The sequence below is a fragment of the Camelus bactrianus genome, chromosome 2 (assembly GCF_048773025.1).
Source record: "Camelus bactrianus isolate YW-2024 breed Bactrian camel chromosome 2, ASM4877302v1, whole genome shotgun sequence".
In the NCBI taxonomy this organism is placed as follows: domain Eukaryota; kingdom Metazoa; phylum Chordata; class Mammalia; order Artiodactyla; family Camelidae; genus Camelus; species Camelus bactrianus.
In genome coordinates, this window is record NC_133540.1 from 16,928,793 (window position 1) to 17,072,971 (window position 144,179).

At 44.9% G+C, this 144,179-nt stretch overlaps 1 protein-coding gene across 1 annotated transcript; it reads right to left on the bottom strand.

The window, feature by feature from the left end:
* Positions 1-6,022: 6,022 nt before the first annotated feature.
* LOC141579581 (trafficking protein particle complex subunit 9-like) lies at positions 6,023-96,310 on the bottom strand. Its single transcript, XM_074376349.1, has 20 exons — positions 94,888-96,310; positions 94,434-94,486; positions 93,963-94,147; positions 92,089-92,198; positions 90,134-90,688; positions 86,926-89,584; positions 80,099-80,219; positions 76,723-76,951; positions 75,438-75,549; positions 75,100-75,314; positions 71,449-72,017; positions 69,885-70,054; positions 63,047-63,157; positions 53,839-53,923; positions 43,117-43,302; positions 40,398-40,629; positions 34,197-34,305; positions 33,685-33,803; positions 16,294-24,408; positions 6,023-10,406 (listed from the first exon to the last, which is right to left on the bottom strand). Exons 9-11 carry the CDS (start codon positions 75,447-75,449, stop codon positions 71,693-71,695), a joined length of 552 nt encoding a protein of 183 aa, XP_074232450.1. The 5' UTR covers positions 75,450-75,549; positions 76,723-76,951; positions 80,099-80,219; positions 86,926-89,584; positions 90,134-90,688; positions 92,089-92,198; positions 93,963-94,147; positions 94,434-94,486; positions 94,888-96,310; the 3' UTR covers positions 6,023-10,406; positions 16,294-24,408; positions 33,685-33,803; positions 34,197-34,305; positions 40,398-40,629; positions 43,117-43,302; positions 53,839-53,923; positions 63,047-63,157; positions 69,885-70,054; positions 71,449-71,692.
* Positions 96,311-144,179: the final 47,869 nt, after the last annotated feature.

Consider the following 144,179-nt stretch of genomic DNA (forward strand, 5'->3'; position numbering starts at 1 on the left):
TGGAGGGCTTACCCTCCTTCAGGATGAGACAGAGACACCAAGGTTTATTGACAAGCATGTTGCAGAATGGCTTACTTAATACTTTGCTTCCTTGATGAAGTGGATCTCTTGAAATTGTTTATGTCTGGCTTATATTCCCCTCTCTCCTCTGCCTCAGGACTTCTCGTAAGTAGAATGAATTCAGCCTGAACTGATTCAGGAAAATCAGAAAATATAAAATTAGCTCACAAATGTCTGATTAGTCCTTGTAATTCAGTAATTCCTAAAACTCCTAGAAATGCAAGGAAGGTGTGTTACCTCGGGGACTGAGTGCATTTGAAGAGTGAGAAATTTAGTGTGATCTGGTAAAGGCACAGGCTCTATAGACAAAGATCCGGGTTTGGATCCTGGCTCCACCAAGTACTGGAAACATGACCACACATAGCCTCAGTTTCTTCATGTGTTAAATGGGCTGATGGAGCTCACCTCTAAGCAGTCAGGTCAAAATAAGATGGTACGAGTGACTCTCAGGCAGAATGCTTGGCAAAGTGCTAGTTGCTCTTGCTGCTTTATAATGTCTTCTTAGGTAATTCCGTTGTCCATTGGCTTGCAAATATCTCCTCATTTGATTTAAGAAATATAGCATGCCTTAAGAATTTTAAAATAAGGAATGAAGACTTACTGGTTAATGCTGGGTGTATTTTTATAGGCCATTTATTAAAAACAAGTAGTTCTCTAAACAGAATTTATTCAGTGTGCCTAGAATATGATTCAGTTAAAAATGATTTTCCTTTAAATTCTTTTCAGAAATTTTCTGTGATATTTTTATCGAATAGTAGTTGAAGTTTTCTGAGGAGGGGTTACATTTTGAAAAGATTATTCTAGTAACAATTGATATATTAAATAAATGATTCATATCCCTGGACAGCGTAAAGCCCTGTTTTTTTTTAATATATATAATTTTGGGGCTTAGTTCTATGTCATTTTATTGGGCAGAAGTATTTCCCATTTCCATTTTACAGGCAGAGAAGATGAGTCATACGATACTCATTACACAAGAGCAGCAGAGGCTGATTAATTTGGGCAGAGGAGGAAAAGTGTGTGGAGAAAAACTCCTTATTCTCAAACTGGACACATTCTGCAGTGCTGTGCAGCTGGAACGGTTTTGAATTTGCTTCTGGGCTGTCCTAGGTTTCGGCCCATGTGCCTGGAAAGGTCACTCGGGCAAACATGCTAATTTAAGAAGTTTGTCATTCTAAATGCTCTTAAGAGGATTAAACAAAGTCCACAGCAAATAAATGAACATGTTTGGAAGGTTTTCCACCCTCATGTAATTTCCAGAAAACAGACATGATTCACTTGCTAAACCAAACACACAGGTATATTAATGAGCCTGGTTCACATGACTGGACAGCACGGAGGGAGCCTCATCTTTTGGCGTGGGTTCTGCTGCAGGAACCGCACCTGAAGGTTTAATTAGAATTTATTTCCAGCGAGTGCTGCTCCAGCCTTTTTCTCCCCAATGTAAGAAAGCGCCCTCCTTGCCTGGCCATTAGTCTGCAGAGCCCCGCGGCTCACACACTCCCCTGCTCATCAGGATGCTGATGGAGCCAGCTTGCTTAGACACACTTAGCTACACTCGCAGCGGGGATCATCAGTCTCTTCTGTGTGTTCACCTCCACGTGCAGGGGAGAAAATCGAGTTTTGCTGGAGACAAACGCTAATTGACCACCAGTTGTTTCAGAGGGACTGTGATGTTGAAAACTGGAGTCCATTTCATTTTTATATGTTGGATGCAGACAAACTGCACGGCGACACCCCCACTGTAAGTACACCTACCAGGGAGGGGGTCGGAATTTTGATCTGCACGTATTCAGATCCTGGCACTGGTCAGCTTACAGTGTTCTCGCTGGGTTTGGGAGACTGTTTCCGTAGTGATTTATTTGGTTTCCAATAAATTTGCACAGCCGTCTCCTTCAGTCGAGTTCTGCTGAGTTCAGTTGGGAGGGGCATGTGAAATTGGGGCAGGCAGAGAGGTGCAATGAAGACTAGACACCATCTGGTTACCTCTCATTTTTTATGGGCCCAAAAATGCTTGTCTTGTTTTCTTTTCTCCTCCATCTACCCCTTCAGGTCAGGGAGTCGTCTTCAAGAATTTCATCCTAAAATATAAAGTAATGAAGAAGGCAGTGTGTCTCTTTGGTTGATTTCATTTGACTTGGGTTCATTGTTAAAGATTTTCCAGTGAGGAGTTTGTGAGCTTTTAAAAGCTGGAAGTGCAGCACAACCAAGGAGAGAAAGTCAGAGAAACGAGTCAGCGGCCCCTGTGAGGTCTGCAGGACGAAGGCAGGAAGTGGGGCGGAGGCAGCACCGTGGCCTCCCCTGTAGCCCTGAGGCCAACGTGGGCATGAAAAGCCAGCTTCTCTTGTCACCATGTGTTCTACCAGGTCTCCAACTAAAGGAATGCGAGGAGATTTGGAGAGGCCTTACCTTTTACCCTCTTGTCAAACATCTTTAATGCTGACTGTATTTATTCAAGATGACACAGAGATCACCTGCAGAGCTTGAGGGAGCAGTGCTTGCTTCCTGACTTGCCCGCCCCAGGCTCACTCATCAGACTCCTGATTCTTGCAGGCACTGCAGTGCCCGTGGGGGGCGCTCTGCTCCTGTGGGGGGAGCTCTGCTCCTGGAGGAGCTGGGCACTGGAGTGCTCACATTGGAGTCGGTCGCACAAGCGCTGATCCCTCACCACGTGATGAGCCCTTTGTGTAAGTAGTAGAGGTGGGAAACAGAGTCTTCCTGTGTCTACGGAGTTCTCCAGTAAAGCCAACTTGGAGGAAAGAAAGAAAATGCCTACTATTCCATGACTATGTCCTAAGGGTTTAAAGCTCACTGCGGAGCACACGTGAGATCTCATCCAGTAAATACTCTGGGGTCTTGACTCTGACTTGTCATGAATTTGGCATTCTCATAATGTTGTTTCTCTTAAAACATGTCTAAGCAACCATTTTTGTGTGATGGTTATGTGTGCGTAAGGGTCCTGAAGAAACTGTTGTGGATGGAAGTGTGGGCATCAGTGGTACCAGAAGGCCTGGTGGCCCTGGGGGCTGCCCGAGCTGCACACCATCTGTTACCAGCAGTCTTTCAGGTCGCATCTTATTCCAGAGCTCACCGGGGCTCCCATCTCTCACTATGTGTCTTGAGAGAATATTTGTTCAGAGGGTAGGGGACAGGGTGCTTCCAAGTCTGGGTTCTGGGGTTCCCTGTCTAAAGGTGGCACTGGCACAAATCCTTTATTAATGGAGTAATGAAGCCCCACAGTCTAGTGGCTAATTGGGCCTCCCTGTCCTTCTTCATGTTAGGAGCTGGAGGGCTTGGGTAAGGCCCCCAAAGCTGTTTTTGGTGAGCTTTCAGCCCTATCACACCACCTGGGTTGTCCCGTTTCAGTCACATGACTTTGATTTTTGCAGGTAGGTGTGACTCCTGGACAGTGACTGGGACTTCCAGGTTTCCCCTACAGTAGGAACACTGAAGAAATTTCAACCCGTAAGTTGTGTTCGGGGGCCTCGAGGACAAGTAGGGACCCACATAAAGATATCTGGATGGGTGGCGATCAGGCCCGAGTCTTGGAAGGACAGAGATTCCATTACTGTTGTAACAGTGAACTTAAGGGAGGAATTCGGGAAGGTCTGATGCAATTCAGATTAAAAATATTATCTGGCTTTTATTGTTAGCAGTAGTGGTTTTTAACCCTTAGACTCATTCCCGCTTTTTATAAGAAATATTTTGTAACCTTTCCTTTTTGGTGCCCGGAATTGAACATCATGGAAAGTGTAACCTAAGTATAAATATGATAAACAAATAGACAGGTAGATGGAAAGATGGGGTACCTAAATTCTTATATTATGGGGTATTTAATATTTTTGCTAATTAGTGACCTCTCAGGACAAAAGGCACATACAAAGGAAGTCACTTCTAATAAACTATTTTTCCAACCATTACCTAACTGGGAAACAAGTGGCTTCACAATGTTAGAGCACTTCCCAGGCCCCGGGGAAAACTCCTTGTCAGAGTTACACTTGCTGATGGTGTCCTGTGCCAAGTGCAAGCAAATGCTGTTCAGAAGCTGCCCGGAGGCTGACTCCGGGGATTCCTTCTCCGTCGCAGCTGTGAGGGAGCCTTGCCTTTCCTGACCACAACCACAGAGGCGATTTTAAATCTCTGAAAACTGCCATACCAGTGTATATCACAACCCCCATAAGATACGTTGAATAAAGTAGAAAACTTTAAGTGCCTCCTTTAGGATAGAAATAGGATATAAAATAAATCATGATTTAAAAAATTCTAGTGCCTGAATAAGTGCTACATTACACTGGCTGCATTATTAGGTTAGACAACTTCATTACTGCTTTCCATACCACATCTTCTAATTAGATATTACTTATCTTTTTTTTCCCTAAAGAAAAAAAAATCATATGATGCATTCTTGTGTCAGAGGTGACAAGCAGAGAGCAAGTGTAAAACCGGAAATCGTGATGATGGTCAGTCTAATATCAGCTCCGTCACTGCGCAGATCATCTTAACTCATTTTACTGCACTTTTTGGAATTACCTTCTCACTTGGAAAATCCCCTGTGTCAGTTAGATTTGTTAGTAAAACAATTTGTTTTCTTACTTAGTGCATCAGTGATGTTTTCAAAATGATAAAAAATTTTGCCCATTGGATTTAAACAGTTGCTTGTTCTCGTAATTCATGGCTCACGGTCTCGTATTTGTCACAATTGGAGAACTGTGTTTTCTGTGTGCAAATTCTCATTGCTTTGGTGACGCAGGGACACGTGTCCTTACTGGATGGAGTATGATAGTAGTTGTTTGCATTCTCTCCCTAAATCTGGAGTCCTGTGTTATGATTCCTGTTAACTTAAAAAATATGAATATTGTTATTTACCTAAGTAGATAACATCGCACCAGTGATGCATATCAAATTGGTCCAACTAGGAATTCCAATATTAAATGAGACAGTAATTTCACAACTCACTATTCCAAAAATTTGGATTGATGGTTCAATTATACCAGGGACATTACCTGTTGTAATTGAATCAATCATTGCTTTCTTCAATAAAAGTTTCCATTCCATCTGCTCTTTTGTTTTATTGTTCTTCAGTGTTTTGTTTGCTTTCTTTCCCAAATATATATGATTTTGGTTTTGTCATTGAAAATCCTTGCTGGTTTTGCTACCTCATGCTGGAGAGGAAGGCTTGTGACTGTTTTATAGTCACTGATTTCATGGTTGTATGAGTGCTTAATGCAACCTTGCAGGGATGTGGAGACCTAATGAAGTATGTGCATAAAAGGCTTAGTCTACATTGAGTGCAGGGTTAGTGTGAGCAGCTCATGTCATCAGTATCATAGTTAATCCATTACAATCATCCTTTGTTAATCAGTGTTATCATTCTAGCGTCTCCAGGAGAGGAAATGTAGTATTCTAAATGCAAATCTTTGCCACTCTTTTAGTCAATTCAACACCTTTAAAGCTTTGCTGTAATAGGACTGTGTGCCTGCTATCCCTACTTTTGCTTCTCCTGACCCAGGACGCGGTCTCCACGGCTGGTGATCCACAAGACACTGGATTCTTGGTCCCATGGCTCTGTGTGTTCTGGGACATCTGGGGACTTCAGCACAGTTTTAGGGGCTTTGGTCCCCACCTCTTCATAGCATTGCTGAGATGAGATCTGTGGGTTCACCCTCATTCTTGAGTGTATTGTGCATTTTTTCTAGAACCAACACACGCTACCGTGGCAGCACTGCTTTGACCACGTGCTGGGGCAGCGTGTGCTTGTCAGTTCTTGGGTTTAAATTTTCTGTTCTAATTTCTATAATGGGGTATATTGACAGATACACTCCATGTAAACAGAAGCTCTGTGGGGTTTTCAGCAACTTCTAAGAGCATAAATATTCCTGAAGAAGCTAACCTTCCTCCCAACAAGTGAGAAGCAAGCTGGTAAGTCCTGGGTGCCTGTGGCGGCCAAGCTGTGCAGCCCAGGCTGCTCACTGAGGTGCAAGGAGAAAAACTTAAAAACCTACTTCCATGTTGTGTTTCACAGAATCTCAGAACTGAACGTTTTAATATTTAAAGAGGGGTGATTTTTTTATATATTATTTTATTTTTTCCTTTTTCAGTATTATTAGGTAGAATTATTACAGTTCAACTCCACATACACATTGCATGTAAATACCTGTATAGAATATACTGCATTTTTTAGTTTACATATATGTACTAATTATTGTTTCTAAGAACACATTAGAGTTTTAGATTTTTAAACTTACATAGTTACCAGAGGAATAAAGCCAACAACAAAAGAATAATAAACAGAATATGGTAATCCAATCACAAAGGACAGTCTTATGTGCTTACACATATTCAAGAAATCAAAATAATAATTATTTCATTTGTGGTCTTATTATTATTGCTATTAATTTTAGGTTCCTCATAAATGAAGTCATATGGCATTTTTCTTTCTCTTTCCACCCCACTTCACTTAGAATGACAGTCTTCAGGTCCATCCATGTTGCTGCAAATGGCATCTTTTATGGCTGAGTAGTATTCCATTGTAGATATGTATCACCTTGTCTTTATCCAGTCATGAGTTGATGGACATTTGTGTTGTTTCCATGTTTCTTGTTCTATGTCCCTTCTGGCAACAATTACTGATTTTAAACATTTTCCACCTTAAAATCCTTCCTGAAGGAGATGTGGTAACAAGAATCAAAAACAGTTACAGCACAAGGTTGTGTGTGATGGGCCCTAGGGGCTTGGTAGGAAGGTTGGCAGAAAGGATTTCAGATTCTGATGAAATGATTCCTCCTCTTGTAGCCCTGCCTACCGCCTCTTTCACAGCTTGACCTACAAGTCTGACCAGTCCCTTTTGTGAATCCCACTGTATTGTGCACAAATTTTTTCCAATTGATGTCATCCCGCAGGGAACTTAGGTAAGGCACCCAAGCTCCTGTGTTGGTTTCTTCCATCAGCCCATAACTTCCTTGGGAGCCAGGACTGTCTCATTGCCCCAAGGATCCCTAATGCCTAGTGAGATGCCTGATACAGCTGGTACTTAACAAGCACATGAGTCAAATGGAAAAACCTGATCAAAGGAATGCCCCTTATTTTTCAGACATGCCTACTTGAGTACATAGTGTAAAATGACATGTTTTCTTGGATTTGCTGTCAAATACTTCAACAAAGGACAAATAAAAGAACAAAGGTCTGAATAAAGGAAATATGGAAATGTTTGTGAATTCCTTAATCTGGGTGATGGGCTTATTGTACTATATTTATTGATGTATACTTAAGTTATTTTATGATTTTACTATCTTTAGCTGAATAGCAAGTATTAATACGTATTAATTGAAATCCTTTGAGCAGACCAAATTTACCCCACACAAAATCCTTAATATCCTAGTAGTCTGTCTTACAGAAATCTTTTCCCATAAAGACAGGAAAAAAGGGAAAGACAGATCCGTGCAGTATTTCCATATTGTCAAAAGGCCAAAGATCGACACAAAAGAAGAGATTCTAAAAAAGATAGAGGCTGAAATCAATGTCCTGAAAACCTAGCCAAGAATTCTAAATGTCCCAACTTAACTAACCTCAGCACTGCCGCATCAAGAATGGGGCAAGTAGAACCTTGAGGATTTTTTTTTAAATAAATAAATAATGATCCAGTTCCTACCACAGGCAATTATGCTAAGAGTGAGTATAAGTTCTAACACCAACTAGTGTACAAATTATAATTTCTACTTGATTCAAACTGCTTCTTCTATAAAATCTGAATCTTTTTATTCTTAAGACAGATTTGTGGCATATGACCTAGTGATAAAATTTTCAACTCGCTTGTATTAAAAAAGTTCACCAATGTGAGAGTTTATTACATCAACTATTGCTTTTTGGGAAATCCATGTGCCTTGTCACTCTCTTCCATAAGATTTCCTGTGGAAAATTCAATCCCTCATTCAGGAAAGGGCTGAGTAAACGGTCTGATGGAAAACCTTCATAAACTGCAACACAAGAAAGTGAAAATGACAGTGAGCAGCCCGTGAAGCTGGAAGACACACACAGTGCACGGCTGTGTTCCCGCCGTGACTTTCTGTAAACAGCAGGGGAAATGTGCATCTCAAGAAATAGACATAAACACTTCTCAGGACCTGAGCACACAATTTCCCTTTCAGGGTTTAGTGGGCTTCCATTTAATTCTATGAGAAGTGTTTAAAACAACAGAAAAACAGCTGAGATATGGTTTAAAGTAAGTTATGTCTTAGTGAAAATAAAGCCAGCTGATAGTTATCATTTTTACTTTATTTGATCTCACTCTCCTAATTTACCTCCTCAACCTCCGCCAGAAAATGATGGTGAAGGTCCCCTCCTGGGTCAGAAGGCTAAGTAGAAAGTACCAATCACATGGAGGTGTGCTTTGTTGTTTTATTTTTCAAAAGAAACTTGTTTCATTCATGTGATTTACTAATTAAGATCAAGAAACAAACTCTATTCAATAAATGGTAGCCAACACATGTCATCATATCTGCTCATCAGGTTTGGCCCCATGTTACACACATTTACATGGACATGTGACATGTGCTGTCATGGGACATGGTGAGTGGGGACAGGGTCTCTGCTCTCACAGGGCACACAGCCTGGTGGGGGAGGCGGTGTTCAATCATTGCCCTTTTTTTTTAATGTACTTACAAATTATGGGAAATGCTATTTAAAAAGAACAAAGTGAGTCAATGAAAGTGAAAAATTCAAGGACAGTATTTAGGCTGAGGGAAGACAGGGAACCTCTTTGAAGAGCTGACACTCCACTGAGACCCAAAGGGCAACTCCGGTGCTGCAGGTGAAGGGCAGGGACACATTGATAGAGGGCTGATATCCAGAATACACCAAAATCTCTTTAAACTCAACAAGAAGAATGAATAACCTGCTTAAAAAATGAGCAAAATGCCTCAACACACACCTCAACATAGAAGGAAACTAGTTGCCAAAGAAGTTCATGGAAAGATGCTCCACAGCATCTGTCATCAAGGGGCTGCAGACTGAAACAGCGAGGTACCACTGCACACCTGTCAGAACTGCAAAAACGCAGAACACTGACAGCACCAAATGCTGCTGAGGATGTGGAGCGTCAGGAATTCTCATGCATTGCTGGTGGGAATGTAAAATGGCCCAGATACTTTGGAAGATGGTCTGGCAATTTTTTACAAAACTAGACGTACTCCTAACATATGATCCGGCAACTGTGCTCCTTGGTGTTTACTCGACGAAATGGAAACTTGTGTCCATACACAAATCTGCATACAGATGTTAATAGCAGCTTTATTCATAATCACCAGACCTCAGAAGCAACTAAGCTGTTCTTCAGTAGGTGAATGGATAAATAAACTATGGTCCAGGCAGAAAATGGACTATTATTTGGTGTTAAAATGAAATGAGTTATCAAGGCATGGAAAGACATGGAGGAACCTTAAATGCATATTACTAAGTGAAAGAAGCCAATCTGGGAAGGTTCTGCAACTGTATGATTCCAACTGTATGGTGTTCTGGGAAAGGCAAAACCACAGAGACTAAAATTTCAGAGGCTGTCAGAGGCTAGAGGGGAAGGAGAAATGAATGAGGTGCAGCACGGAGCATTTTTAGGGTCACTTATACAGACTACTCTGTATGATGCTGTGAGGGTGGATACATGTCATTGTACATCTGTCCAAACCCACAGAGTGCACACCACCAAGTGTAAATCCTAGTGTCAAGCATGGGCTCTGGGTGATGATGACGTGTCAGTGTAGGTTCACCCATTGTCGCAAATGAACGCTCTGGTGCAGGCGTCAATAGTGAGGAGGCTGTGGGGACAAACTGCAGTTCATACACCCAATCCAGCCCCAGCCACCGCTGTTAATAAAGCTCTGTTGGTATGTGGACTGTCCGGCTGCTCTGGCTTCTGAACAGCAGAGCTGTGCAGCTGCACCAGAGATCAGGAGGTTTGCAGACCCTGAAATATTTACTCCCAAGCCCTTGACAGAAAAAAGCCTGCTGTGTCCTGTTCTACACGAATCACAATTCACCCGGATGAGACAGAACAGCAGGGCCCAAACCAGGCATGGTTAATGGGACAGAAGCAATGTTTTAGTTCCAACACCTTTGCTGAAGTCCTGCAGATCCAGCGACAGACTGTAGCCAGGAAGCGTCTGCAGAAGGAGTCGGTAGCAGGCCTTCCCGCCAGGCTCCGGGATGCCAGGGGCCGCGCGCTGCACGGGGGCCACCCGCTTGAAGAAAGAGGACTTGCAGTGGAAGCTGATCAACTCATAGAGCTCGGAGAGGATGCTGCACTGCTGAATTCTCTCATCGGAACGCTGAACCACAGGGAGAAAAGCATCAAGCATCTGAACGAAACATGTAAGTGAAAAAAGACACTTAAAAAAGGTTTTCCCATAAAACAGAGACCTGATGACACAGGAAGGAAGAGGAATGCTGACTTCGTGCACTGACCGGACCGGATGCAGAAACGCAGGGAAACAGCACTGTGCATATGCTCCAGGCCCCCTCTGGGCCCCACCTCTCCATGTTCAGCCTGTCCTTTTCCTAGAAAGGCCCGTAGTCCCTGAAACAGAGGAATCTGCTCCCTACACATGAGACGCAGAGAAGGGAAGGAGCAAAAGAAAGGGAAAGTAAAGGAACAACGTTTCATCTAGACCCTAGGATTTGGACGGGACTTTCACCAAACACAGAACCTCTCAAAGCACAGAGCACACAGTGAGAGGCTGACAGTGTGACTGCGACTTCTGCTCCTTAAACACCAGCTACCTGCCAGCACACGCTGTGCCCGTTACTGAATCATTACAATCATTTCAGAAACTATTATTACCCCGGCTCACAGGCAAGGAAATCTGAAACTCGGGGAGGAATTAGTATCATCCTGGACAAAGTCCCACGACCCAGAAGTGTCAGAGCCTCCGGCAGACCCTGGACTAAAATGCTCCTCATCACCACGGGCCCTGAGCCTCAGGCTGAGGCCACGTCAGGTCTGCATGGGCCCAGAGCACGAGTCTGTGGGACAGGGAATGCTCCCACTTGAAGTGCCAGGCCAAGGCCCTCAGGAGCCTATGAAATGAAACCAAATCCCCAAACTCATTTCCAACCCACTGCCCTGTCCGGGAGGACTGCTCGGCACATCTGTGCTGTCACCTGTGCACAGGCTGTGAAAGGGGAACAGACAGTGACTTGACGTCCCAGTGGAAGTGGCTTGGAGACCGCTTCATCACAGGACAGACTCTCCCAGCTTCCAACGTTAACTCTCCATTCCATTTCCAACTGGAAAGTAAGTTTAGACTTGTTTTCCTCTCCTAGAAACAAAGAGACTGGTAACATCAGCGGGAAACTCAAGACATAGGAAGAGTCTCCTGGCCATTTGGAAGGATAGGCCAGAGAGGGAACAGAGACAGGGATCAGAAAGACCCGTGTTCCAGTCCAAAGTCTGCACATCACTCGCTTTGACAGTTTCCTTATTAATACAGGTGAAATAATTTAATTATGATTGTTGGGAAAATTAATTGAAATAACGTATGCCACTAGCATACGTCTAAATTCCTTCATGAGTGTCCCAGAAATGGACGTGATCGTGGTTAGTTACTGTCTGCCAAGTCTTGGGTGCTAAGCTCACATCAGCCAGCCAGAGATGTGCCAGAGAATGCCTCACCAGCCAGCAGCCTTCTCCAACTTGGAAACTCACAGTGTCTGAAGAACAGGCAGTGGTGGATGCTTTGGGACACTCTGGAGGTAGCACTCCAGGGATGACTTTAAAAAGCTGGGGAGAATTTAGGGGACCATACAGTTCAAATACAGAAAACACATTCCATGTCTACCCACATTCATCTCTAGCCATGATGATTCAGAGAGGAAATACATATTCAAACGTACACCATTTTCCCACATAAGTGTATCAAAACAATTTGGAAAGAATGTAACTTTCTTCTCTAGATCACACAGCGGGGATTACAAGGTTTGTACTGACAGCCCTACTTGTAAAACATCTGCTAACGTAACTGGGTCCACTATGAGTCATCATCATTCGAAGAGAAGGATGGAAAAGAACAAAGCCTAGCTAATACGCTCCAGTCTTTTGTTGGGTTATGATGTCACAGAGGAGACGGACAGCTCAATAAGGAACCACTGTGCCATGATCACGGAGCCGGGGAGCGGGATGGGCGGCAAGATGTGTGACGCAGCCGCAGCTGTGCCCGCGCTTCTAGGCAGGAACCCAGTCTCCTCGACAAGGTGTCAAACGCTTGTGCCCACTTCCTCATCACCTGACATGTATTAAAGAGAAATGAAAACCTATAAATGGCCAATATCCTCGGTGGGCACACCGTCCAAAGAGCAAAGTCACAGTTTGACAACTGGCCATCCCGGTTCCCTGGGATTCATTCTTGGAGAACCTTAAAAACTACTCCTCTGTCTTCAAGAACTGCTGCCTACTTGTCCTATCTTTGGCTCAGGGATACAGCACGTTCACGTGGACTTTAATGTCGGCACAGATTTGACTGTCTTTCTCCAGGTTCACTTGTCCATTCTGAAGAGGCCTGAGCTAAGTCCATCCTCTGTAAGATCTATTCCCTCCTGTGACAACTCATCGAGCCTGCAATTAAAAGCCAACTGAACAGGAGTGTCCTCAGCTAAAAATGTCACCCACCCTTTGCTGTTTTCTTAATCTCCTCTCCTGGCTAATTGCAACAGACTAACACTTCCCTCCACCCAAGTCCCCAACTATGTCAAACAGAAAATAAGGTCCATAAAAGAGGAGACAACTCTATAGTCACCTCTGAATTCCTAGCATATACTAATGTCAATAAATTGAACTATGATTATGGCTTCTTTCCTTTAAAACCTTTCTGGTTATTTAAATGAGACCTTGGAACAGAGCTGTTTGGGTCTAGTATCTTGATCCAGAAAACTCAGGAGGCCTTTTTGGGAATGGCTGTTCACTGATTCATTCAAAACCCAACTTCTCATTCCGGGAGGAGCTGTGATTTTCTGCCAGGAGATTGTGGTAACTCTCATGACAGAACAGCTTTAAACTAAATCCTTACTTTCGATTTGTTATTTTTCCCTGATTCCAAAAAAATTGACTTTCCTTCATTTCTTGCCTTGAGGAATGATGTTTTTCTTTCTTTCTAATTCACCCTTTATTAAACAGGCTTCTCAGAATGTGCTTGGCCTTACATAGGATGAGCCATCCAACTCCCAGTGTGAGAGGCCTGGGTCTCACCTCCTGCCCTCCTGTCAGGGCAACTAACACGCAGTTCAGGAGCCAACTGGCACCCCAGGGCTTCTAAGGCTCGCATATCTCCCAGAATCCCTGCTTTCTGGGTTGACTTGGCTTCTGAGGATTCCCCTCACTTTCTTGAAAATTAGCTGTGCAGCTTGAAAGATGAGGAAGGAAGGTTTTATTTCTTAATCAGCATTTTAAGGAACTTGTGTAATGAAGGTTTTCACAAGTTTCTAGAACCCTCCATTGCCGAGACAGAAAACACAATAGATATTTTCTAAATTTAGGTATCATGTGCATTGTTTCTTTGCTTTTGTTTTCTTAACTACTAACAGACATTTTTTAATTAAAAAAAAAATAAGGCCCCAAATAGGATAGAAACTTGAAGGGGCAAACAAAATTTAAGGACAAAGAAAGAAAAATGATAAGTACTCTACAAAGTTAATAGAATACAAACACTATGGATCAGGTCAGCAATTCTCAGTAACAGCTAGTTGAAACATGACCATGAGGTAAAATGTCTCTCCTGTCAGGAGATGGCCAACAGAAAATAGAATTAAAACAACAAACTAAAATTCTAAGTCTGGCGAGGTACAGAAGGCTACCAGCTAAATGTGTCTTCTTCTGGAAAAGAGGAAGACTCACCAGCTCTTTTCTGTGGAGCCCAGGGGAGGGCGGTGAAGTGAACTCTGTAAGTACCCAATTAGCAAAGTGGGTGATGAATAAAGAGACGTGAGCTTTGATGACAGAGATGATACTACTATTCACTTGTCCGGTAAAGTATGTCTTCACGTTCAGTGATCAATACCTCGGCGTCCTCAGGGATTGAGATTATAGGAAAATGCACAGCCCGGGCCAAGACCTCCTCTGTGAGCTCATGACATTGCACTTAGATGTCTCAAGGGCACCTCCAACTCCACCTGCACAGAGCTGACTTCACGGTTCTCCTCCCATGGCCGTCCTGCTCAGTACTCCTGGTTGGGGGATAAGGTCGCTCTGCCTCTCCCAGCTCAGGCCCATCACTCACAGATTTGACTGGACCCCTCTTTCAGGGCTCAGATTTCCTCAGTCACCGAGCCCCACCACCCACACCTGTCCTACCAGGTATTCACAGGAACTCCCTCAGCACTGACTCTGTGCTGGGGACCACGCTGCACACTGTGTGCATGTTATCTCACTGGATCACCACAACAGTCCTGGGAGGTCGGTACATCACTGCTTCAATTGTTTAGATAAATTGTTTCACTTCCTTGAGTGCGTCATCCAAAGTGACACGGCTACTGAGCCACAAAACTGGGACTGAAAACCACTTGAAAATTGAACACTGCTACACCTCGCAGCCACCCTACTGTGATTCATCACATCACCTCTTGCCGAGCCTACTGAATGTTTGCAAGCATTCTACAAACACAAAAGTGATCTACGAGAGCACCCCACTCCCCTACTTAAAATCTGTCAATGACGGTCCACTGTCGTTCAGAGAAAGACCCACCGGGCCTGAGCACAGCCCAACGGCCTGGCATCCTCGTTCCCTGCGCGGCCGCGCCGCCTCACCCACCAGGCAGCTCTACACGTGCCGTGTCCAGGACAGGGATGCTGACTCCGTACAACCAAGGGCACGTCTCACTCGAACAATGATCACCCTCTTCAGTGGTCACCCTCTTCAATGCTGACTCTCAGAAAAATGTTTTCTCAGGATGAATCAATATCTTTTTCCTTACAACTTCCAGTCATTGATAATGAGCTCCCCCCAAAAGAGAGAACACTTAATAGTCAGTCTCCTTATCTGTAAAGTGGGAATAACAAGGAATTATGTGAGGTTTTCAGAGAAATAAAATTCATGTGAGTCTGAGGGACAATTCCCAACATACAGTAAGCACTCAATATGGGCTTACTTAGTATTAATAAGAATATGTTGCATTCCAGCAACCTTAACTCAATGTTTTATGGCTTTATCCAACAGACTACTGACAAACTGTTGGACGAACCCCTTTGAGCAGATCAGCACAAGCGTACTGGGAGAGGTAAGTGCTGACTCCAGTTACAGCTGCAGCCACCCAGCACTACGGGGCGGGGGCAGTTCGCTCAAACTCTTACATGTTGTTTGAGCATTTAGTTGTCGTTATTGAATAAAGACAGGTGTTCTTTAGTCAAAGCTCCTGAAACATAAATCTTCAAAAATAGATACAAATTAGGTTTCAAGTACAACATTCTCACTAGAAATTATTTGAAAATGATAGTCTTAGCTCCTCTGCACATCAAAAGGTCATGTTCTTAATGTATCTGACTATATACACTGAAAGGATTGTTTAAAAGAAATTAAGATGAAGCCATCCTAAATAAGCTCTCAGTATCATCTGCACAAAGCCCCACCCAAGGGTCTCATTTCTCACTTCCACATAGGTGTTGAGGTAGCTTAACCTGGGTCTTGGTTTCTTATGACACAGGGGAGGGAAGAGTTGTGGATAGATTTACGTAGCAAATATAAACCTAGTGTATTTGATGTGTAGGAATCCTAGAAATAAACAAATTGATATATAGTCCCACCCTTAAGAAGCTCAGCCTTTCCATTTACAACAGCATTAAAAATAAAATGGGAGATACATTTAACAAAAATTTACAAGATTTGTACACTGAACATTTTGAAGTATCACGGAAAAAAAAATTTTAAAAGATCTACATATATGGAAGACATCCCATGTTCATGGAATGGTAGACAATATTGTTAAAAATGTTAAGACTCCCCAAAATGATCTACAAATTCAGTGGAATCCCTATCAAAATTCCAGCTAACTTCTTTGCAAAAATTGAAAAACTGATCCCAAAATTCATATGGAAGTGCAAGGGATCCAGGTCAGCCAAAACAATCTTGAAAAAGAACAAAGTTGGAGGACTCACTTTAAAGGTTACTACAAATCTATACTACTCAAGTCAGTGTGGTACTGGCATAAGTTTGGATACATAAATCTATGAGGCACAATAAAAATCCAGTGGGGGAAACTTACATTTACAGTCAGTTTTCCACAAGGGTGCCAACAACACTCCACTGAAAGAATAGTCTATTCAACGAATGGTGCAGGGACACCTGGGTATCTGCAGGCAAAAGAATGAATCTGGAACCCCCTATTGTATATAACAAATAAAAATTAATTAAAAATGGATCACAGACAGAAACGTAAAAACTAAACCTATAAACTTTCTAAAAGAAGACTTAGTATAAATCTTTGTGGTCCTAGGATAGGCTATGGTTTCCTAGATATAATACCAACAGCAAAAGTGATAAAAAAAAAAAAACAGATAAACTGGACTTTGTGAAAATTAAAACCATTTGTTACAAAGGACATCATCAAGGAAGTGAAATGAAAGGGGAAGAGGATAGCTCAAGTGATAGAGTGCATGCTTGGCAAAAAAAAATGAATAAATCTAATTACCTCCCCTATAAATAAATTGTTTTAATGTTTAAAAAAAGTAATGTGAAACGACAATCTGCAGAATAGGAGAAAAATTTTGCAAAGAATATATCTAATAAGAGACTAGTATCCATGATATAAAACAGATGCTTACAACTGAACAATACAAAGAAAATCGACCCAATTTTTAAATTTGCCAAGGATTTAATTAGATACACAATTGGCCAATAAGCATATGAAAAGATGCTCAGCATCACTAGCCAAATCAAAATAAAAGTGAGATCTCATTTTACACCCAATAGGATGGTTATATTCAAAACATGGACAAAAACAAGTGTCGGTCAGGAGGCAGAGAAATGGGAACCCTCACATGCAGCCGGTGGAAAGGGGCAATGGTGCAGGTTCTTTGGAAAAGTCTGGTGTTTCCTCAAAAGGCTAGAGTTATCATATGGCTAAGCAATTCTACTCCTACATATAGTTTCATCCCTCAGTGTCCTCGGGGAGTTGGTTTCAGGAAGCCACCACCCTGGATTCCATAATCCAAGGATGTTCGAGTCCCTTAACAATCAGCCATCTGGATCCATGAAGTGGAAACTACAGATATGGCGGGCCAACTGTACAGCCAACAGAATGAAAACATATTCTCACAAAAACTTGCACATCAATATTCATGGCAGTATAATTCAGAGTAGCCAAAGGTTACAAACAATATCCATCCATCAATGAACGGGTAAACAAAATTACCAAGAATAGTCCCACAAACTTTTGGTCATTGAATCTTTGACAAAGGAGGTGAGAACATAAAATGGAGTAAAGACAGCCTCTTCAGAAAATGGTGTAGGGAAAACTGGACAGCTGCATGTAAATCAATGAAGTTAGACTACTCCCTCACAGCATACACAAAAATAAATTCAAAATGGCTTAAAGACTTAAACATGTAGACAAGACACTACAAACCTCTTAGAAGAAAACATAGGCAAAACATCTGACATATATCTCAGCAATGTTCTCCTAGAGCAGTCTACTCAAGCAATAGAAATACAAGCAAAAATATACAAGTGGGGACTAATTAAACTTACAAGCTTTTGCACAGCAAAGGAAACAATAAGAAAAATGAAAAGACAACCTATGGAATGGGAGAAAATATTTGCAATAAATGAGACTGACAAGGGCTTAATTCCCAGAATATATAAACAGCTTTTACACTTGATAAGAAAGAAAAATAAACAATTCAATCCAAAAATGGGAAGAAGTGCTAAAGAAACATTTCTCCAATGAAAACATACAAATGGCCAATAGGCATATGAAAAAATGCTCAATATCATCATCAGAGAAATGCAAATCAAAACTACAATCAAGTATCACCTCTCACCAGTCAGAATAGCCATCATTCAGAAGTTCACAAACAATAAATGCTGGAGATGCTGTGGAGAAAATGGAAACCTCCTACACTGTGCTGGGAATGCAGTTTGGTGGAGCCATTGTGGAAAACAGTATGGAGATTCACCAAAAGACAAAAAATTGACTTCCCCTATGACCCAGCAATCCCACTCCTGGGCATATATCGAGAGGGAGCCCTAATTCAAAAAGACACCTTTCCCCAAATGTTCACAGCAACACTATTTACAATAGCCAAGACATGGAAACAACCTAAATGTCCACTGACAGGTGACTGGATAAAGAGGTTGCAGTATATTTATACCATAGACTACTACTCAGCCATAAAAAATAATAAAATAATGCCATTTGCAGTAACATGAATGGACCTGGAGAATGTCATTCTAAGAGGAGTAAGCCAGAAAGAGAAAGAAAAATACCATATGAGATCGCTCACATATGGAATCTAAAAAAAAACAAAACAAACAAAAAAAAAACAAAAAACAAAAAACAAAACAATACAAAGAAAGAGATACTTATCTACAGAACAGAAACAGGCACAGAGACATAGAAAGCAAACTATGGTTACCAGAGGGGAGACGGTGTGGGAAGGGATAAATTGCAAGTTCAAGGTTTGCAGATACTGATTATGTATAGAATAAACAGCAAGTTTATACTGTATAGTACAGGGAAATATGTCTAATATCTTATAGTAACTTATGTTGAAAAAGAATATGAAAATGAATACAGGTATATTCCTATATAACTGAAGTATTGTGCTGTAAACAACAAACTGATGCAACATTATAAACTGACTAGACTTCAATGAAACTATTTTTAAATAGACCAAAAACAAAAAAGAAAAAAAGAAAAAAGATATTATTAAACCAAAAGAATAAATTACTGTTTCAGGCTACAACATAGATGAACCTTAAAAAAGTATGCTGAAATAAGCCAGACACAAAAGGACAAATACTGCCCTTTTAGGTGAAGTGTATCTAAGTGTTCATTGTACTACTCCTGTAAATTTTCCGGAAGTTTGAAGTCTATCAAATTAAAAATAAAGTGTATTATTCATTAAAAACATAAAACGATTCCTCACAGGAGGGCTTTAAATAATAAATGAAGAAATGCATGTAAAGCTCCTGGAACAACACTTTGCATTTCCACAGTCACTGCTGTCACTGAAACTCAGAGGGTGGTGACAGCGCTGATGAGAGCTGCCTCTACTCACTCCCCTGCAGAAAGGAGTGAGGGCCTGGGCTCTGACAGGCAGGGTGACAGTGAACCTGAGTCAGACACAGCCACGCCCCAGACTCTGTGTTACCCAACTTTCTTATACAAACTGCTGCATGTAACGTAAACACGCTAGAGGGATGCATCTTACAACATAGGCAATACAGTCAATGTTTTACAATAACTATAAATGGAGCAACTATTGTACACCTGAAATATATCATATTGTAAATCAGCTATACCTTTAGAAAAAATTAAAAAATAATTTAAAAATGTTATAACTTTAATATCAGTCCGGTTTTTAAATAACTACGAAACAGCTTAGAATGTATAAAAGCATTTAAGTGTGATGTTTATTTACATATTTATTCACTTTCAGCCTCCTGCTAAAAAAGAAATTGAACAATTTTTTAAACACAGCTTAACAACCATAACAACAAAAAGACAAAAGTGAGAGTGAAGAGAAAATGGAGATTCAATACTTAAATGAAACCAGGGGGAGGTAAAGTCATAAAATCGGATGCTATGAAGTCAGGGTAAGTGTTAAAGGCCGACTAGAAATTCAGCTGTAAGATTCTTGGCAGCTAAAGCAAAAAGAAAAAGATGATGGGGCGGGTGGTAGAGCTCAGTGATAGAGCGTGTGCATAGCATACACGGGGTCTCGGTTCAAGCCCCAGGGCCTCCACTAACAGATAAATACACCTAATTACCTACCCACCCAAAAAAGCCCCAAAGAAAAGAAAAAGAAATTTTTTTCCTCAAAAAACCTGATATTAAATTTAGATTAAATTCTTAAAAAAAAGAAAAGAAAAATAGAAAAAAATGAGTGACACAAGCGATAATGCCCGTGAGATAAATCTGCAGTGGCTGCTGGCAGGTCCCCATGTCCCAAGTGGGAAAATCTAAAACACCCTTCACACCACCAGAGTCATCCTCAGCCTACCCCACCCCTCCCCCTGTCAAATGCAGGAGCACAGGCAGGGCCTGGCCTTTGCTCTCTCTGTGTCATCACAGTGAGACAGGATGGAAGGGGACAGAGCACAGCCATTCAAGGAAGGCCACAGCAATTAACATCAAAATGGTGAAGCATTCAACCCCCAATAGGCCTTGAGGCTCAGGATGAAGAGATTTAACTTCTAGCAGAGCTTGAGCTTCATTATAAACCCATTGTAAAAGTAACATGGTGAATAACATGCCCCAAGGCACAATGGCAGTCCCAAGGCTAGCCACAAAAGGTCAAAGGGTGGGAAATGGCCAACTCCCTGGGAATTCCATCCCCTTGCCCTTAGGCTGGTCCTTCTAATTATTACCATATGAAACCACCAAGCCCATGAAAACAAGCAACACAGAGCCGCCTAGCGGTCACCCCTCTCTCTCCCTCTTCGGAGAAGGCCCACACTCTGTCTGTGGAGTGTGTACCTACTTTTAATCTGAGCATCAAACCCCTAAACTTCATGGCGTTTCTCTTGCCTTTCAATGAATCTCTCTGAATAAATCTACCTTTGATCAACAGTGGCTTGCTTTTGAATACTTTCCTGCATGAAGCCAAGGACCCACATTTGGTGGGGCACATCCCAGGGGCTCAACCAAAGCCTGAGACACAGCCCTTCTCATGCCCCACTTATTTTTTTCTTGTATCAACAGGACTGGGTTGTGAAGGGAGCTCTGAGGCCCTGGCTAAGGGACAGAAGCAGCCCCAAGGGCTCGAATTGGCGGGCAGCCTCTCTCCCAGGAGGGGCCTGGGTCTGCCCGGTTCTCTGAGTTTCTTTGTTGTGCTGACTCCCCAGCCACAGAGCGTTCTCCCTAGGCCTGTCCCCACAAAACCCTTGTCTCCAAAATACAAGCACATCATGTCACAGTCCTCTTGTTCAATCAGGAAATGTTCAGCCCACTTTTTCCTTCCCCAGTAAAGAACCTAACTGTCCTCCTTCCCATCCCACCACTTCTTTCTTTGTGAGAACTCTGCACTCTCCACACACCATGATGAACGCAGGTGCCTTGCTGGCTGGGACATAGATGTTTCAGTCTTACACAGCCTGCGTCATTTCACATTCCCCTTTCTACCTTAAAAAGCCTTTCCTGAGTTTCCCACCCCTCTGATTCTGAACTTCACAAAGTGCTGAGTTTACGGTCACTGTGTGCATACATCCCAGGTTTTGAGTATGTTTTCTTTGCAAGATCTTCATTAAGGAGCTGCATCAAGAAGTTTAAAGAGGCTATTCTTACATCTGAGCAGATGAGCCTGCATAAAATTTAAATGGCTTTGAATAGACTGTTAACCGGGGACAGAGATGTCGCAGGTCCTAGTCAACAGTGTCATGAGGCAAAACGTTCTTCAAAGGCTCAGAGTGGCTTCTGAACGTGGAGTCGGCAGGGAGGAGTTGACAGGCAGTGAGTGGGGAGTGTGAAACAGCTTACGCTCCCCCAGCTGGGGAAGAATTGGATTTTTTTCTAGTTTTCCAATTTCTTACTACCTTTTTCTTTTATTGTCACATACCATTTCATATGAATTAAGAAAATCAATGTCAGTCATTTGGGCCACTTGGGAGAAGCTACACAATGCCATTCACAAGTCTGGGAAATGACAGCCACACCAGTTTGGTTGAAAGACCAGTGGGGGTATTTCCAAGGTGATCACGGGAATGCAGCAAACTTCCCAGCTTCAATCACCTCATCTCAAAGGTGGGGCCAATAAAACTACCGAGCAAAATGCGTGATGATTATGGCCGACATCTGTTTACTAGGTAAGTGACCGTGACAGCTGCCACTTAATGGGGAATGAGAATGATGAACGAGGCCCCGTCTACCTGGTCACACGTGCCCTGCCTTCCTGCCTTGGTGCAGCAGCAGAGTTTGTTTAGCTGAGATGAACGACCCCAGAGCAGCCCCGACGGGAAAGCTCCCAGCTCTGCATGGCGAGGCGTGTTCCTTTCCTTCTCAGAGCTGATCACAGTTTGCAGTTATCTGTTTTTATGTTTATCACTTTTGTAACTGCCTCCCCCCCGGAGTTTTGCTCAAGCAGCACAGGGCCAGGTGTGTCTTGCTGCCTGCTGGATATTCTGGGCTGGGAGACAGCCGACCTCACATCTGGCTCAGGTGCTGGCTGAGGGCAGAAGGCCCAGGGGCCCATGCTGAACCGAGGCCCCTGCACCCAAAATTATGGTCTGACTTTGGGAAAACTACACAGTCTTCTTTACCCTGAGATTCCTCATCTGTCCATGAAAATAACTGCCCATGGCACACAGATTTACCAAGATTAAAGGAAATCACCAAATTCACAACCTATTCAAGGGGCTACCAGTGCATCCTCAACAGACACATGCTGCCTTTACGGCTCTGACACACGCCAAGCGGGGCGGCCGCACACAGTGAACACTGCTAAGAGCCAGTGTGTTAAGTGCTTCATGTGTGCTATAATACTCTTTACAACTTACAACTATCCCAGGTAGAAACGAATATTATCATGCCCATTTCATAGATTCACCAACAGGTTAGGAGTGGTTACATTCTAGTCCAAGGCCCTATGGTGAGGAAATGGCGATTTAAACCTGAATCTGGGCCCAGGCCTGGGCTCCATCTCTCTCTCATCCACCTGACAACTTGCCTATGAAATCCACCTGTCCAATACACGTTTGCAGCCGGCCAGCTCTTAAATACAATGTGTTCCACCGTTTGTCAATGTTCATTAATCACCATAAACTGTTATCAGAAACCACTAAAGAAAAGAAAGGTGGGCTTATGTCCCTGCCCACAAAGAAAAGGAATTCTGCCTTGCCTTCTCCTGTAACGTGCAGAAACCCTTCCCTACACCACCAAATCCTTTTGTATGCTTCCTCCATGTTTATGTTTGCACACGGCTTATTAAATTAGAAGGTACCTGAAGTAATTGCATCTCGGTTGCTTTCCAAGTTTGCATATTATCCATAATCAGTCTGTGAACGAAAATACTACAGTGTGAATGAAAATACTACAACAATGTCAGTAAACAAAGAATGCTGAAACCAAGTCATCAGTGGCTGCCACCACCCCCCAGCGAGGACAGGCATGCAGCCCAGCCTCTGCAGCCACTCACAATGGTGCCCTCTGAGCAGACTCAGAATAAGAAAGGACAGGATACTTGCCCTAGATAGCTAGGTGCTTGTCTAAAGAATGAATTCAGTGAGTCCAAATGTTTGCTTCCTTCCATACATGGAAAAGCACTAAATTCTTGAACTTGAGATACCTGGCTTTCTTTAGATAACAAGCAATCTTTTATTGTTCCAACTTCCTGGTCTTTGTTGTAAAGCTCCTATATATCCTAGTTCCTCCTCAAACTCTTGGGAACAGTCCCTCAGAGTGATCTGAGAGGCTGTCATCCCGACTCGAGTCCTCCCGTCAAATAAAACATAACACTTAACTTTTAGGCTGCACATGTATTTCAGTCAAAAGTTTTGGGCACCAAAAAGGGACCCAGAGCAGACTTCTCTCCAACTGAACTCTCCGAGGAACTGGAGCCTTGGTACCAGCAGTTGCACTTTGTGCCCATCCGCCTCCTCGGGGAGTCCAGATGAATTTGGATGAGTCTCTCCTGGTTCTTGGATCTCACATATTGGTTGATGATCCTGAGTTTTATTTGGCGGTGTATCCAGGTACCTGGCCCTCCAGTTGAAAGAGACTGGGAGGAATTACCCACCCAGTGGAGGCATACTGGGTGGGGCCTGGTTGAAAGATAACAGGAAACACCCACCTTGAGGAGACGTCCAAAGTGGGGCTGGTGGAAACATACCAGGAAAATACTCACCCAGTGGAGACGTCCTGAGTGGGTCCAAGTTGAAAGACGCTGGGTTCAGGACTGAGTGGTTAGATAAGAGGCTGGTCTAATGTTGTCCTCAATTTGGTTACCTCCATTGAATTTTTTGGAATAAAAGTATAACTCTTATGAGGAACATTTCAACTCCAAAAATGGGACCCTCCTCCTGGATGATAACAGCTTTCTCGGGTGACGGAGAAACTTTCAGGAATGGTAGAGGCAAAGACTTCATGCCACAGTGTTGTCCCTGCGGGAAATCTTACTAGCAATTTTATTCTGAGAACCCGACCTTACAATGGGGAATAGAACTTTCAAAAAAAACAAACAAACAAACAAACACACAACAGAAAAGAAAAAGAAATGACAGATTGCCAGCCTCCAACTAATACACTAGCCAGGTTTATATACGTTCAAAACTTACAACATTAATTAGGAATTAGAAAAAAAAAAACTCACTCTGAAAGTAACTAACCAGGAATGATAAAATATTTTTTGGAATTCTGAACTTATAAGAACAAAATCCCCTTTAGGGGGAACTTGGATTTCTCTTCCTATGTCCTTGAAATGTAAACGTTTTATCTTTCTCTGGGTGTTTTATCTTTGTGTATGTATGTATATATGTGTTTCTTTTTTTTTTTTTTTAAACGAAACCTTGGTCTCTGCCATACAAAAGGTACAAGTATTGTGTACATATGGTGGCCACGCAAATAAATTGGGATTCTCAACAATCCTTTGTACCAATTTTCAGATATTTTGCCATCTTAACCGTTGTTGCATCAGCCTGGACCACAAAGGCCTTTAGCTTTTGGAAAGTAAACTTTTGAATTTTATTTAAGCAACACCCCCACTCTCATGTGGAAAAGCCTCTTCATCTTATTCATTTAAAATCACTATATATATATATATAAATTGATGGCCATATGATGGATCCTTAGTTTGGGAAAACTTTTAAATTGGTGAAAGTTGAAAAAGCTCTCATTATAAACAGCTCTTTTATTGGTACCTATTAAAATCAAGTTTAAAGGTAGAAAATTATATCTAATGGTTAACCTAAGAACTTAGTTAAAAAAAAAAAAACTGGCTTGAAAAGCTACATTTGTGTTTTTCCTTTCCGATCAATGGTTTTAGAGATGCTAATAAATACTTAGAATAATTAATGTTAATTAGGTTGAATAACTGGAAAAAGGATTGTAAAATTGTTGAGAAAAACAAAAGATAAGGGGCTTATCCCAAATGGATATATATTTTTATATGTTAATTTTGAATGAGATAAATAAAATGGACATTTTTGGATTTAGATACAAGGTTTTGATACTACACTACATAAAGTAAAAAAAAAAAAAAAGGGCCAAAGAGATCACCTACTGCCCCCCAACATTAAAGTTCAAACAAGTCCGCTTTAACACAGTTTAAAATATATGTATTTATAGAGCTTAAAAAAAATACATATTTATAGACTGAAATACTTGATCAATAATTGGGACAAGAGACCAATTAATCAAATTGAAAATTGAGAAGGGCCTAAGCTCTTTGGCTCAAACTTGGGGATCCCAGAGAATTTTCTATATAATTAGATACAATGCACAAAAAAAAAAAAAAAAAAAAAAGGCTTCTGGCACTCCTTCTAGAAATAGGAATTACTGATTAAACCTAATAAATATAAAAATTAAAGGTACAAGATTTAATAAAATTGAGATAAAATTTTGTAAAATTGGTATATTTGAATGGGCTTTATATAAAACTTTTGCTTAATTATATTGTGGGATAGATATATTTCAATGGAAAAACACTTCCCCTTCTTGGTATTATACGGCTGAGCACATATCTGTCCCTTAGAAAGTATTAATTGAACAAAATAAAGGAAACCAATAGAGTTACATGAGCCGTCCAGTATAACATAAAATTAAAAACTAATATTCAGTGGCTAATAAACAATAAAATAAGAGGTTTACCCTGGGTTTAACTTACAACTCAAGGAAAAGAGACCTTACTAAATACATTATGCAAGCTTTGGAAAACATGATAAAGTAAATCTTAAAGTTTTAAAACATGGAATTCTTTGTTTACAGCTATTCTCACTGATACAAAAAAACCAATTAAGTAGATACAATTGCACCTGGGGGACAGAGCAGTTCTCTGGGGAACTGGAAGCGTGTGTCTTTGTCTTGCAGATCAGAAATATAAATACAGCAAACAGTGACCTAGGACTGAGCCTAATTAGCTCAATGAGATAATACTTAAGGCCAAGAAATTTTTGGCATTTTAGAACTCAGAACTCTGACGCATCCTTCAGCATTTGTCAAGAATTCTTAAGTGTCTGTTTCATAAATAGTAAGCTTTAGTGATTTGAGCAAGCAAATTCAGCATACTCCAACTATTATTATACCTAACTTATAAGTAAGTTTTAAAGTGAACCTATGAGATCTCTAGCTTTTGTCTGTTTATAAGCCTGCGTACACATTATAGATGTGAGATATTTATACAGCTAAAAAAAAAAAAAATCAAAGTCAAAGAGCTCTGCTTAATTGACGTAAAAAAATAAGAGCTTACAAATTAAGTATTTTTAAAATAAAAACTGACCAAATTGACTTTCAGCGTCACACGAACAGGAAAATATTCAATATTAAGATAATATTTGATATTGTTTAGTTTAAGTATGTTCTAATTAATATAGAAATCTTTAAAGTCATCAATATTAAGTATAATACCATTACTGTACCTAGGTTTAATGAAAGTCAAATAAGATCCTGTTATATCTGTTGCAGATTTGCCAAGAAAAAAGATAGTAATGTGGTGTAGTAAAATTTTAAGTAAATTAAATGCAAATGAGGTGAGAGCTTTGGGTAAATTTTTAAAATATATTATTAAAATGTATGCTTAAGATAATCTCTAAATGTTTGGGATCTTTAAATTCTAGAGTTGTGCTACATTAAGTTAAATGATAGGATTTTATTAAATAGCTATGACATTTTCAGATAAAATAAGATTGAAATATGAATTATTTAACATTTAACTTACCCTTACAGAGAAACTAAAGGTGTTTAGAAATATTAATAAATGGTTGGTGCTACACTGAAATAATCTCTATTATTAAGGGTATTATCTCAGTATCCTAGGAAAGTAAGATAAATGTGTAAAGGAAGATATAAGAATGCAATTATATTTTGTTAATAAAAAATAGTGACTTTCTTCTGAAGCTGGTTACTTCTGAATGGAAGCGAAAATAAAGGACACACTAATGTGAGTATAGAAAGCTGTGGAAGGTTTGTGGAAGAGGAACCCTGAGGAAAGAGTTTTGTACGTGGTCAGAATTGGCTAAGTTCAGAATCAACTTGGGCAAAGTAAATGAATCTTAGAAGTAATCTGGTAGAAGACTAGATTTGATTTTCTCTCTGTTAAGAGGAGAAAATTTTCTAAAAATGTTAATCCACCTTCAGTAACAAATTGTAAAGCTTCTTATACCACATAACTGATCTGTTCTGCTTTTACCTTTGACGTACTTTCTTGTTAATGAAAAAGAACTACTTTACAGTGATCTATATGTTTATCTGACCAAGTGTTCTGAAAACTTTTAACAAGCTCCCCAAATATCAATTTCTAATTGAAGTTCTTTTAATCTCCAGTTAAGTTTGGGGTGCTACAGAGGGCCCCTGAAACATCCCAAAGAGAGATTTTAAACTAATAAGTTTCATTTGGCATGTTAAATAACATGGTATTGTCAAATGAATAATAGGTCTTCCTAGGTTATATTGTATAAGAAAATATTATTAATATACATATTCTAGAAATTATATGGACTCCCTAAAATTCTGGCATATCTGAAAAGTTACCAGTCATAATTCTGGTTATAGTGACCAGCTTTCTTTATCGATTATAGTGTAACGGTGTTTAACCATGCTTTTAAATCACTTGTCATTTATAGACAGTTAATTGTTTCCTTCTGATGATTTTGCAAAATGCTTTCTCTTCAAGGAGATTTATTGATTTCAAATAAATTTCAAACTATAGCACTGAACTAAACTGGGTAAGAAATTTTAAAAGTCTAATGAAAACTCTGATTAAAAGAATTAGTTACATGGGACTGAGTAAACTGGTGAATATGGTTATACTTTTTGATTTTGTCTGAAATACTACTGGCTTTTAACCTGTTTCCCAGACATAAAGAAACCCTTCTCCTTAAGCTAGTTATGATTCACAGAAATTTGATAAATTATACCTATGTAAGCAGACTTGGAACAGTAATCTTTTCTCTCTATCTGATCCCTCAAGAGACTAAAAACTCTAAGGTCCCCAGTGGCTCTATCAGACAAATTAGGAAGATCATCTCCTAACAGATATAGCAATCTCAAGGTATTTTAAGGATTTTAAAGAGAAAAGAATTTACCTATATCTGTAAGGCAGAAATCCATGACAAGCCCTTGACGAGGCTTTCCAGGCCTTAGAAAACCTTATTAGCATTCTACCCTGAGAGTCCTTATTAAAAGTTCCAACACAGCCAATTTAAAAAAGCCTATATAATCAAATAATCAGACTTAGCTTGTAAACAAATTAATCTTGATTTGACTATATTTGAGAAAACTGAGGGTAACTTTAGAGAGAAAAAAGATTATATTTTACTGGATATTAATTTCTAGTTTTGTTAATTGAGGTCTATATTTACTAAGACACTTCCTAGATCATTCCTTGCTGTTATGTCACATTGCTGTAAAGGTTAATTGAATTATGAAAAGAATAATCTAGGTTTGTTTCTGAGGCTCAATAATCTATCCTTGGGTAAAGTTCCAATGCCCCATGACCTGCAGCCAGGGGATTATAAATACTGGAGCAGGCATGACTTAAAGAACTGTCTCCAACCTGAACGGAAGGACCCTTTACCAGGTACTCTTAACTAGACCATACACACCAAAGCTGAAGGAAATGGACTTTCAGATTCATTTCCTATCAGAAACAGCCCCTGCAGTGCACTGGCCTATAGAGCACTGCTCACCTTAAAACAATGCCCAAATGGAGAAAAAGCTACCAGGCCAGGATGAGAAGAAGACAACATCTGAAGACAAGATCTGAAGACAACAACTGCAGACCCAAGACATCGGACCAGGCCTGTATGCCAATTACTTTGATAATTTCTCCTACCTTTGATTATGAACTACTCCAATTGTTAAGTTTATGGTAAATTACCTATGTCTAGTACTTCTGTGTTACCTTGGTGGGTTTCCCTACTCCAAGGCTCTAACTAGATAGCCCTCAGAAACGTTATTCTAAAAAGAAATTATAGTTCTGTTTAGGCCACTGTTGATCTTACAAGGTGGGAGTCCTCACCTGGCCAATTAATACCTGCTGTGACCCTGACCATAAATATGAAATTTCTCATAAGATCACTCAAACTCAATCGGAAACACAAGCAAAATTTTAACCGAAAAATATAACTTCTCGACTATTAAATTCTTACTCATGACTTTATTAACGTTACTAGCTTTATTACTTATATCCTGTCTATATAATAAAATTGTTGTCTGTTACATTTCCCAATGTGTAACTAGGCCTACAAGATTGATGATGGCTAAACATCTTGAAGAAATAGATAAAATTTATAACTCTGTGTAAAATAATTGTAATAGTGTGATTCTAGTTATGGGAATGAGCAACGAAGGGTAAACAATTCCTGGATCATAATAGACTAGTAAGACAGGCGATCCAGAGAACTTTTAGTATCAACAGGGCCTGATAAAAAAAAACTAACACCTTGAATGGCAGCTCAGAAGATTCTTCACCTGAACTAGGAATGAGCCGTCCTAGCACCGTGGGACAAAATTGGTCATGAAATGTCTCTCAAAATATTGGTCGAATTTAGGACCAAGGGGGAGCACTGTGAATGAAAGTACTACAATGTGAATGAAAATACTGCAACCATGTCACTAACAAAGAATGCTGAAACCAAGTCATCAGTGGCTGCTGCAACACCCCAGCGAGGACAGATCTGCAGCCCAGCCTCTCAGCCACTCACATTGGTGCCCTCTGAGTGGACTCAGAATAAGAAAGGACAGGATAATTGCCCTAGATAGCTAGGTGCTTGTTGAAGTATGAATTCAGTGAGTCCAAATGTTTGCTTCCTCCCATACATAGAAAACCACTAAATAATTGAACTTGAGATACCTGGATTTCTTTAGATAACAAGCAATCTTTTATTGTTCCAACCACCTGGTCTTTGTTGTAAAGCTCCTATATATCCTAGCTCCTCCCATACCTCTTGGGAGCAGTCCCTCAGAGTGATCTGAGAGGCTGTCATCTTGGCTCGAGTCCTCCTGCCAAATGAAACACAACTCTTAATTTTAGGCTGAACGTTTATTTCAATCAAGTCCCAGAATAGACACAACTCATCACTTCTGTAATGGAACACACTGGATCAGGAACCAAAAGCGTGTTCTAGTCCTGAAAACTACTGGTTCCTCTTTCTTCCTGTCATTATACAATCCCACCAGAACTCATTACTTTTGCTGTCTGCTCATCTGGTAACCAAACTCAGAGAACAGTCAACTCAGCAGACTGCCCTACTGGGGAGAACAGCTGGCAACAGCACTGCGGGTTGCCTGCCCTCCCGCAAGCTCTGCCAACCCCTAGTGTCCTCCATGGAGACCAGGTCAACAAAGTCCCACACGTTAAGTAAATCATTTTATTTTATACGATATGTTACATATATACCCATCTCTGAAAACAGCTCTGCCAGAATCCCAAACCTTCAACATTAATCTGCAAAGGCAAATCAGGTCCCCAAGTGAAAACAAGTCTTAAGACGACGCTAAGGCCTCCAAAGTTCTCTCCACGACCATCAACCAAACTGCCTGCAGGTCTGCAGCTGCAGGCGGCTACATGTCTGTTTTTAAAGCAACCCCTTCCTGCCCTCGGGTGCTACAATGTCCCTCTACGCCCTCCCATCTCAGGGTAAAAGCAGCCGCTGCAGAACCTTGCAGGGCAGCACTGACAGTACTGGACACAGAGGATCAGAGCTAAACTAAGCCTTCTGATGACACGAGCTTGTCACTCTGTCACTTTACAGATGAAGATATATATAGAGAGATAGGTGGGGTGATCTTGCTCAAAGTCACACAGCTAGTAAGTGGCAAAGTCTATAACTCTGCTCCTCCCTCCGGCGTGACGCCCCATCTGGGACACCCACAGGGTTCTCTCGTGCCTGCCTGACCAGTCCTTTCCTGTCACTCATAACCCACCACAGTGTCTGACCCTAGCCTGCCTTTCAGCATCTTTTCCCTCCAGTCTCTCAGGAACAAGGCTGCTCTGGCCACTGTATGACTTCCAGCTTCCCAAACCCTCCGTGCTCATGCTGGTCTTGCCTGAGCATCCGGCCCCCTGCTCAAAGGCTTTTCCTCCATTGCAGGAGGACGTTTCCACTCTCCACAGGGACACCCCCCTCAGAGGAGCCCTCTTCTTGCCCTCAGAACGTCAGGTGTCCCAGGCCACATCCCTAGCTGCCCCATTAGGACTGCGGGGGCCCAGGTCTGCTAGTCAGACCAGCAGCCTCAGAGCCAGGGATTATGCCCGGGTCACCCTGCAAACCTACTGCCCGCCTCACAGCCCCCAGCCAGCAGGTCACCTGGAAGTCACAGCAAGTGCCCCACCCAATCCAGAAGTCTCTTCATTTGCCAGCACGGCTGACGGCTGGTTTCCAACCTTTGGTCAGTTTTGCAAAAAACAGCACCTTCCACTGTGAACCGGGGGGGTTTTGCTTCTGCTACCCACCCTTACTGGAAACGTCAAGGGAAACCAAAAGGCCTTCTCTCAACACTTTTTTGATGACACCCACCCACCCACAATACTCAAATGCTCAAGAGAATTGGGTCCACGTGATTTTGTTTCCCTTACACTAAGTGGCCAAAACACTGCGGGATTCTTTCTCTTTTGAGGGTATTTGTACTCAGTTTATCGGCTTTAATCTGTTTTTGTCTCTCTCTTCAGTATCTCTAGCAGTTGCCACTTCTTACTCCCTTCAGCAGCCTCCCTCCCAACATCAAGTCTAGGAAATCAGCTGTGATGAGGGGCCCGGGGGCAGTCACAGAAGATGCATCTAAGGCACAGAGAGGCGACATAATTTGCCCAAGGTGATCAGCTTCAACCCCAACAGTGTGTGTCACGTCCCTCTGTTTAACTCTTATGCTAAGCAAGTTAAGTTTTTGTAGATTATACTTATAAACAGATGAGGTATCAAAATATATACAAGGGCATACATCTACTCTAAGATGTTCATTAACTCCACTATTTTGTTTCTATTTATTTTATTTCTGTTAAAAAAAATTAAGAACCTCTGCAGTCAATATAGCAAAATGTTACTGGGTTTTAAATCCAGAATATAGAGGTGTTAAGTGTGTCATTACTCATCTTTATTTGTATGTTCACAAGACAAAATGATTTGAAAGTCTCTCTCCCCTCCCCCTACTCACTACTGGCTCTCACCTGAGCTCCCAGACCACACATCCAGCAGCCTTTCACTTTACCCACAGCTGAACTCATCAGATTTTCCCCAGAACTCCCTCTGCAGCTTTCCCTCATCACAGCACAGCAGGGCTATCATTTACCTCATTAATCCACCCAGAAACCTGGGCCTTACTCCATTCTACCTTCACACACAGCATTCATCCTTTCCTTTTTACCATCGAAACATGTCTTCAATCTGTTCGCTTTTACCCACTGACCGTCCCACCGATCAAGTGGAAGCCACCAACACTGCCCACCTGGACTCACGAGTCTCCCAAGTGGCCCTACAGCCACTCGCCCCTATTTGAGACAAATGGGATTGTGTCACTCCCGCGCTTTTAGGACTCTTTTCAAACCCACTTTTCTTAGAAGAAACTCCAAGTTCTTCACCTAGTGAAGGTCTTTGTCATCAAACTGTCAGCTCAGGGAGGGCAGGACACGCCCTCTCCCCTTGGCCCAGCCCTCTGGCAGAGCATCAGCTTGGGAGGACCTGCTGAGATACACCAGCCTGTATTCTAAACCTGGTCTTGAGTTCTTAACAAATTGCTTCACTTATCTATACAAATCCAAGGTAGATTAGAAAGATTTTAGATGTTGAGCTACACTATTGATTTGGGGATTTTGCACTAGCAACCTGCAAGTACATGTTCTAATGATTCTGTCTTCTAAAAACCACACCCAGATTTAAGTAGTACTTGTGGAATGTCTTCGGAGTAAAAGGGACTGTACTTTTACAGACTTTATATTTTATAACATGAACAACCCGCACAGGGTCACAAATGGAACCGCCTCACAAGTGACAGAAGACAGGTGAGAGGCATATAGCAACAGGTCACAAAGATGGTAAGAGCAAAGTTGATTCTCCAACCCCCAAAAAAATTCCTCAAGGAACTGAAAACTCTGAATTTTGAAAGTAAAATACTATAATATAAAGAAATAAAATAAATAATCCTCCTCATCAGGGTATTAAGATCTGACTCCAGAATTTTTAGTGTACCATACTGAATCCTAGCACAGAAAAATCAGATGGACTAGTGGTGAATAATTTCCAGGAAAACTGCAGTAATTCCTCCACTTGTAAAAGGACATACACTCACCTGTCAAGGTGAATGTAAACCACATTCTGGAGAAATTCGGAAGCTTCCAGGATCCGCTTCTGGATGTCAAGGACATGGACAGCTTTGAAGCATGCTTCTGAGTCACCGGCATTCTTACACTGCAGGGGGAAAGGAGGCCCCCAGTCAAGAGCAGAGATGTTAGTGTCACATCTCGCAGGCCGTGCCTCGGGGACTCAGTGCCCTGCAGCAGCCCGGCCCCAGGCGAGGACCAGCAGCGTGGCCCACCCAAGCAGGAGGGGCACTGTGCTTGAGAAAGCCCATCCCCGATGGGGGCAAGAGGGGCTGGTGGGGTTGTGTGAACCTATAAATGCTCACAGAAATACACCTACATACAATCAAGTGCTACAATTAAAAGTAGAAGGCTATTTAACAAAATTTCAATTGTCAGTGTTAATTTTGCCATTCCTTTCCGCTTGTCCCCTGCACTCTGAGACAGGCTTAGGCTCTCTCACACCGGGAGCTCTGATGCAATAGTTGTGAAGTTATTTTACTTTGCTGCAAGTGTCTTCACTCCCCGTGTCGCTGTGACTGTCGTCTCTTAACACAGTCAGATGTCTTCCTGGATCTCTCCCTGCGTTCCTTGCTCCTGCTTCTCAGATCCTAAGATAAAGGGCAAGTGAAGACACATGACTATAAAGGCACTGTGGACTTGACTAAAGCCTTCAGTGACCCCCTAGGTGAGTGCTTCCCACCACTTACCTTCGATTCTCAAGGTTCTGCCCAGGGTGACATCCAGACAGGATAGCGTCCTGGGCCAATTAAATGCTGTGTGGCTTGGGCGCACTGACAGGTGCAGGAGCTGGTTCCGGAGCCGGGCACCTCCCCACCTCTGCTCGTCTCTCTCCCAAAGCCCCGCTTCCAAGCCCCCAGGCTCCCTAATCTTCTGTCCTTCTCTTCTACTTTACTCCAAGCCCTTTTCCTCTTCCTTTATTCCCTACTTATCCCCAGCTGGAGTGATTTTTCAATCACAGTATCTGAAAAAATTTCCTGCAGCTGAAAAAGAGGACTCCAGAGGTCAATGCCCATATGCTGGTTCTTGAAGAGAGCCCCAGGTTAGGGAGAACCTCACCAACACTCACAGGGCATCAGACATGTTGCAGGGTCGACCACCCCCAACAAGAGTTTGCTGTGACCCCAAGGCATGCACAGCATCCCTGCTCACAAAAATGTAGTTGGCTCATTTATCCATTATTAAGAAGAAAAATTAAAAATTGTTCATGTTTCTTACTAAAATTATTTATGAGGTGGAAAAAGAAATTGTAATAGAAAAGAACAAATTTGACTTCATGTTAGATATGTTCCTTTGGCTTTAAACCTGTGCCCTGTTTTCTAGGCTCAGACTTGCTAGCTCTGTACCTTTTGTAAAAGAAAGTTGCCTTTAGCCTGAAATATCCAGGAGGGCCTATTCTGCGGGCTCTGATCTTTAAGGATGTTAGCTCTTCTACACTTATGTAGAGATGGCAAGTTGCAAAATAGAGAATAACCTTTTTTTTTTTTTTTGGAGGTTTTAAAGGGTAACCATGATTTGACCCACATGGACATCTGCAAGAACAAATGATTCCAAGGAAAACAATTCGTACAGCAAGAAGTTTGCAACAACCAACCACACCCCCGCCCCTTTTTAGTATAAAAGGAGACTGAATTCTGACTTGGGGAAGAGGGTTCTCCAGGATATCAGTATGCCATCTTCTGGGTCTGCCAGCTTTTCAAATAAAGTCACTATTCCTTGCTCTAACACCTCATCTCCCGATTTACTGGACTGTCATTCAGCAAGCAGAACTAGTTTGGACGTGGTAACAAAATGACTTCATTGGAGGTAGTATGTCTCCACTGTTTCCTCATTTCCAATATGTCACAACCTATCAACTTTATATGCTGTTTAACAACACAACCAAAAAACCTAACATAGGGAATTGATTCCACGGAAATAAAATTATTTCTACTCCTTCAAAACTTTTTTTTCTTTTCTATTTTATTTGTTTTGCTTATTTAAAAGAAAATAAAAGTCAAATCTATTTATTTCACGTATTTTTGTTATAGCTGCATATTTTAAATACTAAAAAGATATTTAAATTGCAATAAAAAATTGTTCATATATTAGTGTAAAGATATATAAACAATCAATGTGGATTAGGAAAGGTATGGATATTTACTAAAAATCCACAGCACATCCAGTCTTTTACAAGCATATCCTGGAATATAAGCTCTATGATCCAGGGGTCCACCACCCACATTCTCACTGCCGAGTTCCTTAGTAATCAACTACCAAGGCACCAACATAGAAAGACGCGATCAGTATTTTAGGTATAAATGAGGGAATTAGCTCATTCAATTCTATTAAAAAAAAAAAAACCCTTAAAATAATTACTGAACTTACAAAGAAAATTGGACACAAAAAATTACAGTTTCTTCCCAAGTCACAAAGCTAATAACTGGTAAAGGCAAGATTTGAACTCATCTGCCTGATTCTAAAAACTAGGTGGAAATCCCATTTGATTGTGGAGGGTCCAGCAGCACAGCCTATCACCATATCTTTGTTCAGATCTAGCCTTAGACAGCCTGAGACAGCACCCCATTCCTATGGAACTCAAGGGCAAATGATATCAATAAGGATTTTATATTCAGTAGTTTCTTAGGTCTCATTTATATAAAGTGTCAGCAGGTCAGCAGAAAATCTCTGGGAAATATGAGTGGATCCAGAGCTTTTTGCTGATTAGAAACTCAGTCTACCAGGACAGAGTGACCTTCCCATGAGAGGCCACATGGACATAAACTAAAGGCAGGTGAGCAATGAAAACTAACAAGACCCTGGAACTCAAGCAAGAAGGACCCCTGCCATCCCCTGCTCAGTTGCCTCTTCGCCCGCATGGACATGATGGCAGAAGACCCAGGTTCTTGTCAAGTTACACCATCATGGGTTCTCACCCATAAAAAGTTACGGCTCTATGCTCTTAAGTACTTTCCAACTTAAATATAATGAAACCAATATCTCAGCAGAATGTCTATATATCCACTTCCTCCCTTCTATTAGGAGAATATTTCTATGGCAACAAAACAGAAATCCAATTAAAAACACCATGCAAGAAGCAGGGAGAAAGTCTGCATAAGAGACTTTTTTCTCACTCTCAGTGAATGAAAACACAGAAAAAGTGTTCCTTCTCCCTCAGCAAGTGGGAGGTAGCCTGATTGTGTGTGTGTGTGCGTGTGTGTGTGTAAATCAAATACAATGAATTCTGGGATATTTACAGATTTTTTTTATCTTACTGTCATTTCATGAGGATGAGACAACCTTTAAAGTAATTTGAATCTAGTGTTCTGAGAGAGTCTCAGGCTCTTTTGGTGGAGGAGGGGAAAGGGGAAAGGAAAGAAGGAAAGAAGTAAATGAAGCAAAGGAGTACGAATACTGCTAGGGAAAGGCAAGACATTAATTTTGTTCCTAATTACATCACACACAAATTATGGACTGGCTTTCCCCCATGTCTTGTCAAGCACTGAGTTGCAGAAGAAGAGGTGACAGCCCATTTCTTACTGAGCTTGTGATTGTACGTGGCATCTTATAGACACAAATCATTTACCCTGATCAAACACTCTAGCAGCAGGCCGTAATTCTCCTCTTTTGAGAGACAAGAAAACAGGTGTTCAAAGAGGGTATATAAGTTCACAAAAGTCAGAGGGCCAGTAAACAAGAGAGGATGAATTCAAACTCAGATCTGAATGCAGAGTCTCATCTTCCCACTCCCAGGACTGGAAAATCCTTAACACACAGGCTCCCCAGCTCCCCTGCAGTGTTCCTGGCACCAAGCATTTCCCATAGCGATTGTCTCCAGTTCTCACAGTCACAGCGCTCTGTGCAGCCAATGGCCTCCATCGGACCTTGATCATCTACCTGCCACGCCCACCAGGCTTCACCATAAAGGCAGGAAAGCTGGCTTTCAAGTGCATACAAAGCCACCCCTGGTCTAACCTGGGCTCTTCTGCGGCTTCTCCAGCCTAAAGGCAGCCATGAAACTGCTCAGAGTTTGTACATGAGCCACACTACCTCTCTCCATCTGTATCCCCACCTATACTACTTAGCTATGACCATTTTGATAATCTTGGAAACAAATTTTTAAAAACAGAAAAGAAAGCATTCTGGAACAAATACTTAATACTTCCAATTTTAAATGACAAGTTACAAAGTGAGTATTTACAAACCAAATCTGCCTTCCTATGTGTCAGTTTTAACAGTTAAAAAATATAATAGCAAAAAAATTCTCACGTACAAAATTAACAAAGACATCAACAATAATCTGGAATAAACTCAAAATTAAAGCCCATGTTCTACATGGAGAAAACTACTGGACTCTACTGAGGTGTAAAGTAAGAGGTGTGAATGTAGAGACATCAACATATTGCATGGAGGAAAGCAGTTTTGTAAAGATGTAAGTTCTCCTAAAGATAATTCAAAACTTACTAAAAAATCCCATGAAAATACTATCTGTTTTTTTTTAACTTGAACAAAGTATTTTAGAATTCTTCAGGAATAATAAAGTCATAATACTAGCCAAGAAAATTTGGGATGGAAGAAAAGAATAAAAAAAAATAACACTTTCAGATATTAAATAAATTTTTACAATATGTAAGATATAGCGCTAGAGTAAGAAAGTAAAATTGACAGAAATAAACCATGAGCTCAAAAAGAGACTCTAGTGTGCATAAGTATATTGTACAGGTGGGATTTCAAATCAAAGAGCAAAGTATGAATTCAATAATTGTCCTGGGACAATCAGACAATCACCCGGAAAGAACAAATTATATTCCTGTGCTAATGACCACAAGAAAAATTACAGAAAGTGATGTAAATATTAAAATACTAATAACAACAATTGCAACTCTTTGCTCATATTAATTCAACTTCTCCTCACTATAACAAGTACTATTATCATCTCCATCTTAGAGATTAAAAAAACTTACACAATAGATTTATATCATTATAAGAAAGTGTTTCTAAGAATAATACCAAAGATAAAACCCAAAAGGAAGACATTTACAATCTTAAAAATATTTTGGGCCACAACGAAAATAAAAAACCTACTGAACAAAATGAAAGGCAAGAAATGACAAGAAAAAGCTCTGTGATACATGTTGATGAAGGCAACGGGTTAATGTTCATAACATACAAAGAGCTGTCACAAAGCAACAAGAAGCTCCCTCACTTAAATGTGTGCAAAGGACAAAAGGGATCATTCACTTTTAAAAAGTCAGATGGCTAATGAGTGAAAAATGCTCAATACCTCACTGGTCATCAAATGCAAACTAAAACAATGAAAAAGCACTTTTGCTCATCATATTGTCAAATATTTATAAAAGATATTCTAGCTAGTGTCCATCTGTGAGAGAACAAACTGTGAGCGACTTTTTGGAGGATGACATGTCAATGGATATGTAAACTCTGAAAAACGTGTGTACACACAGACTCAACTCAACTTCTAGGAATCTTTTCATTTAGAAAAATAATCAATTCAAAAATATGTACTCATCAGAGCATTTACACAGCACTGTTTACAATGTTGGGAAGAAAAGCTGAAGTGAAATCATATCCAGTGATAGAAAATTGGTTACATAAGTTATTCTACAGCTTTTCATTCCCTACTGGAGAAGCAATTTCTAGAGTCACTTGAAAGGAACCTGTGATGAATGTAAATGTCACATCCAGGGACTAAATTTCCAGAAGCCTTAACTAAAGGAATACTCATACAAGATCACAGGAATGTTTGTACAAGAAGGATGCCAGTCAAACATCCTTTCTGAAAGTGGAAAATGGAGAAAACTTAAGGGTCCACCATCAAGAAAAGGATGCGGTAAATCACGGCAAGATGTGGGCTCTGAAGGGGCCGGTGATTCGGCAAGGTCCAGGGCCTTGTCCACATCGCTCTCCCACCAAAGCTGTCCTTGCACAAGAGACCACACCTGCACATCAGGAGACCCCTCCACTCTATCCGAAAGGACTGGGTGAGTCTGGAGTGGGAGGATGTCTGTGATATACCCGTGAGTGAATAAGCGAGCTGCAGAACACATATAGTATGGTCTTATTTTTCAATAAAGCATATATACACACACATATAAATAGATTTCCCATATACGTGTACATATGTAGGTATGTATGTATTTATGGATATATATATATATATGTCATAGGCATAAATGTCATGAAATATATACACCACATTGTCAACAGCTTTTACACTCAGGAAATAAGGGGAAGGGATTTAGGGGCCTTTCGGTACCACCACAGCTCTCTTTTCAGTATTTCAGTTAAGTATACTTGAATTTAAAAGTTTTTTTCAAGTCCGAAGTAAAATGGACGATGCCTCCACAAGACAGAATGCTATACTGGTCATTAAAAATCATGCCAGGGGAATTAGAATATTGTGGAAAAACATGTAATAAGCCGAATGGAAAATGGAGGTCTCCACACAGTCAACAGGCACAGAGTGATCGCTGGTTTTTATGACAGAGGTGATACAAACTGACAAAAAGAACAGAAAATAGATGTTAAAGTGTTAATTACTATCTCTGAGTAGTGGGACAAGGATACCCTCTTTTGCCCCTTTTTTCAGACTTATTATATTAAATACACATTATTTTTCATCTGAAAAAAGCATTTTTAGATGTCTAGTACCACGCATTGGAGAAAATACATGAGTACTTACAGAAACAAATAACTAGGAGGCACCGCAGCAGCATCACAAAATGAAGAACAGGCGATCCTGAATAACAACGCGCAGTTACAGAAGGACCCACAAAGTGAGAGCACCTGCTGTAACAGGGCATGGCCCCCTTCTATTTGTCAGTTGTGTCTTCAGGGCTGAGGCAGTTCTGAGCACGGCCAGTGTCAGTGCTGGTGTCTGGATGGATGCCACTGGAGGTGAGGGCACCTGCAAGCTGAGAGGAAGAACAGAAATCATCCTCTGCTTTTTCTGTCTTGTTTCTTTGTTACTGTAAAAGAGAGGCATAAATAAGATAAACTGTGAATCTTCCCTACTGAAATTTCAGTAATGAAACCGTTCTTAAAACCTTCACAGCTTATATTCTGCTTATAACTGTCTTTTCAACAAAGCATCATATTTATTAAATGTTAATTAACTCAACTCCCTGTTGAAACCTTCTATTAAAGAACATGAAATGCACTACGTGAAAGCACCACACCTGCAGTGACTACCTTATCTGCCTTGATGGCAGTGCAGTCAGCACTCACCATCCCGTGGCCCTGAGCTCCTAATGCTGCTAAGAGAGCACGCTGCTGCCTCTGATGGAGAGAAACTGTGAAAACATTCTCTGAAATCTACAGCACTGACAAAACATAACTGACAAATCCCAGGCTCCTTGGAGGCTGTCAATTTCTGTTTCTGTCCAAACACCGTCAATGAGCAGAACCACCCCATTCCGAGCCATGGGACTCACGTGGGAAGCAGTTTTGGATAAATTTCCATGTATAGAATGTAACCAACTATACATAGAACTCTGACAAAATAAAAGATGAAATACTCTGATTTTGGAAGACACTCAAAATATTCTCCTAAGCCTTAGTAGCTGGAAAGGCTGGGCTTCTCCTCATCCACTTATTCATTTCACATCCAGTGAGAATCTCCCACAAACCCTGTTTCCCTGTGTCTGCTGGGAGCCTCAGGCACACTCTTGCTGTCGATCTTATAAGTCACAGCAATCTTATAAGTCTTAAATGTCTCACGCCTGCAACCCTCACACAAGCTCACCAACTAGCCATAATGTCTGTACTTGGCCCCATTTTCTCACCTGTTTATTTGGTATCTGTTCTTCTGTAAGCTGCCTAATATGCTTCTTGGAACAAGTCAGAAGAATGAGTGGGTAGATAAATGGATAGATGGACAGGTGAGAGATGGGCAGACAAACAGAGAGACTCCAAGAAAAGGGGAAAGAAAAGGGGAAAGAAAATTTCCTATGCAGAACCCTCTTCTAGTCAGGGAAGAAAACCACCACGGAGAAGAGTGAAGAGGCAGGTGGCTTAGGGCTGTTTCCTGGATTCCATGAAAAGTCACACCAAGAGATGAGAGGGTAGAACTATAAATAATAAAAGAAAAAAAGCATGCATGCTTGAAAAATATATCTACAGTATGTACTTTATAAAGGATAGATTCAAATCATCAGGGCCCAATAACACAATCCTTGGGTATTTACAGAAGTGAGAATCCCATCTCCAAACCACAAGGCATCCCTTCGGAGCACTAAGAGTCTACACGGGACGGTCATAAAGCCATCACCGCAAAAGTTATGCTATCCTGCGCTTACGAGGAACGAGCAGCTGTGCTCGGGCTGCCCAGGTGCGCCATTTACACCCCACAGCACCTCTACGGGGGGGGGGACGCCTAGCGAGCCCGTCTCTACAGGACAGGAAACAAGTCCAGGAGAGGCTAAGCTGACCTAACATTTCTCCATCTCACAGGACTGGTCACTCCAGAGCAGGACTCGAACTCGGACCCACGTTTGTAACCATGGTACTAACGTGCTCTGTGTGCTTTTTGTGTGTATAATACATTTGTTTCTGGCATGAAAGGATATTTAATAAATGATCGGTTGTCTTGTCTATCTCATTAGCTCACAATCTTTATATTTTTGAATTGTACTCTTTTCCCCTGGAGAAAGGAATGGAAAGAACAGGGGTCAGAATGAGGTGGGGCTCCATTCTTTATATGGTACCTCATCTCATCCAAGTCCCCAACCAGGGAGAAGGAGCAAATGTTGTCTTCAATTTTAAAGAGAGTGCTCCACTGATGGTGACTTATTCAACTGCAAAACCAAGGCTGGGGGCAGGGACATGCAGCAACCAGAGCTGTATCACCTGTAGGAAGGCGGGAAAAGCTCATGGGAGGGCTCAGGGGGTCAGCCTGATTTAACTTCAATTGATAAAAGAATAACACACTCTAAAAATACTAGCATTCAATGGATTTGTTCTTTCTTGTCATTTAGCAAGTTTCCACAGCGCACATGTAAGATTATCGTGAACCAGTGAAAAGAAGAGTCTACAGATAGGGAAAATCAATGCCACAGGCAGGCTGAAAGACAGGCTGGAGGAAAGGAAGGGAAAGGGCATCGTTATGAATAGGGGAAAGACTGGGAAAAAGACATCATCACAAAGACCCTCAAGCATCATTCAACAATCATATTATCATTCATTCAAGAGAGAGTTACTGTGGTCTTATTTTGTGCAAGATTGTACAGAGGGCAAAGCAAGAGTGCAGCATCCATGGTGGCAGCAAGTGGCGGGGCTCAAATAAACTTCTGATCCCGGTACCTGGCACACTTGTCCTCAGTATAAAGGCAAAGAAAAAAAAGTAAAATAATGCTCTGTAAACTCAAAGCATTGTTGAAAAAAATTAAAGAAGACCTAAATACCTGGACAGACACACCACGCACATTCCTGGATCAGAAGACAGCGCTCTTGGAATGGCAGTGCTCCCCAGAGCGATCCATACATACAACGTGGTTTCGATCACAATCCCAGCTGGCTCCACTGCAGAAACTGACTAGCTGCTGCTACAATTCATATGGGAATTCGAGGGTCTCAGTAACCAAATTGTGCTTGAAAAAGAACAACGTGAGAGGACTTGTAATACTCAATTTCAAACCTTACAACTGTATCTCCAGGTGTGGTTAGAGGCCATTTTTAAGTTATTATTGTGTTTATCCTTATTTTCTAAATTCTCTACAATGAAAATAACTGTTACAATAAGAAAAATAAAAAGTAAGGTATCTTTTAAAACATGCACACCAATTCATTCATTGGGAAAATAATATTTTAACTATAAAGAGGTAAACAAATATCTAGTGAAAAAGGACTACTTAAAACAACAGTGCATTTACATTTTTCATAAATTGAAAACTGAAAAGTACAAACACATCAAGTTTCTAGGGAGACCGATGCAACATATTAATAGTTATTTTCAAAAATTCTAATTGAACAATGAAAACTCAAGAAAGGGAAAATCGTGATTGACAGCCAACTGCAAACACATGGAGAGCAAAGGCCTAGAAATCACAGTGCCTTTAACTCTGCTACTAACTCAATAGGAGAGGAAACTCCTCCCTGAGGGGAGAGTGGAATCCCATGCATAAGACAGGATACACAGTACAAACTGCACTAGAATCAGGGGTGATTTTCTTAGAATTCTAAGGTTACAACATTGCTGAAAAACTATAAAAACACTGACAGACAGATTAAAACACACAGTCATATATATTATATAGAAACATATGAAGTCTGCTCCCATGTTGCATAGAAATACAAACATATTTGTTCATTTATGGGCACTGATTACTTTATCCCAGGTAGAATATTTCAACTACAACAAATAATCAATATTACACACCTTTTGTCAAATCTAGTTGATAAGTTACTCTGCTATGTAAACATAATGTGTCTAAGATAGATCTAAAATTAGTGGAAAAGATCTTTGTATGCTTCCTTGAACTCTTCTCAAAATTCCAAGCTTAATTTTAAAATACCTCTGAGCAGTATTTCTATATGATCTTTTCCCTCGTGAAATGAACAACACAGTCTGTTGTCAAAATTATGTCCTTACAATTATTCACGAGCACCGTATCCTAACAAAACTGCTGGACAAAAAGGCACTATCCAGACACTGTGACAAAACAAATGAAACACAAGGATGACAGTGACCCTATTCTGGAGGGCTTATAATGTGTTCCAACACCGGGGTTTTTATTTGATTGGTTTGATTGGTTAGAAAAATAAAATCACTCAAGTACTTTCTTCTTTGAGCATTCTGTAAGTCATGACTGTTTTCAGTGTCATGAGCAGGAAAGACTTAAGCAAGACTTGATTAGGTCAAATAGCAACAATCATCACTGGAGAGTGAGTAATAAAGAAGTAAACTGATAGAAATGCTTCTGCCTACATGAGACCTAAAATAAACCTACACTGATCTCTGCAAGGAAAATGAGGAGTTGAGGTCCCCAATGAGAAAACAAACTAACAAGAAATCAAAAAAGGAAAGACTTTTTCCATAACGATTCCAGGAAGGAGTGGAGCATGGTGGTGAAGAGCACAGATGCTGGGGACAAACATGAGGGTCTGAACTCCCACAGCACTGGGTAGCTGTGACACTGATATGTCAGTGAAATTTTCTGCATCCCAGTCTCCTATCCATAGACTGGGGACAACAACAGCACCCGTCTCCTAGAACAGTCCTAAGAATTAAGTTATTTTATATATAAAAATTTAAATAAAATACCTCAGATTATAAATATTACCCCAAAACACAAGGAACAAAGAAAACAGTGATAAATTGGAATTCATCAAAATGTAAAACATTTCTTCAAAGGACACCATCCAGAAAGTGAAAAAACAACAAACAGGAGAAAATTTTTTCAAATCATTTATCTGATTAGGAATTTTTATCTTCAAATAAAAAAAAAAAAAAACCTCCTATAACTCAACAATAAAAAGGGAACTCAATTAAAAAGTGAATAAAGGATCTGAAAATGTATTTTTCAAAGAAAATATACAAATGGCCAATAAGCACAATCAAACGATGTTTAATATCATTAGCTGTAAAGGAAATCAAGTCAAAACCACTAGGAGAAACCGCTTCACACTCACTACAATAGGTTATAATAAAAAAAAAAGAGTAACAAGCACTAATGAGGACACAGAGGAAGCGGAGCTCGCAGCCCTTGCTGGTGAGAACGTAACGCTGTGTGACCACTTTGGAAAACAGCCTGGCAGGTCCTCAGAGAGTTGAACATTTGGTTTATGAATGACCCAGCCTTTCTGCTCTCTGGGCACACACGTAAGAGAACTGAAAACAAATGTCCACATAAAAACTCCTACAGGAATATTCACGGCGCCATTACTCATCACAGCCAAAAAGCAGAAACAACACAAATGACTATCACCTGATGAATGGGTAAACAGTGGGGCCCAGCCATACAGTGGAATATTATTCAGGAATAGCAAAGCATAGAGTACTGACCCAGGCAAAACCGTGGACAAACATTTAAAACGTTACTCAGTGTGAAAGAAGTCAGTCACAATAGACGGTTTCATTTACATGAAATGACTCATTTTACATGAAATGTCCAACAGAGGCAAATCCACAGAGAGAGAACAGTGGCTTCCTGGGGCTGGGGGAGGATGGGGAAGATGGGAATGACTGCTTGTGAATACGGGGCTTCCTGTTGGGGGATGAAAATGTTTTAAGATTGACTGCAATGCACAATTATGGGCATAGAGTAAAAACCGCTGTACATTTTAATGGGTGAATTGTATTAAAACTGTTAAGAAAAAAAGCACCTAGGGCCAGTACTTTCAAATAGTAGATGCAAATTGCTAACTTTTATTACAGGAAGAAGAAACTGCCCTCAGCATGAAAGCAGGAGATCATCATGTGGGTAAACTGAAATTGGACAAGAGCATTTCACTTGAAACAGTTGCTGAGTGTACACGAAATACTCAGAAATAGGAAAATCAGCTTGACATCACGAAGAAGAATTCTGCTTCAAATGAAGATCAAGGATTTAGCAAGCCCAGCTGCTAGAAATGACCAGAGAAGATACTTTGTTCTTAGAACAAGCACCAGAGCCAACAAGGAAATGGTGGTGAGGAACGCAGGCAGCCGAAAATCTGGAACAGTTTGCTACAAATAATTTCTCCACTGAAAATTCAAAAATAAAATGAAAGTGACACAATGCTGTGCTGGTCTCACCCGAATGGGCTTCCTCCGGTGCTCAACAGTTCTGTAACCCCGAATGAGAGACTCAGGAGAATCAGCATGTTTCCTGGCAGTCCCCAAGTGACTGCCCACCAGCACACTGACCACCATCACATCTGCCAGGGTTGTATTGCAGAGAAGAGACCAACTTCTAAAAGGCATAGGAAATGTTGACAAGGGAAGAAAAGGCTGCAGTAAGTCCTGGGACAGAGGCCCTGTGAGCAGAGGCCAGAAGGCTGCAGGTGAACTGGAGTTGCCCTGGGGCAGGAAGGGACCATGAAGTAGCAGATCTCAATTCTCTACTCTCTCTCCCTTGGGTAGGAGAGATAAACCTGCATCCTTCTCACCTGGAACTGTGGGTTCTGGCTTGCAGAAGTCTTACCTACAGTAAATGATTACTCAAGACTCTGTGGAAATAGCCCAGAAATCGATAGGGAGTAGGGAGCCAACTCCACGATCCTATCAAATGCTACCATATTTATTGTGTATAATCAAAGGAAAAAGTCATTAACAGTTGTGTGATAGTAAGCAGGAACTTGGGGAAAGAAGGGATGAGAAAGAGATTGTAGAATCCACCATGAGTACAAAGTCTTCGTGTATCTTTAGGGAAGTCATGGGGTGTGGGGAATAAGATATATTCTTTAGATATGTGAATTACAAAGCAGACCACCAGACCAGCTAGGTCCTTGTTTTGGGGATAATAGACTATCTAACTGCACACAAGCCCAGCGTTTATACCTGAGGGCCTGGGTCATTGCTTTGCAATTAGCAGAGTGCTATCTAAAACCTCAACTATGCAAGCAAAGCATTGCCTCTGCTTTTTAAGGCAAGGAGACAGGAGTGAGGATGCACAGACGCTTGCTTGCAAAGCAGTTACTAAGCTTTTTTTTTCTCCTTAAAGTTGACAGACGGCTGGGGTCTGTTAAAATTTGTTAACCCAATCATGGGCTCCCACATGGAACCATTATGGAGGACACCCTTGGGTGACAAATCCTGGCTCTGGGCCTTTTCCTGCCAGCTTCAGCCACTCTAGCAGGGTCTAGGCAGATCCCTGAATAACGATCCTACAGAACCACCCACACTCTTAACTCCTGGTGCCTGAAACTTAATTTTAGCTCTACACAACTTAACGTAGAAAAGTTTCAGAAATAAAAGATATTATATTCATTTTATATCTCATCATATTACTGATTTTTCTGATAGCTCTAAGCTGCTGCTTCTTGGTAAACAACTAATTCTGCAGGTGAATTCCATACTTTCTTTGGGCATAACTAGCCAGTTTGGTCTCGCTGAATTCTATTGGTCAAATATCGATACACTTAATTGATTTCATTGTTCATCAGTTTCAGCTGGGAGTAGAGGGCGTGTCACTTTGTTCCTCAGCCCACCCTCAACTCTTTATCGTCAGCAAATCAGGCTTCTGGAAAACAAAAAGAAAGAATTTGTTTCCCTTCTACAGTTTCAACAAACACAACAGGATATATCAGCCTGGAGAAAGAATTCAACACAAATGTTAAAACAAAACTCTATAAACCTGAAGCAACTCCATCTCCGAATCATGATACACAATGACATGAGAGTTAAGTGTGTCAGGCACAAAGCACGGGTGAGCCTTACCACCTGACTTCTATTCTTCAAAGGAGGGAAGGTTTTCCTATTTTTTATTATCACTCTGTCATTGTTTCTGATTAAGCCAAAAACTAGTGTATGAAATAATTAAGCACTGCAATAACAGATTTTTGTTGTATCAATTACAGAAGGCATTCAGAGGGGATAGGAAAACCCACCTCTGTAAAAAATTCAAAATATCTTCCCCTGTTAAGAACACGTATACAAAATGCAACAGAGAATTCAAACTCTTGTGGAGAGGAGCAAAAGCCACAGAAACAAAGCAAAGTCATTACTATGAGTCAATTCAAAATTCACTGGACAATCATGCTCAATGCATTCAATGAAATTTTAAGGCTCACTGCAAACCATTCACTTAATGATCTGCAGGCTAGAGGAACAATTTCTCTCTTTAACAGACAACAGTAATCAATAGGGTGCCCCACCAAACAAGGACCAAAGAACAATCAGGTTTTTAACAGTTCTGATAAATCAGCATGTTCTAAAGATCAAAATCCAAAAATTTTAAACATTCATTCACACCACAATGAAACAAGCACTTAAAAAAAACAAAAAACCCAAAGAAACTAAGCACATAGATCATGTACTTGGATCAATGAGAACTTCATGTACCACTGGAAGAAAGAATAAGCTATAGCCTTTTCCTTGAAAAATAAAACTACTTTTAAAGATAAATGCTAAAACACATTTCATCGTTCATGTTACCTTGAAAATTCTGAGGCACTTGTATCTGATTAGAAAAGCAATTCTGAGTAATAATATGTTACGATTCAGTGCCAGTTTGCTTTAGAAGAAAAGAGAAAAGAAAAGCTCCTGTTCCTCAAATCCTGCACAAAGTGTGAAGTGCCTCCCGGCCTCTTTCTCCTCCCATTTTCTAAGCTCATGCTCCCCAACCCTTCTGAAGCAAGTATGACAACCTCTTATTCCCACCAATATGCAAAATGACAAAAGAAAATCAATTTATTTGTGTAAATATATGCCTACACCTTGAACTGGAGGAGAAAGGTATCAGAAGTCCATAAGGAACTTATTTCTACATTCCTGAAATCACACACACAAACGTTCACACAGACACAGACACATACCCCCTGGATTACTGGGCACTTCACAAGCTTAGGACTTCCAACTTCTAGAAGATAACTTTGTAGTTAGTTTAAAATACAAAACTGTCAGCTTTTGAAAGCCTTGATCATCTGCTAAACCATCCAATTATCAAAGAGACCCAATTAGCCTTCTCTGTAGAATGTAATTTCCCATGATGGCAAAACAGACCCTAAGAAGTACTGGGTCCAAGTCTCATGTTTATCACTAGCTATGACCGTTTTTAAGCACATTAACAGATTCAGAAAGCTTTGTCCCAACATTTATTCTTATTGATATCGTCTACATGTTCAAATGCCTATACAGAGACTAGGTCCCATGATGGTGTTTAAGAGCTCTTTTGTGTATTGCAATATTTATTTTTAAGTGCAGACAAGGAGGGTGGGTGTTACTCAGTTGTAGACCACCTGCTTAGCATGCACAATGTCCTGGCTTCAGTCCCCAGTACCTCCAAAAAAATAAATAAAAATAAGTGCATAATTAAAAATGAGTAAAGTTATAAAAAAATGCAGACTAAAAACCACTGCAACCTAGGAGCCACAATTGCAATAAAAAAAACAAGTGTTTCTATCAAATATTGACTATATGCCAATCACAGAGACAACCACAACTCACACCTGACAACCATCACTTGTGATTCTCAGCAACCCTACTAAGTAGACACGGGTGAGCAACCCAGCACTGCGGATGAGGAGATGGAGCTCGGAGGAGCCGGGGACGCTGACCGTCCTGCTCCCTGTGACACCACGTCAGCCCAGGGCAAGAGCTGACAGAGCTGCATTGAGGGGACACCCAGCTGCATGGAACCTTGTGGCACTGGGGAGTCCCAGAAAACACTAAAAATTTTTCAGTGAAAAACCAGCTCAAATACATTACACTGTGCCTCATTCTTTAAAAAGGGAACGTGACTGAGACCTTTTTGATGCCTCCGTGTCCTTTCTGCCATCATCAGTTACTTGCCCTCTCAGCATGACCAGTGATGATATGGACCCCTTATGAAGTGCACTCAGATGGCAGAGCATTTAAAGCTGTTTTATTAAGTTTGTAAGACTCTGTCTATGCCTCACACAGGCGGTCATCCATCACTTCTCCCTGGTGTGGATGTACCACCTGAAATCATTCCTTTCTGCTTTTTAAAATCCCTTCATCTAATCCAGACTTTTCAACAGCAAAGAAGCAGCTCAACCACAGACAGTGGACAGCTTTTCACTAAATTACTCGAACAGCCCATCGGACTACCTGGAAACCCTTTACTTCTATTAAACCCTCTTCTGGGTACTTCTGATTGGTGGACTTGGCCTCTGACTGGCCTACTCAGAGAGCTCCCAGCCTCACATCCGGGGGTGGGAGAGGAAACTGCAGTTGGGGGAAATCAGTGCGGAATACGGACATCCTCCCGCCAGGTCTGCACGGGTAGAAGTGCCACAACGTGCTAAGAAATTATACCGTCATTACCCCTGGGCTCCCATGGACTGGTTTCACATTAACCAAACTCATGACACACTGATGCAAGAAAACCAGAAATTTAACTTATTAATGTAACAGAAGACGTGAAACTATGAACCAGACTGCAATATCAGAGTTAAACCATGAGTACATGTTCTCCTCAATGGCCCAATCACGGGCAGGCAGTCACATGGCAAGCGTGGACAGAAGCAGAGCAGCAGAAAGGGTTTCTAGATTAATTCAATGGACTGAATTTCTGTTATACCAACAGATCTACTGTCTGGAAAACAACGCTAATCACGGTGCACTCTTCATGGACAGTGGCCGAGACACGACTGTGAGCACCTGTGTGACTCTCCTTTCTCTGTCCTTTCTGGGCTAACTGATGCACAGACGTACAGAGATCCAGGGATGCAGATACATCTAAACACCCAAAGCCCATTTTCGGAGCCTCAAAACCAGACAGCCAGGGTTTAAATACCAGCTCTGCCGCTTACTATTTCTGTGACCTTGGCCAACTTACCCTCTGTGTGCCTCAATTTCCACACTGTAAAACTGGTATAAAAATCAAACTTTTCTTACTCGCTTGTTGAGAAGATTGAAGGATACATTTCTGTAAAATGCTCAGAAAAGAATGTAGCACATTTTTGGTGCTCAACAAATATCAACTTAATATTACAGTGGTTTACAAGTCTCCTTTCTAATCATCTCCTGTGTTTCCTGGCTAGACGAAGTCCCAAAGGAAATCTTCATTTCTCCTTTTATAAACTCTTGGGGTGCACCCTTCTGTTCCATCCCACCACCTGTTTAAACTGAGGGAGGGGATGCCTCCTCCCCACTCCTCTGGGCCACAGAGAGTGCTTCTCCCTTCATACCCCTGGCCCCTGGCTCACAGTTAGCCCTCCTCACACTAACAGAGTGAGGTGTGATTCCAGGGAGACAAGCAGGGCATGTGAAGCCCTTCCTTTCCCTCCAGGGTTGGCCACCCTTGGGAAGCACCTGGGGTGCTCAGCTCCATAGCAGGACAGCCCTTTGCATGATGGGGCAGATCTTCTCAAGGGAAGGCTCGCTGTGGCACAGAGATACCTGGGACAGGGTAAGTCTCTATTTCTGGGACACTGTATCACAACACTCATTTACCCACAACCCTGAAGTTCATGGAGAGCGTGGCTTCATCAGTAAAAAAGAAAACATTTATCGCCTGCCTAGTCTTTCGTATTATCTCTCAGTTGGCTGCTGGAGACAACATGTGTATAAGTATTGGATCCCCTTAGGCCCCAACATATATGAAGTAACAAAAACTCTGTAGCTTAACGTTGGTTCAGGGCGACTGTGTAACGGTCCTGACTCTGCTGATGCTAAATTATGGGTATAGGAACTATGGAACCTCCTCAAATATCTTTCATCATAAAACCAGCTTTTCTTATTTTCCTGTTTCTTAGTAATTGCCAAAGACCATCAAATGATGGCTTCACACAAAACAACAGCTAAAGTTTATAAGCCCTCTTGACATAACCACTGTGGTAAACACTTTACATAACTTCTAATTCTCACAATTCTACAAAGCAGATACGAGAGTCCCCATCTCACAGACGAGGGAAAAACTCAGAACGAACTGACTCAGGCTCACGTGGTTCAGTGGCAGCACGTACACGCAAACCCAAGTCAAAAAACTACACCCCTTTGTATATGTACCAAATCATCTCCCACCAATTAACATACATCGGCGGTGTCAATACTCAGGGAACTCAACACACTTTTTAGCTTTAAGTTGCTCCAGAGGCTGCTTCTAGCTCTTTTATAAAATCCCGGCCCACTGATTTCTAACACTGGAAGAAAAGTCCGATTTTCCCATTGTTTGCACAGCAAGTCTGAAATGTTCACAGCGAGATGACAGAATAAAACTAAGATATAAGCAGAATAATTTTTCCAGGTAGACAGACATAATGGACATTGTGCTATTCTGAAGCATTAAGCAAAGAAATCAAAATAAAATCACGTTGTTTAAGCCTTCTTTTAAAAACAGGAAAATTAAGACTGTAAGAAGGTGCAACAGCACCACCTACGGCTTAAAAGACCTTCCAGGTTCCCAGGAAAGATGCAACACAAAAATTGCCTGTATGATCAGAAAGGAGAATCAGGTAACTAAAAGCTTATGTACCACATACTGCAATTTGCTTCGGGGGAAGGGAGGGGTATTCAGTATTTAATCTGATATTGCTAATACTCCTGAATATAAACAAAAGACACAGGCTCATGGAAACTCATCTTAGAGGAGGAAAGAATCCAGTCCAGCCACTTCATTTTACAGGAGGGGAGACTGATACCTTGGATCTGTCCTTCTGGCAATCAGCAGCAAAGCTCTCCTAGGCCTCATGTCTTGCACTGTAGCAAAAACCAACAGATCTGTACTACGCCTATATTCATAAAAGTCACGTCTGTATTTTTCCAACAGCAGGTAATCAAAGTATCTTGCAAAATACTTCTCAAAGAGCCAGGAAGTCATACAAGTTTGTTGAAATACAAAAACATTTATTTACATATTAAAACAGCCTGAGCTTTATTCTCTCTATTAAAAAAGTGACATTTCAAATCAAAATTTTGATATTTTAAAACCTGTTAAGAGTGCAGAAAAAATATCAAAATTTTCTTTAATCACAAATGAGAGAAGCTTATTCCCTGAAAATGATCAATGTGGATTTTTCTAAACTTAATGGTTCTGGTCAGAATCTCATGAATTTATAAGTCTGAGTGGATATTTACACGGCAACATGAATTCTGAGCTGTAACAATACACATTCTGTGTAAATAATCTTCAAGGTCGTCTGCTTAAGGCAATTTAAGTATTCCCTGTTTCACGAGAATGATACAGATTTCATTAAAACTTCATACTGCACTAAAAAAAAAACTGAATCCTTGTTATTTTAAGCCATATTCATATATAACATATATATACATATTGAATATGCATCAGAAATAAGCTACACTTTTTAGTATTCAGAATTGATACTTCTAATGTATCAGTCATTGTGACAGCACATTTTTATTAAGCACCTCAACGGTGCTTTGTATACAAGGCGTCTAACTCTCACAGTCAGACAAGGTAAACGATATTACTCAAATTTCACAAATGACGAAATGTACTTAAGCCATGAAAACAACTAACATATTCATCATCAAGAAAGAAAAGAGTAAGGATTTTACTTACAATACTCACTGACAATCTTTTCTTCCATACTAAGACTACATAAAAACAATTCAGTCTTTGTAAATTTTTCAGTCAATAAGCGCCCCTAGAGAAAAACAATAACATCATTAGCAACGGTTGGATTTTCAAAGCCCACTTCTCTTTTGAACAATAATTATTTTAAATGATTTGGTTTTAGTGCTTACAAAGCACTAAAATAAAAAAAAAAAGATATTACCTTTTTAAGTCATTACCTGAGAATAAAACATTTGTTAATATGTACAATTTTAATTTATGCCACTCTGTCTCACATTCTCACTGGTGTCTCTCCTTTGAAGACCTCATCAGGCTGAGATCACTAAAATCAGTCATTTATGGACTCACAGGATTTCGGGAAACCACTCAATGGGAGGCTGATTAGAGGAGCAATTGAGATTGCATCCTGTGCAGCCTGGATTCCAGCACCGAGCTAGACACCGCCAGCTGCGTGAGATTTGGGACAAGCTGGCCCATCTCTCAATCCCTCAGCTGCAAAAAAGGAGACACTGATACCTACCATCAAACACCTGCTATGAAGTAAAACATGAGGAAAACATTTTAGCCTTAGGTAGGTGTCCACTCACAGCGAGTTTGGTCATTATGATGATGAGGATGGCTGTTAATAAATTAAGCTAAACCAAAAAGTAGAAATCACCATAAAGGAGAAACATTTTAAGTCAATGAGCATTTCCTTTTGGATGGATTGCAGAATATTCTATTGATTTTTTTAATAAACCAAGATTTGTCGATTAATTATAGATTTACAGGTTCACGGACGAGTCTCCAGAAAAAGAATTAGAGGCCTCTAACCTCTGAATATTAAGAAAGTAAAGTTTAAAAAAAAAACAGGGGGAGATTATACCTCATTTGGGAGAGTATGTGCTTAGCATGCATGAGGCCCTCAGTTCAGTCCCCAGTAATTTCATTTAAAAAAATTTTTTTAAGAAATGGAGAATTAAAGCAAAATGATGGAGGAATACGGAATTTTTTTAGAGGACTCAACTCAGATTTAAGATGGGGAAAAAACATCCATTTCTCAGAGGAAATCTTGAGAACTATGTAAACTGGATCTGAGATGTCTAGTCTTTTAACATTATTCAAGAATTCATATTACCAAGTCTTAAAACTACCTGATAACCCTCAATGGTGATAGTGATCATAACAGCTGCCAACACGGATCGAGCTCTGGCTAGGACTGCTCTGTTCTGACATCTCTGCCCCTGAGGCCTCACCAGGCTGAGAGCATTAAATTCGGTCATTCATGAGCATCACGTGTAAGTCCTACATTTGTGCTTCTCACTCCCCCCTTCCCCAGCCCCTCTGAGGGAAGCACTGTTATCATCTTCCCCACCCGCAGATAAGGCCAGTGAGGCACTGAGACTAAACCCGTTCCAGGTCACATCGGCATTAAAGGACGTCTGTATTTCTGCTGTTTTGCTTTTGACAAAGGAATCTGAGTGTCAGCCGAGGGAGGCTGATGTGGGGTTCTAGGAGGTGAGCGGCCCAAACGAAAAAATGCACGAGGAGTTGCCATACTGCTGGACAGACTTCAGCCGGAGAATCCATGGGGTTAACAACACTTTATTGCCACAGGGAGGTGCACCCTATGATGCACCTGTCCTGCTTTTATCTGTTTTCTGTCAGCACATGCGCGGTCTGAGTTTCTTTGTTCATCAGGCTTACAGAATATCTCTAGCACATGCGTACTTCTATTTTCTTTGTTCTAAATCTTATATAATTGACGCATGCGTGGAGCAATTATTTACTGCATACTACAAACATGCTCTGATCGTGGCCTTGGGTCCCACGGCTATAACTCATCTCAATGCTCCGATCGTGGCCTTGGTTCCCACGGCCTTAACTCATCTCAACACCAGCTCACATTCCACCCCCTAGGTCGTGGGAACCCTAACCCATAGGGCGGAGCATTGTGCCCAAAGGCCACAACAACAATATAGAGTACAGCATCCTACCAATACACAGACAGCAACAATAGCCAGGACAGTTAGGCTCCATTTCCAGGAGGACGTCAAGGATGACCACCAATTCTTGAGGGGGTCTTGAGTTATATGATCTATGCGATCCAATTCCTGATCTATTTCATGCAGTGCCTTAGCTACTTCCTTCTGGTGATCTGGTATATAGATACAACATTCAATATGTAACATAGCACATGTGCCACCCTGGCTTGCAGTGAGAATATCTAATGCCATTCTATTTTGTAAGACTACCTTTCGCATCTGGGTAGTCTCGTCTAACAATTCCTCTATAGCTCTTCTAGTAACATTCAGTACAGCTGATATGTGCTGAGCTAAAGCTTCTACCTGCAATTCAACACTGATGGTCCCAGCACCAGGCAGGAACAGGGCCATGGGATAAAACCACCAAGCTGCACGCTTCCCCCGGTGCCACCGGGTGTGCAGTGGGTCCCAATTTGTGGGGTGCTCTGTCAAAGTGGGCCGGATATGTCCGGGCAAGTAAGCTTTACCCCCAAGTACAGTGCCCTGTCCATTTACCTGGGAGATAAGACCATCCGTGGATGCCATATACCCACAGATACCCTGGTGGCAGGAAATCAGTGGGTTTTGTGCCAATTAGAGGTCGTCCATCCCACCAGGTGGAGGCATTTACATTATAAGTAATTTTGGCACACAGCTCTTTTGGGAGCCACCCCATTGTGCAGTTTGGAGACTCGTGTTCAAACCGCTGCTCAATACAGAGGGGGCTTAAGTTCCTCACTTTCACATGAACATTATTCATCCATCCCCACCCATTCCATACAGTCCTTCCAATTAGGGGGGGGTATTGCCCCGCTCATGTCAGAGTATTTCTTCAATAGTGTTCCGCCGCAAGTCCCAGGGCGATCTCGCTGCCCTGTTGGCATTCCATCGAATCAAGGTGCTCCAATTAGCTCTGGACGTGGGGTGGAGGTGCCATGGCAGTCCATCTCCTGCGTCTACAGGAATTTCAGTACAGACCCAACAGTGAGAGACGTTGTGGACTCACGCGAAAGTGTGTGCCCAGGAGAACATGGTATTTGCTGTTACCCTGGATGGAAGGACAGAGCAGAGGTGGACACTATGATTGGCAAATCTCTCCCTTCTGGGAGGATGCAAGCCATTTTCTCATCCTGTGAGAGTACAGTGGCAGGAAGGGCTGTTCGCCCTGGGCGGTGGTACCACATCAACCCGCCCACACTAGGTTGGTTACACTCTGGGAGAGCTTCAGGAGCTATCAGTGGAATTGCCCAAAGCTGTAGGGCTTCTGCTCCTTTAAGTAGGGACACTCCTGTTTTCCCTAGAGTAACCTGCACGTCAAAAGGCCATTCCCCCACTCGTGGGGTTACCTGCAGGGCTTTCTCTAGCCCACTGCCCCATGGTTCCAAAAGGGCTAGCCAGGGGCCTTCAGTCTGGACCTGATTCTTCCATGTCCAGGTGTCCTGTTTTCCTGAGTTCAACACCCTGGGGGCACGTAATATTAACGCATGCCCCACTAATGAGACATCGGAGGCATCCTGCATAGGCCCAATTCTGAGCCTCCGAATAGTCCCTTGCAATAACTTTTCCAGTGGGCTCATACCTGTATGGCGAGGTTGTTCATTCAAAAGATGTACCGCCTGCGGCAAGACATTGTTCCAGCCTCGCCCTTGTGGTTTGAGAGCCCTCAGTTTGTCCTTTAATAGGCCATTGTACCGTTCAATCATTCCTGCTGCTTGAGGATGGTAAGGCACATGCAATATCCAGTTAATATCATTTTCCTTGGCCCATTCCTGGGTCTGTTGGGCAGTGAAAGGGGTCCCTCTATCACTTTGTATTTCTAAGGGAGTCCCATAGAAGGCCCGTAAAACTTCCAGTGCTCTAATAATAGAGTCTTGTGTAGCTCGGGGCACATGGTGAGCAAAACTTAGGCCAGTAACAGTGTCTACCGCTGTCAGCAGGTACCGCAAGCCCGTACTCAGAGCAAAGGGGCCTACGTAATCTGTTTGCCATACCTGCAATGGCTGAATTCCCCGTTCAATCTTCCCCATCTGTTGGGGCCATCGCTGCCGGTGTGGGTGGTGCTTAGCACACCATGGACATTGCCACACGGCATCTTTGGCTTCACTGTGGCTCAGGTGCAGGCCCCACTGGTCGGCTACCTGCCTCATTGTGTATGAGCCAACATGACCAAGTTTCTTATGGAGCCACGGACCTATATCGGGTCCTGGGACCATAGCTTGTACAGGACGGAGTTGGGCTAGCGCGTCAGCAGCATCATTGCCCGGTGCCAGGGCTGGGCGGTGCCCTGGTGCATGGTAAACAGTATGGTGGCCTTCTTGGCCTTTGTCCCATAACTATTTCCACATCTGTTGTCCCCACAGGGGCCGGTGCCCAATCATCCAGTCTTGCAGGGCCCATTGGGGTATCCACAATGTAAGGCCTCGATATACGGCCCAACTATCTGTACAAATCTGCAAGGGGCTAGGTTCATTCATCAACACCAGCCATACTGCCCGTAACTCAGCCCATTGGCTGGATTGGCCTTCTCCGGTCTCATACCAGAAGGCTTCAGTGGCAGGGTGCAGTTCTACTGCAATCCAAGTGGGCGGACTGCCCTTACAAGATCCATCCGTATACCAAGCAGTTCCCGGGGGTGGCCCTTTCCCTTCACGAAAGGGACTGGGGACAGGGTCCACCCCTTGTTGTGGGAGGGTCTGTACATCAGGCGCAACAAATCTCACAGGCCCTAACACCTGCTGCAACTCTGCAGCCAAGGGGCTAGCGGTGTACTGGGCTCTCTGTTCCAAATAAGCACCCCACTTCGTCAGAGTTGGGGTTTGGGCAGTTCCTGATCGGGATTGCTTTGCCCATGTCTGTACCCATCCTGCAATAGGGTATGTGGTCTGCACTTGGACCTCTTGCCTCCCCGTCAGGGGTTCAGTGGCAATCAAGGATGCATAAGTCGCTAGCAACTGTTTCTCAATCAGAGAATAATGACATTTAGCCCCTTTCCACAACTGAGACCAGAATCCTATGGGCACTTTCTACTGCCCATGTTTCTGCCATAAGCCCCAGCCATATCCATCACTGTCCACATGGACTGTCAACCAGAAAGGGATGTCTGGATCTATAGTGTGCAGTGCTTGCGCTTGGGCCACTGCCCTCTTAGTTTCAACAAATGCACATTCGGTCTCATCAGACCAGTTCCAGATTTCTCCCTTTTTAATCAGTTTATACAGGGGTTTGGCTATTTGGGCCAAATGAGGAATAAAAACCCGCCAGTATCCCAGAAGACCCAAATAAGTCTGTAACTGTTTAACTGTTTCAGGACGGGAATATGCCTGGATTTTGTCTATTACTGCTTCAGGCAGCATTTTTGTCTTACCCGACCAGACAACACCCAAGAATTTGACAGAATATCCAGGTCCTTGCACTTTGTCCTCGTTCATGGCCCACCCCCAGCCCACCAGGGCTTCTCGCAGCACTGTGGCACTGGTTTCCAAATCTGAAAGAGAATCAGAGGTTAGCATTATGTCATCAATATAATGGAACAAGCGAACGGTATCCGGTTTTCTCCAGGTAGCCAGGTCCTGGGCCACCAGGCCATGACACAGTGTAGGGCTGTGCAGATATCCCTGCGGAAACACAACAAATGTCCATTGTCTGCCTTCCCAGGTGAAGGCAAACTGTTCTTGGCTCTCAGGGGCTATGTCTATCGAGAAGAATGCATTAGCCAGGTCAACCACATAGTGACAAGTACCCAGTTCATGGGACAGTCGGTCCATCAAATCTGTTATATTCGGCACAGCTGCATGCATGGGGGGAGTGACTTTATTCAGTTCCCGATAGTCCATTGTCATCCTCCAGGAGCCGTCTGGCTTCCGCACCGGCCATGCTGGAGAGTTATATGGGCTATGCGTAGCCCGAATTATACCGGCTTCCTCAAGCTTCAGAATAGTCTGTCCTATTTCCTCATGGCCTCTGGGCAATCGATATTGCCGGACATTCACCACTCGTGTGGCCCGTGGCAAAATCAAAGGTGCATGATGAGGATGCCCCCGTATAACAGTTTTCACCATATGGACTCTCAGGCGAAATTCCCCTTGAGTCTTCTGTATTTGCAATCCTTGCAAAATGTCTATCCCCAAAATGTATTCAGCTACTGGGGATATATGCACTTCATATGCAGCAGGGGACAGACGGCCAATGCCCAAAATCAGAGTCACTCGTTTAACACACATTTGCTTGTTTCCATATCCTTTTATATCAACCCATGGTCCCTGAAAACGCTCCGGATTTCCATGCACCAATGTAATTTCAGCTCCTGTGTCTACTAGTGCCAGCACTCGCTGTTTATCCATGGGGGACCAGTGAATAGTCAGCTCAACATGTGGCCTCCGGTCATCGGGGTGCCCCACGTCCTGAACACCTTGGCCTTCCTCCTAGTCTGGGAGGAAATCAGCAAAGGCCACCTCTTGGGCCTGATGGGAGGTTGGCAATGGAGTATATTGTTGCTCAGGCCGTAATTTCTTCCATAAGGCCATCAGCACCTCCAATGGCTGGCCATCTAATTTTACATGGTCCAGGCCAGCTGCCAGTAAATCACACCATATCTGCCAGCGATCTAGCTTTTGGGGCCCTCCTAAAATTGGAGCATTCCCCTTTTTCCTCCTTGGTGTGGACTTCCCTTTCTGTGTCACTGCACAGGAGGAGGGGATCTTGGACTCATCTTGGGTCTTGGCAGCATGTACCCCCTTTCGGCGCACCTCTATGTCCCCCAGACGAGCCAGAGCCTCAGTTACTTCATGAATGGGGCAGTCTACATACGGTGTTAGTAGCGCCGCCATAGTCCCAAATGTTCCCGTTGGGCCATTAGCCAAAATCAAATCTTTTATTCGAGCTGTAAGGAGCTCATCATCTGGATGCTCCCAGGGGCAGTGGGACCGGAATTACATAGGCATAGCTGCTCTCAGAGGCGGCGGAGCTAGGACCATGCAGACATCTTTCTGCTGTGCTGGGTCTCTGCTTAAGCTCCTCTTGCATCTGTAAATCTCTCATGTCTTGGCTAGCATGCCGTAAAACAGATAAGAACATCCAGGCCACCCTCCCGGCTGCCTCTCTGTGGGCTAATGGGACATTATTTTCTAACAGCTCCAACGCCCTCCGAACATCATCTGGCTGGGGCGCCACTGTGTCCCAATCCTCAGGTTGAGCCCACGTCAGCAAATAGGCTGCCACCGGGTATCATATAGAGGTAGGGGGCCACTTTGCATCCACCAGAGCATCCCCGTCAGGGGCAGGGGGTTCAGAAGGGGCACTCACCTCATCCTGCCAACTACGCCAAGTGTCAGCCGAGGGAGGCTGATGTGGGGTTCTAGGAGGTGAGCGGCCCAAACGAAAAAATGCACAAGGAGTTGCCATACTGCTGGACAGACTTCAGCCGGACACCATGGGGCTAACAACACTTTATTGCCACAGGGAGGTGCACCCTATGATGCACCTGTCCTGCTTTTATCTGTTTTCTGTCAGCACATGCGCGGTCTGAGTTTCTTTGTTCATCAGGCTTACAGAATATCTCTAGCGCATGTGTACTTCTATTTTCTTTGTTCTAAATCTTATATAATTGACGCATGCGTGGAGCAATTATTTACTGCATACTACAAACATGCTCTGATCGTGGCCTTGGGTCCCACGGCTATAACTCATCTCAATGCTCCGATCGTGGCCTTGGTTCCCACGGCCTTAACTCATCTCAACACCAGCTCACACTGAGATATCAATTCAAGGGAGACTGTTAAATAATCAAGTCTGCCTGGTCTTCACCTCAAAGAGCAGATACTATAAATTCCTGATGTAGGATGAGGCTGCCGCCACAAACTGACTCAGCTTGAAATTAATATCCAAGATGAAGCAGCGGATACACGTAAATATTCACGATTGTCAACTCCGCTCACGGGTCTGGGCCCTTCACTGCCTGAACGGAGGTGAAATCCCCACCCCTGTCAGGGATGGAAGCGCGGCTCTTCCCAGTCTCACCCAGGCTTCAAGGGCTGTTTCCCCCCACAGGCTGTCCTCAACGATTAAAAAGCTCTCAAGATTTTTACACCATGCAAAACTGAAAGACATTTCTGCAGATGGAGCACTTTCTCAGGCTTAAACCTTTTTTGCCTACACTCAGCAAGGGGGAAAAAAGAAACAAGACTCTGCAAAGTCTCTGAGCCTCACCACTCACAGGAATAGAAAGGCCATAGCAGAAGATGACACTTCACATCGCAGGGTGAGAACAAAATAAAGCGGCCCCAACAACAGGCACTCCCAGAGACAGCGCTCAGCAGTCTTCTGCACGCTCACGGTTTTGCAGCCCTCATCACCATTTATTTCCAGAACACCATCACCCCAGAAGAACACCCCTGTCACTAAGAGTCACTCCCTAACACCCCTCCACCCAGCCCTTTGCAACCATCACCTGCTCTCTGCCTCTGCATGTGCCTATTCTGAGCATTTCAGATCACTGAAATCAACAATATGTGGCTGTCTGTGGTTCCTTTCACTTAACATGCTGTTATCAAGGCTCGTCCATGTTGAAGTGGTATCAGCATCTCTCTCTTTTTTTTTTTTTTTTTTGAAAACGTTAAAGTTTATTAGAAGGTGGTAAGTACTATCAAAAAGAGTAGAGTGGAGCATAAGGGGTTGGGTTTCAAAGGGAAAAGGGCAGGTTGAGCAGTCAGGGTGGACTTCCCAGAACAGGTGGCCTTTTTCATCTTCCCCTTAATTTTTTTTTTCTTTTTTATTCACTCTTACGTCTGAATAATGTTCCACTACATGGAGATACTACATTCTGTTCATCCATTCAGCAGCTACGTATGGACGAGGTCCAGAAGAATGAGTGTAAGAGGTGACTAGCAGGGATGGCATTAAACAAAGTGCAAGATGTGCTTTAAAAAAAAAAAAAGGCAACAAACAGAGGCACAAGGAAATTCAGTGAGTTTCTGAGCAAAGTGCATGCTTGCTTCGGCAGGACTACCATGCAGGGTTGAGGCGGATATTGGCAGGAATCATGGGGAGGGAGTCACCTGAGAAGATGCCCCACTGCAAGTAGCTCAGCCAGTTCTCCTCCATCATCCTGTATTTTTAGAGCCATGTTTCTTGGTTTCTCTTATTTCAAGTAATAGCACTTTACACATCTGGTCATCTGCATCAGACCACCTTACCTCCAAGCCACAGAAAATCATTCATTGACCGGAGCAGCTCCAGGACATAATGGTGATGGATTAGGGAGTCCTGCAGCATCCCAGCCTGCAGGTATAAGCCCAACATGTGCCCTGTTGATGTCAAGAAAGTAAAATGCATGGAAATATCTCACTGCTGGTGCATGATATCTGCCCCCAAATTGCCCCAAAATCATACTGGCAAAGCACTACTCAACCCACTCACTACAAAAAAAAAAAAAAAAAAAGCTAAGAAGGCAAATTTAGGCTCTTCCTTTGAAAACCAGCAACAATCACTGCCAGTATCTGAGGTGGAATTCTCCTGACTTCAAAAACCACTGTGCAGTTACTTTTCAAACGTGAAGGTATATATGTATTCCACGTAGATGATATTACAGAAGGATTTTTCTTTTCAAAATTTCCAGTTGCAACATTAGCACAAGAAAGTTTTTGTTTCAGCTTTAAAAAAAATCAATTATCTTCCACTTTCTTAATGTTGATCCTATTTTTATTTTATAAAGGGAGCTATGTTGCATATTATAAACCAACTGTTTGGCTTCTGCAAACAAGAACTGTATGACTTCACTATTTCAGAGCAAACTTTAACGATGCTTTGAGAGGTGGGGCCTGTGGCGCTCAACAAACATCTCTTTAAATACTGACAAGGATGTGCTATTAAGTAATGCAAAGGCTCTAACTCCATATTAACTTAGAAGCCAAAGGAACTACACCAAAACCTTACTTTATCATTTTTAAATATTCCGATTCTTTTGAATATTAAATTTCTTAAAAGATATGATTTCTTTTTGAGAAAAACAACAGCTGTATTAAATTTCCTCTCACCAAGAAAGCAATCTTTATCAAGAATAAAAACCCCTATGGAAATCCAAAAGATGGGACGTTTCTAGCTAAGTGAACATGCAGATGTGAACACAAACTTATGTCCTATCAGATCTCACTCGAACGAGCTCAACAAAGTCCTGGGCTACCCTAGAACTTAGCTCTTCTGTTCCAAATGTTGGCTGAGCTAAGATCATCAGGCAAGGCAGGGAAGGAGAGAAGAGGAAAGTCCACCTGGCGACCTCCATCTGTTTTCTTCCAGCCACAAGGTGCCGCTAGGGCGGCCCCGCTAACAAGCCCTCCCCATAACAAAATCTGGCATCCACACTGCCCCTGCCGTCCCCAAGCAACCCCGATGACCCTCTCCCACTGGTCGCCTCCCAGCCTGTGAATGGTCTTCTAATGACCCCCCCAGTTGGTGGCAACCTCCCCCTCTTCCCCGCTACACACACACACACACACAGAGCCAGGGCAGCCTTCCCAAAGCACAAATTTGATTACCTCAACCCCCACTTCAAACCCTTCAGAGGCTCACTGGTAGAGTTCTAGCCCTACACCTGACCCTGACCCTGACCCTGACCATGCTCGCCCAGCCTCACCTCAGTACCCAGGTCCCCAGTGACCTCAGGGGACCCCTGACTTGCTCCTACTTCCCACTTGCCTCCAGGCTCATCTTGACTATTTCTCAAGGAAGCCTTCCCTCCCTCCAACCTCCGCACTTTGTTCCTCTGTTCCTAGAACATTCTAGGCTAAGTCAACTTCTGACACTACTAAGCTCCCAAGATGCTAATAAATTTTGCTTATTAATGTGGGTCCACTCTCCCCTAGACACTCAGAAGTGTGCGTGTTATGAATAAATGAATGACGGTGTGGGTCTCAAAGGGAGTGACTTACCTGCTTTCGCCCATCCCGGCCCTTCTTTCTGTAGAATATCAGAAGCAAAACCAGAAGTACCTTTCCTGAGGGTCACTTCCTTCTGACACCCTTCACTGCCTCCTGGGTCAGTTTTAGTAAAACCCAAACTTATCCAAAGCCCTCCACCCAAGGCCATCTCCAGTGTCCTCCCAAGCAGGGGCACCCTCCACCCTGGGCCACACAATGCACACTCCCCAAGTTCCCACCTCACAAGCCTCCAGGCCTCTGCCCAGGCTGCTCCTGTCACCTGAGCCACCTTCTTGATGCCTTCTCCTGGCTGACACTTACTATGTCCTCACAACTGAATGTAGAGCCCATTTCTTCCAGGAAGTCCTCTCTGATAATGTCCTTTAGCTCTTGGCTGGGCTTCCTCTAGAGCAGCACTGCATGGTGACCAAATGGTGTTTGTCCACCCACTCCTTTGAGACCATGACATCTTGGAGGCCACATGGGAAATAGGAGTGAGACGACAAGAGGGTAGGGAAGAGCTAAAAGCAAAATCACAGCCCAAGTTCCAAATTTAAGGATTCTTTCTCAGAAAAAGTGAATAAAATGTTTCATATGTGTGTCATTTGGCTATGATTTTTGTGGCTCATGGAAAGCAAGAGCTTGGTGTTCTAGTCCAAAAACCAATTTACATGCAAAGAAATGTATATATTCATATATAAAGGAAGCCAGAACTGCTCAACAACAGTTTGCAGTTTAATTCCAAAGGAACTTTGATAAAGGCAATCTCTCTCTCTCCTTTTTTTTTTTTTTTTTTTTTGAATCATATAGTTTCAGAAGTATTTGTATAACTAAGTGATTGCTACAGCCCATGATTCTGCGCTGGAGTGTTTGGGGCTGAGGAAGCCCAGATTACATGCACTGTGTAAATGCAATCACACCAACACACTGACAGGAGCCCTAGTGGCTGAGCTGAATTTTCAAAGCAGACAACCTTACAATGGAACACAGTTCTAAGTAGAAAGTAAGAAATGCAATGTTCTGTACTCAATTTCATACGTTAAATGGGCCATTAACCGATAGTGCACCTTGTCTAATGAAACCCAAAAATAAATTGCCAACGTCGATTTTCTCCATCTGACAGTTTTATGTTAACATTGGTTATCAAACCCTCAATCCATACGGAGAGCTCAGGCTTACGCTGCAGCAGGTTACATCCCGCCGAATACAGAGGATTAAGGAAGAACTGGAGAGTTTCCCTTCAGAAGCTGCTAAGTCTGCTTTTGCACCTGTACGTAATTTGCAACCACGTCATTGTCAAAGGAGTAAGACCTTACATCTGTGGGGCGTAAAGCACTGCGGTGCTTCTGAACAATCAAAGAACACTGAGCTTTGTGAAACAGTCCTGAGGCACTTAAATTGCACATTTTCTGAAAGGCTCCAAAACTGACCCACTTCACCATTCCAGTTACAACAGGGAGGTACCGGAATTAGTAGAGAAAACATGCCCTTTAAGTCTGAGAAGGCCCTGCTTGAATCCTGCTACAGCATTTACTAGCTGCTAAATGGACCAATTCCTTAACCCCTCTGAGAAGGCTTCCCAATCTGCAAAAGGGGGCTGCCACCGACCACCTGGGAGGCATGGATGTGAATGCAACACGCAAATAGGGCGGCCGACTGGTACCTGACACGGGGCCTGTCTAGTTTCCCTCCGCTGCCCTTCTCCCACTTTAAACTTGCACTGTTGCCTCTGGTAAGGATCAAGCCCCCGCAAGAGACTGCCCGATTCTTCTGTGTATCCCCGTATACATGACTTACCCTTAGGAGGCCAGAAAAACTGCCTCCTCCTCAGTTACTGTCAATATTCTTTAGAGTTTGTGTTTTTTTTTAACTCTATTTTGCAGGGAGACTATTCCAGAACTGTCCAAGCACCATTCTCCAGGTTGGCTCCCCTCACAGCACCCATCCATTTTCATCTCAGATCCTCTGTCTGATTGCCTTCTGTTCATGGGAAAGAGAGTCCGGTAGGGTGGGGACTCCCTAGGCCTCCTTCCCACCGTCAAAGGTAAGTGTGACTACCTTCTCCCCCCTCCCCACTCCAACTCCAGCTTCTGAGGAGTCTCCCCTCCTGGACCCTGCAGACTTTGCATCTTCCCAAGACACACACGTGGCCACGACCCTCCCTTTAGATTTCATCCTGGCTGGCCCTGCCCAACACCCGGCCCCTTAAGCATAAATGGCATTGCTCTGAAAATCCCAAACGCCGCTGACTGACACACCAAAGCTGCATTGTCTGGGCTTTCCTCCAACCGAGGCACAGCCCTGCCCTCCCTCAGCCTCAGTCTGCACCTCTTGAGAAGAGCTAAACCACATGTAAGGCTGTGAACTCCAACTAAGAAGGACGAATCCCAACGTGTATCTCTAGTCCGGCACCTTCACCTGAGCCCCAAGCTCATAGACCCGAGTGCCTCTTTGAAGTCCTCACTTGGATGACAAATGGCATCTTAAAAATGCCTCATGTCCACCATTTACTCTGGAATTCGATTCCTGGCAGGTACCTCCCAGACTCCCCATTTAACTAACAGAACCAGCACCCACCTAGATGTTTGAGGTCACATTCAATATCCGCTGTTCCCTCCCCCAAGCCCTGGTCTGGAATGAGTCCTGTTATTTCCGTTGCTAAGCCCATCTCAAGTCTGGTTCTGCAGGGACCATGGCCGTAACCCCACAAGCTCACAGCATGGTGCAGTGAGTCACAGTCCTCCGAAGGGTGCTCCCTGGAGGAGGAGGCATCTCCTGCCACTGGTCACCTCAGAAGTCACTGGATTCTCACAAAGGAGGCCCAGGAGAAAGGACTCAAGGTTCGTCCATGGTCTGAGCTTTGAAGGACCTGAGGTCTGGGGGAGCTCCTAATTAGCAGACAAACCTGCCAGTGAGCAGAAGAGGATGGAGGAACCCAGGGAAGGCTGTTCTCACTCTGACCCCTGGGCTCTCAGGAGCCACGGGAAAGGCCACTGTCCAGGGCACAGCCCAGCCATCACAGATCCCAGCCTGCATTTGCCAACCCGGACAGCCTAGACTCCTTCTACTTGCAACACTTACTTCTGTTCTGTTCCCCACTCAGAATGTGATGGACTATTTCAGAAATTCTGGCCTGTCTCAAGCGAGACCAAGTCAGTGAAAAACGCAGTGTTGACATTTGGACCAGAGCATGAAAGGAGGAACAAGGCCTCATGGTCAGCATGATGGTGGTGGCCAAACCCTTCCCCCGGGTGAGATGAACCATGGTAGGGGTGAGAATACAAGGTCCTAGGTCGGCCAAAGCATCTCCCTTCACAGCTGACTGGGGTGTTGGGGTCTCACTATCGAAAACTAACGACACGGCCGTCAGTGGTGGATGTCATCTGCAACAGACAGAGTCAGCCATTTACTGCCAACGTGGGTTAAAAGTAAAGGCTGGTACAGGGAGGCCTGCACGGCTGCTGAGGCAAAACACAGACCAGGCTCTGAATGCCCACTGGATGAAGCAGACTGGAACATACGGTCCCCTTTAGCGGTCCGTTTGTCCACCAGATCCAGGTGAGTCAGCCTCTTCGGAGAAGGCCAAGTTGTCCTGATACTCAGAAAAAACAGCCTCGTAAAGGGAACAAAAGAGTGGCATGGATTTTAGACCCGATACTGCCCCTTTATGAAGGCAAACTAAAGTAAATGGCACGGGGAAGTTGAATGCAAAAAAAAAAAGTGACTGCTTCCTCCAACAGCGTCCCCTGCACCTGATCACCCCCGAGCCGGCCACTTCCTCACCAGTGACCGCCGGCCAGGAAGCGCCATCACGCACGTCACACAGCAACAGCCAGGAACTGCATGCTGAGCACTTTTGTGTAAAAGCAGGAATCGAGCAAGGTGCTGCAGACTTTGACATTCCAAGTTTAAATACTCCATGAAAAGAATCCCTAAGCAGCCTCCTAAATCAATTCGCATCTCACTTCTTCAAAACAAACAAATTTAATAAGGGCTCATTTGTCACCAAATATAAGGAAGACCAAACAGGTTCCTAAAAGCAAGGATTTTAACAGGTATCAAACACAAGTGGGTGATGTACTAACAAAGCAAATATTCCAAAAAATTAGAAAATAAAAAGATGACTAGGATAATACATGGATCAAGGCAGCTGTTAAGTTTTTGCTTTTTAAAGCGATGGAGACAGCACGGAGGGCGATCTAGCTATTTCCAATGCAGGGTGTGCACAGCCCACCTTTTCAGACGCAACAACATGCTCACAGGGCAGTACAAGAGAAAAAGGAAAAGAGGAACAAGTGAAAATTAGAAACACACAAGAACAAAAATGACTTTGACAGCCTGTACAAGATCTTACGTGAGTGTGATGAGGACAGGGACGTGGGGACGGTGAGACCCACCCTCACCTCATGCTCCAGGGAAGGCAGGGTCCTGTGGGGAGTGGCGCTGCCAGGGGACATCAAAGTGGTAAGAGCCCCAAACCAAAACTCCACCTACATGCGTCTAGGCAGGTTTTGAGCTACAAAATGTGGTCGCATTTCAGGCTGGACAGTTTTACTCACTCCCACCAAGAGTAGCAGGAGAGGATAAGACTCTGCTCCTGCACCAAACATTGTTTTATAAATTAATGACTGTGGAATAGTAAAAGGAACAATGGAGTAAAAGTGACTGGAGAAGAACGTGCTTGACCCGAGCTCACTGGCCACGATATCTCACTGACGTTCAGATGCTGGCTGGGCGCTTATTGTATCAAAACAGACAGACCCACCAGGAGGGAGGTTTAATGTGTTGCTGTATTTTGATGCCGAGAACCATGCCTGGTACACAAGGTTCTGGGTAAACAATGGTGACAGTGTCAAACACTATGGACTAAGCACACATCCAACTACTTTGTCAAATCCAAGGACAGACTTGAAAAGGCAAAAACAAGCTGGCATTCTCCGGTGGGTCTACAGACTCAGAGACAAGCAGTTGCTGAGCAAAAATGTCACCAGTGCCTCCTATGACAATAGAGGAGACACTGGCCAGGGGGCTGGGGCATGCTCCAGGCTTCCACTGCTCATGCAGCAGTCTGTCAAGGGGGAGAAGTTGGTCCCTGCTTACGTTGCACCGATGCACCTACCTGGACTAATGCCTGGGGGCTCAGCAGGAGGTGACAGGTGAGGTGAACGGAGCCAGTCTCGGTGTAGCCTGGTGCTGGCAGCTGTGCCTTCAGCAGTGCCCAGGCTCCTAAACCTGCCACCTCATCTCCAAGGAGCAGAAGGGGAGTGCGGGCATGTAGATCACAGGGCCCTGCGAGGACAAGTACAGATCATGGCCACGACATTACTTGCCCCTTCCTTAAGCCATAGAAGAATGTCCAGGGAGGAACTGAAAATTCATCCAGAGTTCGCCAGGCACCACACACAGGTGGGACTCGGGTCCCCTGTGCCTCTCACTCACAGGGCTGGTCTGGACTTTCTTTTTATCAATTCTCTGGCATCTTCTCCTCCAACTGACCAACAACCAGAAATTAGGATCTGATCTTAGGTAAGTTCAAGAATCACAGATCACCGCCTCCACAGCTGACCCGGCTGCACATGCTAGGAGCTCCGACCGTCACCAATGAGACCGCCATGAGCGCTCTCCAGACTGAAGGCCCAAGGCCGTAGGCCGGGGGGACACAACTTCCCTCACTCTCCGCAGCAAAGGGGGACCACCTCTCGGCAAAGGCATCTCAACCTCTCCTGCCCGAGGGACAGCACGATGGACACAAGGGGAAACAGAGCAGAAGGTGCGGGGTAGGTAGCCCAGAAAAGCTCGTCTGCACTTTCAAGGAAAAGTGAGTCCTTTGACATAATCACAGGGACAAAGTGAAGATGAACCTTTCCCTGCTCTGTCCCATACTCCGTGACATGCCTTTTCCTGCATAAGGAGTTCATTCGGAAGTCCCTGGCGGTGTTACTGATGTCCTAACCTGGCATGGTGACTGTCTAGCATGAAGAGAGGGCCTGAGCCGTGCAGGTGCTGGGCCTGGGAGGCAGGAGACACAGGCTCCATCCCCAGCTCAACCAGAGACTCGTTCTGCATCTCGGGATTCAGCATCTCATCTATAAGCAAAGGGATAAGACTGTCCCAGGACAGGCTGCCCAACAGTAATGAAATGAGATCCATGTAAAGAAAGTTTCCCAGTTGCCACATTTAAAAAGTAAACAAATAAATAAACAAACAAACAAAAAACAAATACTAGAAACTGATTTTAAGAACAGATCTTACTTATTCTACTGTATGTAAAATACTATCATTTTGACATGTAATCAATATAGAAAGTAACAAGGTAGGTTACATTCCTTTTACTAGATAAGTCTCAGTATCTGATGTGCATTTGTCCTACAGCACATCTCAGCTCAGACCAGCCTCCTCCCCAGCGCTTCTAGCATCAGTGGCTGTGGCTACTCTATTGGACAGCAACTCCAGGTGTCCCACCAGGGGTCCTGGCTGAAAAGCTGGAGTAAGTGTCCACACTAACCCTAAAAGGATCTCTCTGAAACAAAGGCGGATTCACTTTTGAATGTCTGTAAACCGGCGGGCTGCACCTCCCTCCACCCTTGGCTACAAGACAGCCCTCTTCCTTGCTGATCCCTTCCTGGATGTAGGGAAGCAATCCGGCACACAGCCAGGGTGGCCGGGCCTCCAGATAGACGTACCTGCTGACTGTGTCCAGTCCCATGAAGTCCTCCTTCTCAAACAAGGTTCAGAGGAGGTGGATCTTGTCCCCAGACTTGTTGGGGGCCCTATCCAGCCACTTGGACTTGAGCATGATGAAGAGTGACTCAGTGAAGTCCTCGATCCTCTTCACCAGCCTGCAGTCCTCGTAGATTGAAGGCCACGTCTGTGCGTGTCTGCTCGGCCACCTCCCCATGCAGCACAAAGACAAAGAGCTAAGAGTCATTATCGAGGTGCCATACAGCTCCTCTGCACGTGGAGCTTCTCGAAAGCCTTGGCCGAGAGGCAATCGGTAATGGTGACAAGGCCCACTACATTGCTGTGGGTCTGGAAGTTTCTCCACCCATTCTCGGGTGCATAGTGGTGCCTGTAGTGGATACAGAGTGCCCACTGGGAGCCGCACGGGCTGATCTGGCTCACCAAGGAAATTCGCTTATAGATGCAAAAGAAATTCTCCTCTGAGATGATCCCAACGGCTTGGATCACCACGGGGAGAATCTGGTCGTTCTCAGCGCACTGCACGTAGTCAGGGATGCTCATGTTGCAGCCCCTGCCGAGAGGGGAGAGGAGATTGAGATACATACTCTGCTGTGGGCTGTGGGCCCCTCTGGGTTGTGGTGACCTGGTGTGTACCAGCCAGAAGGCAAGGGGAGCCCAAGCAAAGCCGGGGGTACAGTTTGTCCTCAGTGTCTACACATGGCTACCGTAGGTCGGATCACATTACCCAGCTTTTGGCCTAGGCTTCCTGCCCCTGCAGAGCAGGGTCATTTCTTGTTTTCTGTTCCAAGCACCTAGCCAAACCCTGATGCAAAGTCAGTGCTCAAAACTGCTGAATAAAGAAATGAAAAAATGAACTGCTTTCCACACCCCTTTAAGCAGAATATAAAGAAAAGAACCACAGTGGGATCAAAACATCTGGATTTCTATCCAATTTATTTGAACTCCTAAGCTGAAAAATAATGGATAAGATAACTTGTCTTGGGGAGGAGGGTACAGTTCAGTGGTAGAGCACGTGCTTAGCAAGTACGAGGTCCTGTGTTTAATCCCCAGTACCTCATTTTAAAAAGTGAAACAAATAAACAAACCTAATTACCCTCCTCAAAAAATATTATTTAACTCAAAATTCAAAAAACACCTTGCATTTGACACAACATTGTAAACTTGACTATACTTCAATTAAAAAAAAATCCTTGCCTTACAAGAATACATCTGGATTATGGAAGTTTGCAAATGTAAAATGCCTAGGTTACAACCTGCATAAAATGGGGGACTGTACAAATTTACTATCCCTCCTTTATGAGCTATATTACATTTGGGGGGGATTATAACCTCTCAGAGCTAATTTCCTCAGATTAAAAAAAAGAAAACATTACCTGATTCTCAGTATTGCTGAAGAATCTGATAACCCTATGAAGGCATCTGATACACAGAGGTTACTCAATAAATGTTTGTTGAATGAATGAATAAACAAGCAAAGTGAATGCTGCTCCCTGCCACAGACCATCATATTGGTACTGCCTGGAAATCCCAAGCCCACGTTCACCCGACTCTACACTAACCATGTTGGTGAACTGTGTAGGCCTGTGTGCTTCTCTAAGCCCCAGTTTAATCATGAATAGAGGGCAATAACACAAACCTCAAAGGGTTAGTGAGTCAGTAATGAATTGTACCCGAATTTTGCAAGATTGAGCCATTAAGGAAAATTGGGCAAAGGGTCCATAGGCCCTCTCCATATTATCTCTTACAACTACATGGGAATCTACATTACATCACAAAATTAAAAGTCTAATTTTTTAAAGAGGCTATTGAGGTTAAATGAGCTCACTGTCTCAAATAAGGAACACACAGCACAAATAGGACAATCCCTAGACCATGAGATACACTCAGTTAAATTTCCCACTGAACCCACTGGTCCCTCCAACTTCAGAGCACGAGGATGGGTCCTTGTGGCCAGGGGCCACTGCACCTGAAGCTAACAAAGCTAATGTTCCCCACTTCCAGGAGCCCCTGTCACCACCCTAGGTCTAAGTTTGTATTTGTGATTTTTTTTCTTTTTATTAAATAGAAACCCCCAATTGCATAGCCTTCAGTTCAGCAAAACCTGACCACAGAGATCATGATGGCAGCCCTTCTTGGTGAAACAATAAAATGAAAAGCCATTTCCACAAGAAATGTGTGTAAATCTACTAGGGAACTTCATCCCGGACTGAGGGGAAGAGGACTGGGGAGGAGGGGGCAATCTGCGGCACACAGACCCATGGGCCACCTGTCCCACGATGGACTTTAGTTTCAACACTCACCCTCCAGGAACTTCAAAATACACACAGACAGAGTGCTATGGACAAGATTTTTTTTTTTTTTAAAGAAATCACTGACTCCCTAGCAGCTCTTGTTTCTACCGAGACACAAATTGATTATGTGTATAATGTTTCACAAAAACCCTAAAATAGTAGCACCCCAACTTGACACATGAAGAAACTGAGGGAGAGAGGTTTATCACATTGTGCAAGATTAGAGAGAGGCCACATCAGACACCGTATTTAAACCCAATCCCCTGCTCCAGTGCTCACACTAGAAAGTGTGACATACTGCCCCTTTCCTGCCCTTTCCCTGCAATAAATCTCTGAAGAGTCTTTTCTGTGCCACTCGGAATCACAATCACATCAGTTTTCCACAAAGAACTATGTCACTCCTTGGAGGACATATCAAAATCTAACGGGTTGGAATGGGAGGAGAGATTTGTATTTTCTGTTTCTCAAAGGAAACATGGCTTTAAAAGAAACTGAAAAGGACTTATCTAGTCTACGGTCTCATTGTGCAGAGAAGGAAACGGAGGCTCAGAAGAGATGAGGAAAGGGCCTTATTAACAAATATTGCCTGAGTGCAGCACCAAGCCAGCCATGGGCACTGCTGTGGGAGGATCTGGGAGGCCCAGGAGAATGAGTGTTAGAAAAAGGAAAGATAAGAAGCATACAAGGCCCTGTCTCTACATCACCATACCATGGAGTTCCACCAAATTACCCAGTATGGGTGCAGCCAACATTAAGGTGGGCTAGAGAGGTTATAGAAACCTGGAATTCTCAACCATAGTGGAAATTCCAACATTTACTATGCTTTTTCCCAAGTTCATGCATCAGCTCAGTGGGCACTCTGTACCAGGAACTACATGAGGCCTCGAGTTCTCCCAAATACAGATCTCTATTACCACGTGTGCAAACCACATAGAGGCCCACCAGAAGAAAAACGCCCACAGATAAGATGGAATTACTGAAACTGAAAGCAGCCAAAAAGCATACATTAACTAGGAAAAATGGTGCTGCTAGAAATGGACTCATGGACATAGAAATAAACTGTGTTTAGCAGGCAGGAAAGGGGGGATTAACAGATACACATTAATAAATATAAAATAAATGACAAGGACCTGCTATATAGCACAGGGAACTATATTCATGTTCTTGTAATGAGTTGTACTAAAAACAATCTAAAACATATGTATATATATATGAATATGTTTATAATTGAATCTCTGCTGTACACCTGAAACTAACATTGTAAGTTAACTACACTTCAATAAAAAATAATTAGAAAAATAAGAGCAAGTCATTAAAAAAATAAAAGAACACTGTACTCACCGTAGCTGTAGGTGGTGGAGAATTCTGGCTGCAAGCAGCAAGTCCACTGGATCACTCCAGCGCTGACTATCACCCTTTCTGACCATCAGAGATTCACTTGGCTTCACTGAGGTTACTTTTCTCTTCTGTGAAAGGCTACATTTGCAATTAACAATGTATAGAATCTCATCATTCACAAGCCCAAAAATTAGTGAGGACTTCCCATGGGCCAGGCTCTGGACAGATGAAAAGATACGGTCTCATATATATTCATGGTTAGAAGAAATTTATGTCATAAAGATATTAATTCTTCCTGTTTTGATAGACAGATTCAATGCAATTCTGATTAGAATTCCTACCAGATGTTTCATGGAATGTAGCAAGTTAATTTATGGTCAGGAACAGCCAAGAAACTTCTTTAGAACCACCACTGGTGAAGGGTGGATAGGTCATTGATTTCCACTCTTCTTCCTGAAGTGATGAAAACATTCTGGAATAATAATGGTTGCAGCACTGTGAATATGCTAAAAGCTGGTGAATTGTACCATTTAAATGGATGGAATTCATGGTATGTGAACAATATCACAATAAAGCTGTTATATGAAAAAAATATTTCTGGACAATTATTTTCCCCTCTATACAACTAGTCTGCCGCACAATTAAAGAAAAACAAAAAACCAAACCAAACCAAACTGTGCCAAGAGCTCTTTAGGACTGCAATGTCCCTAGGTCTCCAATGCCTCTGGTGGTGCTGTTCCTGTTAACACACTCTAGCTGGGCTGGACTAGTTAGGGACTGTAACTATCTTTCTAAAATCGACAGTCACACGTTTCACCCTGGGAGAGGAAAGCCTGGAGGATGTCACAGACTCATGTCTTCAGCTCATTTTTAACTGAACCAAGCCCTGCTTTCAACACTGTAATCCCTCTCAATATAAAAACACGTGACATCAACAGGCACCGCCATCATAACACCTGAAAGTGTTCAAGGAACTTGCCTGGGGCAGAAACACTGAGGGAGGAGACGGAAGCTTCCTTAGCACTGACGCTCCCTTTTGCCGACTCCACCAGGAGAAGCTGGGCTTTACAGCCTGAGGCTCTCAGCCCGGGGAGCAGCACCCACGCCGCTGACCTAGTCCTGAGGGAGCTGGAAAGGGAGAGGAGGGCAGCCCCGGGGTCACGGGGCAGGGAAAGCGGGGGGTTGGGGACGCGGGCTGCAGCCCCGCTCGGAGGCCAGCCCCAGCCCCAGCCCCAGCCGCCCGCCCCCGTCCGGGTCCGCAGACCCCGCCCGCCCGGGACACAGCCCGCCTAGGGGCGGGGACGGGCCGGCGGCCGAGGAGAGGCAGCCCTGGAGGAGAGGACTCGCGGGCGGGAGAGGGGAAGGGGACGCCAGCCGTGGACTGAGGGGAGCCCGGCTGGGGCGAGAGGCGGCAGGTGCACACCTGGACCTGGACAGCTGTGGCCGGGGTGCCGGTGTAGAGGGGCCTGGCCTGAGCAATTTAGCTGAACACACGCTGACTCGCGCCCTCGCTGGCTGTGACACTCGGACCGCCCTCCCGCAGCCGCCTGAACATTTCCCGTGAGCCCGCCATCTTGCACTTCCACAGCCGGAGGCCCTGGCACCGGGCAGGAGCTAAAGGCTTACCGGGCGACAGAGCTGAGAAGACTTTGGGGCCGATCCCCGGCTCGGAGCTGGAGCTTCCAACCCGCGGTCCAGCTGGCACTGACTGTTCATGCGCAGGAGGGCCAGCGAGCCTCTGGGTTCTGTGAGAGAAGCTGGGGAAGTGAGGGAGGGAGAAGATGGGAGGAGGAGGGGAGGAGGGGAAAAGTGGAGGGAGACAGATGGACAGGAGGTGCACAGAGAAGGGAGGGATCTGGAGGGGGAGGGGAGTAGCAGAGATGGAGAGAAAAAGCTTTACATCTGGGGGCACCCCGAAACAGGCGGCAGTCCTGCCTCTGTACCCTTCTCTAACACTTCAAGGCCCGCAGCTCAAATTTTACCTCCCTGGTCCAGCCCTCCAGCCGAGGCCTCTGCAGAACCCCTACGGGAATCACACCTGTTGCCCCACGCGGAGCTGGGTTTCTTGTTGCTCTGGGACCCAAGCACCCGCGGGTGTTGTCGCTCAGAACTACCTTGGGAAGAGTACATATTCCCCTTTTACACGCTGGGAAACAGGCAGGCACGATCTCTGCCTTAGCTCCACTGTCCCAGTTGTTGGGCTGGCGGGGAGCGGGAAGTACAAGATCAGAGCCCCAGACGGAGCAGACTGCCTAAGTGTTGGTGCATAGTCCCCATCCCTCCTGAGTAAACCACACCCCACCCTAGTGGAACCATCAAGGGCTCACAGTAGGTCCCTGGGTGTGGGAAAGCTGTCCTCAGTTCCAGTGCCCAGCTTGCTAGGTAGATAAGAGTGTTACCGAGTCCAAATTCATTCTCCTCAGTGCAGGACAGGCCAATAAGTTCAGAGACTAGGTGTTGGGGCATGGAATAGCAAGTTTTTGTAGACCTTGATGGCAAACTAATGTCCTGGAAAACCATCTCCCCAAGTCAGAATTCAGGCTCCTTTCCTACGTGCTTGGTTGTAGCAAACTTCTTGGTGTAGGAATTCTTTTTTGTTAGAATCCTTTGTTCTTGCAGCTATCTGCCTGGGTCATATCTCTGTAAACCTCCAACAAAACAAAAGTTATTTTCTATTCTGCAACTTGTTATCTTTATATGAATGGAAAATTGTTAAATATCCTTAAAAGTCAGAGCCTTCAGAATAGGCTCTCCTGTATATTTCAGGCTCTAGGCAACATTGTTTCACAAGAAACATGAAGCCTAGGAGACAGAGCACAGAGTTAAAGTCAAAGGAAAAGATCTAGTATGGAGTCAGATTTGTTCTTTTCTATTACCCGGGCAGAAGGCACTTGAGGATTTAAACCCCTTTAAGTTAAAAATAAGTAAAAGTTTAAAGGAATTTACATACATAGGTGGGAATGTGCACAGCATATCTGGAAAAGCACACAAAGGATAGTAAACAGTGGCATCTCCAGGGACGGCTGGAAGAACAGGGGATGAGGGAAAACTTCTTTCACTTGTGTATTTTTGTGCTCTGTTTGAGATTTTTTTAACCATATGCATGTATTTCTTTTTCAGTTAAAAAAAATTGTAATGGAACAAAGGAGTAACTAGCACAGCAAATACAGCAGCCATAGAATCACTGTGCCATCACTTTTAATTTAAGCCAGGAAACATTTATTGACTCTCTCCTATGTGCCCAGTGCTGTTTTAAGACTTCTTTTATTATTTTTATTTTTATTTTTATTTTTATTTTTATTTTTATTTTATAAAATAATAACATGCTATCCCTCACCCCTGCCCAGGGCTGGTGGAAAACCAACTGAGTTTTTCTTGAGTTGTTTTCCAAGGAGTAGAGATGAGTTATAAACAGGACACATCTTCCGTGCAAAACAGTCGGAGTGGTTTTCCAGCAGACCAGACAGCTATGAAGGGTTTACAATAGAGGCGCCCAGAGGCTAAGAGAGAAAGCCTCCAGGACCCTACAACAAGCTGCCCAAAGTGCCTTCTCCATGGCACTACTGAAATAGGAAAGAACAAATCTGACTCCATATTAGATCTGTTCTTTTGACTTTAACCCTGTGCCCTGTTTCCTAGGTTTAGTCTTGTTGGTTCTGCACCTTTTGTAAAACAATGTTGCCTAGAGCCTGAAATATACAGGAGACCCTATTCTCAAGGCTCTGACTTTAAAGGATATTAACACTTTTCCATTCATATAAAGATAACAAGTTACAGAATAGAAAATAACATTTGTTTGTTGGAGGTTTACACGGATCTGACCCATGCGAAGAGCTGCAAGAACAAAATATTCTAACAACAAAGAATTCACAAACCAAGTTTGCAACAACCAAGCATTCCTGCTTCCCCTTTTTAATATAAAAAGAGCCTGAATTCTGACTTTGGGAGATGGTTTTCCAGGACATAAGACTTCCATCTTCTTAGCTGGCTTTCCAAATTAAAGTCGCTATTTCTTGCCCCAAAACGGTCTCCCGATTTATTGGCCTGTAATGCACAAGCAGAACAAGCCTGGACTTGGAAACACAAACATACATTGAAAGTACCCATTTGGTATATTAAATGACCTGCTTCCACTCGTCTTCCTGACGTTTTCTTCTCTTGACCACTCCTGCTATGTTTATGAAAAGCCTGTCATGTGGACACATTTGCATCTCTTGCCACTACCCTTCCAGGTAAGAACTGATGCCAAGAAGTCAATGGAAGTTGCTAGAATGTATTACCTGGCCAGAAAAGACCAGAAGTGTTCACTGGCTGATGTTCAGGAGCAGGCTGGGACACCTGACAAGATGTCATAAGTACGGATAGACAGCTGGGCACCAAAGGAGAAGCTTCTAAGCCTCCATGAGGGACTTGTTGCATAGGAAGGAAAAGTCCCAGCCTATAGCTCTGATCCCACCATGAGCTTCCTGAGCAAGGCTGGACAAGTCACTTAAATTCTCTAGGCCCGTGCTGTCCACCATGGGAGCCACCAGCCACATTCAGGATTATGAAGTTATTCTGTAGCCAGACAGATTTGTAAATACACATTTTATTGCAAAGGTTCAGCAAGTATAATATTTAAAAACATTATTGGTTATCTTGCCCTAACGAGTTATTTTTTTATGTCTAGCTTCCTGTGGTTTGCAATGCCTGCGACTAATGATTCCCTCACAGTGAGTTATTTTGAAATTATAAGTTACTGGACACAGTACACTCATATCACACTTGAAAAAAATTGAACCACATAAGCAAGGTGATCTGACTTAGTAGTTATGAGCAGGGGCTCTGGGGTCAGCCTGCCTGAGTATAAATTCTCACTCTGCCTCCAGGGGGTTCTGTGTGACTCTTGGAAAAATTGTTGTTGTTGTTGTTGTTGTTGTTGTTGTTGTTGTTGTTGTTGTTATTTGTGCCTCTTTTTCCTTCCCTTTTAAATAGCGAGGAATATGTAGACTCTATCTCATACCGTGTTGCCAGGACTAAATGAGTAAACGTCTGTGCTGCCCACTTCCCTGGGTTTCAGCATTCTCCAGGCAATCAGTGTCAAACTCAGAGGCATTCTCCACTGTCTTCGTCAGTCTGGGATGCTGTAACAAATTACCATGGGTCGGGTGGCTTAAACAACCAGCATGTTCCTTAAGTTTTGGAGGCTGAGATCAATGTATCTGGGATAGGATAGCCTTCATGGCTCTAAGATGGCTGTCTTCCCACTATCTTCATGGGCCAGAGAGCAGAGAGAAGCAAGCAATCTGGGGCCCTTTATAAGGGCACTAATCCCATTCATGAGGGCTCTACTCTCATGACCTCATTTTATCCTAGTAATCACCTCCCAAAGGCCCCGCCTCCCAATACCATCACACTGGGAGTTGGGGTTTCGACACATGGATTTCGAGGGGATGCAAACATTCAGTCCACACATAGGCTAAATCTCCCCAACATGCAATCATCAAACCTGTAGCTAATTTCAAAGTAATGTTTATATCTCTCAGCCCATTTCCATTACTGAATCCACTAACACTGAAGCCCTGTTATATTTTATTCCTTATTTTTCTGGTAGAGATTTAATTGATTCCTCTACTCCAATGCTCTCCTCACACCCAACAGTCCTCCTAACAGCCCTGCCGGGTAGGTCTTCCTTAAAACACCTTCCCACTGCACCTGGTTGTTTTTTAGGTGTAAATGTCAGAATCCTCTCCACACCCCAGCCTAGAACTTCAATCCCTTACACTACCGCTCACTATGTTATTTTTCTATTACCACTGTAACAAACTTCCATAAGCGTAACAACTTAAACCAGCACAGATTTATCACCTTATGGCTGTGGAGGTCAGAGATCCAACACAGTTCTCATTGAGCTAAATTCAAGTTAACAGCAGGGTTCCTTCCTTCTACAGGATCTAGAAGAGAATGTTTCCTTGTGTTTGTTTTTTTTCCAATTTCCAGAGGTCACCCACCTTCCTTAGCTTGTGCCCCACGACTTCCTCCATTTTCATGGTCAGCAGCCTTTCTGAACACTGCTCCATGGCTACACATCCCTCCGATTTTAAACTCAGCTGGGCTGTGTCCTGCATTTTAAGGACCCCTGTGATTACATTGGGCTCACCTGGACAATCCAGGCTACTCACCCTATTGTCTCATCTCAGGATCCCCTTCTCCCCTCCCACTCAGGCATTATGTATGTGGCTGTGACACTCAACTTGTGTGACATTTCCTCCCATGAGCAATTTAAGGTTCAAGGCACTTATGAATGACTTTTTGTTTTTTTTTCTTAGTCTTTCTACCTTCAGTATGTGTGGTGAGGTTATATGAATCCTTTTTATTTGTGGCCCTCCACTAATCTTTAATAATGTATCATGGGTTTAAAAGGCTAATAGACAATTTAGAAGACAGAAATCCTCTAAGATTTTTCTCCTAATATATCTGTCATCCCTTTTGCCATGTACAGAATCATGTCACTGTTGGCTAACCTGTGGCGGGGGAGGGACATGATTCTGCCACCACACTCCGCTCATTCACACCAATTTGATGATCGGCTAACAAAGGATCTATGCTCCCCGCTTCACTCACTTCCTCCTCCTTTCCATTGACTATCCTGTTCCCACTGCTTCCTTCATTCACCACATCAGGATTTCATGACCACATTCTTCTCTAAATAAAATGGATATCTTGCATCTAATGTTTGATAACTGTTCTTATTGTATATGCACACACTGACCTACACATAACCCCACCCATCTCTTTATTTTCCTAGAATCATCTAGAGGAATCAGTTCCATGATGATGATGATGATGATGATGATACTGACAGAGATGACGGGGGCCTCTCAAGGATTCTGATAAAGAGGGAATCAATAAAGGGAGGGAATCATTGCAAAATTGCCCCAGAAACAGGCTTAAAAGTAAATAACTGCTAAAGTGTTTAGTGAAATTGACTAATATTTAACTATTTTTAAAACTTTGTAACACTGAATTTAAAATTTTACTGGGAATTTTCATTCACCCCTAACCAGGATTCAACTCTAGGACCAAAATCTAAGGATTTCTATCTTCTAACAAATTGTCCACTAGGCTTTTAAACACGTGATCCTTTAAAAAGAGTAAGTGCTGGGCTGAAAATAAGCAGGATTCATATAATCTCACCAGACACAGTGAATGTGGAAAGACCAAGGAAGAAAAACAAAAAGCCATTCATAACATCTTGAACTTTACGTTGCTCACAGTAGAAAATGTTAGCCAAGGTGAGCGTCATATCAACATGATGCCTGAGTGGGATGGGGAAGCTGATCTTCCTCATCAGACATTTATGCTGATGTGTTAGATGCCAACACAGTTTCCTCATTGGATTTGCTTCTAATAAGTATGGAAGAGTATAGGCTCTACCAAGAACAGACTAAACATTTTCCCCTGCTGTCAGGTCACTGGACTGAATGTCCCCACAAGAAGGATATGATTATGTTTCACAGGGAAGTCTTCCTGAGAAGCAACAGGCTTTTCTAGGGCAGAACTGCAGTTCCCCCCATGGAGGGCTGGAGGAGGGCTTGAGGGGACAGTGGAAAAACAGCAGGAGTGAGTTCAGATACTGCTGCTCAGGTCGCCAAAGTCAGCAGTGCTATCTCTAAGGATATGTCATTCTCCCAAAATTTCCATGAGTGAAGGAACCTGTGAACACTAAGCAGGTTTTTAAGACAAAGCAGCACATAATTTGCATCACAACCCAATTACAATATGTTTTGATATTTGGAAAATAATTAGCTCATTGTTCTTTGAAACTGCAGCAGTAGTAATAGAAATAAAAAAGACTGAGCCGTCTTGGAGACAACAATCAATAAACAATTCTAAATCTGCAGGATTCCTTGACGATATGCAAACAATGAGCTAGATGTGTGCTGCAGTTACCTCTTACTGCAGGGCTCACTCCTGCAAAGCATAGAACTAGTTTTCTCAGCATAGGGAACCAAGTCAAGATTCCTAATCTTGAGAGGCTTACTATATGGCAGGAAAGATCAGACAAGTACATACATCCAAATATGAATAAATGTAATCAAATATTATGAAATGTGAATGGAGCACAGACAAAAGAGAAATTCCTTTCACCTGGGATCTAGAGAGACTTCTTCAGAAAAATGTGGCTTTGGAGATGGCCAAAGATATGGGTGGAATTTTGGCAGAACAGGATGTAAGGAATTTAAGAACTGATTCTAAAATTCATATAAAAATGCAAAGGATCCCAAATATCCAAAACAACTTTGAACAAGAGAAACAAAGTTGGAAGACTTACACTATCTGATTTTCAGAATTTTTTTATAAAGCTACAGTAATCAGAAAGTATGGTGTTGGTGTAAAACAGGAAAATAGAATAATGGAACAGAATAGAAAGTTCAGAACTAAACCAACACTTATATAGACAATTGATTCTCAAAAAGGATGCAGTGGAGGAAAGGATCTTTTCAACAAGTAGTGCTGGAATTGTTAGATAGTGATATGCAAAAAAAAAAAAATGAACTTTGATCCACACCTCACAAAATATACAAAAATTAACTCAAAGTGGATCATAGATCTTAATAGGAAATCTAAAACTATAAAACAGCTAGGAGAAAAAGCATAGGCTTAAGCTTTATGACCTTGGGTTTGGCAAATATTTCTTTGCTATGACACCAAAAGTATAATCTATTTTAAAAAGTAACTGATAGAGTGAACTTTACAAAAATGAAGACTCTTCAAAGCTCTTCTAAACACTGTGATGCAAATGAAAAGACAAGCCATAGACAGAAGCTATTTGCAGATCATATATATGGTAAAGGTCTCTCTTTGTGTCTGATCCAGAATAAAAATGTTTCAAAACTCAATAATAATGCAAACACCTGAATGAATGAATGAGGCCAGAAAACACACTTCAGTAAAGATATCCAGATGGATAATAAGCATATGAAAAGATGCTGATTAAAGATGCCATTAGTCATTAGAGAAATGCTTTTAAAAACCACAGTGAGATACTAGTACACATACATACTAGAATGTATATGATTAGAAAGACCGACCTTACAAAGTGCTGACAAGGAAATAGAGCAACCAGAACTGATACACAGCATGAGGAATTTACATTAGCACAACTATTTTGGAAAACTGTTTAACAGTTTCTTTAAAAAAGGTAAACACTTATCTACCATATAACCCAGATATTCCTCATCTGATGCTTTAGAAAATAAAAGCATATGTCCATACAAAGACTTGTAACCAAATATTCACTGCAATATTATTTATAATAGCGCAAGTTGTAAATAACCCATGCATCCATGAAGAAGTAAATGAAGAAACAAAGGATGGTCTATCCAAACACTGCTCACAATAAACTATTCAGGAAAAACTCAGCACTAAGCAATACTCTGCTATAAGAAAAATTAGCTATTAATACAGCAACATAGATGACTCTCAAAATAATTACACTGAATGAAAGAAGTCAGACAACATAGAGTAGATACTGCATGAATCCATTCATACAACGATCTTCAAAATGCAAACCAGTATGTTGTGATAGAAAACAGATCAATGGTTTTCAGGGGAATAGACGGAGAGGGAGGGAGGGACAACAAAATGCAGGAGAAGAGTTTTGTGGGTGATGGGTATGTTCACTGTCTTGAATGTGGTCATGGTTTCTTGGGGATATACTTATGTCAAAACGTATTAAGTTGTACACTTTAAATGTGTGAAAATTATTTTGCCAAGTATACCTCAAAGCTGTCTTAAGAAAAAAGGCACTTCTGTCCTGACATAACTCAGGGCCTGATTGGAGTGACATGATCAGTCCCTCACACTGTCTGCCTAACGGGAAGGTAGAAAACCTCTTACGGAAGATAAGATATGGATTTTTCATTTGCAATGTCTGCCATGTAATAAAGAATTTCTAGACATGCAACATGTCAAGACTATATGATGGATAAAATGAGAATAAGAAATATTAGACAAAGGATGCAAACCCCCAGGTGATGTAGGTAGGCATCAGAGTTACCAATAAAGGCTATAAAATACTTTTAATATATTCAAGAAAATAAGGAAATGATGGGAGAATATAAACAGGGTCAAGACTTTCACCAGAGAAATATACTGGAATGTATTTTTAAGAAAAATCAAACAGATACTCTAGAACTGAAGCTTTCAGCTCTGGAAACAGGTAAACAGAGCTAATTAGGATCCTTTCTAAGTAAAACTTTCAGTAATGCCGGATAAAATACAACAACAAAAGTAACACAGAGCTAACTCTGCTCTGGAGAGAGAAGTTCCCAGGTGACAATACAAAGAGGACACTTAACGTCAAAATGGTAATCTTGTGAGCTGATGCCACCACACCCTGGAGGGAAGGGGTTTTCATCTGCACATAAATAGGGATACAATGTCCATTTAGGAAAAAGGGTCCATACCAGATGTAGAAGAGTCTTCCTTTATAGAAACCTCTGCATAAGACGTATTGGAAGACTTGCCTCTTCACTGAAAGGAAGACTCAAAGTTCTTCACATGTGCACACAGGAAAGGGGTGAAACAACTGGTTCTCTAGGGAAAAACAAAGTCTCCCTTAAAAAAATCTAGTCTCCACTCCCCTGCTTTATATGAATGTGGAATCCAAATTGATACTCCACTTAAGATTCCGGAATTCCCAAACTGAAAAATATAATAATTCATGGTTGATCATATCACTTGGAGCCTTAGGATAAGCAACACAAAACTGTTCTCTAGGGAAACTTTAAAAACCAGGATGTAAGGGACAATCATAGGAAAAAAAAATTGTACTCACTATAGAGAATCTCCCACAACTCTACACACACACAGACACACAACTAAAAACAGAAGGAAATGAGTGTCACAGGGAAGAAAGAGCTAACCGTAAAACACAGGATGATTAATATTCCAGAGCCTAAAATTATGAAACAATCTAAGAGAGAGCATAAAATAAGTATGACTGAATCATTAAAAGATAAAATGAATCTTATATAACATAATGAACAATCAGGACATCATGAAAAAGAAAACAGATCAATTTTTTAAAGAACTAAACAGAACTTATGGAAACAAAATACAGATATCATTTGGTATATAAAATTCAATGTATGGGTTAAGTAACATTTTAATCTTCAATATCTAGGGTGTTCATTAAAATTCAACAGTAATCTCTAAAGTAATTGTTTAAAAAGAGAATAAAAATAAAGAAGTCAAAATGAAGAATGCAAAATAGGCCGGTCACTATTCTAAGTTCTTCATCTATTTTATCACTTAATCCTCACAGTCTTTGAGGTGGATACTACCACTTTTTGTATATGAAGAAAGTGAGTCTCAAAGGGATTACATATACTGGTTACATGGTTAGCGAGGGAGGGAACCAAGCCCGGATAGGCTGTCTCTAGACGCCATGCTCTTAACCATGACTGCAAGGTATATAACAGGCAGGAGAAAAGCAGAGCAAAGCAAATAGAATTCACAAAACAAGATGCCAGAAATAAAATATCATCACTAATCACAATGTATTTAGATGAAACAAATAATGAGTTAAAAGATTTACAGATTTCATTTGTTTACCTGAGACAAAGCAGAATTAAAACTTAAAACTGGTTGAAAGCTTAGAAGAATAACAGAAAGAAGTCAAAAGTTAGAGCCAGAAAAAGAGACACCTGAGAAATACTAATCAATGGAAATCACTCAAGGCTCCCTCAGGTTCATAGGTACCTGAAACCCACCTTGGCCTGACACTTACCAGCTCTGTGCCTGAGCAAAACTCTCAGTCCCCCGGAATCTTCGTTCACTCACCTGTGAATGTAAGGAACGATCCCTCCTTCCATCCGGCCAATTTGTATTGACTGCTGTGCCACGGGTACTGGTCAAGCCACCTGAGGTCCGTCAGTGAAAAAATAAGGATCCTTGTCACTATAGGACTGAGGAGGAGCAGAACATAAACTACAGTCGTGACAGTCATGTGAAATATATAGTATTCTAGAAGGTGATAGAAATAATATGATCAGGGAGAGGGGGTTTCTGGGGCAGAGACAAGGGGAAGGCAGTTTCCAGGTTAAAATGAGATGGCCAGAGCTGGGCTCACTGAGGACCTTGAGAAGGGGGTGCTAGTTGCTGAGCTCCCTCTAACACAGCACCGCACACTGGGTGACGTGAACCACAGAGGCTCACTGTCTCACAGCCCTGGGTGCGGGGAGTCTGCAGGCAGGGTGTCAGCAGGGCTGGTTCCTCCTGAGGGCTGGGAGGGAGAGGCTGGTCCAGGCCTCTCTCCTTGGCTTGGAGATGACCGTCTTCTCTCCACATCTCATCACGTCATCTCCATGTACACGTGTCTCTGTGTCCACATTGCCCCTTTTTATCCGGACACAAGTCATACTGGATTAGGGCCCACCCTAATGAACTCTTCTTAACCAATGACATCTGCAACAACCCTATTTCCAAATGGGGTCATGTTCTGTAGTCCTGGGGGTTAGGACTTCAGCATATGAGTTGGACAGAGACCGGCCAGGGCAACAGGCCTGTGGGTGCATGTCTGATGTCCCCAAGGGCCAGCAGGGAGGCCAGTGTGGCTGGAGCGGAGTGAGCCAGGGAGAAAACCGGAGATGAGCTCAGCTTGGGGAGGGGGAGGAAAGCTGTAAGGTCACCATAAGGACTCTCGCTTCTTCACTGAGTGAAATGAGAAGCCATTGCAGGATTTTGAGCAGAGAAGATCACACCCAGGGTCTCAATCTTGCCTGACTTAGGTGATAAGGATGAAAATATTTAGGCTTTTGAGCTGATAATAGTTAGACTACATGTTCGACTTTGAGTTGATGGTGTAGTAAATGAGACTCTGGAGTGTGTTGGGATGAGGTGGATGCATTTTGCATGTGGGATGGACAAGAACCAGTGGGGCCAAAGGGAAGAACTCGGTAGAATAATGGCCCCCAATATGTCCACGGTCTGATCCCTAGAACCTAGGAATGTCACTGTGCATGGCAAAAGGGACTCTGCAGGTGTGACTGTCAAGGACCTTGGGATGGCAGATCACTGTGGGAAAGCAAACATCATCACGGAGGTCCTTAGAGGAGAGAGGCAGATTGGTCAGAGACAGAGATGTGATGTGACAGCAGAAGTCACAGTGACACAGGGCCCTGGGCCAAGGAGTGTGAGCACCTCTGCAGGCTGGGAAATGTAGTAAGATGAATCCCTCCCAAGAGCCTCAGTGTGGAACGTAGCCTTGGCCACACGTTGGTTTTAGCCCACTGACATTGACTTTGCATTTCTGCACCCTAGAACAGTGAGACAATGGATGTGTGTTACTTTAAGCCACTGAGTCTGTGGTCCTTTGTTACAACAGCAATAGGAAAAGAGCTCAGGAACCAACAAGAACATGAACCCAAGGCTGCCTGCTGTGCCGGCAGGAAGTCCTTTGTCTCTGATCCTGGGGGAGTGTCCTGTCTTCTGGCAGCATCCACAGACTACCTCATGCTAACCTGGCAGCTTGCAGGGTGTCAAATCTTAACCCTGCACAGTTCTTGATATTTAGTTAATAAAAAAGATGGTGTCATCATAGGTATTTTTCCATCTTTTAAATACACTTCAGTCTTCTAATTGAGAGACTGTGTAAATAGTTTTCAATCTTAATAAGAAATAACTGTGGTTTTATTTGGTTACTTAAATTATGAATAATAATATTCACATTAGTAAAAGTTATTAAAATCAACATTTTTCAATGAAAATATCAAATTTTTTTTTGCATGAACATGTATTAACTACAAGAAATGTTCCATGCTTTCTTCTATGATTTAGTGTTAGAGTCTTAAAGAATAATATTTTCCTCAAAAGATATTATGGCGAGGGGATTTCTTTTGGTGGTACAGTTCCTACATAAAATCTGGTGCATGGCTCAGGCCACTGGGAACCTAGAGATGATAGAAATAAGGAGGCATTATAAACACAGAACAATTTTTAAAGGAATTAAAAAACTGGATTGTGAAAACAAAGAATCAGAGAATATTCTGGTGAAATAAAAGTATTTTTCAGCTTAAGCAAGACACTGGGTGAATAAATCTAAAATGAAAAAACCACCCAGAGATTAGCAGCGAGTCATGCATGCAGTGTGACTGATCAAAACCAAGTTGTTTCCAAACCAGTGTGCAGGCTTGATGCCTTCATCAATCAAGTCTGTGTGGCACCAGGCCACCTCGAATACATGTTGATGAGGTATTTATAAGCCCTTCACCATCCCAGCACAAAGCCCACACACGAGCCACACGACCATCACCTACACATCTGCAAAATACCCATCATGGTGAATAGCACTTTTCTTGCTCAGTAGCCGGTGGCAGGGCACTGTAAGCCGAGATACAGGGACACAGGGACACAGAGGCACCTCCCCTTACTCAGCTGATAACCTTCCGTGCATTCCTGGGGACAGGACTGTCATAAAATGCACCATGCATTGATCCTCCTCCTAGGAAAGAAACGACAGGGTTGTCCTCAGGTTTGAGCAAGGGTGGCCGGGGGATCTCAGAAGAGCTGTTTCAGCACAACCAATAGAAATGATGGCCACCGTGACCACGAGAGACGTCCCCTGCCATCTCGGTAGGCACTTGGGCTCCTGACAAAAGCTGGGCTCAGTAAAGGGTTGAGTAGAAGGCACAGGCCTGAGGGATGCCCCAGCAATAGGCAGGAGGTAGGGCCTGGTTTATACTGCTCTGGGTGTATCCCAGCCTCATCCGAATACAAACTCAGAAACTTGCAAAACAGCAGAGCTGGGATGGATCACATACTCCAGACTCCTCTCCTTATAGTTAAAAGGGTGGCAGCCCTGAGAGGCAAAGCAACGTGCTAAAGGCAGAGCGTGGAAGTGGCAGCGCCAGATGAAATGCACCATGCCAACCCCCGTTCAAGGCCGCTAACACTGAGTATGGGGCCAAGGTTTCCAACGAGGAGAATGAGACAGTGTAAATACTTTGTTCCCCCCAAAACCCCAAATGTTTTTTAAAGGCACAAAACCCACCTTAACTAGCTCTCTTCTGAGGGGGCGCTTTTCTGTCTCCGTCTTTCTGTCTGTCTCCATTTCTCTCTCTCAGACACAAACACATACAGTTTTGTGAAAGGGGAATTCCTGCCATACAAAGACAGACTTCACATCTTCAGAAAGACACTTGACAAAGCACGTTTCTCAATTCAAGTCTTTGTGTGAGGTCTGAGCAACTGGCTTATCTTCTAGAACAATTGGTGGTTCCAAAATCAGGAGATCATCTTCCCCAAAGGAAGAGTTCTGGTCCGTGTTGATGAAGCTGGGGGTGTCACATTTTATGAGCCCGTTCGGCTCCTCCTCTGGCCACCTGCTGCATCTGATGGCTTCCTGGAGCCGAACATCCCTGTCAAGGGCTATGGTTGGGATAGCAGATTTGGCCTTGTCCAAGTGGCCCACTTCATTGACGTAGCAGTGAAAGAGGGACCTAGATTCGTCATTGCCCTGCCAGAGAACACCTTGGGCACCAGCGGTCTTCCAATGTCTGACACAAAGCTGTTCAGTCTGAATCTCTTCTTGGGAGACTCTGCATTGCTATAAAGAAAACCAAAATAAAAGATCGCTCACACTCTAGCTCGGTGACCTGAAGAATCATAGTTTTTGCCATCTACTGAGTGCAAGTCCCTGCACAGAGCATGCTGACAAGCACTGGAAGTAAGAGACATCACTTCTGAACACATACAATTAAACCCAAGGCAAAAGTCTCAAGTGAGGGACCTTGGACCATCCTGAAAAGACATTGTTCCCTGAGAATCCTCAGTATTGCTGAATCACACACCAGTGTTTCTCATTGGGACACTCAGATCATCTTCATCAGAATTAGTTAAAGTGCTTCTTAAAATGCAGGATTCTGGGGTGCAGACCCTCAGGGTCTCCAGAGGTAGGGAACTGTAGTCTGTATTTTTAGAGCAGCCGAGATCACTGAACACGCCCAGGTTTAGCACCGCGGTCTACATCGTGTCACCTGAGCATCGACAATGCTGTCTCACGGGGTAGGCGGGTTGCCATGTGTGTCAGGGTGCTGTCCTACCCACGAGACTCCCCTGATTCTCAGAACTGACAGTGCTGCCCCATTGGGCAAAAAATACCACCATTTCACAATGCATACGCAGGGCGCCCGACTGACAGATACAATCAGTGATGGGAGAGGGGACAAAACTCATGTTCCTGATCCCTTGTTTCAATTACTGTGGGATGAATGATCAATTCAAGGGTAATAAATCAGTGTATGAGTGAATAACATGACTCTCGTTAGTCCCACGAGTGCCTGGAAGAGCGAGCCTGGGCACACTGAGAACCATAACAGCCCATCTACTTAATTGCCATCCTCCCCAGATTTACGTAAAGGTTACTGCCACCCAGGCAGTGACCCCTGAAGGGCAAGAATCATGTCTGAACACACTCTCAAATACAGAAGAGAACCTGACAACAATTAGGCTCTGGAGTCTGTGTTTAGCGAGTGTGGAATCTCAGTGATTTCAGCTCTTAGACCTTGCCTTCCCATCCCACCCCTCACGATATGGCCCTTATGACCAGCTCTCCCGGGGCTGGGGCCATGGAACCCATTTACAGGACTGGAAGAATCTGATCATGTAAACCATCCCCCAGAATATCATCAAGAGTCACCTGCATTTCAGGGATCAGTAATCCCAGAAGCTTTGCAGTTCAGGCAGCTGAGGGATTTTTATATCAGCTCTGTCTTCTACTGTGACTGCCTGGGTGACTTCAGACAAGGAATTCTCAAAAGCCTGAGCTTTTCCTTTCAGGAATAATCTAATTAACAAATCTCATTGACCACTCAACAAATGTGATGTGAAGATCAATGATTTACACAGGAGTACAACATTCACTAGGTCGTGGATTTAGAATCAGAGAAAAATCATTTGAGAAAGATTGACAGAATGTAGCTTTAATGCAAATTTAAGTATTCTTACCTTTTGGTAAATCATCTTCCCCTACTTATCACTTCACCCAAGTTCAAAATATATTTGAGAACAGGGATGAGTGTGCCAGCAATCTGGGACCCAATAACCTAAAATGTCACCTAGGAAAAAGAGGGGAGTAACACATTTTTAAAAAGCATGGTGAGGATGGCGGGGCCATCCCCCAACTCCAGACTAAGAATCTCTGAGTAATAGCTTTCCTGCCTGCCTGGGGCATCAGCTGATGTGAAAACCCACCCAGAAACCTCACTGTCCAGCAGCTCTTCCATAACACAGGCTACACTTTCTCAGAATTAAGAATTGGGGCCAGTAACCACTTCGCTGAAGAATAAACACAAAGGAGAACAAGAGAGTTCTGCCCCTTCCCAGGGGAGAGCCCAGACCTTGGGCTGCATGCACTGCGACCACCTCCCAGGAGAAGAATAAACTGGAGAAGGGCGTTCTGCGAAACTGGGGCAGCAAAGGTTGAGATGAGAACAAATTGACCAGCTGGCCAGGGACAGCACCCTTCGTCGCTGCCTTGGCAGCTGCCTCCGCCCCCTCAGCACATCCTGCCCACCTCCGGTGGCTAAGCTGTCAGGGAAACTGTGCTTTGCGACCTGGGGCAAAAGAGGCTGCCCCCAGGCCAAGCTGCGGAAGAGATGGGAGCTAAACCACCAGCTCCCAAGCGGCAGGCTCCATACCCCCGCCAACACCCCGCCGCCCCCGCACCCTACGGCAACCCCGGGGCAATATGACCCGGAGAAGCGTGACCTGGGAATGAGGGGCGGCCACGTCAGGCCTCCAGAGAGATGGGAGCTTATCCTCCAGCTCGCCAGGGGCAGCCCCCCTCTCCTCTCCACCACCTGATCTCACCGCGCCCACCTCCCAGGAGCAACCTGACCGGGTGTGGGGTGTCAGGCGAATCTTGCGCGGGAGAGGCCATCCCCAGGCCAGGTCAGGGGAGAGGAGAAGAAGTGGCCCCATTAGGCGGGGCAGCCGGCCGTCTCAGCTGCCTCTGCCCCTCGACGGGATCTCGCCCGCCTCCCAGGAGCAAGCTGATCTGGAGACGGGCATCCAGCTTCTTGGGCAGCAGAGGACGCCCCCAGGATTGGCAGCGGGGAAGAGGAGAGCAAATTGACAGGCTCCGCGCTGAGGTCTTCTACCTCCACCGTTGCCACCCCCGCACCTTAAAGGCACCGCCCAGGGCGCCCCTCCCCCTGCAGGCTGAATGGGACAGGCATGTCTGGTGATCTGGGGCAGGAGAGGCCACTCCCACACCAGGCCATCGGGGAGGCTGGAGCCAATCCACCAGCTCCCCAAGGCAGCCCCCTACCCCCGCAGCAGCCACCACTCTTGCTCCCTGACCTCACGGTGGCCTCCTCTAGGGAGCAGGCTGACCTGGAGATGGACGTCCGGTGAACTTGGGACAACAGGGACCGCCCCCAGGGCAAACCATGGGGGGAAATGGGAGCAAATGGACCGGCTCCATGGGAAAACCTGCCGCTGCTGCCACCACCCCCAACGTACCATGCCCGCCTCCTGGGGTCAGGCCGACTAGGATACACGTGTTCCGTAACCCAGGGCAACAGAGACCGCCCCCAGGACAAGCCGCGGGGAAGATGGGAGAAAATGTGCCCGCTCCCCCGCTGCAGGCCCCCGACCCCGCCGCCCATGCACCCTGACTACCCTGCCTCCTGCCCCCAGCAGGCAAAGTGGGACAGGGGTGTCCGGGGACCTGGCGCAGCAGAGGCCGCCTGCAGGCCACGCGGCACAGACATGGGAGCTAATTCACAAGCTCCCAAGGGGCAGCCTCCCTATCCCCGCAGCCACCACCTTACCAGCCCCCTGACTGCACCGCACCCATCTCCCAGGAGCAAGCTCACCTGGAGTCCAACATCTGGCGAATCTCCGGCGGCCAAGGTCGCCCCCAGGCCAGGCCGCGGGGGAGAGAAGAAATGGAGTAACTCCTTGGAACGGACCCCCTCACCCTGCAGCCGCCGCCGCCGCCTCTCAGGAGCAAGCTCACTTGGAGACTGGCGTCCCGCCTCTAAGGCAGCAGAAGCCGCCCCTGGCTCCGCCGAGGGGGAGAGCAGAGCGAATTGGCCGGCTTCCGCGCGGCAGCCCCCCTACCCCCGTGGGCCCCGCACCTTAATGGCACCGTCCCCACTCCCCACTCAGCAAGCTGAGTGGGACAAGCGTGTCCAGCGACCTGGGGCAGCAGAGGCCGCTCCCAGGCCCGGCAGCCGGGAGAAGGCAGCTATTCCACCAGTTCACCAGGGGCAGCCCTGCTCCGCCCCCCTGCCGCTGCCGCCGCCCTCTGACCTAACTACCCCACCTCCCAGGAGCAAGCTTACCTGGAGTCCAACATCTGGCGAATCTCCGGCGGCCAAGGTCACCCTAGGCCAGGCTGCAGGGAAGAGAAGAAATCGACCGGCTTGCCCGGGCAGCCTCCCACACGCCGCCGCCTCCGCCGCCCCAAACCATTGCACTAGCCTCCCGGGGTCAGGCTGACTGAGAGGATGTGCACTTGCCTTCTAATCCTGGCCACGTGCCTGAGCACGTCCCTGCATCCCTACACTCCCTGCACCTCTGCACCCCTGCCACTATCTGCACTTCTGCACTGCCTGCACTTCTGCACCCCTGCACCCCCGCATCCCCTGAACTGCCTGCGCCCCCCACAGCCCCTGCACCCCTGTCACCAGTTACACTTTTGCACTGCCTACACGCCTGCACCCCTGCATGTCCCACACACCACCTCTTGGGCCTGTGGCAGAGTCTCTGCTGTTAGACCAATGCACAGGAACTCACATCTTTGCCAGTATATGATGCATCAGTGGACGTCTGGGGTTGGCTGCAGGAAGGTACATGTTCCCGGTCACTAGCCTGGGCCACTAGGGTGATCTCTCTGAGGTCACCAAGGACGGGCTCAGAGATGCTGTTTTCCAGGAAGAGAGGAGTTGAAACAGGTCTTGAGGGCAGAGCTGTGCTCACCAGGCTGTCCACGCTTCATGTTTTACACAGGGCTTCGGAGAAGTGAAATGGATCCGGCCAAGTAAGACCGGCCTGCTGTATGCCCACCTCAGTCCTGGGCTCTGAGTCAGACCAACTGGCTCCCACCCTCACAGCCCAGTTTGGGTACCTGAATGGTCCCTTTGAGGCGTCCCATCAGTTCTCAGGAAGAAGTCTGGCTGCTTCCACCCCATGGCCCTCCCTCCTGTGCTGGCCTCAGGAAGTTTCCTTATTTGGGGAAGAAGGCAGCCCACCCCCTACCCCACCCCTCACTGTGCTCTCACCCAGGCTGCTGCTCTCTCTGCCCATCAGAGTCTGGAAAGCCATCCCTCTTCAGTTATGTCCCTTCTGAGATGGACTTTCTTCCACTCAATTCTAGGCAAGGATGCACCATGGAATGCACTTGGTAAGAGAACCAAAATAAATAATATCTTCTGTGAGGTTTTCTGTTTATCTACTGGGGCTGGGCTGTGTGTAGTTTGCTACAGCTATTGGTGTGAGAGGCTAAAACAGTCTGTGTGTCCTTGTTTTCATCTCCCCGCTGTCTTTGGGTTTTCCCTAGAGACTCCTGAGACATTTACTTCCTTTACTTTTATTCCTGTCATTACACAGGGGCCCTACTGACATGGAGGTAAGGTGTTGGGGGAGCAGGACAGAGCAGGGCATCTGTAGTCCTGTGATTAGTTCTCATTGAGCCTGTGCCCTGAGCTGTGACCTCCACAAGTGTGTCTCTTTCCCCCCACCCCAATTTGGGTGAGACAGAAGGGATTTCCCTTCTCCCAGGTTGGTTAGGCTCTGGTAAAATAATTTCTCATTAAAAAACAAACAAACAAAAAACAACTTCCCCCAATGAAACAGAATGTTCTGGGTGTATTTCAATAGAGTTATTTTCTCCTTTCCAGGCAGGAAGCATGAGGAGTTATCCTCTGGCCTTCATTCTGAGAACAGGACACGGTCCTGGAAGTAAAATGCATGAAAAAGAGCAGGGGGCCCCTCTGACTGGCTCCCTGGAGTTGTCACACTCTGACTTCCCCACGCTGAGACTCCCACTGGCCTCAGGGACCTGTTAAATCTGCCTGCCCCGGGGGTTCTTACAAAAGCGGGTTCTGCCCTGGGAGCTGTGACTCTCCAAGCCTGCCCGGCTGCCTCTCTGGGTTGGGAGCAGCTTTTCCCCTCATTTTTCTGGGATCTAAGAAGTGCAGTGGGATTGCAGCTCCCTCAGCTCTGGTGTTGTTTTCAGGACAGAAGGAGCAATTTCTGAGCTCCACACGAGCTGGACCAGAGGCTGGAATCTTCCCCTCCTCTGCCTCCGTGCAATAAGTGGCTGTGGTTCTAGACGAGTTTCTTTTAAACACACACATCCCAGCCCCTACAGGAGCACACAGTCCCATAAATCCCCCCAGTTTCCACTGGTAAATATGGGACACGGGTTTCGGGACCACAGAGGCCTGACTGCACGACTTCCTCCGTGGCCTATTAACGTGGTTGCTCTGGGCCTTGTCTGAAGTGGCTTGCTTACCGCACCTGGTACGTGGGAAACACAAAATAAGTACTAGAACCTTCACTTTTTCTCCCTCCAGGGCCTTCAAACATAGAAAGTATTAAGTGAACCCAGACAGCCTAGTCAATGCAATGAGGTCTGTCCAGCCTGGCTCTCCTGAGTGATGGGCACTGACTTGCACCTTAACTCGGAACAGTAGGGGAACTGCCTTCCTCTAACTGGGCATCTCCCCACACCGGGCTCGCCCTCAGCTGAGACGGGGCCAACTCCCCCATTGAGGTGTGTGCTGGTGGCTTCAGTGTGACCTGGATCTGCCGGGATGTGAACCTGCAGTGAGTGAGGTGGAGGGTCGGGTGGAGAAGGGTCCCTTCTGGGGTGGCAGGGGGCCCAGTAGCACCCAGCCCGGCCTGGTGCCTGGGGCTCCCTAAAACCTCCTACAGCTCCTGGGTTGGCTCCGGTCCTGGACACTCCACACACCCTCCCAGCATCTTTTCATTAAGTCCCTTTTTTGCTTTTATCAGCGAGAAGAGGCTTCTGTTGCTTGTTCAGTGAAACAGTGCATCGGGAAACCAAACTATTTCTAACATCAGTAAAATTCCAACCTCAGTTATCTCGCCGGGCAGACCGTGCAGCACAAAGGCCTGCAAAGTGCTGTGCAAATGGCTTACGTGAAGGGCCCTCATCATCTGTCTTCAGAGATACAGAAGCTGGTGGTTCAGGTAAAACCTCAGGGAGGGATTGAGGAATCCAAAGCTGGTTGGTTTCAAAGGCTAACTGGTCAGACCAGACCCCTGAGCTGTGGTCAGAAGTCTAGCTCAACATCACGCAGACTCAGCACCCTAAGTGCCGGGAGGGGCCGGTGGTGTTCCCTTTGCAGGCTCTCGTTGGGGATTCACTGTAGCCCTTTAAATGCAACAGAGATTCCAGCCCCCTTAGCCCCCACCCTGAGTGTTCCATGACACAAATCCTGGAAGTGTTTAATTTTCATCTTTGTTTATGAGGATGAAGGAGGGGCAAGAGGAGACATAAATTCATACTGACTGACACAAGGTCACAGCCAGTACCTCCTCCTTGGAGAGCTATGTGCTCTCACAGTGGTGGCTGGGGGGCTGGGCGGAGACCCTCTGCTGATCCCAGAGGGACTCGCTCCTCTGGCCACAACTGATGGGTTGGACAACAGATCCAGAGGGAGACAGAGCATCTTTCCTGGGAATTTGGAACTGACACACAGAAATCAAGTTCACTCATCTGGGGATTGGCGAGGGTGAGGGGTGGTGGTTGGAAATCAAATGAAACCAGAGCATGAGAGAAAGTTAGAAGTGAAAGAGAGAGAGACAGAGAGACTGAGCTTGTGAGAGCAAATAGTCAGAAAGAAGGAAAACAATCAGGGGACAGAGGAATTCCAGCTCAAAACTGTCTAGTCTGTCCCAGCCCATCAACGACCCCACGGGGTGGTTAATATCATTCCAGTTTTGCAGATTAGGAAAAAGGCTGAAAGAGATGGGGGCTGGGTTTGGGTGCACAGTTAATTCAAGTGCCGCTGGATCCCTCACTTCCCATTGCCTGAAGGCACCTTAATCCTCACTGGGACCCCTGCAGTCCCCTGACAGCCCAGCACCCTGATCAAAGGGCCCCTGCGGGAGTGGGAACCCCTCTGAGCGTGAAGAGTTCCCTGCACCGAGATGCCATGCATCAGCAGGCTCCCGCTCACCCCAGGTTAACATCGCCCCAGCTGTGCAGTCTCCCGACCCACTACCCTCCCTGCCAGGCACCCCTGTCCTTACCACCGAGGGTACTGCAGGAATTCAGGCACAGGGATGCCCAAAGCAACACGAGCCCACCGGCTGTACAAACAGCAGACTCCCAGCCCCACCTGGGTTCCGAGGGGACAGTAGGCGTCCTCAGCTTCCATGTGTCTAAGACAATCTTCTTCTTCAGCTGGAGGTTATAGAGAAAAATAAAAGGTCCAAAACATAGTTCAGTGAGGAATTCCTCCAAGGACCTGACTCCAGAGACTACAACCAGGGGTACCTACCCCCCGGACTTGGGGTGAAGGTGGATTATTGATCAGCACAACCCCCGGTGGCCCAGCTCCTCGGCTTGGCTGCCCAGAGTGGGCTGGGGGAATGGGTAAAGCCAGGGCACTCAGGAAGAGCACAGAGGACCTGATCTCCCCTCTCCGCACTTGTAAACCCTTCCCCAAATCTCAAGGCATCTGACAGAGAGCAGCCACCACAATAAGGAGATGCTCCCATCTCTTCACTCACTCCTGTCTGTTCACTTACATGCTGAGCATCCACTGGGTCCCAGGACATGACATAGGATGGCCGATGGGACAGGCTTGGTCCTTCCCCCTGGACCCTGTTCAATCTGATGGAAGAATGATCACTCATAAAGAGTTTCTCAAAATTATACAGAGACCAAAGACAAACTGCAGAGTGAACCAAATTTAAAAATATATATGAAGATCCCCCAGTCTTCCAGCCTAAGGTTAACAGCATAAAGCAAAAAGATCTTGCCTTTGATCACCAAGGAAGTTGTCACCCCCTCTCAGGTGGAAAGGACAGTTATTCTTTGAGCAGGACACAGAAGTGCTCCATTGGATTGGACCAGGGCATCTACATTCATTCAGCAAATGTGTATAAGCTCCTACTACGTACGGGAATCTCCTAACTAGACCCATTCACAAGGCTCTCGGGCTTTATCAGTAAACAAAATAGACATGACTCCCCATCACTGGGGGCTCAGAGTTTTAGTAGAGGAAACAGGCAGCATGTTGGGGGTAGCAAGAGCTTGGAAAAATTTTTAAAAAAAAGTGATATGAGCAAACTCCGGTGATGGCGGTGGGGTGGGAGACAGGCAGGAGGGAATAAGGCAATCCTGGCAGATCTCACGGAGTAATGAACTTGAAGCAGAATAGATCCGGAGGAAGAAGGAAGAGCCGGAGCCAGAGGCCCCCAGAGTGAGGGGGAGAGTGTGGGCGGAGAGGCAGAGCACGCTGGGTCCTGAGGCCTTTGTGACGACTTTGGCTCCTAATGAAATGGTGACCCGTTTAGTGAGTTTTGAGGGGAGGGGTGATGTAGTCCAACTTAAGCTTTTGTGTTTGTGTTTTTTTGTGGGAGGTAATTTATTTATTTTAATGAAGGTGCTGGGGATTGAACCCAGGATCTCTTGCATGCTAAGCATGCGCCCTACCACTGAACTACACCCACCCCCTCAATGTATGCTTTTACAGGCTCCCTCTGACTCTGTGTTGGATGAGAGATTGTAGGAAAGCAAAGATGGAAACAGGAGGCTATTGGTGTCCAGGAAGGGCTGAAGGTGGCTCTTAGGAGGGCAGGGAGCAGGGAGCAGGTGGTTAATGAAGACAGAGTATCCAGAATTTTCTAACAAGCTGGATTTGCTGTCTGTGTGTGTAAGAGAAAGAGAGAAAGAACATTGTTCCAACATCTGGACCTGGACAATGGGAGGGATGTCCTCTCCATCCACAGGGGATGGAACAAGGTGGGGCTGAGCAGGTGGAAAGGGGCTAGTATCAGCTCAGTTCTTCAATGTCATGGTTAAGGGGTGTATTACATATTGCCACAGAAATGCCTAATAGGTAGAGGAGTCTGTTTTCTTTTTCTTTTTAACATTTAAAAAATAAAATTTAAATGTATTAATTGTATTATGTGAATGATTTGGGAATTTTGTTTCATGCCAAGGTATATGTTATATATAGCCAAATGGAAAATATATCAGAAAAGAGGAGAAATGAGGGCTTTCACATAAACTGACTGTCCATAACGTAGGTAAAATTTCAATAAAACCAGTCTTCAGTGCAAAAACCTCATCTTGGTGTTACATAAAAATAAATGAAAAAGGACTATGTTGATGTATCATTATTTCATGTTACATAATAGCCCCAAACAAACACACTGTTTAACTATGAGGCTTGTAGACATACTATTCGCTTTTTTCATATAAATACAGAAATGCAGAAAGTTTCTAAGGTAGAATAAGCATCTTAGTGGAAATAATACAGATTTGAGCATTTTACATGATATATATATATTTACTGATACAAAATTTGGAAAAGTAATTACATAGTAGAACATATGTATGAATGTGAAAGCAAGATAAATGAAAGAAAAAGAATGTGAGTCTCAGGGATAAAGGTCCAGATGGAAAGGGCAAGTCAGGGAGTTTTGGAGAAATTGAGAAATTGATGGCATGCCAATTTCCAAGGCTGGGTTGCTTCCACCAAAGGAATAGCAGAGAGAGAGATGAGAGGCCCAGGAGCCAACCCTGGGGCACACCCACAGTATATGTTTGGGAAAAAGAGGATACATTGGCAAAGGACCAGCCAGTAGACCAAAAGCAGAAAGCAGACAGAGTCATGGGCTGGAGTTTGAGTGAAGCAGGAACACGGGGGAGGAGGGATGGAAGAGCTGGGTCAAATGCTGCCGAGGGGCTACGTATGATGAGGACTGAAAATTGACTGCTATATTTAGCAACGTGGGGTCACTGATGGCCTTGACAGGGCAGTTTCCATAGAGCGAGGGATCAGGGGAAGAGCCAGAGTGGGTGTAAAAGGGGATGGCTCAAGAGAAGATGCAGACAGTGTGTTTAAACAACTCCTTAAAGATTTGCTTCAAAGACACAGGGTGGCAATTGGTGGGGGTGAATTAGGGTCAAGGAGTGCTGTTTGTTTCTTTTAAGAAGATGGACGTTTATATACTGATTGGAGCCAACTAGCAGGAGAACAAAATAGATGAGGTAGTGAAAGAGAGGATGGTTTTGGGAGTGACAACCCAGAGAAGATGGGAGGGATGGGGCCCTGGGGACTTTTCGAGGAATTGGCTTTCGATGTCACCTGTAATAAGAGGTGGGGCACTGAGAGTGAGGTCACAGACAACAGTAGGTGAGTGGATGTGCCGGGAGTTGCTTGTGAAATTTCTCTTCTGTTGGCTTGTTTGCTTGTTCAAAGTAGAAAAGTAACCTTACCAGCTGAGGGACGAGGAGGAAGAAAGAGTTACTGGAGCCATGAGAAGAAGATAAGAAAGAGCCTTCCAGGGAGAATGGGACAGTGAAAAGAGCAGGGGGAGACGGGGGAGTGCGTGCCCAGAAAGTTACATTTTCTCTTTGACGTCCCCAAATGTGTGATGTGTGATTACCCTTCCTGCTGTCTACGAAATAAAAATTAAGTATGGTTCAGAGGAAATGCTATTTCATTCTAAGAGGCTACCTGTTTCTCAGGAATGGTCATCTTAAACTGCAAATATTACAAGAAATGTTGAAAAGATGAACCTGTGTACCTAAAATCCCCTATTTTCTATTAATCTGGTTACTATTCAATTCTCCTATCAATAACTCATAACCAATACTGCCATGATGGAGGTATATTGATGCTTAAAAGGAAATGAGATCTGTATCCTTTTCCTAAATTCCATGGCTTCCTTAATATGCAGTTCCCCTTGGAATTTAGGAATGTCTGGTATAAGAAGTGAGAAACAGTTTGAGAAAATCCCGGCTCAGAATTACACAGCACAACCGCATCTCAGAAGTATATACAGCCGTAAAGAATTTTAGAAGCAAAACTCCTTAACTACTCTTAAAGACTTTTGCAAACCTGGGCCTGCCCAGATGTTTCCAAACTGGAAAGGGACTCCAATCACTTGCCTGGTACCGGACCAGAGGCTGGCCAGCCTTTTCTGTAAAAGCGAGAGAGTAAATATTTTCAGTTTTGCAGATCATTTTGTTGTAACCATGCAGGTCTGCAATAAGAAAGCTAAGAGCACTGGGAGACAGGAAACAAATGGGCATGCCCACACCCTCCCTTCCACTCAGGGCAGCTTCTCTGTGGTGGGGAGTTTTGCCACAATCACTTGCTTCTTTGTTTCCATTGGTTTCTTTGTTTCCACCTTACTGCTCAAGCTCAGAAATTCAGGTGGGCCTGGTCCTTCAGCATCCATGCAGAGAGAAGGCTGAGCAGGGGTGGGAACCCCACCTGATGGAGAAGAGAGATTGCTGGGAGGGACACTACGGTGGCCACCATGACACGAGACAATCACACCTTCTGGGGTGAAAGGGAATGAAGACAAAGGAGGGACAGAGCAGTGGGACCCCTAGGTCGCCTGCCAGGCTTTCTCTCCCTCCACAGCCACCCTGGGTGCCTGGGGGTTGTTGGGCTTCAGCTACGGTGATTAGGATGAAGGGACTCAATATAAAGGACCCTCCACCTCCTCACTAGGTTCCAAACGCAGCCCCTCTAAGTCCACCCTCTGAGTTTCTGGAACTCAGCTGGAAGAATATTCTGGAAGAATACATGAGCAGGCCAGACCCAGAGCCCAAGCCAAACACGACGGTGGCCACGTGGGGTTGTAACCCCATGCTCAGTGGTAGGGGACTCCTTGCAAATCTGCAGAAATCCCTGTTCCACCTCATTCCTGGGGGAAACCCCAGATTTCCTCCTGCTCTGTCTGTTCTTCTCTTGATGCTATTGTCCTGGATGGATGCAGAGTCCTTGAACCTGGCCCTCCAAACGTACATAAGCAGCCTGTTCAATAAAACAAATTATGCACTTTTTCACATTTGCCAGTTTTTTGATTCCAGAAATTTTGCGGGACTCATTCTCACAGTCTCCTGTGCCCCCACCACTTGGTGGCCCTCTGCTCATGGAAACACGATTTCCCACAACTGCACCCTGCCTCCCAGCTGGTCAGAGGGGAGTGTCCCACAAAGACACAGGTGTTTGTGAGGATCCTGCCCCCAGCAGAAAGCCTACTCCTGGAGCTACGGACAGGGATCTGGCCTCCTGAGCCACTCAGCTCTAATTCAAAGCCTAAACTGGGGGCCCCGAACATTGCTGAATGAATTTCTGAGTCACCTGGGCTGGAGGGGCCTGATTTTTCTTTCCAGGAATGGATGTAACGCAGCCTCCATTTTCAGGGCTGACATTCATGAAGGATCTAGTTCCCCCAACTGCACCCGAGGAAGGAGAGGCCCTTCCATCCCACTGGTTAGAAACCCAGCCCAGGGGAGTTCCAAAGCACCGCATTGCTGTCAGGTCCAGCATCCCTGCAGAGTGGCCCCTGCCCTTGAATGAGCCCCTTCCCTGGGCCTTCCCTGCCCCGACATGACCACACCCCAGGCTGTGCCAGAGCTCTGGGGCTCTGCGTGTCCAGGGCACACAGTTGGGACCTGAGCCAGGTGTCCCCTGGGCCTCAAGGGGGAGAGGTCTGCCTCTGCATCAGGGGAAGGTGATCCCACATGGCTGGCAGGACACTCTCAATATGGACCTCCAGGAGCCCAGGGAGCAGTTTCCCTGCAGGTGTTAGAAGCCATCATCAGGAGGGCAGGCCCCTCTTTGTGCAGACCATCCCGCAGTGCTGGGCCCACGTGCTGACCACAGAAACCTACTTGCCCCCAGGTTACCCCAGGCACAAATTCTTCACTTGGTGACCTGGGTACCACGGGCTCATTGGCCATCCCATGAGGGTGGTCCTTGCAGGCATGGTCTCCAGGTGCTCCCGTTAAGAAATCCCCCTGGGTTTCTGTGGTCACAGAGCCCACATCAGAAGATTCTAGTCCTGCAGTGAGCCCCACAGCAGTCACCTCCCCTGTGCATGTCCAGGGACAAATGACAGCAATTTATTGCCAGTAATCGTGGTGAACAAGGGGGTGGGATTCCATACTTAGTTCAGGATCCTGGTAACTCACTCTGCACCCCAAAAAGCATCCATGAGAAATGTGTGTATTGGGATATCTGTGCCCCTAGAAGAGCTGTTCCTCAGGGCTCCTGGGACCCTCCAGCCCCTCTCAAGGTTCTCAGAGCTTGGGTCTAAATTTCTATCTCCCTCCTTTGGTGTACAGCCACCTGAGTCTCTTGAACATGGGTCACTTTATTGCATGACTTGGCATGTTCTTAGTGCTCGTCCTCCACCCCTGCACTAGACTCCCACGATGTTCCCACTGACCCTTGGCTCCCTGAGTGGGTCAGGGGGCCCTAAGTCTGCACCCTTCACTCTCCTCCTCTACCCCCAACCCTGAGGCCACCCCTAGGTGGACTGGGAGGTGTTTGTAAATGAGTCTTACACAAGGACATGACTGGACAAAGCAGGGCCCCATCCCCGGAAAGCACACCTGCTCCCTTCTCTGAAGAGGACCCCACAGCCCCACATTGCCTCCCAGGGGTCTACTCAGCACACAGTCCCCCAGTTCTGGGCAAGGCGTCTCCCTGGAATCCTTGCTTCCAGGCAGAGTCTCTCTGTCTGTCTTCTGAGTTTAGAGTTGTTCTCATGTTCCTGAGCACCAAGGTGCCCAGCACAGACCCTTCAGTGACCTGAAGAGACAAGGAAGATATGTGGCCACAGGTCTCACAGGACACACCTGCTGGGACCCCAGGCCAAAGGGCCGTCCTTCTGCCTTCTCAGGTGTGGATCCCGTGGTACCTTTTTGCAGGGGGCCCAAATGGGGAGTGGGGCCCAAAGCAGTTCATGGGGCTCTCTGGGCAGGGAAGACTTGGGCCAGGCAGCCTTGCCTGGTTTCCCTGCTGGGGCACTCTAAAAACCCCCGCTCCTCTGGCTGTGGCTGGAGGCCCCCCCAAACTTCAGGGCGGGGCCCTTTCTCTCAGCCTCCACTGCCTCCAAAGACACGCTGGCGCTGGCATGGGGAAAGAGCTTTCTTGCCCTCTTGTGGCCAAGTTGCCAGAGGTGGATGCTGCGGGGAGCTGGAGAGAGAGGTAGCACTTGCTCAGATGTGAGTGGTTAGGCAATTTGACACCTTGTCAACTAGCCTTAAACATTGGAAAGAGGGCTTTCCCGGGAAAGCTGGAAGTTACTTTCAGTAATTTGTTTAAAGGTTTCCTTTTTTTTTTTTTTTCCCTTAAAGACTCATAAAACCTCTCCCAGGTCATTCCTGGTATGGACCATTATCCAGGGATCAATCGGGAAATGCAGGAAGAGAGGGGTGGGGGTGGGGGAGAGGGGAGGGGAGGTCATAGCCCACGGAGAGGAGATGCCCCTCCCAGGAGCCACAAACTGGGCAGTGGCTGCTGGCATCCAGCTCTCCTGTTCTCAGGCCCATTTCATCTGTGGGGTGTTTCCAAAGGAAAGAATGGTGGAAGGGCCATGGAGGACCCCTAGACCTCCCAGAATAGACAGGGGGAGCAGAGTCACCATGCTGGCCCAGGGCTTGGAGACAGACCTGCAGTGGAGACCACAGGTCTTCTGAGAAGCCAGTTTTGAAATAAAGGCAGTATGCGCTGGAATACCCATTTCGAGCAATTGCTTCATCCTAGACATGTAATTTACATAGTTCTTCTCACCACGAAACTCTGTGTTCCCAACACGCTACATGAATGACGGCTTCAACACACATTCATTTCTGAGATGTGAACAAGTGGAGAGCCGCTCTTTCATCCAGCATAATGGGCATGGTCACACCTAGGAACGCTTACCAAGATTTCTCAGCAACAGCCAATTTCGAAATAAATGCAGTGTGCGTAGGAAAAGCCGGTTGGAGTGAGGGCTTCCCCATACACATGTAAGTTATATAGTTCCCCTCACCATGAAACGCTGTTCCCAACATGCTACATGCATGAAGGCTTCGACACACATTCAGTTTTAAGAAGTTAGCATGTGGAGAGCCGCTCTTTCATTCAGCATAAACAGCATGGTTACACCCAGGAAGATTTACTCAGATGTCTCAGCTGGTTCCTTCACCCAGATTCAAAATAAAGGCATTTTGTGCTGGGAAAGCCTGTTGGAGAGTGTTCAGAGCTGTTTCGGGCTCTGTCCCAGCTGGAGGGTGCAAACCCCAACCTCCAGAAAGAGGGTCCAGGCCCCCACCCGCCAGGTGGTGTTGCTTTTGTTGGGGAACAGTGATCTTTGGGTTAGATATTTTGTGGCTCTCTCTAAAAACTGCTTTGACTTAAGTTTGCATCCTAGTCACCAGTTCCAGGGCAACAGAAAAAGCATACCCTACATCCCTTTGCACTCAAATCTTCCCTAAAGAGCAAATATTTGCCCATGAAAATACCAGCTGCTCTTCTAAGGCCCCTAAATACCCAGCAGTGTGGGCGGTGCACTCTTGATCGGGGACAGGAGGAGAGGGACCAACGGTCCTCCGGCAGGCTTGTCCCTGTGTGGCAGCTGTGCTGTGGGTGCGTGGTGGGGAGGGCCATGCAGGGAATCCTGTTTGAGGGGCCCCTGTGCACGTCTGCATTATGGTCTGAGGTTTCATACAAAGGTTCCAGGCATCCTAACTGGTCAGATACAGCCCCCACCCTCGGGCTGGAACCACCAGGAGCTCAGTATCTGTAACAGGGACAGTGCCCGGTGTGGGGAAAGGTCATGGTACATTCTGTGGGCGGGGGGGGTGGTGCTGGGGAAGGCATGGGGTGCAGTGAAGGGTGGAGGGGACAGGGTCCCTTGCTTGGGGGTGAGAGTTCTTGGGGAGACCACAGAGCATGGCACACACCATCCCCACCCCATACCCCAAATTCCTAGCCCCACCAACACAGGGGCCGCTCTGCGCCCTCTCACCATGGCTCTCCTGTGAGACCGCACCCAGCCTGGCATATGGCACCCTTGCCCTACCTCCCCTCTTGGGACAGACACTGTCTTCTTGGAAACTGCCCAGTAGCGCAAATTCAAGGCCAGCAGCGGGCCTGGCGGATCTGCACTTCAGGTGCCCTACCTGGCCAGCCGTGCGTGCCTGGGCTCAGTCCTCTATCTTGCCCACCGGCAGCCTGGGTCCACGTCCGGTGCAAGCGGAGGCCGCGGAGCCCAGGTTGGGCCCTGCACACAGACAGCTGAGGGTGCCCCCGCCCCGCTGCCCCGCTGCCCCTGCCCCGCCGCCCTGCCCACTGGTGGCAGCACCGCCCCAGCCTCTGGCCAGCGCCACCTGCAAGTGAGGACGTCCGCTAGGCCCCGCCCTCCCCAGCCCCGCCCAGCTGCCACATAAGCCTCCCCCCAGCCACCATTGTGGCCGCGCCCTGGCTCCCATTGGCTCCGCAAATTCTGCCCTCGCACGTCTAGCCTCGGGAGGACGCAGACGCAAGCGCTAGGGGAGGGCCCCGCGGCGTTGCCATGGCTAAAGGCGCCGCGCTCCGCACGGGCCAGCGTGCGCTTCTGGGGCGGGCAGTGGGCTCCGGAAGTGTGCAGCTGCCCGGGACCATGGCGGTGCTTGCTGCTGGGGCTGGCTGCTTGCTCGGCCGGGCGACTAGTTCTGGCCTGGTCAGTCGGCGGCCGACATCCTGTCTGGGGCAATGTCCCACAGACGGTAAATGTACGGCCGCGCCGTTGGCGGGGCCAGTGGACGTGGACCGGGGTGGGACCCGGGTTGGTGTGGCTGCCGGGGAGGGGCTGTGGTGCCGGGGAGCGGGTTGGGGCAGGGGGGACAGGGCTGGGGCACAGCCTCGGGCTTTCCTCCCCCTCGGGCGCTGGGGCTGGGACCACGAGTCCGGGTAGCCCTGCGTGGCCGCGGCCTCCCAGAACCCCCGGGATGGGCAGGCGGAGGACCTGTCTTTTATGAAGCGGGGCCTTATTCGGGTTTTGAAGAGCCCCAGAATCAGATGTTGGAATGGGGTGGTTTATCAGCCTTGTTTATCTGCAGGGAAATTTCAGTTCCATCCAGATGTTGGCTCCTTCGGTAAACCTCAGGAATAAGATAAGTGTCAGTGCCGATTAGCAGTTATCTAGGGCTTGACTCAAAATAGACTGTGCGGGGTGTAGGGATGGTAGATGGGCCTTCCCTCTCAAAGTTGGCAGTCTTCTGGGATTAGAGGCCCCAGTTGAGGATTACATCCTCATCTGCGGTAATGGAGGTTGTGGGAAACATTAACACAGAGAAGGGAGGAGTGTGGCTGCGGTAACTCATTAAAAAAGCCAGGACCCTTGCCTGGCTCTTGTGTAGGAGAGTCTCGCCTAGGATAGGGCAGCAGTTATCAAAGTGTGTCTGAGGCCCCTGAGATGCAAGACTATTTTCGTAGAAACGCCGGTATGTCACCTGCCTTTTGAACACTCTTGCACTCCCGAGTTTCCTGTGGGGATTTCCAGGGAAAACCTGGTCTGTGATATCACAAAACAGGGAATGTAGAGGCAGATAGAATTCAGCTCTCACCAGTCCAAAAGAGATTTGCAGAAATTAAAATCACTGCTATTCTTCTCATTAATGATTTTTGTTTAGAAAAATATACTTATTTTTTGCTTAAGAGTATTAATGGTAACATGTAGTAGGTTGCTATTATTTTTAAGTGAACTCATAAGCATTTTTTAAAGTTCTTATTTAAGTTCTAACACAGGAACTATTGATAGATTTAACCCACATAAACAGCAGCCTTTTGGAGTCCTCAGTAATTAAGAATGTACAGGGGTCTGTAGGCCAAGAAGCTTGAGAGCCCCTGGAGAACGGGTGCTCAGGTACTAGTCAGGTGCTTAGCATTGTTAGACAGATGCCAAGATGTCTTCTGCATGTGCTCCCGGACTCGAAGTAATTGGCCACATGGAGACGGGTGGGCAGTGCCTCCACTATACAAACCAGAAGCTGGTGAACGTGTCTTGAGTCTAGGCCCTGTGCTGTGCAGGGATTCCCATTGTATCTGTTCTATCTAAGCCGGGATTCCTGTGCAGAGGCCTGGCCCTGAAGACCCGCTCTCCTTTGCTCCCTGCCAGGTACCTTCTGTGTGACGTCAACCCTTCAGAGGGCTTCAGCCTCCGTAGGAGCGTCTGTGTCCACATCGCCTTCCTCCTGAAGACCCTGCTGAAAATGGAGGAGTCGGTGCTGGTGATACCCCCTTGGGGCCGCCTCTACCATTGTCAGAGCCTGGACATCCACCAGGTCCAGATTCCCTGGTCTGACTTTTTTGATCTCTCAAGTCTCAACAGAAACATCCCTGACACTGAGTACGAACAGTTCATTGCAGGTGAGATGGTGATCGTTTAACTGGGGCCAGATGGTTGTTGTTCTGGTTCCAATGTGAACATCGGGCCGTCTTGCTTCGGGCTTGTCGGTCTGCTAAGGGGTCCTGCTCATGTTTCCCGCACTGCAGGTGAATTAGCTCTTTCCATAGTTTTTCTCAGGAAATAGATCTGAAGTGTATGAGATCTGTGTTCCCTCCCCTCTGAAAATCCTGTCCTCCTGGTGAGATGGAGTGGTGACAAGAAGGCCACTGCCACACAGGCCTTGTCCCAGGAGGACTCGCTCCCTGGGCAGTAAGGGCCATTCTTACCTGAAGGAAAACACGATGTGTGTGTAGCATGGGCCACGTGCTGGAGAAGGTATGTAACCTCTCATTCAGTATAATTTGGTCCTGCTCAAGCTTCCCAGTTTACTTTCCGTAAGAGGTAAGAGTTGAAGATTTTCTTTGAATAAAGGTATTTAGAGCTTATCTTTTTTTTTTAATTGAAATGTGGTTGATTTACAATGTTTTGTTAGTTTCAGATATACAGCTGTTTTGTTAGTTTCAGGTATACAGCATAGTGATTCAGTTGTACATATACATAGTCTATTCTTTTTCAGGTTCTTTTCCATTATAGGTTGCAAGATACTGAATATTTTCCCCTGTGTTCTGCAGTGAATCTTTGTTGTTTATCTATTTTACATATAGTAGTTTGTAATTGTTAATCACAAACTCCTAAGTTAGATTTCTAAGTCTGTGAATGTGTTTTTGTTTTGTAAATAAGTTCATTTGTATCATTTTTAAAAATTCCACATACAAGTGATATCATATGATACTTGTCTTTCTCTGTCTGAGTTATTTCACTTTAGTGTGATAATCTCCAGGTCCATCCATGTTGATGTAAATGGCATTATTTCCTTCTTTGTTATGACTGAGTAATATTCTTCTATATCTAAATACTACATCTTTATCCAGTCATCTGTCAGTGGGTATTTAGTTTGCTTCTATGTCTTGGCCATTGTAAACAATGCTGCTGTGAACATTGGGGTGCAGGTATCTTTAGGAATTAAGGTTCCCTCTGGATATATGCCCAGGAATGGGATTGCTGGATCAAATGATAAGTCTTTTTTTAGTCTTTTGAGGACTCTCCATGCTGTTTTCCACAGTGGCTGCACCAAACTACATTCCCACCAACAATGTAGGAGGGTTCCCTTTTCTCCACAGCCTCTCCAGCATTTGTGGTTTGTGGATGTTTGAATGGTGGCCATTCTGACTAGTGTGAGATGATAACTTATTGTAGATATGATTTGCATTTCTCTGATAATTAGCAATATTGAACCTTTTTTTCATATTCCTATTGGCCATTTGTATATCTTCATTGGAGAATTGCTTGTTTAGTTGTTCTGCCCATTTTTGGATTGGGTTGTTTATTTTTTTTTTTCTTATTAAGTTGTATGAACTATTTGTATAGTCTAGAATTTAAGCCATGTTCAGTCTCATCTTTTGCAAAAATTTTCTCCCATTCCATACGTTGTCGTTTTGTTTTGCTTATGGTTTCTGTTGCTGTGAAAAAGCTGATAAGTGTAATTAGGTCCCATTTGTTTATTTTGTATTTTATTTCTGTTGCTTGGGTGGATTGCCCTAGGAAAACATTGCTGAGATATATATCAAATAATATTTTGCCTATGTTTTCTTCTGAGAGGTTTATAGCGTCTTGTCTAATGTTTAAGTCTTTAAGCCATTTTGAGTTTGTTTTTTTTGTTTGTTTGTTTTTTTTTTTTTTTTTTTTTTTTTGTGACTCTATTGTATGCTTTCGATTTGTGGTTACCTTTTTTTTCAAGTATATCAACCCATTACTATATCTATTTCCTTTAGACTGATAATCACGTAGGCTCCAACACATCCTAAGAATAATGAGAAAAAAAAAGAAAGAAAGAGAAAAAAATCTATCTTTTCATGCTACCGTCTCCCATTACCACCTTTTTGTATTTTGATGTACTTTTTCTTTTTTCCATCTTCATGTTTATTGTCTTGTAACTCGTTATTGCATTTCCAACTATGGTTTCCCGTTTGTATAGCATCCTGCTTCCTTTCTGTTTAGAGTAGAACCTTTTAATGTCTCTGTTTGGTTCAATAATGCTGAATTATCTCCCCACCCCCCTCCTCCCCTTCGTCTCTGGATCCTCAGTCCAGGGAAGCCAAACCATCCTTGTCTTCATAGGTTCTGGGAAATCAATCTTCAGAGTGGGAAGGAAAACATTGAAAAGTAATATTCTGTGTGTTGCTTTCTACCCTTGCCCAGAGAGTGAGAATCACCTCTGAAGGTGGAGGAAGAAAGTTGGAGGTGTGGGGCACAAAGTCTTTTGTCCTTTTGCTACTGAAAAAATGATTGCTTTTGTAATTAGTGATGATGCCCCTTAAATTGGTGAGATCGAGATTCTACAGCTTCAGCGCCTCTGAATAACCAGCCGGGAGAAAGCTCTCCAGGGCCCCTGCAGTGGGAAAGGCAGCCCCTCTGAGCACCTGTTGTTCTGTATTCTTCCTGACTCCACATGGGTTCGCTACGCACCGTGCAGGACGATGCAGTTACCCGAGGTGGAGGACGGGGAGACCCCTGCTGGGTGGAGAGCCACAGGAGCCCACATTTGAAGGACAAAGTGAAGAGTAGTGGGGCGGGCATAGGAAGAGAGGATGGTTGAGACCCAGGATGGTGTCCTGGAGTCCAGCAGGCGAGGCTGGCGGGGCAGATGGGGCCCTGGGGCATGGGCAGTCCTTGAGGGATCTGAAGCAAAGATATGAACCAAGAGACTGGATTCGTGTGGGCGTACAGCACCCCCTGGAGGCCGCGGGGCAGTGCAGCAAGCCCAGGAGGAGCGGGCAGTTCCCCAGAGTTGGGTTGACTGGTCACAACCAATTCACTGGGGACCGAGAGGTACCGAGATATTGTTAACTTTTTGTCCCTCTTCCTGGAAAAAAGCTGCTTCCTGTTGAATAGCCTGTGTCGTTAGAGAGAATTAAAGACATGAAGCAACATTTCCTCAAAAGTCATCCATTGTGTAGTTGTTAATAAGGGTCAAATGCAGACTTGAATAGACTAAATCAAACATTCATCATCGGATTTTAAAATCCTTTAAAATAAAAATTCTTGCTGTCTTTGTTCTTCATTTCAGGGTTCACTTGGTGATAATAATAGTAACCAAAGCAATAGCAAACCCTTACAGAACTCTGTCCTACTGTTCCAGGAACTCTGTGTTCACGACAACCCAATGAGGTGACACTTTACAGGAAGGACAGTCATTAATCACACAGCTAGTAAATGCAGAGCTGGGACTTGAACCCAAGCTGTCTGGCCCCAGAGCCCCCTCTCAGGCCCTTCACTGCAGCTCATCACTTGGCATGCCCGACACAGGCCAGCATTAAGGATCAGCATGACCTTGGCCAAGGCTGCTTCACCGCTTGGTCTCTGTTTCCTCATCTGTAGAATGGGGGTGTGGGCAGTGAATTCTGTGAGCTCAGTGGTCACTTCCTCCAGCTCTGCTATAGTACTGCTTTAAGTTAATTTAGTAAGTATCTGAGACTCTGAATGGGCCACCCTGGCGCTTTGCTAGGACCTGGGTTATGGAGAAAAGTAAGATCAGCCTGCTTCTCCAAGGAGCCTGTGTCCCTCCATGGGAAGCAGCTGCGAGGCCCAGGCTCCCTCGCTGGTGGTCGGGGGCTGGGCAGGGAAGTCTGATAGAAGATGGAGGCAGAGCCCTTCCAAGAACAGTGTTGGCCACACAGCTCTCAGGAACGGGAGCGTCTGTCCAGGCTGCTGAGAGGGGGGTCCTCGTGAGGCCAGCAGCCCCCCTCCCCCAAATTAAGCCCTCAGGACAAAGATCCAGCCATCCCTGCAGTGTCACCATAGAGCCAGTCCATCCTCATCATTGTGCCCCTGTGCTCCTTTGTCCTGGGGCCTCTCTTCCCCCTACACCCAGAAGACTCTTCTCCCTCTCTTCTCTGAGTGTCCCCTCACTTCACCCGTGGTCCCTGCTTCCTGGGCCACCATCACTGGAGTTGACGCTTTGCACCTTCACACCCCCCGTTTGATCAGGAGCCTGGGTTGGCCTCCTTGTGCTCACTTTCCCCCTTCAGATGATTGCTCCTCCTCTCTTGGGAGCACCTGGAAAACCCAGATCCATTCCTAGCAGTGCCTGCCACCCTGGCCTCCCTGCTCATCTGCCACAGTCAGGAGCACCTGGACCACCAGCTCTGTATTGCCTCTCCTCCTACCATTAAGACGTCAAAGTTGATTCTCCCTCCACCACCCAGTATGTTCATTTTAGGGTCTTCTTCCCTGTCTGCCTGAGCCAGCCACCCCCCATTCACCCTACCCCCGGGCTCATACCCGGGCGTGTCTCCACCCCAGGTCCAGCCTCTCTCCTTTAAGTGCCCACCTCTAGCCATCCAGCTGCTTCTCCACCAGCCTCCTTGGCCCTCCTTCACCCTCACTGGGGCATCATGTGCTGACTCCTCTGCTTTCCTGCCTGTCCACGTTCCTCTTACTTCCACTTCCCCACCTTCCAGCTCTGCATCCACAGTCAGCACTCTCTTTATGACAAACAAAACCCCCTTGAGCCTTGACCTTTTCAGTTCCTCACCAGGCCAACTTCCATCTCGGTTCACCCAGCTCTATTTGTTCTGAGCCTGCAGGCAGCAAGCTCTCCCAGCACAGGTTTCTAAGACTACAAATCAATGCCCACCGTGTTGCCTCTGCCAGGCAATCCTCCAGGATTTCTCTAGTGAGCACATTTCCCCACTTATCACTCAGTGGTGTCAACATTCTCTGCTCTCTGCACACCTCTAACCTTCCCTCTGTCTCTTCCCTGACTCCCAGCAGATGGCCTTGCCTCCTGCTTCAGAGAGAATGACATGTCACTGGAAAGGAACTCGCTCACCTGCAGCAAATCTGCTCACCTCACCTTTTATCTGTCCCTCTCCCACCTGGACTCTAGCTGTAGTTGTTCTTAATTCAGTGAGTTTAGTTGACATATATATACACAGTTAAAAGCATAGCACACTATTGCCTACCTTCTAGGGCTTATTGTTTCAATTTAACATAGAGTGTGTGATTCATCCACTTCGCTGCATGTACCTGCAGTTCATTTGTTTTAACTGATCTTAAGTGTTGTATGTGTGAAAGTAACACAAGGCAAGGGTAATCCAGGATTCAGGATGCTGGTTACTTCCTGTGAGAAGAGGCCAAGTGCAGGATAGGACACAGTATGTCACTGTCAATAGTCCTGTTCTGATGCTGGGTGATAGGTTCACAACTGTTTCTTATAATATTAATTTTAATACATAAATACTTCTCAAAGGCACCTAAGGTGAGACTGTGTCATGAACCAAGACATACAATGGGTAATATTACATCATTATTGTTATGTAATCTTGTTATAAAATATATTAATCATAATCCTACATTGTTATGTATTATATATTATATAGATGCATGAATTATATATTATGTATATAAATACCTACATATGTATTATATACTGATAATAAATAAACAAAACATAATATGGTAGTATATCTACTATTATGTATTATTTAATAAATAATAACATGCTATATCCTGTTATATGACATGGCACCTAATCTTTAATCAAATAAATATATGCCACAAATCAAGTAAATGGTAATTAATAAAATTAAATGAAAAGGCCCGCAGCTTTTAACGCCGACACTGCTCCAGCTGTCACTGTGATTTCTCTTCCCTTTCATGGCCGAGGTCCTCACAGTGATATCCGTTCCCCCTTTCATCTCCTTATCCTGAACCTTCCTCCTCCTCCCATCCCATGCTGCCTTCTGCCTCGTGGTCCCTCTAGTCACCAGCGGCCTCTGGGGCACTGATCTGCGGGCACGGTCTCAGGCCCCAGCTCACCTGCCTGTCCGCCGCCTCTGCCACCGCTGGTGGGGGCGGGGCGGGGGTCAGAGTGCACCCCTTGTCCTGGAAGAGAACACAGCACAGACTGTGACCAGCAGCAGGTGTGGCCGGGAACTGCAGGACTGGGGGGAGAGCCAGACTGTCTGCATCCAGACCTGGGGCACTTGGAGTGTGAAGAAGCCCCGTCCTCACTGCCCCTGAAGTGAGGAAAACACCCTCAGGTGAGTTAAAGTGCTTATGACCTAGGTCTGTTGGCTGGAAAGGACAAACGGGCCCCTAAGGGGAGGGTAGATGATGTTCCAGGCCCCACCAAAGCCCTAAGGGCTGGCGGGGAACCAGGCTGGATGCTCCACTGGACCCGGTGCCCCCACAGGGCTGGGGCCTTCGGGAACAAGCAGAAAGCCCTCTGTCTCTGGGGGGAACGGGGCAGTGTGGGAGCATCCCTGCAGTGAGTCAAGTGACGTCAGGGCTTGTGGGATCCGTTTTTATGGCCACACCGAGCCTCCGCAGAAGCCACGGCAGGAGTGGATTCCTGTCTCTCCAGGTGCCATCTTGTCTGAGTTCCAGGATTCAGACCCGATCCCCTGGGGTGCTAGGACAGTTATACACAGAGGCGGCTCGGGGAGGCCTCAAGAGGGTGGTAATGGCCTTCCTGCCAACACAATTACACAAAGATCAATCAATCGATGGGAAGTAAATAAGAACCATGGTCACATCTGGACCCCAAGCTTAGATGTGGTATATGGGTGACATTTATCGACAATCCGGCGAGGTTCTGGTCAGAGCTAGAGGCCAGGGCAACAAGATGGGAGTGGCACTAAGGAGCACTGTGGTGCAGAGGCTAGACTGGGGGTCTGCAGGTTCCTCCCAGGAGGAGCCTCAGAGTTTTGGAGGTGGCTAATGTGCCTGCTTCGTGTCACCAGCAAGTGATGCCACCTGCGGAAAATCAGCTATAATCCTGAGCCGGGTCAGCCCTGGGTGATGTGATAAAGGCTCCTACAAGAGGGAGCACCAGGCGGATAGTGAACCAACCAACAGGCTGATGCGTTTCTGGCCTGTGTTTATCATGCTTTCATAGCCAAGAATGAGGAGAGAGTTGAATGGCTCACCATGAAGATTTTAACAACTTAAGAGGGTTCCGTGTCTCACTGCATTTCAGTGTCACCCGGAGGAATTCAGGAGGTGTTTAGACCCAGTGGAGACTAACGGCATCTTAGTTCCTCATCAATCTGGCAAACCCACCAGCCCTCTATGGCCAGACCTTGTCAAGTGCCTTCCCTTGTAACAAAACCCTTTCCACCCACGCCTGTGGTATGCTTTTATTTTTTTTAATTAATGGGAATGAAGATACCTTACAGCCTCCTCAGACCTTTCCTTGGGGCTTCTGCCCTTAGACCCCGGCAAGTGGGCCCTCTGCCCTGGGTCCTGCACTACAGAGGGTCCCTCTGGCCCTGACACTCTGGCCACGCCCTCCATGGGGTGGAGTCAGCAGGGCCAAGGGGACACGGTCATTGGCTCCGCCCCGTGCTCTAGAAACCCAGGACCCCAAATGCCCTGTCTCAGCAGCCCCTGACCCATTTCTAGTGCCTGCATCAGCTCTCCCTGGAGTTCAGATTCCTAGGACTCATAGAGAGGCCAAAGCATAGCTGTTTGCATGGAGGGTATGAGCAGAGCCCGGACATGAGGTCTGAGTGTCCCCCTGTGCACATCCAAGGCCCCTTGTGGCAAGGGATGGACCCAGCATTGGGAAGAAAAGGATCAGGCTAGTGATCAGAGACTGGGAATCAGCTCTCCCCACATGCTCACTTTCTTTGCCGGACTCCCCTGTGTCTGGGAATTCTAAATTTGAACCTGGCCTTCCCCCTTATAATGAATATATATTTGTAAAGGCAGGAGTTTAGACCCTACTGCACTTAACATGTTTACATGTATAGGATGTGAGCTCCCAGGTATACTCCGGCCCTGCACTTCCAAAGGTGCAGAGCAGTTATGTTGGCTCTACTGAGACTGTAAGTGGTAAAGACCATCTCCAGAGAGGAGGGGTTCCTGCTTCACCCTCCAAAGTTAGGATCTTCTGAGTGGATAAAGCAATGGACACTGTGACCCTCAATTGTAAATTGATTTAGAATAACGCCAAAGTGTGTAAGACGTGTGTGGACGCATGCACGCACCTGGGGATGTGTGTGGTACATGACTGTGTGTGTGTGTGTGTGTGTGTGTGTGTGTGTGTGTGTGTGCATGCGCATGCCTGGGGATGTATGTGGTTCTGTATGTTATGTATGTGTGTGTGCCTAAGGACCTGTGTGGTTGTGTGTATGTTATGAGTGTGTGTGTGTTACATGACTCCATGTGTGTGTGCCCGTGGGGATGTATGTGGAGCAGAGCCAGTGTGTCTGCACATGTGTTTGTGTGTACATGCATGTATTAGTTTTAATAGTAGAAGCTGTCCTTTAGAATTATGAAGTAGTAAAAATTGTACGATGTCCTTTGCTGTGTAATTCAAAATTAAAATAATCTTCAATCACCAGAAATTTAGTCCCCCTCAGATTCTGATTTTTTTTTCCATATTGATTATGTCTTCATTTTACTGATGAGGAAACTGTAGCTTAGAGATGTTAACTGACTCAACCAAGAACATGGAGCTAGCGAGCCCAGGACCAGGACGCAGTCCAAGCCGCGCTGCTCCAGAGGCCTGGAGCCCTGCTCACGATCACGTGTGGCCTCTTGGCCGGGGAACAGATTCTGATGGGCTGTGCCCAGCGTGCAGGCTGCCCAAGCCGGGGACTCGGGAAGCCGGGTGGAGAGTACCAGACAGCAGACAAGAGTGAAGGGCTGCTCAGAAGTCAGATAGGTTCCTAGGTCTTGGATGAGGAAGGAGGCTCACTGATAATCCTTGATCCCTTTGCTGGTGGCTAAAAGGGACCAAGGCCCACGAGAGCACTTCTGGGAGCTGCCTGCCAAAACCTGGAAAAGGACTGCTCAGGACTGGCTCTGCAGTAGGAGCAGGGGAAGGAAATGTCGCTTCCTGGTGGACATCCTTGGTGATGGCTGTAGGAGGCCTAGCAGCCTTGGCATAGAGGTGGCAGGACAAGGTCCTAGTGGATGATCGTTTTCACGTGTCTTAAAAATCATTGCTTCATATATTTTACCCATTTTGTGGTTTATTGTAGGGTGGCAAATATGGTCAATGTTACTCCATATTACCTGGATTAATTAATTTTTTTATTGTTAATTTTCTCTTCAGTGATTTGGAAGCTATATTACCTCTTAATGAAAATTCTCTCTAAATTTTTAAAAATCATCTCTAAGTTCATAACTTGATATGCAATTGGACCAGTATTCCTATAAGAGTCTCAAAAATGAAATAATCTATTAGATCCTGTTCCTCAATAATGAAAAATTTAGCATATTTTACCTCTCTGCTGTTCCAAACTGTGTGTGTGTGTGTGTGTGTGTGTGTGTGTGTGTGTGTGTGTGTGTTTGTGTGCTCCAGTTACTTTTTAGACAGTTTCTTTAAGTTTGTTACATTAACAAAGAAAATATAGGTATAAACATCTTGGATTTCATTGCTCACTACCACTATTTAATCCCATGTGTTTCCCACTTCTGAGTTATTTACTTATCGGGATTTCCCAATCAACTGGACACATGATTAATTTTTTTCAAGCGGTTGACTTGGAACACTTACATATCTATATGCAGATTTATGTTCTCCTCATCAACAACTCTCAGTGTGTTGTTCATAGCCCAAACCTTATTTTAAATTAAGGCATTGTCTTTCATCACCAAAAAAAAAATTCGTAATTTAAGGTGCTGTCTTTTTATGGCTGGCTAGTCTTGTATGCTGAATGGATATTAAAAGAGATTTCCTTAACCTCCATCCTTCTTTTTGCCATAACTCGAATTCATTGAGAAGCATGTTTTTACCATTTATCAGATGGGCTTCCACTTTGACTTCTGCTTTAAACCATCACCCCACTCTTTTTCTCCATGCTTATTCCTGAAAAAGTGAGCTCTCTATCGGTTTAAAGGTGGTTCCTGTTAAAGATGTGTGACTCCCTGTCCAAAGGTCCAAAGGAAGAGAAAAGGAAAGATTCCTGTTTCTGGTGGTTACATTTTGTCAGCTTAGAGATCTAGTTATCCCTGTGGCTGCGGTGGAATCTGCAATATCTTGGCACAGAGTTTCCTTTTTCTGGCTTACTAGGGGAGCCGCATTAGCTGGGGTCACAGCGCTGTGGCCGTTGTCAGGATCCCGGGGCTGAGGCAGCCCCTCTCCCTCCTTGTTATTTTGATCTTGCAAACTGGGTCCCAGCTATGTGAACCCTGCACCTGGCGGCCAGGATCGCCCCCCATGCACCGTGTCCCCAGTTCCTTGGCGTCCCTCACTGCTATCAGCTAGTTCCAGTAAGAGTACGAGATGGCTTCCACTGCGGTCCTTCCTCCTTCCTCTCCAGGCAGGCCCTCCTTTCCCACTAGTTGGCCCTAAGCCTTCTCTCCTGCGCTACATACGCTGACGGAATTCCTCAGGGTTTCCAACAGGTAGATGGCGCTCTTCTATGTTTGGACCCCTTCAGTGCTTGCAGTGGAAATTTAGGAGGTGGGAAGGAGGAGCTTGGGGGTTCTCCGTATCTAGGGGCTCCCTATCCAGCAGATTCAACTAACTGTAGATTGAAAATACTCGGGAAAAAACACAAAGTTTCAAAAAGCAACACTTGAATTTGCCATACACTGGCAACTTCTTACATAGCATTCATGTTGTATTAGATACCAGAAGTAACCTGGAGATAATTTAAAGTACACAGGAGGACACAGCAAAAGAGAAACTGACAACAAATATACGTGTATATTCATGTATAACTGAAAACTTGTGCTGTATGCTGGAATTTGATACAACGTTGTAAAATGACTATATCTCAATAAAAAAAGTTTGTATATATAAAAAAAAGTAGATGGGAGGATGTACATGAGTCCCATGCAAGTCCTATGTCATTTTATACAAGACATGTCAGCATCCATGGATGTTGACGTCTGGGGGGAGTCCTGGAACCAGTGCCCCATGGTTACCAAGGAATGACTGGAGGCCCAGGCTCCTTATCCCAGCCTGTCAGGTCCCCATGTGGTCTGAATCCTACCTGTACCACACTTCCCTTGTCACTCTCCTCCAGCCCTGGCAGACTGCCCTCTGATTCTTGAACAGGCCACACCCACTGCGCTTCATGTCCGGCCCCTAGAAATACCCATTACTTTCTGAGAATGGCTCTGCTTTCACAAAATGGGCTGCATTGTCACTAGAGAAGACAGTGTGGAGGTTCCTTTAAAAACTGAAAATGGACTTAACTCATGATCCAGCCTTCCCACTCCTGGACATATGTCAGAAGAAAACTCTAATTCAAAAAGTCACATGCACCTCAATGCTCACAGCAGCACTATTTGTAATAGCCAGGACATGGCAACAACCCAAATGTCCATCAGCAGCTGACTGGATAAAGAAGTAGTAGTATATTTATACAATGGAATACTACTCAGCCATGAAAAAACAAAACAATGTCATTTGCAGTAACATAGATGGACATAGAGATAGTCATTCTAAGTGAAGTAAGCCAGAAAAAGAGAAAAATGCCATATGATTTCACTTATATGTGGAATCTAAAAAAAGACACAAATGAACTTAACTACAAAAGAGAAACAGACCCACAGCCATAGAGAAACAAACTTACGGTTCCCAGGGAGAGAAGGGGATGGGAAGGGATAAAAATGGGGATTCAAAAAGTGCCCCTCTTGGGGAGTGATGGAAATGTTAGCTATCTTGATTGTGGTGATGGTTTTCTGGGTGTAGACATTTATCAAATTCATCAAATAGAACATGTGAAATATGTGTATTTTACTGTACAGGAATCATACCACAATAAACGTGCCTGTAAAAAAACAAGAAAAGATTGGCTGCATTTTGTCCTATGTTTTTATGTGTCTTCAGTGAGTGGGTCTTCAAGTTTCTGGTCTGCCATATTTTCTGAACCAGAAGTGCCCTGCTTCCCTTTTCTTTGTTAAACTGTCAGTGGGTGGCATTTATTCCCGTGGCTTCAACTGCTCTCTGTCCACTGATTAACTGTCAAATCTTTTCCAGCATGGACATCTCAGTTCAGTCCCAGAAATATAATTGACAAGTAGACATTCCCATTTTATTAGCCCATAAAAATCTCAAGCTCTGTATGTTTGGATTTACACTCGCTCAGAACTAGGTTTACTTCTTCAAACAATGGCATCACTATCCCATCTGTTTTCCGTGCCATACATCTGGGGGTTTTCCTTTCCTTTTCCACTCCCTCACCCCCGTCAGTACTACAATTCTGTTCCTTAATGTCCCCCAACTAAGTCCCTGCCCCTCGCTCCCCACTGCATTAATTCCCACCCCTTGCTAGTCTCCCCAGTGCTGTTCTTTAGAGTGAACAATCCACTTTGCTTACTTTTAATGACTAATCTGTGTCACTCTCCACCTTAAAACCCCAAAGAATTCCCCACTGCGTATGTGAGGAAGTCCACGCTCCCTGATTTAACGTCACACCTTCTCATAACCTAGTTGCTGCTTTTTTCAGCCTCAGCTTCCGTTAGTTCCCCACAGCCTCTAGCCTCACTGACCTTCCTTCCCTAAGTGCAAAGTGCTCTTAGACACGACCAGACCTCTGCACGAGACACGCAAGCTGCCGAGAATCCCGTCCCCACCACGCACTCTCCTGGTCTAGAGATTTGCTGGAATCCTTCAGATGTCAGTGCAGAAAGCATTTCCTCTCTGACACCTTCCCTATCTTCTAGAACCCTGCCCCAGGCAGTGTAAGGGCCCCTCTGAACATACAGTATACATGATGCCAAGGGACTCTTACCACATTGTTTTGAAAACCTATTTAAATTTGTCTCTTCCATGACACACTGTGATCTCCTTGAGGGATGGGGGCTGTGTGGTATTTGTCTAGACAGCTGATGTCTGGCACAGACCCCAGGCCATCGGAAACAGTCTGCTGACTCATCAAGAATTGTCGTCTTTGCGACGTAAGAAAGACTACATGATCTCTGATTTTACACCATCCGGCAAGGGTCAAAATAATTTCACATAGAACTACACAGGCAAAATATGTGTATTCTTTTCCTCTTTGTGAGCCCGAGATCATAGGCATCCTGGAACGTAGGTGTCACTCTAAGCTGTCTGTCCCCTAGGCTGGCACGTCCAGCTTCAACGTATTTTTTAGAAGTTGTAGGGATACGTGTACATCACCCCGTCTTAGAGCAAACGGCGCTTCAGCCTGACCAAGTTTAATGTCCATATAAAAATCAGAAATCTTCCAAACTGAAGCCTGAAGAAACATTTCCCGTCTCTCCTTCCAGTCTGTCTGCCATCTGCATCCCACATCCCCACTGCTCATCTGCGTCAGGCCACCTTCTATCTGGAAACATTTTCGGTGGGACACTTGGATGAGAACTAATTACAGCAGTTATGAAAATGGTCCCATGAACGTACACTCTGCACAACAAGGATGCTTTGACCGGAGGCTTTAGCCGTGGCCTTCAAGGTCTGTTCACGTGTTATGCCTGGTTTCCCTGCAGACGTTCTGCAGAAAATCAAGCCTGCAGTTAAAGTCATAGAAGGCCCAAGAAATCCAGCAAAGTGGAGTGAATTTCATCTCCTTGGGAACATTTTTGAAAACCATTCACTAATAGGAAGAAGAGCTTTAAGAGGTTCGTTTCAGAGCAGATGATGTCCAACTGCAGGTGGGTCAGTTTTGTCACTGTTGCCCGCTAGTTGGCTTTCTGCTGCTTCTAACACACCGCTGTTTAGAGAAGTGGCCTGAGTCAACCCTCAGAGCAGAAAGGTGAGCTGGGCCTGGCGAGAGCCAAGCTCCTCTGCTGTGTAGTAACCCTCTGAGAAAGAAGGGATGGCCCAAGGCTTCCTCTGACTCTCTCCCTCAGTTATAAACTCTATGAAGGGAAAATGGAACAAAAAATCTTAATTCAATGTGGTATTGTCAAAGTATAAAAATTATTGTCTTTGGAGGGGATGGTATAGTTCAAGGGGTAGAGTACGTGCTGGGTTCAATTCGCAGTACCTCAATGTAAAAAAAATAATAAGAAAAATTCTTTAAAAAAAAGAAAAAGAACAAAGAAGAAAAGAGATCTAAAACAATCCAAGTTTAAAAAGAAAAAAAAGTATTTTAAAAATAGTAATCAGCTCGGTCTTTTGCTAGATTAGGAGTTTGGGATTAACAGGTACACACTACTATGTATAAAATAAATAACCAACTCCCAGGTCCTTAATAACCTAGTTCAACCTGAATCCTTTCTCTTTTTTCCCATAAGCAACCCGTGGAAGCATCTGAAATTCTCATCTTATAAAAGAATTCATTTAAAGGCGGTTTGAAAATTACTGGTTAAAAGAGTTATTTGTGGTTCCATGAATATAGGTCTAGTAAGAATGACAGACAATAAAGCAGTAAGCAAATAAATATATGACGTACTACCAGGTACTAATAATTGCCAGAAAGAAACATAAAGCATATTAGGAGAGAAAATGATTGAATAGGAAATATGTGCATGCTATTTTAAATAATGTGGTCAGATAAGTCCTCTCTGAGGGTAAAATAATTTGAACAAAGTCCTGAATGAAGCAAAAGAATAAGCCACGTAGGTAACAGACAAGAAAATCCTCCCAGGCCGGGAGAAGTGTAAGTAGGAGACTTGGAGTTACAAACACTGCTGTCCTGGTGGGGACCATCTGGGCGGGGAAGATGGGCTGGAGCAGAACGGTGAGAACTGAGGCTGCAGAGATGGGTGAGGGACCGGATCACACAGGGCCTTGGTAGGGACTCTGGATATCCTTCTGAATACAATGGAAAATCACGAGAGTATTTTGCAAAGCGGAACAACTTGATCCGATTCATACTTTAATAAGACCTTTGTGGGTAACATATGGGGAATAAGCAATGGAAGCAGGGCAAAGTAAGCTGATGGGAAGCCAATGGGAAGAGTGCTGCTGACCTGGAGAGAGACACCGAGGTTGGGCTGGGATGATGGCGGGAGACGGGCTGACAGGGGGACACGATTTGACAGTAACGGTCACAGGCCTTAATGCTCAAGTTGGACACAGACACAGAGTGGTTCAGGGTGATGGGTATGTGATATTTGGTGCTGAGTCGCAGTTTTTGTGCAGAGACCTGACAGGAGAATAAAGGGGACGTTGACGTCAGTAAGAAGGGTTGGTGGGTGTTGACTTCCCCCTAGAGCCGCGTCTCTGTTTCTCTGTAGATGAAGTCAGCAGAGCAGGGATGGGTGTTCCTACTTCTGCAGAGAATTGCGTGTCCTCCTCATCGACAAATTCGAGAGGCCGACCTGCCCATCCAATTGCAACATCTTGAATCTGCTTCTTTCTATCCAGGAGGAGATTTCCAACTAAGATGTCAATCAAAAATTCCCGTGTCCAGAGTTAGAGCTGTGTGCCTTTGGGATGATCTCAGAGATGCCTCCACAGAGGCTCGGTGTGCTCTCTCTCCCTCAGAGCACACAGTTCCCTTTAGTCCAGTGGGTCTCAGCAGAGAATATTTCACAAATAGCCCCTCTCAGGCCCTGGGGACCAACCTCCCGCTTGGCGGAGCTCTGAAAATGAGCACGAGTTCCGGGCAAAGGGCCTTCTCCAGGGCGCCATCTGGCAGATTACATGAGGACAGTGTACAAAAGAGTGGGAGGGTTGATGGTATAAATGGATTTTAATTTTTGCTCTGCGTCTGATTCTGCCCTTCCGTTTTGTTAAGGAAGTGTTCTTAGGCCAGACATGGTTCTCCTTTTTTCTTTCTAATTGATCATCCAAGAGGTTTAGATAGGGTATTTCTTTTAGGGTAAGAATCTTTACAAAAAAAACTTGCAAATAGCGTCTTGTTAGGCATTTGGACAAGACAACCAGTAAATTCTCCCAGCAGTATTGAACTCCCTTGTTCCTCCAGGGGGTATCCAAAGGTATACATGTTCCAAATCTGACCCAAAACCAATGAGTCTTTTCTTTTTTTTAAGCACCTCACCATGGACAAAAGATGTCACTAAAGAAGGTGAGAAAAGAGAAGGTCCCCATCATCCAGAGTCCCTCCCAAAGAGCCCACAGAAGTAAAGAGGAGATGAACGAGAGAAACTGTTTATTTATACACACGCAGGAGCCAACCAGAAAAATAACTACCATGTTAAATGGTGAAAGTTAAAGGACTTTTTTTATCAACCTAACTTAATAGGGCAAAGGGAGAGGAGAGAAATGGCTTCCATGACAGGTTTTCTTCTACATCTATTGAATCTCAGGTATCTTCAGCTTAAAGTGCTTTTGTATTAACCGTGGGTTCCATCTGACTTTCCATTCCTCAAACTTTGTTCTTCTTTTTCAAGATTCACTCATGTATTCTGAGCCCCTGGATTTTCCACGTGAATTTTAGATTGATTGTCAATTCCTGCAAAACACCACCTGGGATTTGGGTAGGCATTCTTTGAATCCTTAGATCTATTCATGGACTATTGTCATCTTAGTAGAATGAAGCCTTCTGATCCATGAATATGGGATTATTCTCTGTGAATGTAGGTCTTAATTTCTCTCAACAGAATCTCTCATCTATTGTAGTCTTCAGTGTCCAAGTCTGGGACTTCTTCCTCACCTCTATTGGATGCTGATTCAGAAGAGACACGACCTCCTGGCGAACGTCTGCTGCCACGGAGCTGACATGGAACTGAGTCCTGAGAAGGCTTTAAATTATTTTAAAAATAAGATTAATGTACTTTAATTACTCCATAGATGAGTAATGAATGGGTCACATTAACATAGGATTTTAATCCTTTTAGAATTAGTGGAGTAATACAGACACATTACAAAAAATTGAAATATTGCCTAAAAGAAGAGATTTGTAATTCCCACCCACAGAGGTGACTGTCATGAATGATTTGGTCCTTATGTCTCAGTCTCTGTGTCTCTCAGTATGTCTCTCTCCATCTCTGTCTCTCACACACTCACAATCAGATCAATTTACATCTATATTGATTTCACACATATGTGGTAGTGAAGATGGGACCCTGGGTGCAGACAGTGGGTCTGCATACTTCCACCCTGAGGCCTCCCTTGACATTGGGTTGAGACCTGGCACCCACTTTTCCAACTGCACAGCATTCATTCATCCACATGAACCAGAACGAGTGGACCCCATCCCCTCTCCATCAACATTAGTTGCTTTAATTCCGACTGTTTCAACCAGGGCTGTGATGAACACCCTTGAAAAGGCATCTTTGAACAGGTGTGTAAGGATTTTAGTGGGATGAACTGTAAGGATCAGAACTTCTGGGGAAGAGATGCGTCTGTGGCCCTTTGATGTGTCCTGCACCCTCTTGTCCTGAAGAGGAGCGTCCCTTCACTCTTCCCTCCAGGGGATCTGCTGGAGCCTCTGCCTGCTTACATTGTCACCAGGGCTGGTTGTCACCTGACTAAAGACCCGCCAGTGTGATGGTGACCGGTGCTCTCTCTGCAGTGTTTCTGTCTGCCTGTGTTCTCACCTGAGAGGTCAAGCATCTCTAACACAAACTGGCCACCTGCATTGTCTCTCATTGGAACTGCCCATGTATCTTCTGTTTCTGTTTAGAACACTGCGTTTCGAAAGGATTTTGGACTACAGGGATAGGAAACCTTTCTCCAACCTTGGGTTATGAGGAATGCGTTTTCCAGGTTGTGGTTTGTCTTTCAAGCAGTTTTTCTGGGCTTTTGCTAATTTTTTTTTATTTGTTTGGTTTCGTTTTTGCCACAGGAAGAGCTAAGCATCTCCCTTCTGTCTTCTGGCTGTGGTGTCACAGGGGGAACAGCAGTGTCTACCCTGAGATTATGCACAGAGTTACTAAAAGGGCTTCATTTTGTACATCACATCTTTAATCCCCCTGGATATCCCCTCAAAATAATAAAAATGCTGCTTTAAGTGAAAACAAACAAACAAAAATCAACAGCCCCAGCTTAAAACATGTGGGCAGGGACAAAAAAACACCTTTTTTAAAGTTTCATTGACAGGGAACACCCAGGAGAGGTAAAGACACGCAGAGAGAAAGAGGAATTGTGGTTGTCAGGGGCTGGGTGAGGAGGGAGGGGAGTGCGCGCTCTGCATCCATAGTTTCACTTTGAGGAAAGAAATAGTGTGAAACTAGATGGTAGTAATGGTCGCACAACTTTGTGAATGCCCCTAATGCTCCTGAATTGCACAATTTAAAAGAGGAAAAGTCTATATTTTATTAATGAAACTCTAAAAACAAAATAAAGAATGCCATAAATGATGTGAAACAAACAAAGGAAATTAAAGAAAACCAAACAAAAACATGTCCAGTGGAAGGGATGTCATTTGGGAGGGGGAGGGGACTGATGGTGGGATTTTGGAGAACATTTTGGAGAAGAATGTGTGGGTGCATGCAGAGGGGGCTGTGCCCCAGGGGGTGGAGATGCCTGAACTGGTTCTCCATTGCCCAGCAGTCCAGGTGCAGATTCAGGGTCAGGAGGAGCTGCAGGAGCAGCAGGAGGGAGCTCGGGGTCCCCTGCTGGACCCAGATCGTCCTTTTGTTGGTCTCTGACAACTTCCCCTGCCCCTGCCTCCTCTGTAACTATTGGATGTGGACAGAGTTTTAAGTCTTGTGGAAGAGCTCATGCTGTGAGAGAGGAAAAATTTACCCACCTGCCTCCATTTCCATGTGCCTCTTCAAGGACAGAAGCCTTCCCAGAACTTTCCAGACAGCTCCCACCCAGAAAGTGCCCACAGGATGTGTTCTGTGACTGAATTTTTCCAGACAGGTGGTCTGAGGCCATTCTTTGCTCTGGTCCCAACAGTAGCCTCTGGGGACACCTCCCTGTGTGGCCCAGCCCTCACCCCTCCCTCACCTACACACCTGCACCAGCCCTGCATTTCTGACCTTCGGGCTCTGCTTCGGGGGCTCCTGGTCCTCCAACTGACTTGCAGCGAGATGGGCACGGTGCTCCAGGTCAGAGCCGGGTGTGCTGAGCTACCCGTCAGCCCCGGGCAGGTCCCTGGGGAGAGCCCTGTGTGATGGCTGGGTCGGAGGCGTGCCCCACTGATTTCTGGGCAATGGTGGTGGGGACCCCTCCATATCCAGACCCACCTGGAGCCTGCGCTGGCCCTCAGAAGAGTGGCACACGAGCCCTTCACTTGGGGAGGGGGCGTTGGTGTTCTTACTCAACAGCTCCTGTTCAATATGTGGTATCTGGCTCTGGAATGACAGTGACCAGCAGCTGACCCGGCCTGGAAGTCTCAGAGCCCTGCCCGGCCAGGAACACTCCTGATTCTGTCCACTCGACCCTCTGCTGCCAGACCAGACCGGGACCTTGTTCAGCTCAGACACCCGGGAGGGAAAAGACATACCCAGAGAGCATGGGCTCCACCTTGGGCAACAGGACCCTTCCCAGGCTCTCCACATCCCATCCAGCCAGCTTTGACCTGGGTTGTGGATGTGACCGGCCCTGCAGGGCTCTGATCTACTCTTGCTTGAGGCAGAAACCCATTCCCAACATGACTGCTCCACCTCAACCAGCCTTAAAAGTGCCGTGGGTCTACCTGGGTGGGATCTGAGTGGTGGCCCGGCCTGGGCGGGCCTGCCCTGGGCCTCCCTGTGTTACCTTTGGGTCTCTCTGGCCAAAAGGCCAGAGGCGCCTTGGGTGAGACCTGACCCAACACCGGCAGCATTGGTACAGCCCCTCGCTGCGGGCTTTCCGGGGGCTGCAGCCTCGGGATACTGGGATGCAGCAGAAAATGCTTCTGTCTCCAACCAAGTGAGTTGAGTAGGTACTTCTCTACAGAGTGGGTGCCTGGTGACTTCGGTTCCAAGTTCTGTTGGGCTCTATTGCCAGGGAAGAGAGGTCACTTACTGGGGTCAACTTATCCAAGCTTCCTCCTGACACATAACTCCCCAAGGGCCTTTCTGGGCTGCCAATCTCTCATTTCTCACTCCATGCCATGTCCACACACAGTGACTCCAACTCAGCCCCCCCCATTGCCCTGGAGAGGCCTGGATGCAGCCAGTGCCGCAGCTCTGAGGACTCAGCTGGGTTTAGACCTGGCTCTCCCCACTCAGCAGTGCTGTCACCTTGGACAAGCCACGTGCCTCTCAGGGTCTCCCCAATTCCCCATCAGCACAGTGGGGATCATTCTGGCCCCTGCTTCCTAGAGAAGCCATCCTGTCTCTAGACCTAGAAACACCTACTGCATCTGTCACCCCCATGGGCTGGCTTCACAGGGAGCTCGTGCACAGACTCAGCAAAGGAAGGGCCCCACAGAGGGCTGGTGGAGCGCAGAGCACATGTCACACAGGCCTGGGTCTGCCCTGAGGTCTGGAGAAAGTCACTTTCCTTGCTGCTTGCTTCCCAGCTCCCAGTCGTGAGACTGAAATTAAATACAACTCTGACATCGTCCGCTCTGGCATGCAACCTCCTAGGTCATTCTGTCATGTTGACATACAGGCCCAGTGTCCCATCTCGGCCTCTGTGGTGGGCTGCCCCACAATGGCTTCCTATTTTTTGCCTTCTGTTCCCATGCCATTGTGTGAACCCCACACCCTCCCCTGGAGGGTGGATGGACTTTGGGACCAGGTTCTGACATGTAGACTGACTTGTGAAAATGTGCTTGAGTTCCACTCCTTCCCAGCTCCAGTGTTCCTTCTCTCTGTCTCTGTCTCTCAGTGCCTCTCTCTCTGTCTTGTCTCTCTCTCTGTTTCTCTGTCTCCCCCTGCTTCTCTGTGTTTCAGTCTTTCTGTCTCTTTTCCTATATGTATGTGTGTATATATTTATGTGTATATGGGTGTATATATGTGTGTGTATTGTTCGGGCCCAGGGCAGGTCACTTCTGAAAATCCCTTGATGACATATTGATTATTTTGAATTCATGTTACTGAAGAAAAATTATCCTTGAAAATTGTGCAAGCACTTTGGTGGGATCTGCTCTAAGGATCAGCACTGCTAGGGAAGGGATGCACCTGTGGTACTTTGATGTATCCTGCCCCTTGTTCTGCCGGAGAGGAGCGTCCATTTGCTCTTCCCTCCAGGGGGCCTCCTGGGGTCTCTGCCTGCTCACGTTGTCACCGGGGCTGGTTGTCACCGGGCTAAAGACCTGCCAGTGTGATGGTGGCCAATGCTGTCTCTGCAGTCTGTCCATCTGCCTGTGTCCTCACCTGAGAGGTCGAGCATCTCTAGCAGACACTGGCCACCTGCACTGCCTCTCGTTGGAACTGCCTGTGTGTGTTTTGTTTCTTTTCAGAACACTGGGCTTCAAGAGGTTTTTGGACCACAGGGATGTGAAGCTTTTCTCCGACCTTGGGTCATGAGGAAAGCTTTTTCCAGGCTGTGGTTTTTCTTTCCAGCTGTCTTTCTTGGCCTTTGTTTTCTGCTTTAGTTTGGTTTTATTTTGCCACAAGAAGAGCTAAGCATCTCCCTTCTGGCTCTGGTTTCACACTTAGAACAGCAGTGCCTACCCCGAGATTATGCAGAGTTACTAAAAGGGCTTCATTTGGTACGTCTCATCTTTAATCCATCTGGATTTTCCTCTCAAAATACAAAAATGCTAATTCACGTGAAAACAAACAAACAAAAAATTCACCCGTCCCTACTTAAGATATATGGGCAAACAAACAAAAAGCCACCTTTTATATGATTTCATTGATAGGGAACCTCCAGGATTGGTAAAGACATAGAGAGAGAAAGGGGATTAGGGCTTGTCATGGGCTGGGGGAGGTAGGATGTGGGGTGCGCTTTGTACACAAGCTTTTACTTTGAGGAAGGAAATAGTCTGAAACCAGTGGTGTTGGTCTCACAGCATTGTGAATGCACTTAATGCTCCTTAAAATTGCACAATTTAAAATGGGAAAAGGCTAAACATTATTCTTATAAACTTAAAACAAAAATGGAATATAATATAATAGAAAAGAAAAACATCTGACTCCATAGAAGATCTGTCCTTTTGGCTTTAACCCTGTGCCCTCTTTTCTAGGCTTAGTCTTACTAGCTCTGCACATTTTGTAAAACAGTGTTGCCTTTAGCCTGAAATATACAGGAGAGCCTATTTTCAAGGCTCTGATCTTTAAGGATATTACCACTTTTGCACTTATATAAAGACAAAAAGATGCAGAATACAAAATTACTTTTGTTTTGTTAGAGGTTTTACAGAGCCACTATGACCTGGTCTACGTAGACAGCTGCAGACCAAGATAATGGCGGACTACTATCTTGGAGAACCATCTTCCCCAATTCAGACTTCAGGCTCCTTTTCTGCTAAAAAGGGGAGGGGCTGTGGTTGGTTGTTGCAAACTTCTTGGTGTAGGATTTCTTTGTTCTTGGAATCCTTTGCAGATGTCCACGTGGGTCAGATCATGGTGTTCCTGTAAAACCTGCAACCAAACAAACTTGTTCTATTCTGCAACTTGTTATCTTTATAGGAGTGCAAAAGTGTTAATATCCTTAACGTTCATAGTTTTAAAAATAGGCTCTCCTGTTTATTTCGGCTAAAGGCAACATTGTTTTACAAAAGGTGCAGAGCTAGCAAGACTAAGCCTAGAAAACAGGGCAGAGGGTTAAAGGAAAAGGCACAGATCCAATATGGAGTCAGATTTGTTCTTCTCTATTACAGTGCCTTTTGGTGAGAGCTAAGAGGATGATTCCTGGGTGGGTCCTCCACTGTCCCAGGCTGGAGTTCAGGCAGGATCACTGCCAGATTCACCATGACTTTGGACCTGATCTCCCACAGAGAAAGTGACAATTACTGGATTAAAGTTACCTGTCAAAATCCCTTCAATTGCCGGTAAACTATAACACAGCAGGGGATGTCTCATTGGCCAGTCAACTGCCAGTCTCCCCTGATGCAAGGGACCAGCGTGGCGGCGGGATCCATGGTGGCCTGGCCAGTGCACCTTCCTACTTTGCTCTCCAGCCTTGCCTTCCTAACTTTGATGCTTTAAAAGCTCCCATCCCTCTTCCCTCTGGCCTGGTGTGAATGAACAAGGTCCCTGCACCCACCTGGGGTGAGGCCAGGCCACACACACAGCCCCATGCACACAGCCCACCATCTGCTGTCTACCCCTGGGCTCAAGTGCACCCTCTGAAATCCCCCACCTCAAAGGTCTGCGTGCCAGTGCCTCCGCCCTAAGGGTCCAGACCACCATCAGGACCATCAACCACCCAAGGCCCACAGGCCAGTGGCTGGCAGCCTGGGATCACCCTGACCCATCGGGTCAGTTGAGGAACAGGGTGCAGGGATCAGGGTGCCAGGGCAGGAATTGGAACCGCCTTCAGTCCAGCCTGCCTCGCCCTGTAGCCTCAGACATTAAATATGAAGGTGCACACTAGGCTGGATCCCCCACTGGTGGCAGTAGTCATCATTACTGGAGCCCGGATTTCCCCACCCCAACCACAGGGTGAGGGGTGAGGGGTGAGGGGTGAGGGAGTCAGCTCAGGGTAGGGGTGCGCTCAGAGTGAAGGGGATCCCATGGTGAGGGGGTACAGGTTGTGGGGTGTGGGGCCCGCTTAGAATGGAACTGACCTGGCTGAGAGGTGAGGGGGACAATTTCAGGATGTTGGGCGTCCTGTGGTGAGGCATGAGGGGTAAGCTTGTGGGTGTAGGGGCCATAGGTTAGGACCTAGCAGGATGGAGTGTCAGGGCAGGGACCTCGGTGTGAGGAGGAGGAGCCCTGTCTTCAAGGTCTGGTGGGAGACTGGGCCTGGCCAGGGGTCGGGGGGTAGTAACAGGGAGGGGAGGGTGAGCAGGGGAAGTGGGGCTGGCGGGGTGTGGCCTGGCCCAGGGCAGTCGTGATTCTAGTTCAGTGCCAGGACCCAGTCGGTGGCGGGGTGAACGCTCTTGGGATGGAGACCCGGCGGGTCGAGCAGGAGGGGCCCCACCTGGCCCCTCCCGCCCCCCAGTGGCCAGGGCCAGTAAAGCAGGAGACCCACCCGGGCAGTTTGCGCTGCAGGCGGGAGGAGGAGGGGCGCGCACGTGCAGACGGACAGACGCGCGGACGCCGGAACCCGCCCAGAATGCGTGGAAGCTGGCGGGAGCCGGTTGCTCCTGGACCAGCTCCTGGAAGAGGAACACGGCTTGGGGTCTGGGCCGCTGCTTGCCCTCGGTTCGGCTGCTGCTGCCGGGCAGTTAAGGGGGCGCTGGTGGGGGCCCGCTGCTCGGGGAGCTGGCGGGTGACGCCTGGGCTGTGCGGCTGGGGAGGCGCACAAGGAGGGGTGCGGAGGTGAGGTCCAGGCCGCGCGTCCAGTTAGGACCCTGAGGCGGGTCCCAGCCGCCGCTGTAGTTCGTGGTAATCCCGCTATTAGTAGTTCCTGAACCCCGCGTTTTTGCCGCCGCTTATGTCCGGGTTTAGGAGAGCAGGCACAGCCCCGGGAGGTGGGAGGGCACCGGACGGCTCCGGAGCATCTCCGACTGGCCCTCAGACCATGGCCTGCTCCTGGGAGGCGGGTGCAGTGCGGGCGCGGGGCCTCGGATGGAATGGGGGCTGCCCCATGTGAGCCCCTGGATTTGCTCCCATCTTCCCCGCGGCCTGACCTTGGAGGCGGCCTCTAAATCCCCAGGTTCTTGTGACTCAGGTTACAGGTCAGGCTGCTCCTGGGAGGTGGGCGCGTTGCGATCAGTGTGCTGGGATGGCTGCAGCAGCAGCGGGAAATGGTTGCAACCCCTGCGCTCTCACAAGGCAGCCCCAATCCCACCATCGCAGCCACCGCCATTCCCTGACAGCACAGCACCCGCCTTCCAGGAGCAGGCTGACCTGTAATCTGAGTTCCACGAACCTGGGGCAGCAGAGGCCAAGCTCAGGCCATGTGCTGGGGAGTTTGAAGCAAATCCACAGGCACCCATGGGCGGACCCCATAACCAGCCACTGCCTTCGACCACACAGCGCCCTCCTCCCGGTAGCAGGCTGACCTGGGGACCGTGCCTGGAGCAGCAGAGGCCGAACCCTGGACAGGCCGTGGGGGAGATGGGGGCAAATCGACCAGCTTGCCAGGTCGCTGCCCATCTCCCTGCCGCTGCCCCAGGTTCGTGGACCACTTGTTTTCAAGTCAGTGGGTTCCTGAGAGGCAGGCGCGGTGCAGTCAGGAGGTGGGGGCTGTGGGGAGAGGTGCTGCCCCAGGGGGAGCAGGTGGACTTGCTCCCATCTCCCCCAGGGCCAGACCTGGGTACGGCCTCTGCTGTTCCAGGTTTGCAGGACACATGTCATGTCAGCCTGTCCCTGGGAGGAGGGCTCAGGTTACTCGGGGCAGCCTCAGTGGCTGAGAAGGGTTTTAGAAGTGGGCTCTAGCCCAGCATAACTAACTCTCCTTTCTTCTCTTGCTTCCTCAGTTGGTGGCTGTATCGGCTTTTTCATTATAGGTTATTGCTGGATAATGAACATAGGTTTCTGTGCTATACAGAAGAAACTTTATTTAAAATCTATTTTTATATGTAGTGGCTAAAATTTGTAAATCTCCCAGATTTATCCCTTCCCATCCCCTTTCCCGGTAACCTTAAGATTGTTTACTAAGTCTGCAAGTCTGTTTCTGTTTTGTAGATGAGTTCACAGTGTCTTTTTCTCTCTTTTTTTGGATTGCACATCTGAGTGGTATCATTTGGTATTTTTCTGTTTCTGGCTGCTTTCACTTAGAATGACGATCTCTAGCTCCATCCATGTTGCTGCAAATGGTTTTATTTTGTCCTTTTCATGCTAGAGTAGTATTCCAGTGTATAAATATACCACAACTTCTTTATCCAGTCATCTGTTGCTACATTTAGCTTGCCTCCATGTCTCAGCTATTGTATACAGTGGTGCTATGAATACTGGGGTGCAGGTATCTTTTCACATTGGAGTTCCTTCCAGTTATATACCCAGAAGTGGGATTGCTGGGTCATAGTGTAAGTCTATTTTTAGTTTTTTGAGTGATTTCCATGCTTTCCATAATGAGTACACCAAACTGGATTCCCACCAGCAGTGTAAGAGGGTACCCTACCCTCTTCTGCCTCTCTAGCATTCATCATTCATGAAATTCTGAGTGATGGCCATTCTGACTGGTGTGGGCTGATACCCCATTGTAGTTTTGATTTGCATTTCTCAGTTTATTAGTGATACTGAGCATTTTTTCATGTGTCTATTGGCCATTTGTATCTTCATTGGAGAAATGCTTGTTTAGGTCTTCTGCCTATTTTTGGATTGAGTTTTTTTGTTGTTGTTGTTGTTATTAATTTGTATGAGCTGTTTATATATTCTGAAAATTAAGCCTTTGTTAGTCGTATCATTTGCAAATATTTTCTCCTATTCGTAGGTTGATGTTTTCTTTTATTTATGGTTGCCTTTGCTGTGAAGAAAATTATGAGTTTAATTACGTCCCATTTGTTTGTTTTTTTCTCTTATTTCCATTGCCTGGTTAGATTGCCCTAGGAGAACGTTGCTAAGATTTATGTCAGATAATGTTTTGCCTATGTTTTCTTTTAGGAGATTTATCAAGTCTTGTCCATCTGCAGCTTAAGCCTGTCCTCTAGATCTGTGCTTCAGTTTTGAATTTTGAGCTTCTTAGAGAACACCTACTCATAGCTCATATGTCAGATTCAACATGTCTAAAGCTGATTTCATAATCTTTTTTCTTGCAGCGTCTCCACTTATTCAGTGGGATAATCATTCTTCTGGTCTTGAATAGCCAAAGGCTTGGAATGGTCTTTGATTCATCTTTCTCTCACCACCCTCCATATATTGTCAGCTTCTGAAACTGTATGTTTTTGGTTTCAAGTGTCTATTCTGATTGCTGATACTCTGATGAAGAGCTTTCATCCCTGATACATGAATTTTTCCTTCTGTTGAATTCTTGGATATTCTCTCACCCCCCCTTTTCAGTCAACCTATTATTTTGACCTTCCAACATCTAGAGTCAAGTCAAAGACTTACCACAACCAGATCTCAGTCAGGTAGTGTCGACCCTCCATCATTTTGGCCTTACCTTATGTGTTCCAATCATTATGTGACTTAGCCTCCTAGGGTAACCTGTGCCTTATTAAAAACCAGGAGTCACCAGCCTTTTCCTATCCAGTCCTCAGTTAAAACAGCTTAGAATTGCCCTGAGAACTAGTTGAATCCCTATCCCCTTCATAGAATCTTCCCTATTTACTCCAAATACTTCTAGCTCCTCTTTGTATTCCTGCACTGTTTATGATCGGTAGCCTGTTATCTTGGCTTTGAGTACTGACTTGGTACCATTCCCGGGTGGTTTCCAATGTGTCTCCTCACTTAGCTGGTAACTGGAGAAGACTCCCTTGTTCAGCCTCCTTTATACCCACACTCTGCTTAGCATCGGGCAATAGCAGGCATCCAGGCAGTGCTTACCTTCTTTATTTATTCGCAGGGGTGGTGGTGTGGAGTATAGCTAATAACTATCAATTCAGTGTTGCAATTAAAAAAGAAAGCCAAGAAAATCCATAAAACTTTATCTCCATGTTCAGTTTAGCGCTTTACCTCAACAGTTTTCTTAACTCTGTGTTTACATTCACATAGTGTTCAGTGCTTGTACAGTTCCCTGAGGCAAGCAGGTTAGATGTCATTATGTTTCACTTTCACGTTACATTTCATATTGGATATATTTGTGCAATGACAAAACCTTCTTTTATAAGTAAACAGCCGGAAGCCCAGAGAGACTAAGAGCCTAACCCAGGGTCACCTGGTTAGTGTTTGGCACAGGCCAGGACCGCGGTTCACATCTTCCAGCTGATCCTCTTCCAGTGCCTTTTCATTCCAGTGCTGGGAAATGTAGCCCCATCAGCCAAACGGCCAAGTCACATTGCTGCCCCTTTACCTGCCAGTGATGGCAGTGCTACAAAAAGTGGCAAAGGAAAGGTCAGAAATAGGAGTGATAAAAGACATGGAAGTGCTGGAAATGAATCCTCAGCCTCCACCTCCCTATTTGAGCTCCTCAGGTGTCCCAATCTGACAGTGCTGTTCATTGTTTATAACATAGTCTTTAAAATCAGACTGCCCTTTTATAGGACATGCTTTTATCCTGGTCCCTTTCCTGCTAGTAGTCACCATCATGGGCAGAAAGTGCCTGACTGTGCTCTGTTTGTCATGTAGGTGGGAGGGAAAGTGGGAGAGGGAGCGGGTTGAACTGAAGCTGAGCTTTTTACAGCTCTGTTATTCTAGGACCACAGCAGTTCCACTCCTGCTTTCATCACCTCTCCACCTCCAAGTCCCAGCCACCCACTCCTGCCTGCTTCCCCACACGCCACGTCCTGGGGGAGGACAGGGTGGTGGGCAATGACCCCTCTGCCCTCTGCCCTGGGAGGGGAAAGGAGTCTGCTTCAACTTTTGAGCTGTTTTGGTAGTTGGGCTTTTCCAGCCTTTCTAGACATTTGCTTTCCAGCTCTGGGAAATTGGAGATATAACTTAACCATACATGGACTATACTAATGTATTCAGTGGCATTAATGTGATGTTGTCTGTAAGGTGTTCTGTGACTGGATAGAAGGTTTCTTTTATCTCACAGGATGCTTCATATCCAATTCTAAAGGCATATAGGCTGCAGGTGTAATTCAAGTTCTTACATGTCTGTAAGGCAGACATGAACAGTATTTGGTAATATGACCATGTGTTCATAGATTACAGTTAGTCCGCTGGCTCTGTATCTAATAAAAGTTTAAATTCCAAACTCTTGAAGAAAATTTGTGGAACATGTCTTTTTGCCTGTAACTAGTTACAAAAACTGAAATCACAACTCTACCACAGGCAACAGTGTTTCCCAGTAGAGAAATCCCTCCACTTTTACAACCTCTAAGTAATGCGGTGGTTCTTTGGATGAGATGAGGGATGCCAGAGTATTTTGTTGGGAAACTAGAGTGGCATGACAAGTATTCTGGGACTGGTTACAGTTGAATCTCTACTTCCTATATCCTGGACTGATTACAGAGGCAATGTTAGTGCAGTAACCAGCTTCTGAATGCAAGTGTAGCTAGGAAGACAACAGAGAAAATAGAAGGGATATAAAGTAATGGAGGGACTTCAGGGCAGTACAAATGGTGACTTTGACACCAGCAGCTGCTGACATGAACTTGGCAGGAATTTGTGAGAAGTGGTGGGTGTCATTGCAAGCAGGAGATTTCTGCAGCTTTTGGGGTGAACAGGCAAAGGGGAGAGCAGATATGGTGGTAACCCAGGGGCTATTTGTGTCCTGAATGTGAAAATGTCTGGTCCCCTGTTCAATTTTGCAGCCACAACTTCACATGACTCATGGCATTATTTCCACCAGAAAACCATAAAAGCATAAACAACCTCTGTTTCCCAAAGTGTTTGTTCTCGATCTGAGATGATTGTCCTGTGGTGGGAGGTAAGTGGGCGATGGGGCCTATTACATCACCCCTTTTCACTAAAAGTCTACCTTGCTGCTTTTCACCCTACTCCTAGAGGTGCTGTCATTCTGTTACACCTAGACCTGTAAGACGGGCTTGCCTGAATCCTCACATGAAGAGGGACAGTAGTGTGCAGTTTTAAAAAATTGCTTGGGTCATGGGGTCCTATGTTCCCTCCGTTGGAAATCACTGTTCCAGAGCAAATAGTATGCATCTATAGAAACTATATTGTTTGTAAAATGTCTTCAGAAGTTTTGCAGTAGGTTTAAATATTTGCTTAGTGATGGCATCTTTATTGTTTGAAGGAGGCTATCCTCACTAGGGGCTTTGTGTGCTTCCTGTCTGAGAGTTCCTTTACTGGCAGTAGAGTGTTCGAAGGCAGAGTTAGAAAGTTACCTGGTCTGAGAAGCCGAATTTGCCCGCAGCTGGGAATTGGCAGAAGAGTCAGTTATGGAAGGAAGGCTTTAGGATTACCTGGTAGCAGAGTTCTGGGATCCAAACCCTGAGAAACCTCAGCTTTTGTAGAGTATGTTCTCTAGAAATAGGCTATTGGATAATTTTAACACTTGTTATGGGATGTAGAGTTGGGGAAAGACTTAAAAGTGAAAGAACCTTAAAAGAGAATCTCCAAATATTTTGAAGAAGACAGTAATCAGAATGAGAGCTTTTCTGGAGAAGACTAGTTATTCACTTCACAGGGGAAGCAGGGAGCAGGTGTAACTGCACTTACGGTAACTTAAAAGGTAAACCTCTCCCTCCCACTTAGCTGTTTCCTGGTGTCCGTTCATCTTCCACATCTGTAGTTTTAGACATGACGTGTCATTTTCTGGTACTCCATTCTGCTTCTGAGTGAAAGACTGACACAAAGTCACATAGCAATGGAAAAATTGCGCAAAGGACTTTATTGTTAAAAATGTAGACCTGTGGCAGGGTGCTTCATTTGCAAGTGACTTTCAGTAAAAAGAACACTTAAAAGAATGCAGTGTTATTTCTTTTTTTATTCCTTTAAGCCTTTGAATAGAAGGTTTCTTTGCAGAGTTTCTGGTGTACATCAGAAAAAGCAGGAACTAAAAATAGCTTTAAGAAAGCACCAGTATAGACGTTACTTATGGTATCTGTCTTAAAGTTAATTCTTTAAAGCAGGAAGTTGTAACTCTCAATTTCTTAAGCAAATATAAACATTCTTGACTCTTAATGACATTCTTTGTGGGGTGAAGCTGCTTTTGCTTCCATTCTGAGCATTGAAAGGCCTTCTAGGATACTTCTACCAGTCCTCAATATTTTATTTTCCCTCTGTTGTGAACTTATTAAACTTGAAGCAGATATAAATATCATTAACTTGCTACATGTGTAGATATTCAGTGTTACATAGTCAGAAAGTTTGTGTACATTGCACATATCTACATAATTCCCCCCTTTCCAACTGTGTTCCTGATGAAAGGATGGTGGGAAATGGCATTATGGGGATATGTCTTACAGTACACAGTGTTTCCCCTGTTCCCTCTACCAGATCTGGATGTTCTTTCATCTTTCGGCTTCTAGATTTACTAGCTCTTTTTCTTAAGCCAGGTGTAACTCATCCCCTTGCTTGTACACACACAGACACACACACACACACACACATTCTGCCATAGGGAGTAGCGTGCACCATCCCATGCTCCCACTCCAGCTCTGATCCCACCCACTGGAGGCAGTGTCTTGCACGAATTCATTTGTAAGTTCCTTTTTAAAACTCGAGTGGTTGGGAAATAGGACTGATATACAAACCTAGTAGGTAGGCCCTCAAGGATAACTTCTATGGTTAATGCCAGGTTATCTTAATGTTTGAGTACCTGGGTTTCATGGCTTCCTGTACCACCTGTGTGACCCATGATTCCCACATTTCTGTCTCCCACTAGACTTTTTCTCTCCAACTCTGGACTCTTACAATCTTCTGCTGATTTGGCATCTTCACTTGGAACTCTGATATCTTAAAACCAACATGTGTAAAAACTGAGCTCTTGGTCCTCCTACCCCCCAAACTGGTCCTTTCTGCAGCCTTCCCCATTCAGTTAGTGGAAACTTAATCCTTCCAGCTGCTTGTGTCACAAAAACTTGGAGTTATTCTGACTTTCACTGACATACCACATGAATTCTGTCAATAGATCTGGTTTAACATTGCCTTTAAAACATAGCCAGAGCCCAGCCACTTCTCACCATGGCTCCTGCCTCCACTGCTGCTTCCCTGCCCTAAGCCACTGTCCTCTCCTCCTGCACAGCCCTTCTCAGTGGCTTCCCTCCTTTCATCTCTGACCCGTTTCGACTATTCTCACCTGGCAGTCAAATGAGCCTTGAAAACCTAAGTTAGATTGTGTCGTCCTTCTGCAGTGCCTCCCCATTTCACTCCGGGTAAAAGCCACAGTCCTTACAACGTCCTCCAAGGCCGTACAGGATCTGCACTGACCCCTCTCCGCAGCTCCAGCTGTGCCCCCATTCTGGAACATGCGAGGTGCGCTCTGGCCTTGGTGATGGTTATTCCATCCACCTGGGACTTCTCACCTCATAGTCCTAGTTCTAACCTCAATCCTCAGTGTGGCCTGCTCTGGTATTTAATACAACATCACCCTCATCCCATACCCTCAACTGTCTTTACCTTTCCCTTTATATATTTTCCATGGTTCCTCTTTCCTAACATGCCACCTCCTCTGCTGCTCTGTTGTGTGAATTGTCATCTCCACCCCTCACCCCAGCTAGACTCCAACCAAGCTCCGTGAGCACAGGACTTTTGTTTTGTTTATTGATCTAGTCCAAGTGCCTAGACTAGTCCTGGGTACATAGTAGGAAGTCAAAATTTATTTGCTGAATAGATTAAAAGACTATTTTAGAAATGATTCATCCTTTCAGGAACGGGTGAGGAAAGGAAGCTGCATGAAGGAAAATGGTTCAGTAAATAATGATATTTGCCTGTTGTTCTTTGTGTGATATATATGTGTTTTAGTCTTAATTTGGTATCCCAGTTTCTTAATTTAATAGCTGTATTAAGGTGTAATTTACAGTCCATAAAATTCACACATTATAATTGTACAAGTCAGCCATTTCAGGTATTTCTACAGTTGTGCAACTGTGTCCTCAAAAAGTCCCCTTGTTTCCGTCCATATGTAGTTCGGCTTCCCCCCGGTGGCAACCTGATTTTATTTGTTTTTTTGGCAATCACATCTCAAAAGAATAATTTATACAGCAGTACTAATATATCTTTGCACTTTTAGAAATTACACTTAAATATGAAATAAACGGTCATTGCTGAATGTAGGCAGCATTATCAGACATCGGTGAGAAGAATGGACTTGAGTGTCAGACTGGCTGCAGTCTTACCCGGCTCCACCATTTACTAAGTTACCCAAATTATTTTCTGCCTCAAGCTCTTTATCTGTTATATAGGGGTAATAAAAGCAGCTTACAGAGTTGTTGTGAGGATTAAGCAAACGGGGAAACAAAATTTAGTACAGTGGCCAGCTTATGTTATTACCTAAAATATAGCCTTGCAGGTATACAGGAAAATTCAAATCAGTTTCTAAAGTGTGTGTAAAATATGATCCAGTTCCTGCCTGGTTTGTAAACACGTATGCCTACTGCAGAATGTAAAAGCAGACTAATTTCCAACAGAAAAGATCATTTCTCAGCATTTTTTCAAAGGTAGTTGCAAAATCATTTTTACTAAATTTTCTGTGCACATCTCTGACAGAGCTTTGACACCAGGGAGGTAATTATCTACTTTTTTGTTAAAATCATGCTGACCATCAGAAAGTGTTCTGAATTATATTTTAGCCTTTATGTTGGGAAATATTGTGAGACTTCTAAATTAATGGGAGGAGGGGCATTCATTGTAGTTCTTATAGCCTGATAAGCCTGCACTAAATTATCTTTTTTAAACTTTTTATTAAAGTAATTAGTTAATTTTTTGCAGGGGGGAGGTAATTAGGTTTTTATTTATTTATTTTATTTTTAGAAGAAGTACTGGGGATTGAACCCAGGCCCTTGTGCATGCTAAGAATATGATCTTTCACTTGAGCTGTACCCTCCCCCCTAAATTATCTTTAATAAGGTCTTTTTCTCTGTTTTGTTATTTTCTTTTATGTACAGATGCACAAAGCAGGGTCATCAGAAGCCTCTCATTTCCAAAGATGATAATAGTGAAAAACATTGTGCAGTGACAGTGAATCCTTGGCATATGAAGAAAGATTGTAAAGTCCTGAATGAATTAAGAAGGTATTGTTACATTAACATACATGTAACCATGGCTCTCTTACCTTTATTTTTCAGTTTATAATGAAGATACTCCCCACCCTTCAAGGTTGCTTTGTTTGATATAGGGAATATCTAAAGCCTTTTCTGCAAGTTTTTTAAGTAAGTAAGAGCAGGTAATTTATCAGAAGTGTGAATGGTGTCATCTGCTCTGTCTAGTATGGTAGCCACCAGCCACATGTGGCTATGGTGAATTGAGATGTCCTATAAGAGGAAAATACATAATAGATTTTCAAGACTTTGTACAACAAAAATAATGTAAAATATTTATTAATAAGTTTTAAAAGTGTTAATCACACTTTTGAAATGATAGTATATTGGATATTTTGGGATAAATATAATTATTCCTGGAATTAAGTACACTTGTTCCTTTTTATTGTCTAAATGGGATTACTGGAAAATTGTGACTTGCACTATGTTTCTATTGACAGTGCTTGCTTCTAACTTATTGCAAATAATATGAAAAGAAAACTTTGATTACAAATTTTGTAATTGTGTAGTTGATTTACATCATATTAGTTTCAGGTGTACAACACAGAGGCTCAACATTTTTATAGATTATATTCCATTTAAAGTCACCATAAAATAATGGCTATATTTCCCTGTGCTGTATGATGCAGCCCTGTAACCTATCCATTTTATATGTAGTAATTTTTACCTCTCAATCCCCTACCCCCTTCCTGCCTCCCCTCTCCTCCTTCTCCCCATTGGTAACCACCAGTCTGTTCTGTGTACCTGTGAGTCTACTTCTGTTTTATTATAGTCATTAATTTGTTTTATTTTTTAGATATACATATAAGTTAATACATAGAATACTTGTTTTTCTTTCTCTGACTTATTTCACTCAGCATAATACCCTGTAGGTCCATTCATGTTATTGCAAATGCCATTATTTTATGTTTTATGGCTGAGCACTATTCCATTGTGTGTGTGGGTTCATGTGTATATATGTATGTGTATATATATGTATATATGTATATATACATATATATATATATGTATGTATATATGTATATATACATATATATATATACATATATATATATAATACCACACCTTCTTTATCCAGTCATCTGTCAGTGAACATTTGGGTTGATTAAGTGT

Coding starts and splice junctions, on each gene's coding strand:
- LOC141579581 (XM_074376349.1), bottom strand. Junction 72,018..75,099: donor CTCCACCACCTACAGCTACG/GTGAGTACAGTG, acceptor CCCTCTCGGCAG/GGGCTGCAACATGAGCATCC.